At 39.3% G+C, this 144,179-nt stretch overlaps 3 protein-coding genes across 3 annotated transcripts in view; 1 reads left to right on the top strand and 2 right to left on the bottom strand.

Annotated features, from left to right (window-relative positions):
• LOC128709768 (muscarinic acetylcholine receptor DM1) overlaps positions 1–8,833 on the top strand; it is a 24,398-nt gene extending 15,565 nt beyond the window's left edge. The window contains exons 2-4 of the mRNA XM_053804787.1: positions 5,731–5,911; positions 6,052–6,188; positions 8,017–8,833. Of these exons, the coding sequence (XP_053660762.1) occupies positions 5,731–5,911; positions 6,052–6,188; positions 8,017–8,833 (1,135 nt within the window). The remainder of the gene's footprint in view (positions 1–5,730; positions 5,912–6,051; positions 6,189–8,016) is intronic.
• An 8,662-nt stretch (positions 8,834–17,495) lies between these two features.
• Positions 17,496–19,733, bottom strand: LOC128709008 (uncharacterized). Its single transcript, XM_053803992.1, has 3 exons — positions 19,658–19,733; positions 17,886–18,055; positions 17,496–17,825 (listed from the first exon to the last, which is right to left on the bottom strand). The coding sequence occupies exons 1-3, from the start codon at positions 19,731–19,733 to the stop codon at positions 17,496–17,498; spliced, it is 576 nt and encodes a 191-aa protein (XP_053659967.1).
• Positions 19,734–24,111: 4,378 nt separating this feature from the next.
• On the bottom strand, positions 24,112–139,075 carry LOC128719354 (serum response factor homolog). Its single transcript, XM_053812977.1, has 4 exons — positions 138,554–139,075; positions 116,610–116,858; positions 24,417–25,008; positions 24,112–24,341 (listed from the first exon to the last, which is right to left on the bottom strand). The coding sequence occupies exons 1-4, from the start codon at positions 139,064–139,066 to the stop codon at positions 24,112–24,114; spliced, it is 1,584 nt and encodes a 527-aa protein (XP_053668952.1). The 5' UTR covers positions 139,067–139,075.
• Positions 139,076–144,179: the final 5,104 nt, after the last annotated feature.

The raw sequence follows: 144,179 nt of genomic DNA, 5'->3' as shown, positions 1-144,179 counted from the left end.
AAAACATAGAAATACACAGACATTCAGGGGATGAGAAGAATATCATTTGGGTGAAAGTCTCGGGACGCATCCCTTCATCTGGCGGCCTTACGCGTTACGTACCTGACAGCAACGATCAACCAACCAGGTGTGGATGGGGTCAGGCTCCATTATAATGTCGCTCACGTTGTGCTAGAGGCTGTCGAACTTTTTTAACTTTTCCATCTGGTGTGGCAAAAGTGGTACGAGAATGCGTGCGTCTGTGCGTTTGCTCCGCGAATCTGATGGAGGACTTACCCGGAAAAGCGTGCGATGGAAAAGTATGGAAGCTTTATCTATATCAGCTGCCAGAGCGAGGCAAGCCAGGTGACAGATAAGCAATGACAATGAAGTAAAATCTTTATAAGTGTACAACGTTTGGTGGACGAATTTGTACATTATAGCACACGTTTTGGTGGAGATGCGGTATGGGACGTAAAATTTGTAAAATGACAACCGCGTCACGTAGCTGCCATGGTCACACTTATATTGGCATCAGATCGAACCAATTTCGCTGCAAAACTACGGCAAAAGGAAGACGCAAATTTGCGACGCAAACGTTTGCAAATCGGAAGGGACAATATCTGGTAGTCTGATACGCGGAAACGATTATTGACGTATATATCCAAGGTATACGAATCAGGTGTATGGTGAGGAAGAAGGATATGTCAGCTGTCGGGTGAGGTTAGTTTAGATTATCTGAAAATCGCATCTGCTGCGTTACTCGGGATATTTTTAAAAAGAGATTTATGAGATTTAAGAGTTTATATTGAAAAAGGCTAAGCAAATATGGGTTTTATATGTCCTTTTCTATTGTATTATTTAATAATAAGCTACTTGTTTTCTTTTTTTAAGACATTGCATGATTTTCTGTTGCTCTAGAAAACTTTTTTTTAATCTGATTTTTGAGTTCTTTCTTCTTTAAAATGTACCAGCACGTCAAATACAGCAAATCCCCGCAGACGCAATGAAAAAATAGAATAAATGGAAAGTTTACAAGTTATTTTTGAAAAAAAAACATAAACATTCAAATTCTTCTTAGTTCCACGCAATTTTATTGTCAAATTTTCTGTGACCCCTATTACATGTCTATATTTCATCTCTTCAACATGAAGTATATACGATTTTTCCAAGGAAATTCGATATACGCGAAAGTTTCATATTCGCTAAAGCGTTGGGTCTCAAACTTTGGCGTAAAGCGGGGAGCTGCTGTGAATTTTTGCTTTTTTTCTTGTCTACTTATTAATGAATCAATTTTAACGGCTTGTGCTTTATTTTCAATTACGCATTTGCTGATTTTTAAACAATTCCTAAAAGAGATTTCCACCTATAGTGTTGCCTTATAAAATGTCGACTTGCTATGGAGCGTATTTAGTTGTTTTTGGCAGATTTGATGTCGTACTATTTTTCTTGTAGGTTAAGTTATTAGGTTAGGCTATTGCTTTGTATGTTGGTCCTATTGCTTTGTATGTTGGTTTTTATTTTGTGTGTTGTTCTATTCCTTGTGTTGTGGATTATGTGTGACTACATCGACAAACATTCTTCCGCATTTGAAGTTGACCAAGCGTTGGAGGGTCTGTAATAAACCAGACAACAAATAGGTTCATACGGACTACAAAAATACACCTACATATTTGACCACCTTTTCGTCAGTTTTGGTGCTGTCCTCGAAGGTGACTGGTTCCTCATCAGCTTAATATGACACTAAGTGGAACAATAATTGGCATAGACTACAGAAAACAAAAGATGGACTGCAATAGATTTAGAGATAGGGAGATAGGGGAAACAAGGAAATAGGATAGTGCAAAGCGGTAAATGAGCCTCTTTAATACCTTTAATCTACAACCCAACCTGTACGAATTGGAGTACCCGCGTGCCTTCTGATCAATCCCATCGAATCCAATAAGAAGACCAAGTAGTTTCAAACTCCCCGCAGGATCACATAAGATGGTCCATATCGTTCCCATTCTGCAACCACACGCTTTTGACATTGACAGGTCGATACGCTGTAGATGCCATTCCAAATTGATTGGACACAAGTCGAGAAATCATTCTGGCAACGATCTACACACAGATCCATCAAATCAAGACCGTGAGAACTTTTGAGGACGGATCGAGAAAAAGAACCGTCATAATTCATTCACTTTTCCCATGCTCTGCTAACGAAAAAGGAAAAGTTGTTGTGGATAACGCAGGAACTCTTCGGATGAGATGGATCGGTTATAAAAAATGATTTCTCTGCCAGTGAATCTGCCTTCTAATTACCGGGAAATTCGCAATGAGAAGAATCCCATATTTGCGATATTCTAAATGCATTTTTGCTTTTTTTGCACTGAAACAATTCGTACAGCAAAATTTAAGAAAAATGTAACAAAATAATATAAATAGGAATATAATTGTAGAAAAATGTATATCATAGTAATAGCAATATAAATTAGACTTGGCTCTAAACAGACTTTAAATTTTCTCTCTATCTGTAAATATAAAATGCTGGTCAGGAAGGCTCGCTGCTATTATCTTGTTTTCTTGATTTTCTTTTAGTACGATAACTATTCGTCATATTGATAGCCCCATACAATACAATGAAAAACTCATTTCTCAAGGCATTTCTTCCTTATACTTTGCTTTATGTTAACCATACTCGACTCGTATAAAAATATAATCTTTATGTTAACTTTACACGAATGACCGAATCTTCGTCATACCATCAAATTTCATGACTACTATAGGTTAACAGTAAATTCTATGAATGTACCTAAGTAACTGGGTTTATGCAAAATAAAATTAAAAACGTCTTTATGTGATATGCACAAACTACTTTCACCAAGGACGGAGGCTATGAATAAGAAGAATCACTTAATTCCTTTCTCCGTTCCGTCTTTCTGTCATCCTTTCTCAACAACATCCCAAAGTATCGAAGGAGATGCACGATGAGAAACTATTGCGAAACCCGGATCCGAGCAGAAAACATCCGGTGCTACATGATGGTCATCGGAGTTAGATGCTAGCTCACGGCCGTGAAAGATACTAGAGAGCCATCCCTTCACAGTCTCGTAATTTAATCAACTTTATCCAAAAGAAGAAAAAATAATTCTTGATTGAATCAACCATTTCCAGTGACCTCCGGGCATTTTCCGCGCTCCAATTGATGTGAAGTGGCATCATCACCGGTTTTATACAACGGATAGCCTTTTACGTTTGTGACTGATAGCGGCATCCGTGTGTAGTTCATCAAGACTCGGAGGCGAACTTGGAAGACTGGCCTTTCAAACAGTACAATTGTAAACTACCCTTTTGAACAACCTCTGCTGTTAGCGCTGGACATTCTACCGGGTAGAGCTGAGCTTGAATTATATGAATCAGTCAAGTGGTTCCATATTTCAGCTCGCATCACGATGGATTGGGTGTGGTACTAGTTTATGTCCTGCAGGATGAAGGTAGTTGGACCCATCTTGGATGCCCATCAGTACACACACAAACATCCTTACAACAAATAAATCGTTTTACGTCAAAAGTAAGTCGTACGTAAGTGTGAGCTTGAACTACCTTTTTGTAAAGTATCTTGGCAGACAGCATTCGACAAAGACGAGGGTGCTGAGTGTTTTCTGAGTGCGAGTGTTTTATGTTGTTTTTTTAACCATCGCCAATGTTTTCAGCTAACCCACTTCAAGACGCTTGAAAATGTGGTAGGTGTGGGTTGAAAAATTGAAAATAAAACATGTTACCCACCCGCTCAAGCTGTGTGGGATGTTATTGGGACAAAACCATCCAACAGGAGTTCCCAATCTCTCCACCACCCAATACCATACACATTCAGCTGAACAATTTGATGAGGAGTAACAACCAAGGATGGGAAAATGCTGGAATTTAGAATCCCGTGTCGACAAGGCCGAGTAAAGGTTTAACCACGGCATAAGGCTGCTTTGTTTTGGGGGGAACTCCTACAACAGAAACCAATGGGCAGCTGAAGCAGTTGATGATGGTGTGCCGGTTTCCAATGGCATTTGAAAATGGAATCCTATCCCAACCAAAGATCAAGCGACGGGCAAGGTCATGGGAATAGCGCTCCAAGATATGATACCGGTTCGGTTTAGTAAGCCGGGACCGTGGGTAATGAATGAGCCAAGTAAGGTTAGCACGTTACTTCTCTCGAGCCCGAATTCCGAAAAGCCCAATGGGGTCCACTTTGTGCGAAGAGGATTGCTTTTGCCGTACGTTTTCGGGAAACCTCGAAGACCCAGTTTTGCGGTCGAGTGATTTAAACTCTCCGAACCGAATCGGGCAGCCCTCAGATATGTATGATGTACCCCTATCAAACTGAGGGCAGATTTCGGGGCTGTCTTTTTCTTCTTTATTGCAGGTTATGGATGAAAAAGGATTCAACGTTCCATCATTCCGTTGAATTGGCTGCAAAGAGGTTGTTACGTTGTGTATTTTTTAGTTGAGCTTCCTTGTTTTGTTATTAGTTTTTATTAAATCCTTTCGACTTCGGATCAGCGATGATGAACATGTTTAAGTGAATCACATACAATCTCTCTCTCTGCTTCTCTGTGTTGAATAAACCCCTGGGACAAACCGAACAAGTTTACGAGCTCGACTCGAATGGTGAAAAGCAGGTGAAAATGGATAAAAGAATGAATAAGATACCTTGGTTCTGGTTAATGTTGTGTTTATTTGGCAACAATTGCGGTTAATGTAAGAGTTATCCACGATGGTGCGTTATGTTATTCCGCAGGGGGTATTCACCAGCAGCAAAGGTTAAATAAGGGATCCGTTTGATGAAAATAAAGTAAACGAATCCCATACAAAGTGTTTTAAGGGGTTTGTTGAACATGCTATTAACGATCTGAAAATTAATTTTATTGGGATTAATAGAATAAAAATTGATACAAACAAAAATCAACACAATCCACCAACCATGTTTGAATACCAGTTTACCATACCAGTAATACCTTGCCGATTGCATTAGAGTAGATTGGAGTAATTTCGGAGATATTCTCTTTTGATGACGAAATCTTATTACCACGTTACAACAAATCTATCTTTAAAACTGAATGTAATCTATTGCAATTACAAAGTACGGATTTTTTATTAATATTTAGTACAATACGACTACTTTAAGCATTTTAGAAATGATTTTATTTTGATTTAACTATGTTTTAGATTAATCATGAAGTTTTCATAATATTGATGCAAGCAATACGACCTGGTCGTTCTTGTTGAATAAAAAAACAATATTGATGCGTTTTAAGCTTGATGAAGTTTAATGTGATATAAAACACATGTAATGTTTTAATAATCGGAATAATAGATTTTTTAATAATGAATTTATTGTGCGTTTTTGCTTGAGATCTTTTTAACTCACTTTAAATTAAATAATTTAAGTGGCTCACAAAAGTATAGTTGAACATTTTCCTACATCGCTGTGCTTTTAACCAAAAATATCACTACAGTGGTCAATTTTTCTCTAGCTAGCATGAACAGAAACTAGGTCAACCAGGAGACAGAAATTAAATTCTTGTTTCATTTTCTCAATTGAATATGGAATTTCGCGTTCTCCAAATAGATTACTATTTCTCTGTAATACAGAAATGTTAAAGCAACACTCGCAAGAAGTGTTAAAGGTGTGTTTTAGAACAACGCACACTGATTTTTGTGTTTGCCATTTGAATGGAGAATTAACTGAATTGTATATTCTTTTTCTCGTTACAGCGATGAGAACACAGCGGTCAACCATTCTGGGGGCCATGTACTGCCTGCCAGTGTTGCCGATCCGGACGGGTGGCGAAGACCGCGCAGTGAATCTTCGGCGGACGCGGAAAGTGTTTACATGACCAATGCCGTGCTTCCGGATGGTACTTACGGGCATGGCATGTTGTCCCGACGCTCAAGCGTAAGTAGCTTTGTTTGTTGCTGACAGTGCATCGAACGAATAGTAATCGACGAATCAACAATACCTTTTCGTCTCCGCGCCTTTACGGTGGCTTCCGTATTTTTTGTGCGAAACCCTGTTTATTTTCTGATTTTTTGCAGATCACTATGAACGGAGTCCCGAAAAAGCCGACCACCTTCTTCGGCGGCATCAAGGATTGGTGCATCGCGTGGTGGCATTCCGGGCGTGAGGACTCCGAAGACTACGGGTATGACGTCGAAGAACCTTCGGACTTAGGGTATGCAACACCTGTATCCATAGAAACTCCCCTACCAAGCTCAGTCACCAGGTAGAGGAAGCTCGGTCTCCGAACCTTTCTTTTTTCTATTATACAATCAAATTGATAAGCAAAAAAAAATGAACGAATGTTTTATGTTTCAATGTTCCATATAGAGCTGTGCTGTGCCAAGCTGATAAGCTTATTCCGTTTCTTACCGTCCACTAAACTATCGCAATCACACCTCACCTCTTGCCTGTCGCAAACAGCGATCAGTCTAATGCTTCCTATGTTTTAGCTTTTAGCGTTCACATATAAAGAAAATGTATATCTGTTTCTTTCGTTTGTTCCTGCTTAATTTAGATTTTCATCTCCCCCCATCGTTCTGCAATCTGTAGCGCTCGAAAGTTTTCTTAAGCATTTTTCAGCTGCGTTGAGCTATGGACCATGGAAGGCTGAAATCCCTGGCTCGACCCGGCCATTTCGCATGGCAACGCTTTGTTGCTTCGGTTCGATGTGTTTGGTTTAATCCAGTGTGTTTGTGTTGTCGTACAACGAATGAAGGATTCGGGGAAAGTATAGTTTGTTTAAGGTAGCCAGGTTAGCTTTCCACCTATTAATGAGAAAATGGCTGATGTTTGCTAGACCGGGATAAACGTCTCGATGCGCTAAGGTTTTGGAAAGCACTTTAATTTAATTCCACATTAGGCACATATTAGGAGGAGTTCAAACATTTCCTCCAGTTTGGCTGTTGGTTTTAGACCTTCGAGAATAGTATTTTTCTGAATAATAAATCATACTAAACAATTACTTTGAATTTCTTAACATGAAGCCTTTTAAACTCATACTATGTATCTATTTGTTTTCATTCGTTTAATGTAAATTAAACCCGCAATCAAACTATTTTTAATAGTCACTTATGTAATTATAATAGTATGTGAATGTTACTTAATGAAACTCAAAAAAATATTGCATGACTTTCACCATGTAATTTCTTGAAATTTTCGCCAAAAAACTTAATGTTGCGCTGTTTGCAATACCAAACATAAATAATTCATCCCACTTTGATTGAACCAAACCGCCATTCACGAAACAAATCCTTCCCGTTCGACAAGCTGACCGACATATCATGGCTTTTGTGCACTGTGCTCTACAGCATAACAGCACAGCAACAATCATCCCATGCGCCATTTCCATCATAACGAGCGACGTGTGTCGTCAATCAAACGTCATGAAGTGCTATTCCGTCGAACCATCGTGGAAGTGACCATTTCTCTTTAGTGCTGGTATATGATTTAGTACATGTACCACGTTATCCTGTTTTTTTTTAGTGTGCGTGCCATTTATGTGTTTTTAGTGTCCTGTTCCGTCTTGCATTCCATTATACGCGTATAGGGAGTGGCATAGAGAATGATAGAGAGAAAGAGTCTTTTAGCTATGTTGTTTGTCCCATGTGTGGTATCAGTTAGGGTTTTATCGTGCACTTTTCACACACAAACGTAGAGACCATGAGCACTAACAAACATCAAGAATCCTAAAATAGTGAAACACTCTCCGGACTCATAGTGAAATAATATGATTCATGAGCCTTTATTCATTCATGGCATTACGTTCGTTTGTTCGTATTTGCGTTAGTATTGGAATTTTTCAACTTTCACCTATGTTTGTATGGGGATGGGTAAGGTGTCCTGGGACAGGCGAGTAAGCTAAGGAACAAACAAACTCATCTGTCCCGGTGCAGCTTCGCCCACCGTATTTGTGTATTTTTGTGCGTTAAAACACAGCCTGCTATATGCGCTCTTTGCGAAATTTCCACACATTAATGCAGTTTGTTGTTCTGTCGTTGCAGATGCACCTCATTGAATGTGATTCGCGATCCATACGTGGCCGGAAGCGGAGGTCGTAGTAACGTTGTCAGCATGATCCCGGACATTTCGCCCACACCGATACGGCCCGCTTTGCCACCATTAGCCCATCTGCAAGATATGCATGGTGCGCGAGACTCACGCTCGTTACCGAACAGCAACCGTTTGGGATCGCGTTCCGTCAGTCAGGATTCGGTGTACACCATCCTTATCCGGCTGCCACCTGAGGGTGGTTCGGGAGACGAACGTGCACCGTCGATCAAGATGATACAGGACGACGTACCGATGTCGATGACGGTACCACCGAGACGTCCGTTACCTTCGCGCGATTCCGACTACATCATACCGGTTGCAAATCGTCGCCAATCAACCGCCACCACCGATTTCCGGTTACCGCTGTCGGCGAAAATCATCTCGAAGCCACTGTCCAAGCAGCAGCAGCAACTGCACCAAGCAAACCTCGCCCAAACGGCGCGCCAGGTGAAGAAGAAGAAAAAATCCCAAGAAAAGCGCCAAGAAACGAAGGCAGCCAAAACGCTGTCCGCCATCTTGCTCAGCTTCATCATCACCTGGACGCCGTACAACATACTGGTGCTGTTAAAGCCGCTTACCGCGTGTGCGAAGTGCATCCCTCAGGAACTGTGGGACTTTTTCTATGCTCTTTGCTACATCAACTCCACCATTAACCCGGTCTGCTATGCACTGTGCAATGCCTCGTTTCGACGGACGTATGTACGCATCCTGACCTGCAAATGGCACACACGCAACCGGGAAGCGATGACACGCGGTGTGTATAACTAAACCAGGGTGCGGCTAGTACTTGACCAAAACCTTCGCCACATGTCATGCAACAACAGCAGTAGGCTGGAGATTGTAGGTATATTTACTTATCGGAGAGTCTGATTTGTTGATCACAAGTGTCCTGGGATAGCTGGATTTGCTAATTGCATGTGTCGCAGCAAAACAGCAGGATGATCTTATATTTGAACAGTTTTTCTTGATAATACTCTGGTACTTATACTAATTTGGACATTACAAACATTGGATGATTTTTACTTGCATTTCTGATGTTTGTGTACAAAGCAACAAAGATGAGTTCTGAGAGTAGTTCGAAGACCTCACAACCGAATAAACTCGCAAGGCACCGGCCAACTGTCATGTCCTTTTTGGGACCCATCCTGTAATGTTCTTTTATTCTATCCACGTGTACAGTCCTGACATGTAGTCATGAGATCGAACTTTCGATGGAGCATTGATTCATTAGTCAATAAGTCCAGGTTACTGGTAAATACTGGATACTGATAAACGGTGATGTTCGATCGTGACCTATTTGAAGAACTCCTGCATCAGATTTCGTATTTCGTATTCGTATTTCGTATTTCGTAGATTTCGTAGGAGTTGATAAATATGCAAAAAAGTTGGGAAATCAGTTCTACGTATGGAGAACCGATTCGATGAAGAAAAGCGCCCTGGTCTTGTATTGTAAAGCGTGGAGCCGTGATGATTGTATTACTGAAAGATCTTTTTTTTTTTTTTTATTCAATAAGAACGGCCAGGCCGTATTGCTTACTGAAAGATCTTAAGATTCATGAATTTATCTTGTATTATTATACAATTACTGTATAGGTATTATTCTTGTTTTATGTTCATTCCCCAACAAAAATTCTGACCAAGACATTTGCGTTCAAATACAACTTTTAACATATTGATGATTTTTAGTTTAGAGCACTTTCTAGAATATTGTCTCCTGTTCATATAATTATTTATGTGTGTTTCACGTGCTCAGGAAAATATTTTATATTTTTTATTTCAAGGATCGTTCCACTATGTCTTGCCTTCCAATGACTTTAAATTCTAATCACTACCTTCACAGGCCTTCACTGCTAAGTAATTAAACTTTTGGCTTTAACACTGTTTTTGTTTCCACGTCAGAAAGGAAATGAGTAAATAATACGCCTTATCTAGCTTTCATCCATTTGAAATATGTCATGAAACCAACGTGATACGAAGAAGAAATGATTCGTTCTAGATTCTCTTCATTCCAACCCAAAACCCCCCGAACCCGGATATCAATCGACTTCCGATGCATCCGTTTTCGTGACGGGACAGCCTGCTTTGTCTCTTTGGTCTTTTTTCGTAGCTGTTAATCCCCGGACCAGTGCTTTGCGTAGGACACACGGGTCGGATGAAGATTTTCTCTCAAGCATGACTAGTACGCGTAACGGAAGCCGTTTGCTGCTGCATGTCCCCAAGGATCGTCACCGAATTAGGAATGCGAAATACTGCTCCATGTTTTGTTTTGGCTGGTACCCAATTTAATTCTCACTTGCACCGGATTCTAGACATTGCCCTTATGCCGTACACGTGTCACTGCTTTCTGCACGAATTCTGACTGGGAAAGGATTCTTTGCGTTCTTTTTACACTTTGCGTACCGTGTTCCGGTTGCTGGCTTTGAGTTTGTGTGGCTGTTGCGTGTTTAATTAAGATTAATGAATGTATTTGCTTTGCTGCTCGGTGTGCAAGTTGACTGTTTCTCCTAATTTAACATTGGCAATAGGAGGGATTGCTCATCATGGGTGAGGGTATAAACAGAACTCTAACACCGTATGGTGAAGCTTCTCTTTGCATGCCTTTTGCAAGCATTGTATACGGAAGCATCCTTGTGGGAATAGGAAAAGTTCTGCACGACCGAGAAGTTTTCGTTGGTACGAGACGTTTGCCCGCTATGTCTCACTTAAGATCCGACAGGAAGGTGAAAACTTAACCTACCGTCCATGACATTTGTCCGTGTGTTTACCGACACACACATACACATAGAAGCGCACAAAAACATGCGGCGCTGTACCGCACGCACAGTGCGAGATTTGGCCAGCTTTCAGCAATGTTAATTACATTAAATCCCAACGTATATCTCCATGGTCACGAGCAAACAAACCAAGCGAAAGTTTCTTGCGGTGACACGGTGTTAGAAGATCAATTTCCGTTTTTATTATAATTTTGGGTATATGCTGTTGGATTATGATCAAACATAAGGCCACATCAGACATTATGTGTTCACCGTTTGCGTGAAAGCGTAAGGCCAGCTAATAGCAATATCCCAGGACACCTTGGTCATTTGCGGTACGAGATGTACTGCGAAATAACCTGTAGGATCTACTAGCATTATGGTTACCAAAAAAAAGGCATTATATCAATCATTCCGCATCATGGCGATTGTATGTTTTACGGCCTAAATAAAATTAGTACACAACGTAACACAGTAACTTACACTTTCGTGATCATGGAATGCAAAATCCTGTCGCATCAATCAAACAAAACACAAACAGTCATACACTTTTCGCTACCCAATCGGTGCACAATCGCCATCGCATTGATTTTGTTAGCTAATTATTCCTACGTTTGTTGGTAGATAGGTGTATATTGAACTGAGTGTATGTATTGAATTCTGCACATCGGAAGCGTTTTGAGTTGGATTCTTAAACTAAATAACCATACGGTGAGTTAAGTTTTGGAATGAATCTATAAAAGCGCAAGAAGCTACGATAGGCAAGGTAGAAAAACAGGTATTAAATATTATGTAAACTCACTAGCATTAGCACAACGTGTAGAATGAATCGTAATAGTATATATAAGGGCAATAAAGCTAAACATACCATACAAACATTAGCCAGTAGGAAGAAGAAAAATGCAACAGACAAATTTAATTAGCCAAACCCGTAGTGATAGCAGTAGTGTGCAAATAGAACCATGTCATCGTAAACTAGTACCAATCTCATAACATTCATTAGCGTATTGAGGTGCGATTACGATTTGGAACATTTAGTCGAACGCTAGTACGTAGGGCAAACTACTATTGATGGTCGTCCGGTACCAGAGAGGGAGGTTGAGGAGCTCTGATACCGGACTGTCGGGACGCTGCAAATATAACCACTAAAAAGGGTGAAACCCACACACACACAATTGAAATTTTGCTCATGGGTTAGGGAAAACAGAAGGATGCGACTCTCCCGTCGTCATCGTCGTCGTTGTCGAACGCGCTTGGATGGTGGATGGCTAACGGGGTTTGTAACGGGTTGGGAAAAGCCTAAGCCGAAGGACATGCACTATTTGGCTTCGTCACAACCTTACGATGCAGGCCAGGTAACCGGATCGAGCGCGTTCAAAGTTTAGGAAAAAAGTAGTAAATACGATAACAAGATACAAAAAATCGAACCAAATGTTGCATATAAGCATAAACGAAGGAACGGAAATTTAAAACTAGACTTATATATGTAGGCATTTCCTGTAGGAATTAACGTGTTGTTTTGTAAATGATTTGTTTAGTTTCAATTTACTTGAGATAGATTTTGTTTTGTTTTCTGCAATCCATATTTCCTTCCGAAGCATATCTCTTGCGTGCTATCTTTCATGCAGTATCGTACGTGCTGCACACAAGAATGCGTGTTGTACGAGGGTAACGCTTCGTAACGCTTCGGTTTCTTAGCGTCATTTCGTGCCACCTACTAACGCGCAAACCGCACACAATCATTAGCGCATGAAAAAAAAAACAACAATGCAAATACATTGAACGAATTCCTGCTGGGATTAGCTATTATTAATTGCAAACAAAATAAAAAAAAACAACAGCAAACACAGGCGATAACAACGTGGGAAGAACCGTTCCCGCAAAGTACGAAAAAGAAAACGTTATATATTATTCAGCAGACAATAAATAAATTTAATGTAAGTCAACTAACTTTGTATATGAAGTGGAGGAAACGGAGTACGCGAGCGATGGTGTGAACATAAACCAATTCGGAATGTAACATTTAGCTGAACAAGGGTTGAATTGGTTGCCGCGTACAGTGAGGAAGATTACAAGACAGAACAAAACCACGGAATGATACGGCTAGGCGAGTTTGCAAGTAGAGACGCCAAGCTTCAAAATGTTTCAGCAGGTAGCACCGATCACAACAGTTCATACAATCATAATCAGTGTACTACGGCGGGAAACAGGTGAAAGGCCGAGGCGTGTAAACACAAAAACCCCGAATTATAAGCACACTAGCGATACAACATGGCAATGACACATAGGGACAAAAGCGAACGGATCGCAATACAAAACCGCGCAGAAATCAACACGCCGCTAATGTATGCGCTGTAACAAAACACCCTAGATAAACTAAACAGTGAGATCAAACAAATATCGTTTATAAATACTATACCACTTGTAATAACACCGTTTGGGATTGTTCTTTTTACAGGGCACATATATATACACGTGAAGCTAACATTGGACGAAAATGACGGTCAAATGAGGGAGAGGGTTTAAAAACAGAAATCAACACTAAGTACTGTAAAAGTAGGCTAGAGACTGTGGTGCATTTCAGGAGCGGAGCTTACACTAGCACGTAGTCCGTAAGTGTGTATGTATGCGTATTTATATATATATATACATATATCTCTGTGTGTGTGCATGTATTTTGTCGGTGTATTAGCATAAAACGTATGCCCTTCGTCTTGCTCCATAACAAACAGGAGGTTAATCGCGCAAAGAAAAAATAGATCACAATTTAGGGCGTTTTAAGTAAAACAAAAGTGGTATTCTATGAGCGAAAAGTTAGGAGAGTAAGGAAGGAGCGGACAAATGGTGGAACAGAATAGATTTTAGTATATTTAAAGGAATAGCTAAACGAATGTCGTCACGCAAAGCGACTTTGGAACACGTTTGATGGTTCAACTACTACTGCTGCTACTAATATAACTACCGCAACAAAATTTGCTGTTGGACCAAGCAAAAACTAGACGAACTTATTGTTTTCGTTTGCTCCTTGCTTTAAATGTTTCTCTTAAACTTCCTGAAGGTGAAATTTGATTTTAAGCAAAAGCGCGTAACAAACAAGGTACCATTTGCGCGGAAGACAGTTGAAGAAAGAAGATATATACACACACAATTGAAAACAATGCATGAAAAGTTAGCACATTTCTATGAAAAGGAGACAATTATTATTCACACTACTGTTTTGGAGCATTTTGGAGACAGGCTAGCTACATCGATGTGTTATATTTAATATAAAAAAAAATGTTTTTAAATTCTGACTACGCCTTTTTTTATCTTTTTTCATATTAACTTCTTTGATGGCTCTTAATTTTTACTCCTTAGGGGCGGCCCGGTGGCATGATGGTAGCGGCACCGGTCTTCACACGAACGGACCGGACCAAAATCCCATCCGGACCAATCCCCCGTAGCAAGGACTGAGCATCCGGCTACGTGGAAAAATAAGTCGAAACGGCAAGGCCGTATGAACAAAACATAAATTTTTACTCCTTCCATTCTTGCGATGATCGTAAGTAAGTTTCATGCGTTTTTCAATGCGTTTTTTTGTGTATTGCTGGTATCAGTACGAGGTTTTGATTTTTATCAACATGTGTACGGTAAACAAGGAATTCATTAAAGCGGAAATAGAAACAGGAGGAATTTGAAACCGAACATGGCAAACAAATCAAACTTAGACTGTAAGTAAACAGGATTAAACAGGTGACAGATGACACGAATATAACATAAGAGAATGCCGGAAAAATAAACCACGAAAATTAAGCAGTAAGGGGATGTGTTGTTGTTTTGATTCGTTAAACCAAATCGTACGAACAAAAAACAAAACACTCTTTGCATAAGCGTTTCTGAAACGATTCAATTTATTAAGCACATTAACGAAAGAACGAAAAATGGAATGTATTTAAGTTTTATTGTAGTATGAGCACGTAAATTTCCATTTTTACCGCGACGAGCAGCGCAGAGATTTTTTTTCCGCATCATGTTTATGATGGTTAGTGTTGGGCCTAAAAGTAGTGTTGTTGAGCCTTTACCGGCGCAGAGAGAAGCCAAGGGGGAAACGTGTTTAGATTTTCCAAGTTAGTTAGCATTTGTTTGAAAAACATTTATGTACAGTATGTATTTTTAAATGAAATAAAAGAAAAAAATAAAAGATTGAGGGACGCATGCCGTAAAACCTTAGTGAACAAATGCTAGGTAAAACGAATAATTTGGAAACCATAGGAAGAAAAGAGTTTGTTATCAATAAGTTAATGCAATGTACTCTGAAAGTTTACCATGTACAGGTACAGATAATGATTAATAAGCTGTTCGTTTTCTCACAAAAAAGCAATTAATGGACATTACAGCAACAAAAACAAACACAAAACATACGAAGAAAGTTAAAAAAATTAGTTATACGGCGTTATAATAGATTTTTAAAGTCTCGAAGTTATGGATCCTAAAGGCACTATTTTTCGTATCACCTTATTCGAATGTCTTTATTAAGCCAAAACTGTTTGGTAATTATACCGTAGCCGATAAAGAATTGATAGTAGCTATTGTATTTGATTCTCCTTCCGCGGGGAGAATATTATAGCAGGGATATATTCTTATTATTATCAATAGAAGGCTAACATATACATACCAAAAAATAACATGAAAACAAATTGCAAATCCAATAGGTTTCAGAAGACGTCGATTTTCCGTGTCAATATTTTACTGTTGCTTCTCCCGCTTTACTACTCTTTCCATTGAAAAATACTTCTTTCTTATTCAGTTTACATTTTACATCGTAGTAACTACTACAACGTGTACTACATTTTATATCAAACACTTTTATCTAACTTTTATACTTTTCCTTTCGTTGTAACACTTTGTCCTAGAAAAAAAAGGAATAAAAAATGGACAGCCAGTTGAAAGATTTGTTGATAGTACAAAAAAAAAATCGCAGCACATTTCCCACACCGAATGGGTAGTAAAATGGAAAAAGTTTCACACGATAAAAGATGAAAATCAAAGGCCAACTTAAGCTGAACGAGGTGGAATCTGAATACCATCGCAGGTAAAAGAAGTAAAATGTTTTGGCGAAGACACAAATATGCAGATAGTTACTAATCGTATAATCTAAGTCGATGTAACAATAGAATCAAATGATAAACAACCAGTATCACGCTCATGCATCAACGCACACGTTCCAATTTTTGTTTTCATCCTGCAGCTTCGGGTTTTTTGTCCATTGAGCGAAACAATAGTTTAGCAGAACAGGAAAACATTCTGCTGTTGATGACAAAATGACTTTACGAAACAAAAAAAACCAAAAAAACAACGTCAAACAACGTCACAAGCAAACACCTTCAATTCACATTCATGAAAGAACAAGCGAGGAAAATAAAACCGCCGAACTTACTGTATCACATACTTACTTATCCACCATTTTCCTACGTAGAATTCGCACTAGTGGCAACATAACAACCGTGCAGATGCAATAGAGAACGTGTACTTTTTGTAATAAAATGATAAGTGTAATATAATAAACTGAATGATAGCACGGAATGGAATGAATGTTAAAAAGCAAGACAAAGGTGTAAGAGTTTTTAAATAAAACATTGAAACAGAGCGAAAGAACGCATTGAAAACAGCTGAGTGAGAAAAAAAACTAGTAAAACATGGCGCACGAAAACATGCAAAATGTGAAGCATATGTAAACATCGAGAAGAAACTAAACTTAATACATTGTTTCAAGAAACAGTGTGTTAGCATGCACCGAGGTTTATAAAATCAATTGAACAAAATGTTCCGCAATCAGTGAGACATCAATGCACACATGAACACGATACATTCCAGATTTAAGAACAAAACAAACATGAAAGGAAAAGTCGAACTGGTGTATGAACCGGTGGCCACATAAACCATCCTGGAAATGATGAAAAACGAAGAAATATTCATACTCATCCACACTCACACAAATGGAATTATTTGATAATGCTAGAGGATTCGAAGAGAAACTCACAAAAATCTAGATTGACAAGGTGTTTATTTTATAAAAGTATTATACGGGTATGCCAAAAAGTATATTTAATATGAAGCAAATAAATATATAAATTATTAAGTAAAAGTAACACAAGAACCGATAAAACCGGATGGCTGAGAGCAGGGAAATGGAATTGAACATTTCTCTCGGCTATGGTAATGAAACAAAGAGTTACGAACGATTGAAGGAATAGAGCGAAAAGAAGCACATGGAATAAAGCTAAAACACAGATAAATGCATCAGAGGCATAACTAAAGGGTGCGAACTTGATGTTAGACTATGACAAATGGAACGCGTAAGGAAGTAAATAAACAAAACAAACCCACACAACAACCAGTTTTTTGTCAACCAAGAATGTCAACACCGCAAAGAAAATCACTGGATAAATGAAAAAGGGCCGTACAATATGCTGTAAAAGATGGAGAAAGAAACCGAACACAGACAACAGCACTCTATATACTTAAATATATATATACATGCAAACACAAACATTTAACGACCGCAACAAGGATGGGCACAGAATGAAGTGAACGTTAGATTGAAAATAAGAGAACACAACAAAAACGGAAACTATATTAAAGAAAACAAAAAATGAAAAACTTAATAAATGTATGTTTAATAAAAAACCAACTGCCTACTAGTGGTGAGACTTTTTCCTGTACTGATTCATCTTCATCCGCATGTTGGTCAGATGCCCGATACTAAGATCCGATCCGCGCCTTCGCCGATCGTGATGCTCTTGCTGCTCATGATCCTCGTCATCCGTTTCCGAAGCCGAACGTCGGCCATTTCCACCCGGGGGAGCGGACCGTTCCACACCCGAATCGTCTCCATCGTGTTCTATCGTACGTGTTCCGTCCGCTGAACGGTCATCTTCGCCTTCTTCCGGGATCGTACTGGCATCGTTTTCGGTCGCATCTAGGCTGGTCTTGTCAAAGGTGGTTTTCTGGGAGCGATTTGCTAGAAACTGATAAATAATATTTTTGTTTTGTTTCAAGAGAACTAAAGTTCTAAAGTAGAGTGTTACCTGTTGCCTACGCGATTCGGCTGTGGCCAGTTTTTCCTCTAAATCTTCTATGCTCGGCGTGGAGCCGGACTGTTCCTCGAGACGCTTTAAACGACGCGGGGGATGTTTCTTGATTAAGCTTTCCGGGTTTTCTGTATCACTGAGAGGAATTTCAAATGCTTCTGGGCGAGCTGGAAAAGTGTGTAACGTTCATAATTGAATTATGCTAAATTTAAATTCGGCATAAATTTGAAAAAATATTAAAATTATATAGAAGATAAGGAATATAGCAGGGAAGATAGCAGTTTAAGAATAACAGTCCAATTAATCCTTTGTGTGGGTAACAATGATGAATATGTTTTTGATGCTAGTACTATGGGACAGTCATAGTATATTTATAGAACTGATTTAATCCTCTCAGATATGAACTACGTTTGCAGGATAATGCTATAATTATCCTATAAATACTGTATCATTGGTGACTGTCTTAACCCAAGGCTTCAACAGGTAGCAAGATGAACGGGAAATTGCTGTGACACGGTTTAAAACATAAACATCCCTAAATGAGCCTAGCAGCTATACTATATGATCAAACAAAACGAGCATCGAATACACGAATATGACACGAATTAGCGAGGACAAATGTATCGCCTTTCCGAATAACGAATGTTAATCCTGTGCATGTTTTATAAGCACTAATTCATCAATAAATGTGATTTACTAAAATATTTTACTTACTTTCGTCGGACCACTTTCGTCTCTTAGCTATGTCTTTTTTTTCTAAAGTTTGTCTCTGTTACTATTCATTTAGATTTTTTTCCTTCTTTTCATATAGGAGATTTTGTGTGTTAGAAACTTGGAATAGCATTGAATAAAGAACAAGGGTAGGGGATACTAGGGATAAGAAGAATTTAAGTTAAGCGAGTTGTTGATGGTAGCTCAAACCTTTAAACCGCGGGTGTCAGACCAAAAGAGAGAGGAAAATAAAATCTCTTTCCTGGTCCACACTATGAAATGATATTTTATCATTATTACAGGTAGCAGCAGCCCTACCTAGCCTACCGCCGAAACCGCCTTAGTTCCTTGGGTAACCTTGGTGCTGAGGCCCGTTACTATAAAGGGGCCCCGAGCATCTGCTTGGTTTGATTATTATTTCCTTGATTCTTCTGCCACTTAAAATTTATTGCATTCTATACACACTTTTGTGTTTCAGTAAAGTTAACACAGCCCAATAAATGTTACCTGTATCATGTCCAATAAAGTAGATTCCGTTAAATTAAAAGAAACTAAAGCTCCATGTGCATTCCCTGGACACGAACAAGGAACTCACCTTCCGTGTTAATTAATATTCTTGTAACGCAAAGCTGGATCATGCAAATCGTTATAAATGTTTAGCAATTATAAAAAGTAGTAGTGATAAATGAGAAACAAATGATAGAAAATGATAGGAATTCTAAATTGTTATTTGAACACTTCGGACCCAGAATATCCACTACCGTATGCATACGCGATGTAAACAATTAATTGAGGCATATTGTGCATTCATCAAACTTCTGTCACTCCAGCATTATCGTTCGTTTAATCGGAAGAAATGTTTGGATACAAGTTAGTATCAAATATTATAATTTGAAGTACACTTGCACTGCATGAACCAATCTCCAAATTGATAGCAAAACCATTAAATAATTCTGACACTACACAGTTCAAATATAAATCGTTTCACAAAACTGCACGAGGAAACTGTTAGAAGAAGCTATATGTTCAACCAGCACTTGAGGTCACATAGCACTTACGGTAGACAAGTTTGGAGATGGTTGAGACACCTTCACCGGTTACCGGCACAGCTGCATTCGATGGTCCACATCCCATTATGATATCCTTCCGATGTACATAACACTACATCCGCTCATTCTCTAGCATGTCCTGCGTATATTCTACCAACCACGGCTGTTACTGCTGGGCCATCATGTAAACCATTCGTTTATTAGGAACGAATAAACGCGAGTCCTTTCCATGTGCTAGCCACCGTCCAACTGGACGCGGGCCGGACTCGATGCTTAGTTAGGAATCTAGAAAAAAACCGAACTATAACTCGTGAAATGGTTTGGGGTTGTGGTTGTGAACATTAATTCCCATAGAAAAAAAAACGGAGACCCATGGTTCCCTGTGTGCGTGTGTGTATGGTACGATCCACGAGCGAAAGCGGTGTAACCATGTAATTATCGGGCAATCGAAATCTACACCTTTTGCCTAGCTTTCCCGTCTATAGAAGGGCTGTTAGAGCCAACTTTTCACGTCGATGTGATGGTAAGGGTCGGAATGTACTTGGAACTGTGCGGATTGTATTGTTAGATTTGATTTGTGACCGTTGGTTTCTTCACCCTTGTGATTTTGGAAATTTGGGTGATTCCTGATGGAGGCAAAAATTGTACTTCTTTATGCTTTTGTACTTGAAACTACAAAAAAAGCCAAATTTCCGTAGGAATGTATTTTGCTTTTACGAACTGTTACAGAAAGGTACTAGTAAACGAAACAGCTTATTGTTGTGCAGATATTCTGTAATTGGTAGAGGTGAAGGCTATACGGTGTTTCATTACTTGTAGACGGAAAGGTTAATCTTTGTTCGATTGTGTTACTACATACCTGCTTGTTCTTAAGGTTTCTACGTATTGTTCACGATTCACTTCGTTTCAGAGAATATACACGTTAGGTTTTGTAATAATATATTTAATAATGATTTACAGCCAATTGCATGTTTTGCTCCATGTGTCCCTTTTCCATTTTAGTTTTTATCCCGTCACATTAAAGGTCACAAGTTTATTAAAATTCTATCCCGAAGGTCAAATGTTACACAGTTCAGGGCTGGGTGGTTGCTTTGGAATGGGTAGAATTTATATTTGATGTTTTCTTTGAGGAACCTGTTGAGCACCTAGGGGAGCGAAACGAAGGTGAACGAACGAAAGCACTGCATGAAAACCGTCTGTTTATTGATTTGAACCACTTAACCTTCGTTTTTGGAAGGGTATATGGTGAAAGATTTAATTTTATTGATAAGTTAAGCTTTTCTAATCGCGTTTCAACCAACGTAAGGCTTGAAAATTTTTCGTTGTTGGTACAGTCATTTCAAATAGAAAAGTTAATGGGATAATTTCAACAACCTCGTGGCAAACGAGTGAAATAATAACATTCATATTTTGTTTTATAATAACAACATATTTCTTTCGATTGCCTCACCTATTATCCGCAAAGAAAAATTTACAAATTTCTGTAAGTTTAAATTATTACGTAAATGTGTCACGTTAAGTTCAGTTTAATTTATATTATTTAATTAGGTTTGATGATAAGGCAATACGTTGTTAGAAAAATTACTAAATAAGTATTATTATGGCTGTTCTGTGTGAATCTTTGTATTTCAATACAATGCATGTTTAACGAATAGATATAGTTTTTATTTTTTCGGTATTTAAAAAAGTGTATGGATATTCAATACGAAACTAAATGTCTAGAGGCGACAACTCATTCGCCTTCAATCTTTTTGTCACACCGGTACAACCCTCAGATCCGTATGTTGAGAATGGCACCAAACAAAAAATCGATAAGCCAGCGATTACCACCAAAGTGACACATACGCTATCCACCATCCCTTTTCGAGCAATATGTGATAGTACTCGGTGTACTCTTTTGAAATACTATTGCATGAAACATGCATTCAAGTTATCACCACTAAAAAGTGTTTAGGTGTGCTATGTAGAAAAATATAGGGAAAAGTGTGAGTCCATTGACATGAGTTTACATGGTTTCTTTCTTGTTTGCATGTAACATGTTGTACGAGTTGCATCATTATTGATGTACATGGACAAGGGATCGATTAAATGGGCACTACGTAGCACCGCTGACACGATGTTGTCCCTTCCAGATTAATTCATATGTACGGATATGAATCCGCTTGTACTGGTGTGAACCATCATTTCCTGCCTGCAAGCGTGTGCTAAAGTACGTAGCAGTAAAACCCCGAACAGTAGTCGGAGTACCTATGAAAAGAAAAGTTTTCGTGCTGTTAAAAGTAAACAATTTCATCGGCCTACATTTGACAGGTTTGTGACAATAAAATGGACAAATATTTGAATTTTTAATTTCGCTGCTCTCATCAAGGAGCAAATAGGTAAATAATGCAGAATTATTTTCCTTATATGAAGATTAAGTACTTTCATTTTAGTACATATTAAAGAACTTTGGGTACTTTGTACTAATTATGATGTGCTATAGCCGGCAAGGACCGAAACAAATCGCTTACACCGCACGGTCGCATAGTATACCGCCACAAAGCAATTAAACGAAGCGGTAATAAACGCGGAATTAATCAATTCCAATCACGATAATTACCCGCCAGCTCACGAAACTGCCACCCCTGATTTACCAACGGAAGCACACAAATCTACACGGTCAAGATGGCGATTTGAATTTCGATTAGAAGCGTTATCGTTTGGGAAGGTGAACAGGGCGAAGCGAAAATTGTCGCCATCACCGTAAAAGGACCCCGTAACCAAGTACGGGCTAGCGCACAATAGTTATTCTGTGCTCGCCGCCGTGAAAATATTCCGCCACATTGACGACGAAATTGCATTTTTATGCTTTTAATTCTTTGATCGATCCTACAAAACAGTCCAGACAACTAAGTGGACAGAATTAGTATGAGTGGGTGGGTCATTTGTATGCTGCCCGAGTTGTTGTGAATAGCTTCAATACGAATCGATTCTTTTATTACCGTTGCTGTTTGTTGTGTTTTCGGAATCACATCCTGCCCATGATGCAAACAATTGCACAAAACTAACAATGCATATTATACTTTAAGTATTTAACTGTTTTTTGTTTTATTAAACATTTCTCATATCAAAAGAAAATGAAGGGTACAAACGTAAGAATTAAAACGGAACAAACATAGTTGAGTGGCGAGCTACTCGAACCTCGAAAGCTCACAAAATAATGGTTAACTAACCTGTACTATTAAAGCTAACAATAAGTTAAACATTCAAGCTCGTTTTAGCGTCGATTGGTTTTTGTTCGTTAAGCAAGCAGTTAGAAAAAAATCCTTTCATCATTCACAAAGTGCAACAGTTCACAAACACAAACGCGTCGATGGAGGGTTCTGTATTGGTTGAATGTGTTTTTAAAATTTGCTCTGGTGAAATGTTAAAAATATGCAAAATTATTCAAATATTCAAAATAATAATAGTAGTTAACTGAAAAAAGTATAACAAACCATCAACACTACAGACGCAACCAGGCGTATGTGACTTGTTGGTTTCCTGCCTAAAAATGCGATACGGTTTTTAACGTCCTCCACAATCCTGTCCCTTCTGCCACAAATCCACCACAATCCGTCCTGTTACTGTTTCGTTATTTAAGAACCATTAGAAATTCATATGTTCCTTTCCATTTTACTAACATACACATTTATTCGTTTTAAGAAAACGAACGTTCTCTAATAAAAAAATAAAACATAAGGCCGTTTTGATTTAATTTTTTTGTTTGTGGTATACTTTAAAAAATTTAGTTTGTTTTGTTGATGTTGAAAAATTACACTAGTAGGGAGATAGTGTTCTTCAGCTTTCACCAAATCAATGTTATTTCCAAATCTTATGATTGTATATTCAGAAAATGCATCATGAATATAAAATCAAAACGAGATGTTAATGTATAGAAAAAAATGCTATACTTAAATAATTTCATTTTTGAAATTTCAAGACAATCGAACATCATTAGTTTGAAAGAAGTAATATAATTATATTTAAAAAAAAACACACTTTTTGTATCAACAAAACTTGAGCATTTGCAAGAAGTGCCTTTTACACTGCATATTCCATTTATATCAACTTCGAAAATACGTAATCAAAAAACATTGCGATTCTTCATAATATATTTTACTGTAGGCAGTAAAAATACAGAAGAGAGTTTTTTATAAACCACATAAACTTACAAATGCCAGGGCTGACCGAAGTCTAGTAACTCAGACACGGCAGGTATGACCTAGTAGGTCGTTACGTCAAGAAGGTGAAGAAGAAGTAACCAATAGATTAACGTTATCGATTCCAAAATAATTATCAAAAATACAAAAAAATGATAATTGAAATAATTCAAAAGAAAATAATTTGCACACGTTAATGTTTCCTGTACGAAAATCGGCTTTGTTCTTTTTCCAGACAGTCATATGTGGTGGAGCGATTGGTTTTTGTTCCGTTGAGGTGGGCTAATCGAGCACTTCAGTCTTGATGGTAGAAACGGTGGATTGGTTCCGCCGCGATGAAGACGAACTTCCGGTACGCACTGAAGTCACAGGAACAGATGAGTTAGATGATGTGGAGGACGTCGAGTTGGCACTCGAAGATTTTTGCTGTCCGTTAGACGAATTTGATATTTTTGATGTCGTTTTACCAGGCAAAAGTGGCAGTGGTATGGTGACGTATTGTTGTGTTCCACCTAGAATAAGAAAGATAACGTCGGTTATTATTGGTGTGAGATTCGATGTACATGTACGGGATTGGAATAGTGTACCTTCGCTGTGCAGTTGTATTTGACCCGATTGCAGCAGATTGATTAGCATATCTTGTGGTAAATTGCTCAGTGCCGAAGCTGGATAGATAATGCTGCTCGTTATCTGAGACGCACTACCGGTAGTTACCGGTGCGATGTGTGTTGATGATGTTGGGACGGCGGCGCCTGATGTTGAAGGCGATATTACTGATGCAGTTTCCTGTTTTATCTTCACCGTAGTGGATTTAGCTTTGCCGGACTTTGATTGCGGTTTTTGCTGCTGTAACTGCTGGTGGCGATTTTGAATTTGCTGTTGGAGTGCCTCCTGTTGTTGCTGGATTTGCTGCTGGATTGCATTTATCGTTGCTGCATTAGCAGACAGCACATTGGTAGCTGTCGTTCCGGCACTGGTGGATGTTACCGTGCCTCCCAGATTATGCAATGCTGCACTTCTGGTTGAGGGTTTGTCACTCAAACTGCCTGCCTGGTGATGACTATTGCTATTACTGGCATTGCCCTTATTGCTAATATTAACGCTAGGACCTGCAGGGGGCGACTCCGGCGGCGAATAATCGTCCGATTCACTGCCGGACGACATCGGTGACCGATCATCCTGCAAAGAGGTAAAGAAAAGTAAAGGAAAAGTGTCAGTAACGTCAAGTTGACTTATTGGCAATTTGTTTTGACACGGCTCGTCTGGTGTGACATACGACAAATGGCGTAACAAAGTTGGTAATGAATGGCATGCGCAACATGATCCAAAAGCAGACAAATGCATACACACACGCACACATTTATATATATACGTGTATAACAAACATATTTAAAACTACCATCCTTCTATGTACCATAAAAGTGCAATAGCAACGGATATTACACAATCTGTAACAAAAACGGATTATCAGGTAGGGAATGGAGATAAATCGTTTCAGACCAAAAGTAAAGAACGGGTAAAGCGGTAAAGGTAAAGGTAAGTCAGTGCAGTGAAATGCATTCCATCCTATGATTCAGTGGAAGGAGTGGCGCAGAGGAGTTGATAGTACCACGAGTTAGATGAAACGATCGATGGACGGATGTACAATACTTGTAGGTTCGACTATGCGACGGCCCCTACGCGCTGAAGGATTCGAACCTATTTAGTGCTGAAATGTAATAACTTAGGGAGGATGCGTTAAGATATTTCTTAACAATAAGAAAACTTTTGCAATGTTGTACGATGAACGATTATCTTTCAAACCTGAACGATGGACGATGATCTTTTTTATCTTTGTTATAAAAAACAATAAAAATGAAATAAATAACTTTAGTGTTTATAGCAGACATGAGACGTTACATAAGTATGGTGTCTGTGTAAATGTTAACGTATATCCAACGTACAAAGAACTGTTACAGTGGCATAATTAACAAGTAAATCATACTAAAACACTAAATGCTTGGCAAGTGACGAACCATGGGATATGTGCTTACATAGACGAACTTCAAAGTTCCACGTTTGTTACTTTTGTACATCTTCCACTGCTTTCCTCTCTTATCCGCACTGCCCACAAACCGGGTATGGTAAGGTATTTCATTAATAAAATATTCCACCCGAATTTGGCAAACCATCCCTGCCCGATTGGGAAAGTTCGATAGCTTCTGCTGGTTGCCTTTTTAAGCCTGCCCTCGATGCGGCAACCCCTACCGATATTCTGTATCTTTCCACAGGGGTCCGATCACCTGTCGGAATGAAACCACCATGCACACTTGTTGTCATTTTTCGAAGACGGAGCCGACCAGTCTCCTGGTGCGATCAGGCTTTCCCTCCCGACTGAGTCCGCACATATCACAAGCCAAGCTGTGGTGTATTTTATTAATGAAGCGCAAAATTATGACGTGCCGTCGACAGGATGGCAGTGGCCACGAGCAAAAGATCTTCGTTCGTAGCTGCCTCATTTTGCTGCGAGGAAAGCATTTCTCATGCGGAACTTTCCGTTCCGTCGTGCATTGTGCCGTTTGTGTGATGTGGATCCATCGCAGACCAACTGACGCACGCTGACAAGTTAGGTGAGCACCGGTAAACCGATCTGACAAACGAGATATTTTCTATTTTTATGCATGACAACGGCACACCTTTTTGGGTCAAACGCGAATACCGCAAATCTGAAGAAAAGCGTTGAAAGACGATGGGGAAAAGCACAATCAATGCAACGCGAAGTGCAATTGTACATTGGTCTTGTAACATTTTTTTTTACACCGCGTTCGGTGCGATCGTAACCCGGGATACGATTGTCGACAAACATCAGCAGAAGCGATGGGACGGTGTAATGTAGAGGAAAAACTTGACGATACCATAATATTTAGTGGTAAAGACAAATTACAAATTCAGACATTTTTCTCGATTGCGATGGTCGCAGAGGAGTGGAAGATTGCCCCTAAGCGCCCTGCTGACTGGAACAAACGATACCTTAGTTTAAAAAATAATGATATTTTGTAGGTAGGGATGGGAACCTTGAGATATCGTTGAGATGTAGTGTTTTTAAATCTAAGTTATAAAATCTTCTCCTCTTCTCTTCTATTCTTCTCCTTTAAACCCCATCAGAATAGTCTGTTGTATAAAATTCTTCTCCATCATTTGCTATGTTCCATTAAATGTTTCGTGTCACCAGGCACTGATTTAAATCGATGAGCTAACATTCGGTTTTAAAGAATAGTACCAAAACATCAAATAGTCAGGTAGACGTGGGAGAAGTTTTTGTTGTATCTGTTCCAGTGGCGGATCTAACGGTGGGCGGAGTAGACGGCCGCCTTGGGCCTCGCCGTGAAGGGAGCCCCGGGAAAAGCTATTAGGAGCTATATATTAGGAGCTAACTATTATTAGCTAGTAGGAAAATTGTATAAAGTGTAGAAGTACAAAAGGGGTCCCAAAATGTAACACAAAGAGCCTCTGGAGAAATTGGAATACAACCTCCGCGGTTAACAGAATTCTAAGAGAGACAGTTGGTCCATCTGAAAGCCCCCCGGTCAGTAATATTTTAAATTTGATCATGACCACCCCCACGGGCCCCAACTATCATTCCGCCCAAGAGGACTGATCCGCCACTGATCTGTTCAATCCTGTTTGTTACTTGTTTAATTATAGCCTCGTTCAGGCGAAATAATAATATAATTCAATTCAATATAATATAATTCATTCAATTCAATAAGAAGTGATAAAAAAAACGGAAATCAAAATTAACACAGTAAAAAACAAACCAAAAAATAAAATAACAATCAAAAACAAACACCTACAACAAACAATTGTACCACGGACATCACCTCTCATCAATACAGCAACCGCTCCGGATCGAGCAACACAGCACACAGCAATCGAACTTTCTTGCAACCAAAGATAGCTTTAACAAACCCAACAATGACAACTTAAAATTCCGGGCATTTTCCACATCTTAACTGAATATTTTCATTATTTTCATTCATTTCATTCATACATGTTAAACTATTACCACACCTCTAATTATTTTTACACGATAGTCATGTGTGCTCAAATGTTACATTACTTTTACGCAGATTACATCGCATTTTCATCATCATCAGCAAAACACCCAAATACGGTGATAAAAACAATTAATAAATATTATAAATTTGGCAGAACATGGAAACTAAAACTAAATGGCTCAAAATCCGAAGTCATATTTCTTGCCAGATACACTAGCTCCCGCAAAACACCAGCAAAAAAGTGAAACTAACGGAAACAAAACTGTTTGAAAAAGCTTCATTAAATACCCATGTACCTTTCTCGATAGAAGCTTTTTAAGTATTGCACATTGTGCTGCAGTATTGCAGCACATTGCGTAACAAAATACTACTGTACAAAGCATAAATCATTCGCCAAATCATTACTTATGCATCACCAGTATGGTCATATTGCGGATTCTCACACAAAGTAAAATTGCAAAGATCACAAAAAAAATCTTTAAGCCTTCGTTAAAGTCTCCCCTTGATATAAAACGTACACACCTCACTTATAATGTAACACACCAACTATATACGACATATTAAACAAGCAAAAACTGGTACACAAAGCTAAATGCCTTTCCAGTGCGTAGGAAATTCTAAGAGAATTGCACTCTTAAACTGTTAGTTTATAAGTGTTAAGTTCAAAATAATTTAAGGAATTTGTTTAGGTAAGGTGCTAGTAACAAGGATAGGTTAGAAACAGTAGCTTTAGATTTTGTTGTCATAATTTTCGTAATGTCATAATGTTGTCAAGGGTTTTAGAATTCCACTACTTTTTCCCTCAATCAAAATACAAATCAGTCGAACACAGGAGGTTGTTCCCGTGAAGACCGACGCAATAGCACATGAGCCACACCACAAGCAATAGCTCCACAACCACAACAATAACTACAATAACATCACCGGACCTAGACCATCACACAAACCAATAGGACAAACAAAACGAACAACAACAATAGTACAAAACCCAAAACGACACAGAACCAACATCCACCATACACCAACAACCAATCCAACCGAGTATGCCCGGGATAAGGCAATTCGCAAGAAGGAAATGCCTTGTAAAATTTGAAATATTTGTGATAACTCAACGCTTTGTTGATAATACGGCAAACGCCGTCATCATGGAAGAAATAAATAAAATAAATAAATAAAATTCAAATCACGCACAGTCGCCTAAATTTATAACAGTCAAGTCGCTTACTTGAGCACCATTAACGAATAGAGAAAATATATTCGTGCCTATTGATAATTAGGTCATAACCACTTTTGTATGCTTAAAAACTGTTAAAAATGAAATAAATAACAATCAATCAAAACATGAGTATCATGATATACTAACATCAATTTATAAAGTTACTAGCATCTGTTAAGCCCTAGTTTTGCTTCAAACTGACTCCTATATAACTCCATTATTAATTCCATTTATTCTGGTGTAATATCTTTCACGGACACCATTTAACTATGTATGTGCTATATCTGTTCACGTACCGAGTACCCACGCAAACAAAACGTCTATGTTGCGTCGATTATCCAGGTGATTCTTAGAAACCTGGAAGAGGTTTCCCTTACTGGATCCAATGGATTCATTGAATAATTACCTCATTGGACTCATTATACGGGGGACACTCAATGGTCTTGAAATGAGAAGACGTTATAATTGAGTTGGATAAGATCCAGCCCGACGGTTCAAACTATTCTATTACGCGTGACTGGTCTATCCATATTGACTGGTGATTTATATTCAAAATTATCGGCCGTATTGCTTATAAATAAAGGTAAGTTAATCTACGAACAAATCTCATTCGCTTGAAAACATTTCCTTGCCCAAACGAAGAAAGGTCACCTTATCCCCGGTGTACTCGGCCCAATTAATAAAAATATTATGATAATAAAAAGTAGTTTTGAGTTTTCTTTTATTAAAAATTGATAATTAAACTTCTAGTCGACGTGAAAGATTCTTACGTCATGCACCATACGAGTGAACGATTTATCATCCTTGTACAGTATAACTTGACTTTTTTTCCAAGGGTTCACTATGTGAGTAGCGAGGAAACTATTTCAACGACATTGTCCCACTTAGATTTTGATCTATCAAGCCGACAAAGATTAAACGATTGAAAAAATACACATACATTTTCAAATAGAAAAACTAGAAGGTGTTGTTCTAGAAAAAGGACACAAAGTCACATTCATCCATAACAACGCTTTAGCAGGCAATCACACACGCGGTCGAATGAGAACGTTTGTCAACTTCAAGGGTAGGTTCGATGTCTTATGACTGTTCTAGCTCACAGGCACCAACCACTACTGATGGCCGTGAGCTGGCCCCGGACACTAATTCCCAGCGGAATCATCTCTCGCAGCTGGCGGGGTGCATTTGTCGCAAACGGGAAGAACGTAGTACGTGCACACCTGTTGCATCCGATAGGCAACACATTGCATCGCGTACTGGACCACGATTTCCCGGCGGTCCCAAAAGTGACACCGGTGGATTGAAAGCATAAATTAATGACACCGCTGAGACAAACAGTGATGCTTCCCTCGCCACATTCGGACCAGATAGAGTAGACCTGGTGCAATGCATTTGGGAGAGCCATCGTGTCTGTGGTGGTGGATCGAATCATAGATTGCGCACAGGGTTGCGCTCGAACACCCGGACAGGGGTGGAATGCTTCGACAAACTTGACGAGTTGTGCCCATCTACGGCATCTGCGACAACTGGTGCAGGTCGTGCAGGAGTTTTGCCATAAGTAAAAGATGGAATATGTTGGGGGAACGAAAAAAAACACGATGCAATCGAGTGAGGGGTGGAAATATTTAATTCTAGTTAAATGCTGTTTGTCATAGGGCACACCATTTAGGAAAAAGCATACCAGTGCAGGGCCTTCGGACGACCTCCTCTTTTACCACCTTCATCCTCTTTCTGAACAACAAACCATACCAGTAGAAATATCGTTTTCAACATGTCTACGTGATCTCGAGAGCTTATCAAGCAACATCGGATGGTATACTGCTACTCGATGGAAAAATCAATCGATCTTTCACTCTTGTACATAGATCTAGTATTTCCTTGTCAAATCATGGAATCGTGGAAAAATATGTCTCATTTCTATGGAAATGTGGAAAAAGTGTTTAATTTAAATTTTCTGTATCCTACACATAGTTGTAACGTTTCTTTAAAACATGTTCACTGAAATAAAAGTTTCTCCTCTCCACCGAATAACTGCCACATTTCTGACAAAGATTGTTGAATGTACTTTACAATTTTCGTAGAAGGTGGTCCAGTGGTTTAATTCGGTACCCGTTGAAAACGCATTCCATCGGATGTCTCAATTACACCCTGGTCTGCTGATTTTCTCTAGAGGAAATACTTTTTTTTTTGTTTCGAAGTAAGCCATGATACAAAACCAACCCTTTCCAAATAAGGTAACAAATGGATGCTTTTGTCAAAAAATCTCCCATGATGACTGTTTGGGTGGTCCATACATTTTGCACGAAAAACACAACGGTGGCGCATTGTAATTCTGCTCAGCGTGTGATATGCGAGTGCGAAGATGGTACTGTTTCGTTGTGTTTTTGTGGTTTTCAACGCGGGTTTAACTGTTGTGGCAAAACATTTGACAATTGTCAACGATTTCTTGTCCTGCCAATCTTCCCGAGGGACTTATGTTTTTGTGACTGTTCAATGATCAAACAATACAAACAAATAATTAGCAAGTGCTTTCCCTAGTGGCGCATTTCGTCTGGAACGAGTATGCGTTCGGGAATGTCTCATTTGGCACTCGATAAAAGTGACGAGTAAAGTCTTTTACCACCTGCCGGGTATGGAACATATATTAAATACAAAAAGTTACAGTTTTTTGATTAATGTAATGACACTGCACTGCAGGATTCCAAACGGGTTACAGAGAACTTAAGTTTCAAATTATCTTGAACTCATACAAATGCAGCTTTTTTTTGTTATGCTTCTTGAAGTGACGATACATTAAATGGACTAAATCAGTTAACCAAATGGTAGCATGAAATACATTTGTTTATTTGCTCTATAATGTTTAAGATTTTTATCCAACAATTTATAAGAAAGTTTTTATAAAAATCACTATAACTTAACTATAATAACTATAACTATAACTTAACGAAAATAACTTTATCATTTTATTCTCGTACAAACGACCTAGCCGTGCATCTAATTTATATGTTTTTATATATTTCACTTTTGCATCCAGCTTTTCATGTACATTCCAATTGATGTTTCTAATTTTATCAGTGCCTGAACCGAAAAAGGAAACCGAAATCCATACTTCTGTTTAGTGAACAATAATGTATCTGTTCATTTAACTTAAATAAAGTTGGTTTTGTCTGATAGTAATAAAGATTACGATTCAATTAATGAATAAATTAATAAAATGTTACAAAATTAATCAGTGCACTGGAAATCTTGTAGAAATTGTAAATCCATAATCAATTATAAAAAAAGCAGGCAGTAAGTTTTCCATATACATTTCAAAGCATAATCTTCTGGAGGTATTAAACATCATCCATTGACCGATTGAACCAACCAATTAGAAAACGCCTTTTTTTTCGACTGTTGACTTGCTATTATCACGTAGTCAGTTCTAGTTTGTGTACCAGTGCTGTGGTGAAGCTTTGGTGCCACTATCAAATACACTGAAATATCAAATGCACTATCTCGAAGCAACGCCAATAAAAAGGGGTAACAGTTCGTTAGTTTTAGTCTTAATATTGATTTATCTGAATCAACTGACATTAAATGCGATGATGGATTCATTCAGATTTTTTTTGACGCTTAAACTACAACTAATGGAAAAGAAAGTTGTTTTAGAATATAAAAAAAAACTAGTAAAATGAGTACACTTTGTACTTAAAGCATAGTTAATTGTCATCAGAAACCATTTGAAAGAGTTGTCCATATGTCCACAACATAAAGCACAATAAAAATGGCAGCTATTTAGGACACATCTTGACTGACAAGAAAACCTGTACCGTCGAGTTGCGTGTCAAATGAAAATGGAAAAAAATCAGAATTTAAACCACCAGATTGACACGTGTCCTTTCGTATTACTTTTGTGCTCGACAGGGCAATTGTAAAAGTAACATAAAATTAAATCGAAGGTCAAAACATTCCCTACGACCTTAGGACTTAGAGACGCAGCTTATTTGCCAACGCAAGCTTGGACGATACGCTTTTGTTAGTTAACCCATTTTTGTTTGATGAATAATTCGTAGTACGGAACAATAAATTCATTTTACTATACGTTTAAAGAAACATATAATTTTCATTTAAACTAGTCGCGCTCCTTAAGGATGAACATTAAGAATTAAATATTAATGTCATTATTTTCGAAATCAGCTTGAAAATATCAATATATTGTTTTTGTATAACTCAAAACCAAAAAAATGTTACTTATGCACTGCAGCTGAGTTGCGAATTGTAAGAATTATTTACACGACTACTAAGCGACAATCTTGCTACACATCAGTTTGAACCACGGATTGGAGTTTTCGGTTTTATGGACAAACAAATAATTACGCGACGTGCCTCCTTTTTTCTTCCTTTCCTTGCCTGATTCTGTAAGATTGGTTTTATATAGTGAAAAGCTCACGCAAGGCTAGCACTCAGCTTCGCCTGACGATTGGACATGATGGAAAATTTATTCAAAATGGCCGATACACTACGTGATTGTCCGCCCCTTTCGAAGCAGTATGCTTCCAAAAGGGGCGGTCGACACCAGCACAAAAAACAAAGTGAACAGCATGAAACCAACGTTGTTGCTGGAAGTTGATTTTTTTGCAACTGCGTTCGAACATTCCATGTGCGTACTGAAGATGATAATTACACCCCGTCCATGGTTGCTGGGGAGAAAATGATAAACAAGCGAACGCACAGAAGCTTCTACTTGTCGTACGCATTTTATGCAAAATGATGTAATTATCAAAACCGTAGCCGGTGTGTTGCCATTTTGAGCCGCGTCGATTGAAGGTGGACGCTTGGCAACAATTTGCACCAATCTCAAATACCTTACGTTGCGAAAGAAAAAATCTTAGAAAATACAACCGTCCTTTCTACGAGGTACGTGTCGCACAGGAAAGCAAAAACTGAAAACGACCAAGATCGTCACAAAATGTCCATCACACAAATCACTCAAGAGGACGGATCAGTTTCATGATCGTGGTTTGCTGTTTCGGTTGACACCGGGTACGTGTTTGCGCTGCTCTGTACTTTAATTTTTAGACTGCATTTCTGCATTTTAAATCAATTTCAATTCATCGAGGGTTTTGCCGTACCAGATAGCCGTACCGTATCAGACTATTATTACCTGCAACTGACCATACGCCCTGTACAAGAATTGACAGTAGTCGTTTGATGTCAAAGTTAAGAGTAACATTTTCACCTGGTTGAAGTCTGTTTTTTAGTTTATAGGATTTATTTCAGTTCGAATGTATCACACAGTAATTCAAATTTTAAAGTACTTCTAATACAAAATTGAACACATCTAAAATTGGGTATTTCTACATGAACGAAAACGACAAACAAAATAATCTTAACCGCATTGTTCCTTAATCGAATATCTTTTTTCAACCACTTTAAAGTTTGTTTAACAGTCTCTAACTATCACCATACAAAGCATAATGGTTTTTGTCATTCTAAATCATCTTCTGATCTTAGTTTCCGCTTCCCAGTTATTCCCAATTTGAGTCCCATTGCTGAGTTGTTACATTACGCAACATAACACCAATCTATTAACCAAATATCCAATAACTCCAAATTGGCGTATTGCCAGGACTAGGGTAAGGCCTGCCATTTCATGCTTTCTTTGAGTTTATTTACACGTAGCTAGATAATCAGTCTTCATATCCAGATTCGGATCTGATCTCGTAGCTGGACGGATAATTGATCCTGATGGGATTTTGAACCAGTCCTATTGTGGTGCGCCGCTACCAAATACATCAAAAGATCCCGCCTCATAACTATCTAAAATGTAATTATTTATTATTTTTATTCATGAAGAACGGCCAGCCCGTTTTACTTAACTTTATTGGAATCTTACACAAAAGTACAATTTAAATTAGTTTGGCTATATTCCCTTCGTCGAACATAGAACGGGTGTACACGGTCTTCAAACTTTATCACCGGTACATAGGGCCGATTGAAAAATCAAAAATAATTTTAAAAAATAAAAAATTTCTACATACAAAAATCAGGTCATGTTAAGGGATCATTAAAGTAATTTTAGATAAAATCAAACAAACTATTTTAACGTTACGCTGAAACGAGGACTGAAGAATTTTTGAAATAAATATAAATTTAATTTTTATTTTTTAATTGATCTGAAATTAGTATTTCTTCTCCGCCGGAATGTTTCTCTTTCTGTCCAAAAAGAATTTTTCAACCCCTCGTCGAGGTGTATATTACAATAATCTTGGCCAAAGTGCATGCTGGTGGTGTTGATGCCAAAACAGCGCCGTTTCACAAGAGAACGAGCCTTCAAATTTTCACCTTCACACAACGAAAGGTATCGACTGCCAGTTGCCCACAATTGCAGCCATACAGTCTCCGACGGTGTTTGGAAATGAAGCACGGAAGAATATTTCAAGAACGCGTTTTTGTTCTGGATCTTGGCTTGCCCTGGCTATTGATGGTTTATTTCATTTTTTATTCTTCTCATTCCTTACGCGGTCGCTATAAATTACGATCCATCGTCGAAGTTTGTGATCGAGGATTCTTCACCTCTGCGCAACTTGTGCTAACGCTCGTGGTGAGCCACAAAAACAAGCAATACAAATAAACATATAAATAAGTGAAATATTTTCAGTTGTCCTTTTTTATTTTCCCTCGTTCAGCAATGGCAGTTAGCGCGCGTAAATGCTGAAAAGCCATTTACGCAGAAGATTTTGTTGTTTTTTATTCCATTTTCTTTGCTGTGTAGTTTTGTTTGAAAAATCCAAGCAAAAAATGAGAACGCCTCATAACATAAAAAGAAAACCATTTACTCTTTTCTTGGTTTTGATCAAAGCTTTCAACTGCGGACGCACTGGATACTTCCCTTGTTATAGGTGGTGCAATTTTTCCGTGTTAAAAAGTTCCCGCTGACTGCTATCAGCGCTGCCCAAACATGCTCTCGTTCTTTATGACCATATTGGCCAGGGAAGTGACAGCGAACATGCTCTAAATTATTGATGATGCATCGAAATACTTTTGTCAACCAAACGCATTTCTTGCAGATACTGAGGTTGAAAATCGTATTTGTATTAGCTCTTTGTGCAACATGGAATGCAGTATGTACGATAGTGTAGATGATCATTATTTGATTGAATGGTGTACTATTATATTTAAGCTGGCTTTAGAATACAACCTTATTTTATGGTATATACACAGTTGAGCTTAACTAACAAATGTATATTAATCAATTGACTTCAATCCACGCACATAAAAAACATAACATTTTTCAAACTTTTCCGCATTGCACGCGATCGATCCGTTAGTGCCAAATACTATTCCCCTGAGAATCCAGCTCTTGAGTACTTGAACGATTACAACATTCTTTAGCGCAATTAAAAGCCTCCGTCCAAACCACTAAATGACACGATGCAAACAACGAAACCAGTAGCACACAAAACATACTTTGAAGCATAACTCAAACTGACGGAAGCCTCCCGGAACCTTGATTTCCACTTTGGGTTGTACGTATGCGAAGTATTTAACAACCTCGATCGCAACAATACCCGTAGACCTGCCAGACATATTTCGTCCTTGTATGGAACTCGGCAAGGTTCACTCAGCGATTCGTAAGGCTTGTAGGCAGCGCGCGCATAACAGCATAATTAATATCGGTTCGGTTACTCAAAGTCTTATGATAATGATCTTCCATCAGCACGACCCTCAGCAATCGTAGGCATAATCTTGCACACGCCGATTGGAAGCCATCAAACTGCTGGCACGTGTGTTGCGAGGAACTGGAACGAATCCACTGGACTGAACTCACCGATAAGCCTAATGAAGGAGGAGCGTTGACTGGAATACACAATTTTGTCCACATCCCTTTGTGGGTAACAAACAACAACAGGATGCCGTGTCCATCTTGCATAGACAGGACCACTTTTTATTGTTCATTCTTCTTATTCGGTTATTACAAAATACGAAGTATATAATGTGGGAGTAATAATGATATGGACAAGTGAATGTTACAAACTTATGGACTGCAATGCAAAATGAAGCGGCCGCATGAGTTTCGCCAGAGAAAAGAAAAATATACATTTTTATGAATTTGATTCCGCCATACCTTGACTGATGTTAGAGCACAAAATCATACAGACAACCAGAGAAAACGCTTTTCAGAACCAAAAGTGAACTGCAAGAATGTAATGAAAAAAGTACAACTGAATGATTGATTGCATTGGGCAGTATTTTGTATTCGCTTCTGTGTAACGATCTTTATGATGACGGAATAGTGAAAAGAAAATCACATTAATGGAAAATCGTGGTTTTGGTAAACTACAGCGTCAAGATATTTCACAAAACATAATTAGCAAAAACGCATATAGAATTAAGCAACGTCGATGAGATGGGATGAGATTAGAAGACATCTTCAATGAACTTTAGCAATGGGTGTAACAATAATTAAAATTATCAAGAACTAAGGCAAAAAAGCTTAAACCACAAAAACCATAAAGCAAATAAAAACAAATTTTTACCTTATTATAACACGCATGATGCGTAGAATTTAAACTTAACAAAGTATCATTTCATGCTGCTGTTATAACGCGAGCCACACTCCGCCTTGCATACACTCTACTAATCAAAACTCTCTTTCTAATTTACTTTGAACAGACTTGGCAATTTATCATGGGCTTTATTATTTTTGATGTTTTCAATTATTACACATCACACGCCTTTGATTATTTTGATTGATGACAACGTGCTTCTTTACTGAATTCGCCATGCAATAGCATCGTAGATCAGGTATCAAGTTCGTGTAGATGGTTAGATCATATGTATTTGCACCTGTGATTGTGTTTTTTAACATTTAGAACTTTGTTTTCAAATGAATTATTGAAATTGTGTGTATCAAAAACCAAAATTAAAAATATTTGATAAAACGATCCACTTTTTTTTAGTTAGCCTATGCAGTCTTAACCAAACTTTTGCCAAGCTCTAAATCAAAGGATTAAGAATTCTAGAGAGTTTTGCCAGAGTGTATACGTATGTACCCGTAGTAGGGTGTGGAGTGTGAGCCGATGCTGTAGTTTTTGCATTGTTGGGGAAGTGGTTATTTCATAGCCATTGGCATTGCATTCGACAATGGTAGATTGACAACGGGACCCGGCAATTGCGCACTGCTTTGCATACAATTCAGAGAAAATCTAGATCGAAGTCGAGATCGAGCAATTTGCATGTGCACTGCTGCAAATAGGAAAGAGAAAGAAAAGAAAACAATAACAATACCATGTAGAAAAGAGACCAAAGCAGAACAGTAAAGGAAAGATGCATACCAAACAATATTGTATCACAGAACACTGTACGCGATACACAGCGTACTACAGTGACAAAGTATCACATTTTTTTGTAACAAATAATGAAACAACACAAACATAAAGAAGTGTACAAAGTTAGAAGTGGAAATGAAGGTGAAAATCAGGCAGTTTCTAATGAAAAGGTTAGACAAAAATTGAATCTTTAGTTTTAATTCAAGTACAGTGCAATATAATTTGAATTGTATAAATAATACATCAATTTAAACGTTTTACAGATATATATGGAGGAGAAACCGAATATTAATTTGTAAAAAAAATATGGATTTAACCGTTAGTTAAACAAAGTCGAATTATACATTTTTATTCGAAACTAAATTCTATTGAAGTTCTGTTTCTACCACAACTTAGGTCTAACCGTGAGGCCTTTCTTCGAAGTCAGCGATTGCAAACCATGAACGACATGTCTTGACAAAATCTCATCATGACATCTTCTGCTGCATTGAAGCCCCCGAAAGTCCAATTATGTCATACAAGCACACACATAAATATATGCCGAAGATTGACAGGTTCAGCGAAGAATGGCGATGAAGATGGGAAGGCAAATGTCAATGATGTTTGAATTTCTTTCATATTTTTTATACTGTAGGCATGTAACTGTGTGATACTGTATGCTGTCTGTATTCAATGGCAACATTGGAACATGGTAAACGAACGAAAAGCACCTTCTAACGGCCGTAGGTATGTGCTATATCTGAGTGCGCTTTTGAAAGCCCAACAACTAGAACTCAACAAGAATGACAGGTTAGACGGGAGGTTCTTTTTGACGTAATGCAATCACGTCAGGTACAATCGAACGTCACATTAAAAGAAACGTGATCGATTAACGATCAGAAGGTTAGATTTAATCTATTAGGTCACCGTAAGGTTTTACCGCCTGCAAGGAGTGGCATACAGTCCAGTAGCAAAAGCTTTGCCGCGCTCCAACACTTTTCGGCACCGCTGCATAAACCCTTCCAGTGTGCAGTATCCACGTGTGGTACGTCGACCATACTCACGTTTCCAAGGGTAATAAATCACGCGTACATTTTCTCACACAGTGTTCCAAATTACTCATTGCGTTGATGGGCGCGATTATATCCGTCGAAAGATTTGTTCGATTCGCGCACATAAGTCGCTGCAAAGCTTGCAAAGTTATGAATAGGATTGGGGCAGGGCGAAGTTAGGACATAAGAAAATCCATAAATCTTATCTGCGCGTAAGTTTTCACGGGCATTCGTTCCTGGTGTTCGTTGGTGCAGTACAAATGTCAACTGCGTAAAGGCGAGCGACACTCGTGCACACATCGATGTCGCGCATGTTGCACAAAATGTTGCGAACTGGGCAACACTCCTGCCCGGCTCCAAAAGTGCGTCCGTACCATCGAAGTGATAGAATAAAGTTATAAATAATCAATTAATCACCATTCAACATCCCATTAATCGTTGATCTGCGCCGGCGTCACTATGGTGATGACCCCTGCCGTGTTTGTCCTAATGTCCTGTCCAACTTCTCTGTTCATTCCTGCGCTGACACATGCACACACATAGCCATACAAACTCAAAATATGTTTATCTTTCTACCTCGTATGAAATTCGCTTCCTTTGGTGGTATATCTACATGCGGAAGAAAGGGCTCTCGAGATGTAGGGTTACAAGAGATTGAGCGGACAAACATTTGTTTGTAAAAATTGCACAAATTTGCATGCCGCAAACCTTGATTAATGGTGGTGTTGATGTAGGCCGGAAACAAAGTCATTGAAATCGCCACAAAAAGGCAAAAATAAGCAACGTAATAAGCAGAATTGGATCAAGCAAGTTACAAAACTGATCAGATAACGGAAATGCAAAAAAAACCCCTGATATTTATTTATATCATATATTTTAATTTTACTCAGGGACAGCAATACCGAATGTATACGTACATAATAATAATATAATGTATTATTGAGGTTGATTTTTTTAAATATTTGACACGTGACTTAAATTTCCATTCTAAATTGGTGCATCTAAAAATATCTCAAAATATATCAAATATTCCAAGTTCTAACTTATTATCTTCGACATATAATAAGGTTTAATCAAACTAAATGAAACTCGTAACTGATATTTGATTCACTCAATGGGAAATTTAAATGCAATTATTCGACTTTGTACATCTTGAGCTATAATAAAAATTTTGTTCGTTTCGATATAACAGTTTGTCCCAAATGCGACCGGTAAAAGAGTAACAATCAGTGAAGCCGTATCGCCGCACTGCAATATTGTAGCCGATTATCCATAATTACATGGCGCTTGGTGCTAAAGCACATCCATTCGAAAAACGTTCCACTGCAGAATCTGTACACGGTATGAACCAAAGTACAGACCTGAAGCGTGTGGTTTCCATTCCACATGCAGTTACCCTATGTTCACGTGCACATAAGCGTAAGCGCTAAAACAATAACAATAAAAGCCATTTGAATATTGAATTTATCCCAACGTACCCCTTCTTTCACTGTACAGCAAAAGGAAAAGTCACCCAGAAAAGCCGCTACAAGTGACAAGGAAATGGCTTGCTAAGGCGACACACACACATACACATAACAACAACACAAACGCACGTGCATGCCGGTAAATTTTACCATTTTATTTGATTGCTATAACAATTGTTTTCGCAATTGAATTGCGACACGCACGACGCGTTCCGTTCCGCGCAAAAAGTAAAAGGCAATGGTAGAGGTCTATGCGGCGGTCCGTTTGTTCACCTCACTTAACGATCCATAGAGGGTTTTGTGGAGTTTCGAGCGCGGACGGGGGACAAATGCGTGAAAGCGCCAGTGCCTCTGACATTGCTAGTGGCGGGCCGGTGTAAGTTAAACTTAATTTCCCATTTATTAAATGCAAAGCAAATGAAACTTCGTTTCTTTTGTAGATCCCGAATGCAGGATTGTGCACCGGAAGGATTGCAGATAATAACAAAGCGGGATGTTATTGAATTGAGTTTCTACTAAAGACAAACGTGGCATTGCATCGCATTAATGTAATGCGATGCATTTCTTTTTTAATGTTCACAAAATTATTAGATCATGAATAATATACTCAATAAAATCTACACTATTTCGGAAAATGCAAATAAGTTATAAAAATTTGTTCAAACAAGTCAACTATTTGAATAGATATTCAAAGCACATGTTTTAACAAATCGATCAGTAATTAGAAGGTTTGTTGCCTATTATAGCCTCGGCCATTGAAGTCTTTTGACACGCGGACGAATAGCTTGATTTACAATTTAAATAAATAGTTGTTTTAGAATTAATTTTCAAAAAAAATAGCTTTTAAGCATTTATAATTGGTGAATAAAAACTCAAATTTCTAAATCGAGTTAAATCAAACGATACGTAACAATTCGTAATTGTTTATTATTATTAAGGTAACTTTAAGCGTTTATGTTTCATTTGGCGCCGTAATACCCTTGTAGAATCGAACTGCTATTCTCTGCTGCGTATGAACATTACAGAAAACACGGAATAAAACTCTAGCTAACCGGTCACACTATCACGCTGGACTCCAGCTTTAACGACGGCAAGCGCTAGACGCAAAGATAAACGCATCTCATTTACATGTACAGTGGCGAGGTTGCACGAGCCGAAGTTACCGAACCGGTCACACGTCGCCCAGTTCTACCGAACGTGCAGTAAGATCGGGCAGTACAAATTGCTGCTATCCGGATGGTGGACGGAACAATTGTATCGGATGAAAAAAATAATTTCAATAAAACTAAACCTAACGGGTGGAAAACGGTGAGCTAGAATGGGTTATCAGCAAAGTGTGTTCACGCGGCACCGGGTGCGTTGGCGCTAAAGGTATTGCAAACATTTTTGCATTTCGATACATTTCGAGCGGAAGAAGAGTGTGAAATGGAAGTACTTATGTTCCAGTACCAAGAAGGAGATAAATGCAAACCGGGTACGCCGCAAAGCCTTGGTCGGTGGTCGAGTGAACGATGTTTTGCCCACGACAAATGAGATTGGGCTGCTGGCGACTCGTGCTGGTCGAAAGGATGACGGAAGCAGTGTAAAGTAGTGACTGCTTAACAGCCGTAAATTAAGATAAACGATTAAAGCTTACCATAGCGGCACTGCTTTGCAGCTTCAAGACGAAAACAACACTTAGACTATAAGTAATTACTAGAGAAGATTAATTTTTAAATAATTTGAACTTCACGTTCATGCTTATATACAACATTTATTTTTATTGTACGGACCTAATACAATAAAAGCAATATTTTCAACAATATGAACTATATGTTTCACGGTTAGTTACAAATTACTTAGTTATCGCAATGAGTTCATCTTCACTATCTTTCAAAGACTTCATGTGCAAATATTAAAAAATTGTCACATGCAAGGCGTTGGCTAGTATTTTTATGTGAATTATTGAAATTGCAACAGGCGTTAAAGTCAACGACGTCGCCATTCCTGTCATTAGCACTCTATTTTTTCCCGTCTGACCGTCATTGCTGTACCTTTGACGGTTACTAAGAGAACGCTTGCTAACGTCACCGTTTAATGCGAGCTAATTGAAAATCAACAAATAAGCGTTAGCAATGAATGTGTTAAAACTCAGTCTAAGTGCAATCATAAATTTCAATGCTATCTCGATTCTCGTCAAGCTTTTGCGATGTTGCTTCTTCGTGGCAGTACCCACGAGAGGACATGTTAGTCACACTTGTTGGCACGTCGCGACACCATCCCATCAAATTCCTGTAGACTGTCGCAATTCCCAACCGCCTGCAACCAGTGTTATAATTAAACTAATTAATTAACTGCAAAAGTACGCAATAAAGAAATTTTCCTGGTTGCAGCGTGCATCACTTGCACACGCGGTTGAAAGGAGGATAATGAAGGGAATGATTGAACCGTTGGGAACACATGATGCAGTATAATCGATTGAAGTAGCTCAAGTAAAGAGAAAATTCATCTAACGACGGTACGACTGATCGGTACCTTGTGCTATCAAGCTCAAACAAGCTCACTAGATCGATTTATGCTCGACCCAAGGGGTTCGTGCTCAAGCTGTCCTGTTGTATCGAATACCCAAAGACAGTCTATGAGAGACTCTTCGAAACTTGTCCTACACACAAAAAGACGGATCGTTCCGTAACGAGCTCTTCCACTTCTTCCTCATTAATGGAAAAAACCTGACTCCAACCTACTCCCGAAGCTTAAAGCCAGTTTTATTGTCAATGTTAATTGAAAAGTTTAAATAGTTTTCATGCCAGCGCCGGGACCAGTAAAAATCAATGAAATGTAATAAAATTCGCTTTGATTAGTTGTTAACTTCACTCGGCAATGTCATTTATTGCATTCATGCTCCCGTTTGAACGGTTCGCAGCATGTTTATCTTTGGCTGCGCGTTTGCTTTTGCAATCCAACTGAACTGTCAACTGAAGTTCTGAACCCCGAATGGTTAGTGTAGGCATTTTTTGTTTCTTTTCGATTCTTCGAACAGCACGGGTTAGAATGAAGGTGGAGCAAACAAGAACGTTAAGCTTTTACACATTTTCACGAAATATTCGAATCCTTTGCATATCGTCGTCCCACTTAGTTGAACAAACAACCCTCGTCGACGGAATGGAATCATGATCATTAAAATTGTTGCTGTTTATTTTAGAGCACACATTTTACGTCTCAACATCACAAAGTTACTACGGTAAGGCGTGTGCAGTGCGGAATAAGGAAAAGTGTTGTAAAAGATTGCAAATATGCACCCTGATAGTGAGATAGGCAGGAGGAGTGTGGATGTGAAATAAAATCTTCTTCTCGTATGCATCATACGGAGATTCGCTTAGAGTAAAATATTACCAACCAAAGCACACAAGCTTCTGGAGGCTTATTCTGTGCTACTGTTGGGTGACGAGTTGTCGAAAGGGTACATTTAAATGTTTTTATTGTTTTGCCGTCACCGTTCGAGACGGAAGGACAGAAATTGGGTGAAATAGTGAGCAGAAAACAAATCGTGGGGATTGCTCAACAGATGTAATTTGTTTGTTGGTAACAAAATTAAACAAAAAGTATTAGTTAAACAAACATAAAAATAAAAAAATCAATTATTGCTTTTAGACTAATGAAATACAATTTTGAGAAAATATTTCTATAAAATTCTCAAGAAATCAAATTTTAATCAATTGATCCGGTTCATTCCAATTATAAAACACTTCCGACCGAAAAGCTTCTTGATCTTTTTTTATTTCGTCTTATAAAAAGATTCTTCCTGGAGGAGGCATCACCGCCATTATTTTATTTGCATTTGCCCTGCATGTTCAATTTTGGCCTGTGTGTTTACGACCTAGCTCGTCCGGTGTCATTTTAATGACGTGACCAGTCCACCGAAGCCTGGCCAATCTAACTCGCTGTACGACAGTGAGTTCATTGTACAGCTCATAGCGTTCGTCATTGTAATGACTTCTCCATTGTCCTTCCAACCATACGGGGCCAAAAATCCTTATAGAACTATATAACTTTTAAATAATACCAGCCTCGTCCAACACAACAGGTTTTTTAATAGAGAAGTGTTCCATCCAATCTTAAAGTATTTTCAGGGCACCCACTTATGTACAGACGATAGTTCATGGTAGGACTTAATTGTTACAGATTGATGGTGTTGTACCGTTACTAAAACCGGCAAAATGGATTGATAGACGACGGCGATGACATTCGACCGTCGTCCAAGTCCACGATCTCAAAGTAGAATAGTAGGCCTTTGTTATGGAAAATTCAAAAATTAAGTAGATTTAAAATAATCTTCGCTATATTACATCAAACGCTGTGCCGATACCATCACAAGACTAACGGTAATCATATAAGTGCAATGTAAACTTCATTTTTTTCTGGTTTCATTTATGCCATAAATAATAAATAATCAACAAGTCACGTTTAAGATGAAGATGTAGATTTCCATTATGTTTTTTTCTTAATTTAACAATTAGCCTAGTATATACAAAGTAAGTTATAGATGAAGTTTTATGATATGGTTGTATTTCATTCAGAGTCAACTTCTTACTCTGACTTTCGTCAACTGTCGTGTTAAAAAAAAGTCATGGCACATTCGTTATATGTACGATACACAGCCATCAATATCGCACCTTCACGTCAAATGTCAGTAGATAGCCATCGAAATCATCTATCACGAAACAAATCCATTTTTGAGCTCAATCATATGCGACCGAGCAATGGCACCGTTGGAATCGAAACAAAAGGAACATACAGTCAACGACGTGCTAGCCGATCAATGCAATTCAAATGCAGTGCTGGTGCGAAACGTTTCCCAGCCAATTACGCATAGTCAAAGGCCAAGGCTTAGTAGCTTAGCAGCGCGGGCTTGGCATCAAATACGCTCCTCTGATCAATCGGTTCACTGGTTCTTGGCGGTGACGATTGAATTTAATTGACAAATGGACGCATGAACGATGCAATTAAATTGTTAAAAAGTTGCTTTTCTAGATCTGTGTTGCAAGATTTACCTGAGAAGGTCACAAAGCTAATACGATATGTTTATCATTAATTAGTTTAGTTTGTGAATACAATCAAAACTATGTTTATTAATATTCTATTTGACATATACTTCTATTCCTAATATTGATTAAATGCAGCTTTCGATTACAGCCTTAAATTCGTACACATCAAACAATCTCTATATATATATATATATATATATATATATATATATATATATATATATATATATATATATATATATATATATATATATATATACTATATGCTCCTTTCTCACACAGTTTCTAAAAAAATTCAAATTATTCTGCTTGTGCAATATCCTATCAAAACGTCGTCTTTCATCCATATATCAATAAGATTCATGCAAACCAGCATGCACGAGCCATCGCTGTGCACGAGTGTACGATTAGAGTGCATGCAAATTATTAAATTTCTTCCCTTAAAAACGAGCCACGTGACACAACGAACCACTAAACAATGGTTATGTTCAGCATCCGCAGCTGGGTCAATTAAATTAAATTAACCACAGTTCTACTTTGCATTGCGCTGCATTATTCGCTCCAGGGCTACAATCGAAAACCAATTTCAGTCGCAATTACGGACAGAAGTAAGAATAAAAATAAGAAAGGACAGATTTAAAGACAAAATGCAGCAAAACTAAAACTGTTCTTCGGCACCTTACTTCCTTTTCTCAACCATACTACTGCGTGATCAGTCGTATAGGAAAAATCTTTTCCGTTTCGAAAATATCTTATACTCTTGCCACCTACTTATGCACTCTTGCCACCAATACAATTAAGTTCCAAGTTCGCGTTCCAGCTAGCAGACCTTGTGAATGTGACCAGCTTGTTGCTTGTTTTTATTATCATTATTATTAAATTCATTTAATAAATAAATTTAATTCAATTTAATTCTTATTATTCAGCCTGCCCTTCCTCGTTTATGTAGCTCATACTTTCCCGCACCTGAAGTGCACGATTTCTTGAGCTCAGAAAAAGCACCACACGAAGAGCTGTTGCTTACCGTACCGAAGCGGCAAAGCAGTACATGGCAAAAACATTCATTTGACTCCTACACGGCATGCCGTGCGTGGATGCATTTATTTTTGTTCATTTTTTCGAAGGGCATGAAAAGCGTAGCATGGAAGCGCTACATCGTATCGTCCCATTGCACATTCCACTGCTCCACATGCAATGTGTGCGCAACTGGTGAAACCGTGAATATGCTTTCAGCCGCGAACGAAGACACTTGTGTCTCGTTACCTTTCGGCAAGGATCGGCAGATTTTGTAGCAGATTTTTTTCTCGCTTTCTGTTCATTTGCCGACGCGGTCTGCGACGGCGAGGACGATCACTGCCATTAAACAGCTATCGTATCGAAAACGCCGGCCTGCGGAATCGGAAGCGATCGGAATGCTTTAGCAATTCAGCATCCGGCATGGTTTCAAGATTTCTTTTATCAACCCGCGCTAAGCTCAATTGAACGATTACACGTGCATACAGTTCCTGCATGGTGTGTATGGTTTATGATACAAAGTGAGAGAAAAGAGCGAATAAAATCTACGGCGCATCAATCCACCAAGAGTATTATTGAGAATTTAGATTAAACAGAAAATCAATTGTGTCGGATGAATGTAGAATTGTGAACTGCATCGTAATATCAGTAAACAATATAGATATATTTTTTTGCAAGAAATTTCTCCACTAAGACGTGCGTCCTTCTCAGTCTGGAAGGGCATTGAGATATTTAAAAATTAAATGTTTTAATACAGCAGCAGTGTACTTGGTGTAGATAACTTTTAATTAATATATTAAAAACAAAACATGTGGTAAATACTAAATTTATTTCCTTCTTCGCTAGTATTCTTATTCAAACAAGTCAAACATCGCTCGCGCATCCTCCTTATTCAGCAATAGGTTAAAAAAGACAAGAAGCACACATAAAAAGCATAATGGAAAATTGCGATGGAAACATATATCGCACAATCGAGGACTGCGGAGAAGCCGAACCCTCTACCAAACAGATAATACCATCTTCGCGCTTTGCATGCCTTCGATGTTTCCATTTCCTTCCCTGTATAGTGCATCAATTCACATAAAACAGCAAAAACCCGGAACAATAGCCACACAATCAACCAACGCTTGCACAACGCATCCTCTTCCAACTTACGTAAAGAAGCGAACTAAAGCCGAACGATATGTTGCACTACTGAAAGCATACAAAACAGATGCATCATCTCCATTGCATCAAAGGGCGCACGGTTTTTCCTTTGTGTTGTACCGCAATCATCCCATACAACTAGAGGGAGCCAATTTCAACTGCCGGGCGTGTGCATATTAAAAGTAGATTATTGTTGGCCTGCCTGGCCGATCCAATTTCAACGGGCAATTGTACCATTTCGCTCTGCTTGTTAGCACAGCGGTGGTAAAAAAAACGAGAAATCTAACAAAACCTTTGAAAGGGGTCTAAAATATCTCCTGAGGAGATACGCCACCTCACACAGCGCTCGGGGCGATAGTTTATTATCTACGACGCCGCGACCGGTAGTGCACATGTGAATTGCAATGCATTAATGCATATGCACACAGGCCAATTTATTTTCTCTGCATATTTTATCGGTTCGCATGTTGTATGCTAGCACTATGAAACGGAAACGCGCCAGGGAGTCTGTGAGATCGGTTGGTCCAGTTGGTTTTATCTTGTAAGCAAGAAAGGCTACCAGTATTGTGTCATTTTATTCGATAGGATCAACACGTACCTAAGTGCTACAGTGATATATCCTTGGGTGAATCAGAAGTCTGGCAAAACTGATGACTGATACAATAGTGTGGCGGAGAAAGTTGGCGTGACTGGTAGAATTAATTAATTTAAGTTGGAACAATAGGTAACTATAATTAAAACAATTTTAATTTGATGAATGATATCATGTGATTGACTTTTATGTGAAAATTTACGGTGTCATAGTGTATCGTGTCTTCATAAGGCTTGAATACTTGAATGTGAAGCAAATTTTCATCGATCGACTGAATGTTTCTTATTCATGATTCGCTCACTTGAACATCTTCACGATACAACTTGACAAGGGACTTCATTCATTTTAAATAAACCACTTGCTGTTGCAACACGATACGTTGGTCGCGAAGATCAAAAAGGTTGAATTATTATCCAGACTAAAACATTAGTTCTAATCAAGCGCTAGTTGCTAAAAAAGGTAAAAAGCTTTACCAAAATACACCCAAAACCATCCAACGCATCTCGGGTCAGTGTACTCTCTCGCATTAGTGTCCAATGTTCCCAACCAACGAATCAGCAGCTGAAACGTTCCCCAGACATATCACCAAGTCGGAGCGCCGTCAACCAGCAGTTCGGACCATAAAAGGTCAGGCACATCCAAAACCGATTCCGCCCAACTAGCAAACAGTCAACACCCACGGCTTGTTCCGAGATCTCTGCTCCGAACCCAACCGATAGGAAGACTGTATGTGATTCGTGGTGGCCACTGTCGGATGATTTGTGCTAATCGGTTAATTGAAAAGATGCTATGGATAGTAAATGCGTCCTTCGAACGTGGAGCAGCTCGATCAGCAATGCAAATTTGGCACTCTTTACGGATATTATCTCTCACATCGACATTAAACTTATTCCATTAATAAACATCAAAAAGATGGGTAATCCTGGGTGTATCTCAAACCCTACATAAGAGTTTTCCAGCTGGACGAGCGTAGAGACATACTTTACGCAATAGACACACCGACGACACACGAGGCGCACGAGTAACATTGTGATACTTTTGTTCAGTTCTTAAATGCCATGATGGAGAGTTCGTTCAACGAAACAGTTTCTATCAAACGGTAGCAACAACAGTGGCAAGTTCACCGATCGATTGTTTGGACAGCGCGCTGGGCATCAGGTCTGGTCGAGCGCAGGAGCACCATGTTTGGAGAGCGCACCAAATAAGGTAAGCACGTCGCGCGCGCGCGAGCTATCGTCCAAGCTCTCTTAGTCCGCGCAGTAGTTGCCCCAAACGAATTCTAGACATTGGGCGAGGTATCTAGTTAAAGGTGGAAGAATGGATGGTAGCGAACGCCTTGACCGATAGTGGACCTTTTTGTGATACCTTTGGGATTGTTTACCTGTGGTAATATAGAGCTGTGCTGGCAATATGTGATGTACTATTGAAAGAATTGCAGATACATCTTTTTGAGACGTCCACGTACCTAAACTCAAGCTGTTCCACTGTGGCTATTCTCTGTAACCAAGATATAATAATGATTACTTGATAGCTGCATTATCTTCACTACCCCTTAAAGCAAAGGGTGGAGATATGACTCCGCCCCATTCGAGATTGCTCCAATCCTACGTCTAGAAGCCGATCCACATGATCGTTAGAGCAAGACAACTGATGAGTTTCGTGGCTTGGAGCATTAACGCTTTTATCTCTACGAAAAGCTCACAAGCACATCCAAAAACACTTTTCCCCCACCAAAGCTTGCACGCAGTGCGTATACATGTATGGGTGAACGCGAAGATGCACGTGGGACCACACGATCAGCTCCGACATTCAGCAATTCAACCTAAACCATCGTACCGCAGTCGTGTGCTTCGTCACCGTGCCGGCGCGAGATTGAACGAAAGCAGCAAGTGTCAACATAGCATGAAGGGGCACGTAACTTTCACATGCCGGCTGTATGCAGGTTCTTCGTATCAAGACACGGCTCAAAATTTGCCACTGATAAGAGATGGCTAGAATAGTTGATGTGTGAGTAACTGTTTATGTGTGAGTACTATTGCTTTTTAGTGGTTCTTGACCAAAAAGATTCATATCATATAAGTATTAAATGTCTTTTTTTAATCCTCATTATTCTGTAAAATCAATCAGCAACAACAGCTGACGTCAAGTTTTGCGAGTATTCCTACGCAACACAAGCGATATAAGTGTTTGAGTGACTGGTAATAACAAACAGCTGATCTTACGTAAATTTAAAGATTGCCTTCTCATCATGCATCGTCCTCGGTGGTGTCCTTTTTACGTCTCGATCCCACATCAATCGATCATTTTTTTCGTCCTCTTCCTATCAGTAACAAAATCATTGTGAAAATGCGTTCTTTTATTGTGGAAAATCAGAGAAAAACACACCAGATGGGATCGTTCCGTGCCTCAGTGTTACGTGTTTTCGGTAACGGATCGCGCAAAACGTGTGTAAGCGTGTGTGAACGCGTGCTCGGAGACCCGAACATTGGTTCGACTCGAGTCGATGCGCTCATGCCGCGTAGACTTGCGGAGTCAGTCAGTCAGTCAAAGTTCTCTCATTCGTAAAACATGTGAAACGCACACACAAACGACCACGACCGATCACAAAACTTGAAAGAAACCAAAAACCATACACACAGAGGCTGCTTACCCATGGGTCCGAAAAGATCGCCCAAATCTGGTTCGCGGATCTCGAGGAGTTCGTTTTCTTTTTGGTATTTCTCGCGCTTTTTCTCCTTCGCGATCTCTCTCTTATGTGAGGTTGGTGTTGTTGTCAATTTCTACGAGGGTGGATGGTGATGGGTCTGACCATGGAATGGTACAAGAAGCATGAGTAGGGGATGCTGAGCAAGATTGAGGGAAAGAATTGGAAGTAATACGTCATGCGGTGAAACGCAAAGTTTTGCTTCAAACGTTGTTTATTCTTTTACCACACTGTTTTCATTACTATCGAAATTTTATACTTTTCGCTTTTGCTCTTTTCTTTTTTGGGCGATTTTCACTCCCTCTCGCTCAGTTTTATTGTCTTACGATAAACAGTCGTTGCGTGCACCTTTCGCGAAGCTATCTTTCATACCTCAATAAAGTAGCTCGTCTTCTGTGTATTATCACGCACTACACCGCTAATGTAGCTGTCGGTATAGTTTGCTTTCTCGGCATCTCCTATAGCCCTTAAGTTTCCAGTCACTTGTAAATCTCCAGAGAGTCCACTTTTTAGTTGATTTCATCCCTCAACTTATCGCGTCTTGTTGCATTTTACTGTTTGATTATGAATATTCCCTTCAAAAGATCATTGTTTGCTAAGCAAAGCAAATTCCATTGCTACAGATCATACTTAAATGAGATGCCGAAAACTAAACTAGAATATACTCGTGTCCTACAACATGATGTTATAATATCACCAGCGTGAGAAGAAAAGAATGAAATGAAAAAAAATTAGAAGAAAAAGTAAGATGAGAAGAAAGAATTTTGAATTGTTGATTCAATTAGCTCGATAAATTTTTTGAAAACTTTTTTTCTATTTTAAAAGAAATTTAATATAAACTGCTTATAAAAACGGGTACAAACAATCATCAACAATTCAAACAGTCTAACAATTCTATATCAGCAATATGTTTACTCCCTTCGCTCACCCGTAGCATATATATACATTAATATATTTATATACATATGTATATATAGTCAGGTAAACCCACCACGAACCACAGGACGCGTTAGCTATTAATTTTATTTTGATAATTTGATGAGTTGTAATGATGATATTTGAAATTTCTTTTGCTTTGGGTTGCGCGGTTCGTCGCTCGTTACCTAAGTGATCGTGAAGAGTCTTTCCAGGCGGGAGTAAGGTTGCAGGCGAAAGTCATCTACTTCATTACGGAAACTACCAGCATACAGCTACCGGAGCTGGTTTTCATTGCCTCTCATTTTCAACGTGGCTTTTAGCAATGAAAAGACCTCGCCATTTCTTCTACCATATCGACCCAAACCCAGCACCACTGCACAACCGACACAGTACCCAGCAAATCAAACTATGTTTATTTATTTCGGGGTTGATTGCTTATGACGGATAACCCGCGGAGCGATCGGCTGGTCGATGGTTGCGCGGTTATCTGATGTGTTGTTTTCTTTGATTATTTTTTCGTCGTTCTCCACCATTTGTTTCTTCTTGAAGCACACTCGACGTGGTGAAGCAGTTAAGTTATATTGAACAAGTTTGTCAATAGACATTTGCAGCTTCTACAGCTAAAACGTACGAGATATTCGAAATATTTCGAAGATTGGTATTATTGTCAAGGGCCGGTTTAGATGAATATAAAATATTTTGCGTTGTTACTAAAACGACATCGATATAGGTTATGTAATGCAAATAATGCTTCAATTTGTTCGCTAATATTTGTATGCGTATTTGGAAGCCTGATTTTTATAACTAATTTTGCTCCTTTTTTCGCCACATTTCATTTGCAACTATTTTATATTATTTTTTTTAGTCCCAGTGAAGAGGTACATTCTTAAGTAAAAAAATCTACTTATTCTACAAAAAGAAAGAACCTCAACAAAACTTCGATTTGCATGTACTTTAATTCTATAAAAACACTTCATGTCGGATGATTTTTATGCTCTTGCCGAAAAAAAGAAATGTGGTAAATGTTGCTTTTGAAAATGACAAAAAGTGGCATGTGAGATAAGCATTTTTATTGTACATATGTAATGCGGTTCGTCGCATACAGTTTTTCGATTTTAAATTGTATTGCGAAGCTAGAGAAAAGATGTGTAGATAGAATTTGAGAAATTTAGAAACAAAAATTTTAAAAAATTGACTGAAAAACAAACGATCAACCAAATATATACGATAGCATGGAAGAATCGGAATAACAAAGAAATATTTCAGGTTGCGACAACTAAACAACACATTCGATACAACTGCATGGAAGTAGATCAATGAAGATCAATGAAGAAATATTTTATGAAGTTTAATTTTTGGTTCAATAAAAAAAAAACATTGTTGGCGGTGCTATTGTACACCATTACCATGAAACCTATCGCTCTGCATCGAATAGCTCAATTTTGCTCACACTACCGTTTCAATAAGCATATTTTATTCTAATCACTCCTGGCCCGTAAATGGTACGGATGTAAACGGAAGCGCATTTTATTTGTGGCCATAAATTGCGGTTACATTTGCCGGTAGCATTGATGAGCGTTGCTTACGAATCGGGCAACTAAATAGTGCGACTGCCATATAAATCTTTCTTTCCCCTAGCGAGCAATTGACTGTTGGCGGTGGTAAACACTGTTCCAGCAAGAGTTAATAAAATGTGTTTTTCTTCCTTCACAACGATGAGAGTACACCAGTCGTGGATCTTCAGCAGCACTTGCGGTTGCGGGAATGAAAAAACGAAATGAATGCAGGGTGTGTTGGGAATATAAATAAATACATTCCAGAAGCGTGGGCGTTGATCGTGTGCGGTGTGAAGCTTAGAAGAGTAATTTAATCACCTTTATGCTACTGGTCATTGCGCAAACCTAGCATGCTATTAAGTTCCGCGGCCTGAAACCAGGATCACCACCATCGTGTATCGTGAACGCCTTGTGCCGTTGTATAATGTGTATGTTTTCGTTATAATCCTCCAGGGCTACCCTTTACCCAGAAGGTTTTCAGTTAGCTCCATGCCGTTCAAGATCTATTGCAAAACAAGAAACCCTACCGCGTTTCCGTGCGAATGTGCGAATCGGTAAAGGAAGGCTGTCGCAACGATTAATGTTAAATTTACACCTTTCCAATGGGCCAAAGGTACAATGGGTCTGAGGAACAGGGAATATACGTTTCGCTCGTCCGTGTCCTGGAAAGGAAGCTGTAAATGGACGACACGTAAATGCCGCTAAATCGCGAACACTTAATTTATCACCCGGCACTGTCTTATTTTGTCTTATACAGAATTACAGTCATAGACAAACTGAACGATTGATTGTGGGGCTAGACCGGACAAGCAATTCGTAAATTTATTAAATTGTGTAAATCAATTGTTTAATGATAATTAGTTTTATTACTATATTACTCAAATGGTAAGAGGAAGCGTTTTAGTATCGGTTCCTTTAAAAATATATAACAAAGATTTCCAACATTTTCAACCTAGCATGCCCGGAATAAGGCAATAGGCAAGAAGGAAATGTCTTGAGGAATTTGTACTCTCTGCAGTCATTATAGGACTGATAATACGGCTAATATCCGTTATAATTATATTGATTAAATAAATAAACAAATAAATTTTCAACATTTATGATTTATTATGGAATATACTTTCAATTTGTACTCATAGACTACAAAGTTCTTACGCAAAAATTTCTTTTCTTTCAATACAACCTGTGTGTTCAGGAGGCTGTAAATCATTTTACACAAACTAAAAAAAAAATACATATTGCGCTCATTATACGAATTTCGAACTTCTCCTTTCAAGCTTGATATGCTTAACAACAGTATTGGGTATTCAGGGAAAGTGTTTTAACGTGTTTTCATTGGATGAATTCCACTTACCCGTTTTACCTGCCACTTTTTGAAAGGGACCCAAGGTAAAGGGATATGCAGCGTATGGATTTTATCATTCCGCAGAGAAATAATTGCCTTACGTCACTCACCTCCGAGTTCGATTTGCAGAAACGTCGAAAATCAGAATAAGTTCCCGCTTTCCCCGTAACGGGATCGGGTGACGAAAACGAGCCACTTTGCGCCGCAACCGAATGGTATGATCTGTATTTATCATCCATTAGTAAAGTTGCACTTGCGCTAATGACAGGGGAGAAGCCACACCAAATCGCGCATGACGTACCGAAGCAGAAATCGGTGTGAATTGGACAGCAATTTAAGTGCGTGAGACTGATGTCTTATTACTTTTGTGCGGTTATTGATACCAGTCCTACAACGGATAGTTTTGCTGACGGGTATGAAGCAACGCAAGCGTTCTTTTTATTTGTTCAGCGCGGTTTGAAGTAATGAGAGCACCGCCAATTTTTATGATGCAGTGAGAGAACACCATCGAGTCGTTGAATCGTAAATATTATCTTGGAGAAACACTTTTGATTGTAGTAAAACAAAAAAACAATAACGATTGAATTTATCAAGAACTAGAATATTTTAAGGCAGTTTTTATGCTACAGTTACGATAAAACTGAGATATTAGCTATGAGGACTACATTCATTAGTAATATTGCATCATTGACACAAGGTATCTTAACAAGGAAATATATATCTAATTTAAGATTTCAAACGTAATCGTGTTGATTTCATGAACTGAAGATTGTTTAATTAATCTCTTTTTTTGGATGTTGTTGTTGCATTATCCTTGTGGAAATAAAAACTTAACTTGACTAGGAAAAGGTAAAAATTGACAGAATAGACACACTGCAAACATCATGGCTCTTCTAATCGGTCAGTAAAACAAACTCGCACCCCAATCATTCATCAAGGTTGTTCAACACCAACGATCATGTGGGTCCTTGCGACTACCTCTTTACTATGTTCTCAAAGTATTTAACATGAGTAAAAAATTACAAACACACACGTATATCTCGTGAGAGTATTGATGGTGAAGTGAATAATAAATTGAAATTCAATTTCAATCTCGATCTCGATTCTTGAGCTGAAACTGCGGCGCCGCATATGAAATCCAACGGATAACATTTGGTGGGCGCCGTCAAACTCTCGCACTGGATGCTTGCATGCACCTATGTCGGCGGAATGACCACCACGTTGAAACGGTTTTCTTCGCTAGCATTTGTACGGATACATATTTTTTGCTTCTGTTCACTATACGAAGGAAGGAACACGGTTAGGCGCTGAGATAGCAATCTAGTGGTGGCTGCCATCGTTCACGATGTGTCAAAATTTTACCATGAGACATTCTCGGCGTTACCGACTGAGAAGCTTACGAAAAGCCGTAGCGCGATCATAAATATACAACAAATCAATAAACGCGATCGCGGTGATTATGCCGCCACGATGCAGCAACAGTCAGGAGTGCATTCGTGCTCGTGCAGATTATCGTGCGCAGAACGGGACCTTTTTTGCTGAACATCGCCCCGGGAGTAGCACACCGCGTAACGGCTAAATGCATACCGATGCGGGACACTGCGCATGACTGATGACTTCTTCAGCAGCGGCGTTCGGTTTCTTTAAGCTTGCGGCGGATGAAGAATTCCTTTCATTATCACCAACAGCCGCCATCATCGAGGGATTACGCGCTAAGTTTTGCTTTTTTGAAGGGTTTTCAAAAGTGTTTGATGTGTTTGCTTGATGTGTGAAACATAAGATGTGGATATGAAAATATTGTATTTATAACGATTATAATTCATCTATCATGATAGTTTTTTGCTGCTACTAACAAACGAACAAGAGTTGTCTAATTGAAACGGAAGCACCGATACATGAAAATCCTTGAATTGTTACACAGTAAGTGGAGCAGACTTTACAGTTCACAAGTCACACAAGTAACTCCCAATCAAAGCTTAACTAGAGTCTGAGTAAAATTTGAGTAACGTTAGTACCTAAATTCAATAGCAAAACGTTTATTACATGATCTTTAGGTTAATATACAATCAAAGATACACGGTGTGGTCATCTTTCTGTTATGTATAATGTTCCCCATACAAATAAGTAGATTTTTTAAATATTAATGTTTTACCCCTCTTTTAATAAAATATGCATTATATGCATCTATTAAACTACATTACTGATCGACTAACTGATGATTTCAAACTTCTTCAAGGTAGGTGGCATGATGGTAGCGGCACCGGTCTACACACGAACGGACCAGACCAAAATTCCATCGGGGCCAATCCCCCGTAGCATGGACTGATTATCCGGCTGCGTGGTAAAATAAGTCGATACGGCCAGGTCGTTCTAACGAAAAAAAGAAAAGGTACGTTAAATGGACATTTATTTCATTTATTTTTCTTTTTTTATACGATTTGTGTAATCTTATCACACTTCTGATAATCACAAAAAATTGCCTTAAAATTGATCTCTCTAACAATCTCTTAAGCTACGCTAACGGAATGCAAATGACAACTGATACGATGAGATTTGACGAACATTAATTTCAACCATTACGTATATCGCAATAATAATTTATTATCCTCTGATTTACTTTTCACTTTGCACTTTAGTATGCAAAAAAATATTTGCACTAAATAGCACATAGCACATAGCATAGCACAAACTGAAAAAAAATATTCTGGATTCCGTGATGTTTTCCGAACTCAATGTCGAGAATGTTGTTATGATGGGTAACCCTAAATATCAGATCGTTCGGCATCGATGAACGGATGACAGTCGCTGATAAACAGGCGGTGTATACATACACAATGGTTCACCGAATACAAACACAACCTCAATACACCTTCCTGATCACCTGATGCCCAACCGACTGACGGTACGATTAATGAGATGCAATCGTCGGATCGGCTTCTTCGGGCGAAATTTCTTTCTCCTTCCTTAACACATCACTGCTGGATGCCCTTAAGGGTACCGTTTTTTCTTTGGCAAAAGCGTTACTGCTAACAGAGGCGCTGCTTTTTGCACCAGTCTGCGTTATTGGACCTGCCAAACCTTCCGACATTCGCGCTGACAGTTTGTTGTGAAAATTCCACTTTCAATGGCACGACTTGTCGGAAGCCTTTGACGAACGGACGCATGATTTTCAGTAATTAAATTTTATGATACACATTTGCAAATTAAACGTACACTAATTGTGACAAGCGGTTTGGCATCAGAGGTCAACCAAGTGCTTGAGATGATGATTTTGAATTGGTTCATTCTTTTGTATGCATTTTCGGCATGTTCATACGTGAGAGAATTGATGCATGCAAATAAAATAAGTCGATGAATGTGAAAAATGCTTCTTAGCGAATTTTAAGAAAAACTGAGAGAATTAATCGGATGTTTTAATGAAAAAGTGTGCTAAGCGCAAGTTCAATAATCAAAGATGTTTTTATGAACAATGAATAAAGAATTTTCCAAAATAATTTTATATTGACACATAATAAAAAAGGCTTTTTAAAAATTTCTTGACTTTATAAACCACAAACAAAGTAAAACTGGAATTTCTGTCATAATGAACGGTTTTATGATGCTTCTTCGACATTTTCAACTGTCTCCATTCGGTGACATACGGCTGAAGACTTGAATAGTCCAAGCGTGAACGATCGGATGACACCTTTGCGTCGCAACGTTGGCCTCGATACAGTTGAATTCGTATCCTGTACATCTTGCATCCAGAGCCACCGACGACATGTCGCCGAACTGATTAACGCCTTACGCGCTCTCACAAGCGAAATGCCAGCATGCAACTAGAAAGTGATACTAAAGAGCTTTTCCAACTTGGAGATAGCTTGATCCCACATTTTTGCTCCACCTGTGCAAGCTTAACGTTTCGTGCGCTTTTCAAAAAAAAAATGAAATGTCACTTTTGTAAAAATATACCAACGGAGGACTACCCGACGACCGATGAGTCGTTCACCAGCGTAGTGGCGATTGCGCCCGGTTTCTCTGTCATGATGAAATGTCTCGGTAATGAACGTGATCTTACGATCGCTTATGTCGCCATTTGTTATGCATACCAACCACCCTGACGATATAACTCATCGTTCGGACAAGGAAGGGGACTGGTAGGGCAAATAAATTTGGCGATTAAATTTGCCGCAGATGAAGCACCAAAATGGTACCGGGTAGTCGAGCGAATATCAGTTTTCGGAAAAAGCTTATGCGGTATACAAAATCATGACCAGCGGAGTAGAGTACACGATTTGGGAACATATTGATGAAAGATGTCCTATTTTTCCCTAGCATGTGCTGTTGCAGAACTTTCTTTCTTCTCGTCATGGTTGCATGAGACGGGATACGGGACAGTAACAACAATAAATATTTTGTATGCCCACTACCACTACCCGTGTTGGAGTACCGAAGCGATGGTTTAAACATAAGAAAACGTAAATTTAGCTTTTTTCTGCTGCTTCAACTTTCTTCGCGAGCATCGTTTGTTTGGTTACCGCCTTATGATGCGCGGGATGGCAGCTTCTTTCCTGCAAAACGTAACGATTCGATTCGTGTTTTAATGAGTTTATTGTACTTTTAGCAAGCACGGCGTAGCTGGATGGCTCTGAGATCGGGTTGCATTTATTTGGAAGTAAATTCACATAAGAACAGACAGCATCGCAAAACCCGTCGATTGAGCTACACATTTTGGAAGATATTTTTCATCGCTGAACCAAAAGAAGCCGAAATGGTGAAAGATCGGTTCCCTTTGTGCTATTAATTCCAGGAGTGTAATCAATGAGCATACCAAAGTCATGCTCGTTGTGTAATCATTTATAAAAATGGGTTCAAACAGAGGAACGCAAACGAAGCGCCATCGTTGACTTTGTAAGAAAATTATCTCTAACGTACAACCAGCACTAAGTACCCTGTTTTCAGATTTCATGAACGAGAGAAACCAAAGAAATCATCTCCCGCTACTAATGGATCTCGATAGGACAATGGCTTGTGCAGGAAAAACGAAGCATGCTTTAAACATTCCCAAACGGCCGTTGAACCGGTGTTCGCATCATTTTAAAAGGAGAAAAGCGTATATGCATTTCGGAACTCTTTAAACGCTAAAAACAATCGTCAGCAACGTTAACACAATGGCAATTTTTATACGCTACAAAATTAGCCAACTCTGGTGTACCGTAGGAGGACCACGTTTTAGCATGCGTAAACAGCAAGAAGGTCCCGAGGATCGATTCTTCCTCAACAACGAAGCGTTTGCAGAAGCTTCATGATTCAAGCCGCTTCCATTGAACAACTATACGGATGGAATGGCCGGGTAGAAGTTGTTTTTATGTAAGCTTATGAGCACAGAATCGTAACGAGACGAGCTGTGTACGTACTCGATTGTCCACTGTCTTCATTCGAAATCCCGCAAGACGACAGCAGAAAAGAGCCGACAGTAACGAAGAAGTGCTGGGTAGCGAACTTTGCGGCTATTGATGTGATCTAGCTAATAGAAGGAAATTTAACAGAACACATGAGAGTTCTACGCCTCGTGCGATTGCGTCCATTACTGCGCCATCATAACTTTTACTTCTTTACGAAATATCTTTGATAACTCATTGAATCGATTGCATAATGTGTAATTGAATTTGATTTAAATAATTCAATATCAAGATATTATTCATTTAACCATTCTTATTCCGCTACAATCGTATTCCATAAGAATTCACGAGACTTTTTCATTCGTCTAGATACAGACACGTTGGTTACTATTGATATCGGTCTGGATATTCTCGGATACTGCGCATACTGCAAGGAAGTAAAATCTCTAGTCAATCATTGAGGTTTCCTGATTTCACTTTTCTGTTTAGCTTCGACCTACGATATCCTGTAGAAACTATTTCTATATCATGTGCCACCACCTCCAACAACCACAAGGATTACAATCACAGCTTAAGAAATCTATTTAGGTGTCAAAATCATTTGTTCGATTTATCCAACGATTTGCGGATCTTGTCTTTCTCCTGGCGTAATTCTCTCGTTTCTGCTTCGTTCAGTACGCCCTGGACATGTGGACAACCGGACAACGGCATCGTTGACAGCTCTAAGAAGTAGAAGTCACCATCTGGTGATGTTCGGACGGTAACTCGCGTCAAGTGGTAGTTGACCACAGCACCATCTTTCACTTCCACTGTCCCATCGATCTTTGATTCGCACTCTTTCACGGATGCGCAGGTTTGATTGACATGAAAATTACGCCTGGCACCTTTCCGTCTCAAGCAGCGCACTTCTCGAACGGGAACGGCGAGCAGCAACGCGGAAGAGGCTACTGTTTGCAACAACGACCAGCTCTATCTCTTCTAATGATGGACGCAGAATGTATGCGGGAGGCCCTATTGGTGGACTCTGTATACCCATCGAATAGTACACAATTCCTAATCAGGATACCATGAGCTCTCGAACAGCAGGTTCATGTCTGGCGTGGCTCTTATAAACAGCAGGTGAATGTATCATGTTTCATTTAGTACCGCAACCGACCATGATTCGATAATCGGTCAAACTTGGATAATGTTGAAGCCGAATGAAAACCAGTTTTTCACGTTTGTTCCGGGTAATTCGCAAACCACACTCCCTTCCGATTTTTCCTGGAAGGATGCATTTACTTTTTATGCTAAAATAAAGAGTCACGAAAAGGTTTGCAATAGTTTGTAGAGGTTCAAAAAATTATTCAAAAATAATAAAAATTATGTTATCATCAAATACGTTAATATAATTTTTCGTGAAAACATGTTTTTAATATCAAAACAAACGATTGATTATAAAGTTGGTCTTGACTTGAAAAGCGGACTTTTTAGAATTTTTAATTATCAACCACAGTTGTAAGTCAAGATGGAATTTGATGTTCTGTAGTTTGAACACAGACACTAATCACATGATTTTTTGGAGTTTCATTTTAAACAAACTTAAACAACTAATGCCAGTAATGAAAAAAGATTCTCGTCCCATTCTTTTTTTTCTGTGCTACACTAATCAATTTTTAAACTTTTTGTTTATTGCACAAACCAAAACTACCGAAATCAATTTCAGCTACGTTCATGTGTCTTTTCATAAGAGCATTGACCGCCGATCATTTGATTTTGTGAAAAAGACAACTAATGGCTTCCCGTTCATGATTTCCGCAAAATAATGCCAGGAAGTAGATAAATTATTCACATCGCTATCCTAACAGACAAAACCGCAAGCAAAATTCATGACACTCTGAACGTTGTTCCTCTTTTGAACGATATGTTGTTTTCCCCTCATCGTATTTTACACTTTAAAAAATACCGTTGGATCCGAAAGTCGGAAGCCAATGCTGTTTCCGGTGGTTTCGTCAAAATGCTACACACGTTAGCATTGTTTGACAACCGCAAGACGTTTGTTTGTAAAAAGGTACGAGTACTTAGATAATATCCATGCTGAGAAACAACACTTCCGTCGCTGCAACACAGGTCAAGCATATGCGTCATTGATTCTTTGCTTGCGTTCGATGCTCAGTACCGAGAACATTCGCTAACACATAGAACGAATGATCGGAAGACAAATGAAACCGATTGGCTGAACTGCATAAAAAGTTCATGTAAACGCTCTCATGAATAATATAGCTTAACGGAAGCCTTTCAATTGCTTCTTCCATCGATCCGAACAGAGAAAACTTCACGCGGTAATTCGAAACCACTTGACTATGCACTACGCGGCGTCGTTTAATAAAACGTTAATCGCTCACGTTTCATTCTCACCGCAGCGCGTCGCTCACCCAGTCCTGATTTGTCACCGATCAATCTCTCAGTCAACAAACCGCACCTTTTCACACGTGTTTAGCGTTTGAATGATTTGCGGTACCACTAACGAGTTCTCTTCTAATTGTGATTCTGCGTTGAATGTTCAATATTGGCTCTAATCTCCCATGTTTGGCTAAAATTTTGCAATTTCAGTTTGATTAACAAACTGCTATATTTGTTTAAAACAATAAAACAATAAACATAATAATTGTATCTATTATGCATATCAGCAATATATTTTAATATCTTTCATCATATGATGAGGACTGAGCACACAACTACAGGACCAAATTGTTTTAATGTTTCACTACAATGAAAAGTCGTAACCGGCTGTTTCCCATCATAATGCACCTACTTGTTTCTATTGTCAATGCACGACGTAATTCTTCATAATCCTAAATACATTCCCGCTTCAATGTTAACCATGCACCCAGTGTAACTCACACGCTAGACGGCCAGACTTATTTATCATCGTTTTTTTATCTCGTCCAATTGATGTGATGATCTATCGAACGATCGCCAATTAATCGTTTGCAATCGGACTGGCTACCCACCACCAACCGATCTTGAGATCGTGTGTGACCATGGCAAAAACTGACATTTTCATTGACGGAATCCATCGCAAGGCACGCAATAATTGAATGACGGCTCGAGTGCCCCCAAAAACACTCCTTCTACACTTTTGCGCGCGTCTGAGGCCGTCCAACTCATCGACGATCAATCAAGGCCAGTAAAGACCTACCCTACCCTAAGAGAGTATTTACGGCAGAACTTCATCGACGCTCAAAGCCTCAACTTTCAAGGAAATGTTTCACACGCTCCAAACAAAAACTAGTAACGATTTATGCGAGCGATAGATATATACTTGGCTGTTGTGGTTATTTTGAAATTCATCATTTTCCTCACGTACGGAACTGGAATTCATTGCGAAGATGCACTCCTTCGAGCGACTCTGGCAGTCCATAAGGGTTTAGATAGCATGAGAAAGTGCATCGTTTTGCGGACGACGAAAACGGGGTTACAAATTAGGTTAGCTCAATTAGATATGAACCTCTTTCTCCTATTAACAACAACAAAAAACATGTTTTCAGACTCATTGATAAGTTTCCTCTATAACATACACCGTACGTAACCGACATAGAGCGTGTGAAAGCGATTTTAATCCAAATTTGGTGTTACGGATCTGGATTTGATCATGTGCGGGAATAGCAATGTAGAAGATATGCTATCAGATTTATGAATGAAACGAACAAGCTAAAAGCTATTAATAGCCTGTACTATCAAAGGATGCACAGTTATACAACTGTACTATCGCAGGATAAATTATCGTAAAAGAAATAAATTGAGAATAACTATAGAAATGCTACAAGATAACTGCACCTATTTTCAGCAACCGTGCAATTATAATTAAATTATGCAAACATGTGTTATAAATCGTGACCTAGCGCTAAAATGTGACATAGGTTTTTATTCAAACATAAAAAAGTACGTTTTATTCAAATATTTGGTTTAAAATGCCCAATTTTTTAAGGTTTGTGTTTTAACAACAAATTTCCCAAATACTTTGATAAATCAAATACGCCCACCCTCGCAAGGATCAATAGTACCATGATGATTTGTGAAGATTGTCATATTGATTGGTGCCCGCTGAATACCATGAAACCCCGTAAGAAAAAACTAAAAACTTGCCATGGTGACTAAGAATGTGTAAAAAGAAGATAACCTTTAAAAAAACACAAAAATGGTTGTCATAGAATTGTTATGTCTATACTTGTCCACATACTTCTCCTCCAAACTACCCGTACCTTAATCTGTTGAACTATTTTGTATGAGGCGCAGTTGAAAGAGAGATAGAATAGCTACAAGAAAGCCTAGTAAGTAGAAAATATTAAGTCAGTTTTGCGGTATTTCCCAGGGCATCTGTGGCATCTGCTTGTTTCAAGTTCCGACGAAGGATTCAAGTTGTTTTCGAAGTAAAGGGTGGCTATTTTGAATGATTAGTAATTATAATTAGTATTACACACGGTTCTTAGTACTGTAATTTACCCTTTATTATTATTTCGGCCAATTTATCAAGTATAATAACTACGAAGCAATTTAGCTTTTTCTTTGCGCAACTGTCAAATTAACCTCGTACACGGTGCATTAGAAATTGTGTTTTTTTTTCATTTAATTAATCGCAACAGATGTGTTGAATTCAATTAATCAGTTGGTTTTACAATTATACAATTATAATATAGAATATTTTAAATAAAATACTTGAAATTAATCGATCAATTTATAGTTATGAGCACGATTCGCCGTTCGATAACTTTCACTCAGGAAAGCTTTGGAGTTTAATGCCACAATCATGTGGAACCTCTTAACAACACATTACTTCCAATCCCATTTACGGTACCGCACGAAAAGAGGATGTGTAAATTTCTGACCATTCCCAAGGTTAATCGATTCGAACAACTTCTCTAGAGCAATCCGTTTGCTTACGATGGTTTGGTGCAAACAGTAGCCTGTGTCCGAGACCTGAGTCATAAACTAACAAAACCAAACCATATTCCACAAAATGAAAATGAAAAAGTTGTGGGTCGTGACGTAGCGCCACAAACATTCGTGCCATTGATAAAAATCTGGCGCATGCGCCTGGCACCGAACTAAACGTCAAGCCGCCAAATGGTCTGGGTTGGTTGTTACCTGCGAAGCCTGCTTATGGGCTGCGACCCGGTTCCAATTCTTATTAACATCCTCGATACGCGCGCTCTACAAAATGTATGATATTTATCACATCGCGTGAATGTTGGCTGCTTTAAAAAAACTCTCTGCTGTAGGGAAAAAACATCCGGTATAGATTTTACAAATTGGGCCGCTGTTTAGAAATTCTCTGGTGCTATAAAATATACTTCCAAGGCAGTGAAGAAATAAAAAAAAATAAACATAGAACATTGATTTTTTCCAAAAGAAACCTAGATATGGGTGGAGCTATCATTGTTCTCTTGGCTCGAGTCGAAAGTGAAAGGTACCAAACCTTACATCAGTTTAATAAAACCATATACACTAAAGCCCAGTAGGAGGAAGCAGTGGAAAAAGTTCCGTTTGATCCCAGTAGAGTAAAGTATCAGTCTGGTGTCCTGTGCCAGCAAGACCCATCTATATGAGTAGTTGCCACTCATACAACTCTACGCCATCATCCTTGTTTTGAAAATAAACATTGTGAATTTTCTTCACCCTTCAAAAGCTTCAGATCTCACTAACACTACAGTGCCAACGAATTCTGATTGCAGTTGTTTTGACATAGCCACATTTCTATGCACGAATTAACTATGGCGCATCCTAAAAACTCCAAGACGAAAGTTTCTCACGATAAAGAAAGAAAAAAGAATTTTTAAATATACGGGGAATTTTTTGAGGGGAAAATCACTCTACTGTATCTCGATTGAAACTTTCCGCGAGATAATAGTGAATAAGTCTTTGAAAAAAAAAAATAAAATAACAGAAAATTAATCGTTTAATACCTGTAAGCTTTATACGATCACTTTACGTGCAATGCTTAGTATGTCTATCGCATCAGATCGAGAATTTACTTTTAAAATAAAGTTTTTAAAAAGAAAATTCTTAACATGCTCAGAAATTCAGCGTTTTCATACGGCAAACAGCAGTCTTTATATGCTATAAATTTGGTAGGATGGTACGAAACACACGGAAATGGTTAATTGATGATTTTGAATTCATTTTTCTAGATCGACTCGAACCTTCTCAGTCTCTATGCGAGCCTGGTATGAACCTCATTAGGCTTGATGATAATGAGCTCCACAACTATAGAATTAAACTATAGACACTATAGAAACAATCTCACAGAAAATATCAAATACGATCATGTTATGTTTGATGAAGCTCACCTCTAACATAAGTTTTGTCGTTTTCTTGCGTGTTACCAACACTAGTATGTCCCATTTCTTACAAGAGCGTTACTGCCGAGCATGGCGATACCTCACAGAACAGAATGCTGGGTACAAAGAGAGTGAAATTGATGCACATTTTTCGTAAAGGGGAAATGATTCATATGTGAATCAAGGAGGAGAAAAATTATGATGGCAAAGGATGGCATGCACATTTACTTTAACATGCCATTCACAAACATACGGTAATGCATTCTCTTAGCAGTTACGTGAAGAAATATATACTAGATTGAAGTAATCATATGACACTTCTTCCATATGCATCCTTACGCGCTATGCATAAGCGTACTCGGGAATGCCAATTGATGCGGGTCGCATGCGGCACACGGTTCAATTTGGTCACTCAGACCGGAAAAAACCCAAACATAGCACCGTCTCATACAGCTTTTTTATCAATCCGTTGTCAAAAAAGAGAAATTTTCCTGTACCGGGAGAGCAGCCCTTAACGCAGGTCGTTTGTTTACGTGGTATACACGCTGGGAGTTACAAACGATAAAAGAAAATGTAACGTGCAAGAATGGGTGTAATCAGCTCGCATGCGCAGTAAAACAAAATATAGAAGCACTAGGACGTCACGGAAAAGAGCATCGGTCTTATCAAATTCTTCATAAATAGTAGTTTTGGATATTAATGGGATTTTGAAAGATCTGTTTTTTTTTTACTTTCACGATTTGTTGTAAATTTGTATACAATCCAATACATTTGATAAAGTGACACTTTTAATGTAATATAAAAACATTAATGTATAAGTGCAGCTTTGGTAACTGTTATACGGTGTGATCTTGTTTGTTTGTTCCAATGTTTAAAAAAAAAAATTAGCTTGTGTGAACGGATGTTCCTTCAAAAATCCTTTTTTGGAATAGCTGTTCAATCATTCATAATAAAAAAAGTGCCAATTTTGACGTGTTTTTTCCCAAATTGTTTTTTTATATTAAATGTGTTTTTTATATTAAGCTAAGAAATATTTGTTAACACAACTTCTTCCAGCATACTCTGAGTTTCCATCATAGGACCAACGAAACACTGTTACCAGGTTTGCATGAGTTGGCAACGCGATAGTTTCCCTACCCAATATCAAGTAATTTTTCAGAGACTATCCTTTGGAACCATACCAATACGCTACGGCGCCACGGTGTCTACAAAAATCAAACTAATCCCGAACACGCTAGAACACATTCCACTGATTTTAATAAGATCTCAGCAGGATCTCAGCATCGCCAGTGGGTTGTCCGCGGCCTCACTATAAATCCTATATGAATGTCACGGACAAGGAGCCACCGTTGATTGTAGTGTTGATTAGAAATTATTGCATATTGGGTTATACTTTATTCGGTTATACCTCGCCTGCCTTCGGTTATACGGAACGTACCTAAACCAAAAACATGTGACTATAACATTCTAACAAACAATCTAACAATTTGATAAGTTAATAATATCCTACCAGGATAGCATAATGTACGGAAGCTAAGAGTGGTTTACGTAAAACTTATTTCCCTCTCCAACGACCAATACTTTCTACCAGTTGACCTGGTTGAAGCACATAGTGTAAAAAGGAAAATTTTACCCCTTACAGTTCATTGAGAAAACAAAAAAAAGCCCCCTTTAAACACCAATGGCATTATTCTCAAAGGGTGCATTAAAATCCTTACCGTCGTTCGAGGGTATGTGCAAATGTTAGGATAACGCTTAAGCGTTCCATAGGGTGTAAGTGTTGAACAGAAAAAAAACTGGTTGTTACCATTTCTTGAGAGACAAGTTGTGTTGCTTTTCGAGCAAAAATTTAAAACAAGATACCGTTTATTTTTCTTTTAGATAACTTTCTACTATAGTACAAACCGTTGTAAACATAACGAGTTATGTTCAACATAGCTTGCAACATAGAATTATAACTAAAAGCTATGATTAGAGGTGCTTTAATTTCACAACTTTTATCTCCGATAAATATTGAAGTAGATCGAAACGTATCAATGTTACGTTAACGCAATTGACTTGACTGATTTTACGTGACTTGTACTTCTTGTCAAATATATTTTCTTTATCATAAGGTTATGAAGTGAAAAAGAAAGCACAGCACAATGTCTGAAGTCAATGCCAAAGTCACAAATTTGGTTCAACAACGATGCTTCTTCATTCGGGAACAAACCGTCACTTTATAAAAAGTTCGTGTTGGTCTATGCCGTTCGCATTCGTCGCTTGGTCTTGGTTTCAGCCAAGGCCGAAAATTAATTCCAAAGAAAGGTTGCTTCCGTGTACTGTTCAAGCGTTGGCATTTTCGAGGGAAAACTTCTTAGTCCTTGCCATTTCTTTTTACGTTCATCGATACGATGCATGCCAACGCAGCTGAGCCACATAAGGACGATGGACAAACCTTTGTTCGGTCCTTCCCTTTCGTTTATCAGCAGTCGTCATGCATGTATGCGTGGATACATGGCTGTGTCACAGGAACCTTTTCGACGGTTGGACGGAAATCAAGGAAACGAAAATTCGCACTTACCAAGGTTGCCCCATGCTTCTTATGTGTCGAGGGTAAAAAGGACTTCTATTTCTTGCTTATGGGTGGGGTGATATACCAAGGATACGTAGACTATCAGAGGTGGTCGAAAACTCGATTTCGGGTTTTCTCAAAATGTTCAGCAGAGCATACCAGGAGAATATCCTCCTTGCCAGTTATGCTTTCTTGTGAGTTTTGACTATATTAGAATAGCTAGAATAGTTTAGAAAATTATTTGAAAGATGTCATAAGGAATTATGGTATGCTTAATAAAAAGGTTAATATTGTCCAACATTTTCAAATTTAAACACAATCTTTTGTTCGTATATCTGATTTCCCGTCATTATTTAAATATTTTTCGACTAGTCAACTTACGGTAACTTGTTCAAAAACTATTTGAAATAACCAGTTGCGGTAGGATATAGTAAACGTGAAACACTATGTTACATATGCGTTTCCTTGTTATATTCATATGGCTTTTTTGTATGCCTTATATACGTCCGACTGGTTTCCATTATTATTCAGTTCTTTAAAAGTACAAACTATAATAAATTAAAACATAATAAATAAAGAATTTTTTACGATAATATCGACTATATAAAATTGCAGAAAATGTGTGTTGTATATTAAGCACGAAACATAAGGGCGTTTACTAAAAAATAAAGTTGTAATGTAAGCAAGATACTGGAACACATGACTCCAACCTTGGTAAGATAATTCACAGCCAATAGACTCACTTGCTGCATTCTCGAATGTATGTACTCGGATGAGTAAAGGAACCTGCTTGCTTGTGATAATGTGCAGCATCATTATCTTGTCATAATTTCCCATGATTTTGTCCCTGAAGGATTGACTACAGTATTCACTTTTGCTTCGATATGCCCACCAAAACTTCGAAGCTCATACATAATGCAACATCCATTCTGAGCATTAAATTTGTTAAAAATCGGTGTATGAATTAAAATTCCAAAGAATCCATAGGAGACGCGGTGAAATTTTTCGCATTTAAATGCCCATTGTTTACAGTTCGGCAAAGTAGACCGTACGATGCAATTTTATCGACGAGACTGATCGTCGAGAAGTTCCACTGACTGCACCGGGAACGAAATGGAGATCCATCAAATAGTATTCAATCATTTTCCATCGATCGAACTGCAACTGTCATAACAATGGTCGGGCTTGAAATCTTCCGTTTTGTTACGCGACCAAAGAAAAACTTCCATAGTCGATCACATTTCGGAAAGGAAAGAAATGCCTGTAGGTGAAGCACATTTCAACGAGCATTCGAAACTGACCTCACCGTATAGACCTCTTTATATATTTATGAATTCTTGATCGAAGTTCGAAATATCTCTTCAACTTACTCAACGCAGTGGACGACATCCCACAAAACCATCGAGTACCGGAGATGGAAACTGGATGAGTCGGAGCTGGTTGAAGAACATCTATCATACCGTAAGTAACATAAACATTTATGAAATTTATGTTATTTATGTTCCTACTCGATGACGATGATGAAGTTGCACGTCACCTCACCATACCCTGGAGAACGAACTTCTACTCTCCAGGTTCGCTTTCGAAGGAGATGAGTATAGTGCGCGCAATACTCGAACATGTTGCGACTAGGCACGTACAAATGTTCGAGAGGATGGTGCGACATCGTGGGGCTTCTCCGATGGGACTCTTTTGATAAGTGGAGTTTCGAGCAGGCAAGTTCGCAAGTTCGCGAGTAAGCTTCTTTCAGTAAACTTTATGCCCATCATCATACTCGCAGCTTGGCAGGCTGCCATTGTCGTGATTCGTTGTTCGAAATCATTCCAATGTGTCATGTCGCTCAAAACTGCGTGTGAGACAGGTAGTGGGAGAGAGTGAGCAAGAAAAAATTGAAAACAACATGACTTCTTCCTTACTTTGCCCCCTTTAAGCTACATACCTTTGCGTATCATACGTCGTACCCAAACGGTTCTAAAACACGACATCAGACGCAAACAAAAACTTTACGATCGTACGAATTTTGCGTTCGTACCGCCATAGCACGGTAAGTGCCGGACAACACTGTGTTAACACGAACTATTCTGCACTCCGATACCGTTGATTCAGGCCCCTCGCTAACATATTCCCTCGTCAAAAAGTACAAACCAAATCAATACCAATCATCATCCATACTTCATGCTAAGGAGACATCACCGAGATATGATTGGGTTTCTTGTTGGTTGTGACCAGCCGACCTCAGATCAATTCGAATCGAATGTCAATGTTGGGCGATTTGATTATGATTTATGTGGCACTTGCTTTCTCTCTTGTGTCGTTTGTGTGGCGTAAATATTTGTTTTTTTGTAAGATTTGTATTTCACTTGTTTTGCTTGTCTCTTTCCGACCTGCTCATGATAACTGTCGGAGAACATTTTTGCTGGATGTCAAAAGGTGACAAAGGTTAACGGACATCTCTAATCAAATGAGTCGGAAAATATCATCATGTTTTTGAGCGCATTTTACACGTGAAAAAATGTTTAAGATATCCAAAACTAAAAGAGATTAATGCTCCGGGTGAACGTGTATTCTTCCATTCTTTACGGTACTATTTGCATAACACGTTTTTATGGTAAATTATCAATACTGCTATAAATATATAGTCAAAATCAATAACTAATTTTTCCAATTTTTTAAATTTTCAATTAATAATTAATAAATTGGTAGTTGAAAACGAACATTATTCTGAGAATGATACAACAACGTAATAACTATATTGGAGACAGACAATAAATTTTGTTCGCTACAATTTTCACAAAACCAACAAATATACAAACAATACAAACACACAGAGAAGGGAATGTCAATAATTTACATCAACTGCTCATCGTTGTCGACACTGTCATCGGGTTGTCTTCAGACACTCGCAGTCCAAGTTAACCTCACCAGGTGAAGCTTCTGCTCTATTGCTTCTATCGCATAGTTATACAATAAAAAAGTTTATTCGAAAGCGATGTGCTCTTTATTTCCTTAGCTTGAATGTGTGTTTTCATTTCATTCTTCTCCCAATGCCTACGATTCTACTGCGCCATTGTAAAGATGAATGAGTCCCAATCTTTGGACTTTAGAAAATTTATTTCCCATTAGATGGATCATCGTAAGCGAATGTCTTGAAGCGGTCTCGTGTATTTGATCGTGGGTGCGCGTTCAAATTCTGCTCGGTTGTTGGTCTTTGCGTTGGCTAAAATGTCGCCGCCGATGGTGGCGTCGGCCATATGTGTAGGCTGTTGTGGTCTTGGCTCTCGACCGTTCGGTAACGCCACTAGAGCTATAAAATTCAATAATTCCTACCCAGCGAAATGTTCGGTTTTGTTGGCCGGAACTGACACCTACACGAGCAGTATTGGTGTGAGTAAGTATATACGACGTCGTCTTCTTCATGCAGAGACTACTTCTGGTAAGTAATACTATGCCAAAGTTTGTTATATGAGTATCATCCACACCAGTGTTTGGGTGATGATGGACATTGGTATAAATTTCGGTAATTTTTCTTCCAATTTTATTACATTACAAACACAAATTTTTACAATGTCGATCATACGGCCTTTGGCCGTCATAATGGAAATAAATGAAAAAATAAATATAAAACAAACACAAATTTGTTAATTAGCTATTGAATGGTAGCACAACACAATCTTACACGGAAATTTGTAAATAATTCCAAGTCCAAGAACAATGGTGCAAGAATTATTAAAAAATATCACAATATCTTCAACCGACAAAAATGTTTTACAATTTTGCCGCTGACCAACCGTCTTAATGTGTAATCTAACTGATTCCATTTTTATGTTGTACTTTTTAAATAGTTTGGTAAAGTGCAGCAAAAAAAAAGTTTTTCTCGGTTCAAGTCTTCCAAATCCGTCATATTTTGAAACGGTGCAAAAGCAACTCAAAAATGTTGTGGGTAGCGTCCAGACAAGCCTCCAGTCGTGGGTTCATGTCGAGTAGATGAGTCAGAGTTGATGACCAATACGTCGGGAAAGAATAACCGCATGGAGGATGTGGGAGCAGTATACTCGAAAAAACAGTTTCAGAGTGGGATGTTGTACAACTATGATGTTTCTTTCCATTGAATATCACCTTTTTGCAAACATTTTGACACAAACTGAATTAGATGTACCAGAGTTTTCGCAAGTAAATTAAGACATAGCAAAAAAGGGAAAATCATTAACGTTGAATAAATTTATTGAACATCTTACGATTTACAGACAACCACAAAAAAGAGGATGATTTTGAGCCGAACTCAAACAGACATAATAAAAAAAAACAAGAAATGGCTGACACTTGAAATGAAAAAAAAAATAACAGAACTCTCTCTCTTTCCATTTCGCAGTCTTCAGAAGATACTTTTTGCTTGTTGTATATAAAAGCGGACTTCGATTGACCAAGATAGTACATATCCACACGAGCATATGTACTGGACAACCCTTCTGGTCGATCAATATTTACACACACACGCAAATACATGCTAGGGTAAAACTAGGGTACCTCTAACTGGTAAAAGTTACAGTTTGGTGTAAAACTATCCATACCATAATACTCACCAAGAAAACAGCTGATTTGTTCTCGATACGTCCCTAAGCAATCTATATACTGTCTTGCCTGGATCACACCGCATGCAACATATCCTCAAATATCCCTACCAAAGCTTGTTTCTAAACTATTCTAGCTATTCTAATATAGTACAAGTTGCCAAGAACGCATGCACACTGAGGAGGACAATCGAACACAAGGACCTATGTGTATTGTACGGTCCACAGCTGGTACAGGAAAAACTTAGGAAACCCTCCACAAGCATTCACAAGAATATAGAACATCGACCAACCCAGTTATCTTTGACTTGGGGTAGAAAACACGAAGAACTAAAAAACATTCCACGAGATAGCTGACACGGATAAGGGTGTCGTGGTCATGTGTGAGAAACGTTTTCACCGGATTCGGTTTTCTTTTTACACAGCAGCAACACCGATCCAAGCTCATCAGGATGTTCACAACGAGAGAAAAGAAAGTATACAGCACCATATAAACACACACATGCAACCAGGATAACGAAAGGTGGGTGGCAACACAAGTGAAAAGTCAGCGCCAACGTCCGAAAACGTGAGGACATCGACCAACAGCCGAGAGTACCCCGTCATCCTACCAAGAACGGAAGATTGTGTTATCCGTGTGGAGGGACCATTGAAGACAGCACGTAGGGTACAAACGTTCGGTAGAGTAAACAAAAAAAAAATGTTGGTACGGTCGTCGTCCTTTGCCGGGCAGAAAAGTTTACCAAGGACGACGGCAAAACGAATACTTTCATTTTCAGTAGCATTCATTCCATCCGAGTGAGAAAATCCTAATGAAGCGAAACGTTAAAGAAAAACGAATGAAAGCATCCGATCCACGTCGGTTTGAAACATCTTTGAACTACAGTATGGGAACATAGTTTTCGTTATTTTGCAGCATTTTGCAGCCTCGTTCAAACATTTAGCTGTGCGGTACACGCGTTTGTATGTAGATTTTTCCGTGCTCCTACACCCAGATACAGAGCGGCTCCGAGCGAGCGCGAATGGGATGAAAATATATCTAAATTATCTCATTATCGTGAGGAGTTAATAAGGCCAGTACAAGGAGACCAGGAACGCTAGGATGTAGCCAACAGCCGAAACCGAAAAGTTCGCGTCTCAAACAGATAAACAGCTATCCTGCTTCCAGCCATCCTGCTACCACTCTCCACTCCAAAAGCCCAGAACATCTGGGAATCGAGTCACGCAAACGCCTTCAGTTTAGCTCAGCGAGAAAACCGTGCAACAACGTTGCGAAGTACATAAGACCCATCCACCGCTGGCATCGCCTCAGTGCCGTGTGTCGTGGGTACGATTGTCTACCCATCGAGAGGCAACACAATCCTTCGGTTCGGACAACGTCTGAATGTCCGTTTCCTTTCCGGGTTGTTCTATCTCATCACGCAGCAGGACACTGCCATTCGAGGAAAATAGAACTACCACGAGAAAAAGAATTCCACTCCATCGCTTTTCTTCATTGAAACGAAGCCAGGATATTTCAACATCCTCGACGGATACGTCCTTTCTAACGAACTAGCCGGGAAACAACACATCGGACGAACGATTGGTATCTTTTCGGACGTCCTACATAAACTCACACCATTCCGTTCGTCAATATCGCCCTTTTGATATTGCCACGGTCCGATCCATTTTTCCGTCCTACCTTATTTCGTTGCAGAGTGTGTCAGTTTAGTTTTGTTCCCTTTTAACCGCCTGACTGGAATGGTCATCCAAGGAAGCAAAAACTGCTCTACTCCGGTCGATGGACACCGACGGCATCGAATCATACATAGTCGTTTAGACACACACGCAGCAACGCTCTTGTCAGTGTTATTTTCTTACCAACTCGATGAGACTACCTTTTTATACATGGCAAATTAATAGTTTTTATCGAAAATATTTTTCCCACAATTTATCTATAACATCTATATTCCAAGCAATCTATCTTTACAGCTTATGTATGTACTGTGTAAAAAGAAAACCGAAAATGTATGGCTTTTTACAAAATAATAATTAACTGCTTAATATTATATTAGTCTTTTTTTAAATAGTTTTGGTTAATAAACAGCTCCACCAAAGTTTTCATATTTGAAGAGATTTCATACATTTCAATTTAATCTTCGTTTATCTATGGAGGCTTTAAGTTTCTGAAACTACATTCGCCTCTTAAAATTTACTAACAAACGAGTGCGAATAAACGGACAATAGTTGAGTTTTCAATAGTCATAAAACATTTGAACATACATTGCAGACAAAATAAAACGTAGACGGCCAATTCAACTAATGTTTTCAGATATCAAGAAAGGCTTTTTCAGATATTAAATGGCAGAAATGCATACGCTTTTAAAATATTGATATTATGAAAACTAGTAAAACTAGTTAAAGGTATTTTTTCTTTCAATTACTTTGTAACTTACAACAGATTTTTTGCAGATTTTCAAACGGACCGTTATGCTTACAACATGATCTGCAGATGTTTTGGCGGAAAAAGATGAATACATCTTCAAAAGCAAAAAAAAAACAAACATTGAACGTACATTTATTCTGCTAATACTTTTTTATCAATCCATTCCGTGGTTGTCGATATTCGTTGTAATAGGAGCGCAAACCACCAAAGAGTTACTTATACTCTTGTTCCTTGGAAAGCGTTCACAACTGCGCATGTTCTAGAATTTTTTTGCACCCACATTCATTCACACCAAGTTGGCCGTTTCTAACGTATTTTTTTTTGTTGTTTTTCCAAATTCAAACAACCTACACCTGGACAAGGAAAATTCACCTACAAACATTGGGCAGCAAGTTTGATGTTTTCCTACTGCAATCCTGCGCACTTGTTCGCATTTGTGGACATCAAAAGTGACGGACTTACGTTTGATGATGTTGTTTTTGACTTTCTGGCGTCGAAACCGGACGGCAAACGTTGATTAAGTTAAGTGTAACAATGTTTGGTTTATCAATGAATTGGCGAAATCTTTTTTTTACTGCCAATTTGTTTGTATAAGTAAGTAAAGAAGTTTGTAAAACCAAAAAAGGTTGAAACAAATGAATCAAAAAAACAATAATTTTATACCATAATGTGAATAAATAAATCTAAATTAAATTGAAAAAATTGTATACCATCAAATAATCGATCAGGTATGTTAAATAAACAAGCATGTAGAAAATGTATAAATAAAAATAACTATATTTGAAAACATTTTCGGTTCAAATGAATGATATTTTAGTTATTTTTATACCTATAATTCTTCTCTTGACTTTTTTAAGCTTTAGCTCTAACTTTCACATTTTAAAAAGTTTAAAACGTAGATGTTTGAATAATATTGGAAATATTATGTTAGCTCATAGAAACAGATTAATCAAGAAATAAACTTAGTACTTACTACTTCCTTATTAAAATCATCAATAAGATTCCATATATTTAGACAACATAGGAGAAGTATAAATATTTTTGATATTGCTTATAACTGCATTTACAACACAATAAACATAGTATTATTTTCAATACAATATGAAGCCTAAAAATTATCATTTATTTTGTGGATGTTAATAGGAATTTTACCAGGCCTCGAGAGATACGCAGAGGTGACTCGACTAAAGTAATATTTTCGAGAAACAAACTCTATCCCCAAAAAAGCAATACCCAAAAAATAGCCACAAAGGGCTTTGTTTAGGGCAGATCCACCTGTTGCTTCGACAGCAAACGGTTGGAGCTTTCCTTTGCTGGAATTTCGATACCAGAAGTACAGAAATCGCCTTCTACGTGGAGAATGCTCCCCAGACATCAACTTTTGGGGAGAAAATATCGTTTGCATTTTAGAGGTGAAGGACAAATTTGAAGGACGAATTGAAAGCCTCACTCGCTTATCACTCACCAACGTAGAACATGAAAGAAATATCGACCTTAGGAGACAGGGCAGCATACGAGCAGCTCGGTTGCTTGGCGCCTTCGAAAAATGTAACAGTGATAACAGTACAACGTTGCTACTGAGCAAGCCCAATACGAAGACCCACACACGAATAGCATTGTAGTACGAGAGGTTGGTGGAAGCAAAACAGGAAGCAATCGAAGCCCGAAACATTGAGTGAGCGTGACCGTGTTTATCGATTTTCCGCAGCTATCACACTTGTCCGAAAATTGAGCTTCAATAGAAATCGAATTTTGGTCTTCGGGTTTCGACCATTACGTATTGCGTTCCATTATAGAAAAGGGGAATTAAGAAAGTTTGGCGTGCTTGTGTGTGCAAAACATTTCATAGGATCGGCTTTGCTTATATTGCAAAATCATAAAGTTTTGCGCATTTGCGTACAGGCGGTTATATTTCCTAATCGAGATTCGGTTGAGCAGAAGCTAAAAAATAACCGGAAGTGTTTCCCTTGCGCATCTGTGCCGATTCAAAGTAGATTCTGGCGAATCCCGGCACCGATTCTTAAATGCAAACGGCTGCGAATCATTTACCCACAGATTTGACATTGCAAATCCGATCCCGAATCGTGTCCGAATCGTTCATTAGCAGGTCCGTAGTAATGAGTGAGTTATTGGGAGAGCAGACCATGTTGCAGGGTTCCGGTCAACGCTTCAGTGGACAGTGGGCAGTCTAACAAGAATGCTTCAGCACGCTGTGCTCGGACATTCGGACCAATCAATCGGGTCAATCAGAATGATCCTCTAAATATTTCTCCCTTCGAAACGAACAACCGAGTAGTAAAAGCCACCTAAGTCGAAGCTGTGAACCAATACACACGATTCAAAGTTTCTTGACTGACGTTTCCCCTCATGGTAAACGACTGGCATTGGAAGAAAACGAGCGGTTGTGCGCAGGACAGAAATTAAACAAACATTTTCCCCTTGCGGGGTGAAAGACTCGTTTCCACGCGACGTGTAATTCGACTCAGGACATTTGGCTTCATCCAATACCATTTGCGAACCCACCGAAACGAGGTATGGAAGTACAAATTGGCAAAAGTGTGTATCGCTGAAGCTACTAAACAGCCCAATCCAAGAGCAGCAAAACCAAAACCTGACCGTTAGAACACAATGTATTTTCCGCCGGAAGCCATATCCGGAAAATGGCAACAGGCACATTTCAAGCGACAAATAACTACCAGGGTACCATCCCTGGTTGGTCCAAACTAAAAGGTACCGTAAACGGTCCATAGACATAGGCACTCACCCCTAGGGGATTATACTCCTATGTTTAAAAAAAAGTCCCTCGTATCATACGACAGCAGCTGGCTACACTGCAACTGGCACGCAAACAGTACTTATTTGCTCCCATTGGACAGGAATCAACTCACGGTCGGTCCAGTCAGCGGACATTAGTGCACCGGAAGTACCACTGACTACCAAAGGTGATTACAGGTTTGCTAAAGGAATTGTTCGTTACCCGGCGAGCAGCACTTGCCGAAGGACTCCCACACCGTCTGATTCGGTGGTGGAAAACGAATCCGATAGCGGCCGTGTTGCGTTTGGTTGGCGTGAAATCGAAGGGGAAACGATGTGGGCGAATCGAAAACTCGATTTTCCTCGATGCTAGCGCACTGGCTACTGTTGGTACTGGTAGAAATTGGTGCCAGGAGATTGGTGGTTTTTCAGTTAGTTCGGATGGAAAAGTAAGATGAGTTCAAGCAATTGGAAAATACTGAATATTGATCGTGTTAAAGAATTGATATAACTCACTACATTTGTTTTAGAATCATCAAAGTCCATAATATGATAAATTATTTCTAGCGTTCCCATCTTCAAAACAGTTTTAAACGAAAAAGACTATTTCGAAGTATGTTTGTACGTAGTAAGTCAGTATTAAGATAAATAAGATTGTCGTAGATATGAGACGATTGAAAATAAAACGATTGGTTTCATTAAACGACTATGCTACGTTGTTCGTTGAGAAATTGGACAATTCTACATTCACAATTTGCCACTGTATTTAACCTTTTTTCTGGTATGATTTTTGACCATTTGAATAACATAACATTGAAACTAGAAAGAATGTTTCGTTAGTGAACTTTTCTCTTTTTCTACTGTGGCATTACAACCCCAAGAGGTCTTGGTTTGGCATTTCTTACATTTCGCATTTGATGTTAAAAACGCAAATCATATAATGCAATCCGAAAAACAAACATATTCATATTCATCCCTTAAAGTGTTCATAAAAATCATTTCCATTATGGCATTCACAAGAAATAATAGTTTCTGAAATAAAACACTTGCCCAAACCATCACTGTGAACAAACGGGTCCTTATATACGCTTGCCTTCTTCTAGCCTTTCAAAATCGGTTCGCTATGTGGCAAAGATGGAACCTTTCACCCGTTCCAGGGACAAACGTGGGGTATCCCAGCCTTCATACGATAAAGAAAGGGCACAAACAAACCCAAACCAACGCACAACAAACTGATAGCAGCACCAACAAAGCAAAAACGCAGAAAAGACTCCTCACCGCAAGGTTTCCGCATTTTCCGTGCGTTCTCAGCGCGTTCTGTCCTGTTCCGAAAGTGATCTAATTTAAAATTCAGAACGGTTCTGCCGTTTGTTATTTTCCATCGACTCTTTTGGAGCGTACCGCACCGCACTGCAGCCCATTCGCAAGGCGGTGTTGTGCGCATCTCCACGCGGGAAACTTTATGCCATCTCACAATCGCTCCCGAGCACACAACATTCTTTGCGCGAACCATTGCGCGACAACGCGTGCTTAACGACGCAGCATCATCGCGGGGCCAAGTTGCAGGTTGTGCCCGTGTTACTCCAATATACCGACCTGGAAGAGCTGCTCCACATTCGTAGAAAGGGAAGGAGCAGGGGTTCCGAAAGTACGGTACGGTTGTCGAGCTGGTTGACAAGCGCGAGGCAGGGCACGAGCGAACAGGCGGGACGGTATCCCTGTGCTCCAGAAGCCTTTTACAATGATACGCGAGTGAACCGCGAACCGGTTTTCGAGCGGTGTGTGTAAAACCGGCAGCTTCTACAACAGACAATTTCCACAATCTCAGTTTCGTGAGATCGTCGATCTTCGTACGATCCTGTGGTCCTTCCACCCGGGCAGACGCATTATACGCAGTTGCCGCTCCTTTCATCACCAACAACTCTAACCACCGTTCACTGCACATGCTATCGGTATCTATAGTTAAGGTCCCGAGTTTCCCACAGGCGGGAAAAATGCGTACGTGAAAACAGGACCAGTAGCGTACGCGTAGCACCACCAGTGGCATCAACCCGACTGACGAGGTACGGGTGTATTAAACATTGTTTCGGAAACTGGTCCTTCAGAGGTTGGGGTCCGGTTTGTTGGTGATGAACCCGCATAGTTCGATTCGCAAACAGCGCATCTACCTACCGAGAGAACGATCTAAGCATTATCATACGATTATTACAGACAAAAATTCTTTCAAACTTCATAACAATGGCTTAGCCTGAGACTATAAATATTCACCGAACGGTACAGCTTCTTGAGTGCGCAATACGTAATGTATAGTTCACGATGAGGAGATTGACAGACTAGCTATCAAAACTCGGCATTAACTCCGTCTCCTCCTGCACAATGCAGCAATATTCATAATAATCTGAACTCATACTCTTGGTACATTGAATTCAAATTTCTGTCCACCAGCAATTCAGGTTAAGTTGATCATAAAATTATATTTCCCTTCTTCCAGGACCCCTCCAAAGTCTCGTTGATTGCTGTAGTTTCGCTTTTGGGTGGACAATTTAAATCTCAGCTTGATTGCGAAATATTTATGAACTATACAATTTTGACATAATCGATGAATAATCAATATTCGTTATTCGTTAGTAAATTTGTTAGAGATTGATGAAGCAAACGAGCGGAACAATAATGATAAACTTTCAAATGTTATCTTTAACTGTTTGTTTGGTTTAGGCCAAAAGATGGTTGTCATCAATAGCGGAACAATTGAAAGCCTTGCATTTGTTAACGTCCGTTCAATCCTAGATAAACCATGCACCCAAAGTAAACATTTTCAAATTCAATTTGAAACACAATGACCTTAAACCGTAAATTGATCGGATAAAATTTCAATAATGTTCCATTTCTACGTACGCACTTTCTCCATTGTTTCCATTGCCTCTGATGTATACAACGCTTTCCAGAAAGTCATCGTCAAGAAGAAAACATGATCGTTATGAGACGATACGCGTGCGTAACATTATATGCCTGGAGTTCCACTGTTGAACGCAAGTACGGCTCCGCGATCTGGTGGGAAATTCTTCCTTTTCTGGTAAGTTTATTCATGACTCACTGGGTATTGCCAGCGGAACGTATCTAAACCTAGTCACTCTGCAGCACACACAAACCAGAATCAAACTTGAAATCGATGTACAAGTAGAGCTCACGATCGCGATCATCAGTCTCGCTTATGTTCCGAATCAAAGAGTTGTCAAAGTCAAACTCTTCCCGATCTTATCGAGGTCCAACGGGATCCAGGAGTCCGAGATTCAGTTTGCTCGAAAAACGTGTGACCACGACAACCGTCGGCAGTTGCTTCACAAAAGCCTTCGCCAGAAGCTTTACCTTCTACTTTTGTTGCTTGCAGATAAACGATGCAGTTGAGGGGGGAAACCATGAAGATGGTCACCGATTCGTAAAACGGTGGGAAAACAAATCGTTTATAGATCGCAAGCTTTGGATCGAACGCATTCTAGTATGCTGATGATGAGAGCACGATAGGCTGTACTTATTGCAATTTGCGCAACAGTTCCTATTATGCTTCTGTGTTCGTTTATATTTTGTTTAGTATAGTGTGACTATACTGAAACAAAATATGATTGTCAACACTATTTATATTTTCGCCATATGTTACCTAAGGTATAAATTATTACGCGAAACAATCTCAATAAAAGAACTAAATAATAAACTTGCACGTTGTTTAGTATAAGAAGCATAGAACATAGCATAGCACATCTACATATAAAGATTTAAACTAAATAAACAAAACTTCATTTTAAGGTTCCCTTTTTTGCCGTTAAGAATATCAGTTTCACTAGTTTTCATGTCAACTTAAGTATGTCCTCATCATCTCTCGGATGATCCGTATCAATTTGGTACAATTGCTGAACCAGCACCATAATCCAGGATCGATACTCTTCGGGATCGATACTCAAGTCCACTTTATCGCAATGCAGCCAATCAGATACTCCAGCTGTAGCTGATCTGACCTCAGGTTCAAGTATTAAAGGCGCGTGCGCTTGGTTTCGAGGTAACTAAACACAACTTCCTCGTGGAAGCAGCATAAAATAAAGACAGATCGTTTCGAAGGTCCACCGCACATGTGACGAAACATTCGAGTCACGGCGGTACCACACAGCGTAGCTTATTGGTGTTTTTGATTTTTTTTACCTTCGCGAAGTAAGGTTCATATTTTATCTATTAGTCACGATTCGTAATAAAAAATAATAAATACGTTAGGAAAATTATCTCCGTTTTCATCCCGTTTCCGCACCACAATCGTAGGGCGTTCGATTTTGGGACCACAAGTATCTCCAGATATCTTGCCAGATCTAGTCAACTCTATTAAAACGGAACACTTTGGGTGCGTGTTTTGCGAGCCCAGTCTGTGCCAAGTGGCCATGTCGGGGTGCTCTAGCTAGCTTGTCTACATCTCGTTTGTAACTATATGAGCTCGTTCGTCGGAGAACTTTTATAGGGCGGAAATAAAGGCTGGGTGGAATGTGAACAGCCAAGAGGACAATATTTATCTGTTTATGTTTTGATAGATTGTGCATGAACTCTGAAGTATTCTCGTTGCGAGTCTAACATGTGCAATGCGTTCAGCGGGATGGGAAAAAACCAACCGCAACTATTCGAAATCTCCAACGAAGGAGAATAAACTTATTTTGCCCTCCAAAAGAAAGCGCAGGCAAAACCAAGGTACCAGAGAGAAGTGACACCGAAGGACCGTAGACATAAAGCTCTAAAAATAAAAACGGCCCAAAGAAAAGAGTTCAAAGTAAGAAAAATCTGCTACGGACAACTCCGAGCTGTAGGCTACGGTTTAAACGAATGAATGGAAAGATATATCGATATCGAGTGCATGATTTATGTGTGAATTGATCGATTGATACGTTAAGCAAGATATTTAAATATTTATGTTGAACGATGAAGCCGACGCGTGCGATGCTGATATTTGGACTTGAAGGAAACTATGTGTGGCGTGTAGATCGAACGTCTTCAAATGCGTTTTTACCCCACTACATCAGAGAACATTCAAACCTTTACAAACGGTGGTTGATTCCGAATCCAAAGATCACACCATACAGCCCGTAACGTCTTCCAGATCTTGTGGTCACGCTTATCTAAGATGAAGCTCGCGCTCACTTCGCGCGTCTTTCAGATCCCGTTCAGCACACCACGTGAGAGAAGTGATGTATTAATTATAGGTCTTTGAACCGCGTCTGAAAAGGGCCTGACGGCTAAAGGGATGCCCCACAACGAGCAGTACCGGTACCGGTTAAGTTCCAAAATGATGCTCCTTCTCTAACTCTTCAGATGTGTCTGGGTTGCCGATTAAGTCAATGTCTCGCATATCTCGGTTCCCTAAGGATCACCTCAGATTATTCAGACAAAAAATCAGCGCTCACACATACACATGAAGAAAACTATCCTCGATGCGATGGACGCCTGGCTTCTGCACAAATAAATAAGAAACAGTAGCCATCCGATGCGGGTCTTCTCACTGAGCCTCCAAGTTCATGTAGCCTCTTCTGCCTTCACAAAAAAGGCCGCATATCGGAACAAGAGCAGAATAAATCTCCACCAACGAGCACATAAATCGCCAAGCCCATGCGGTAGATTGAACACATATTTCCCCTATATCGTTCGCTTTTAGGGCGTTTTTCCGCGAATCGCAGAAAGCGCAAGCACAAGGAGCGGTCACAGTGCGCGGTCATCTGAATTTCAAATCAAATCGCGATTCTAAATCGACCCCATAAATCTTTGCCACTCTCATTCGCATGGCCGCGAAACGTGCTACCGAACGGTTCGGCGATTGAAATGGTTCGAAGAAAATTCGGGCAAAATATTTGATGTTTCCCACCGATCCAACCAGCGTCGCCTTTGTCCGAGAGTTTTCATTGCCGTATTATTGTACTCTGCCGGAGGTTATGCATTGAGAATCACAGCACAACTTTAAGTTTAGCAGCAGTCGTTTCACGCGTCCCAGCTTAAGTGCTTTCCCGAAAAATGAGAATGCTGCGTAAAATTCGCCAACTCCGTTGTGACGATGTTGATTCGTTCTTTTTTTCTGGTTCATTCCCGTGCGTTACCTTTTCAAACTGGATCATTCCTTCCTCTGGCAAAAGGGTCCCTTCTACGGTTACGATCAGTCATGACGTTGATAAGTTACGCTACCCATCTCATACCATGCCTCAATTCAGCAAAAAGACGAATTCGCTCTCCCGTGGCGAAACACTTGATTTGCTTGGGGTTTCGAAATTCAGGAATGGCCAATACTGGAAAGGCAAAGATGCTGCGTGACAAAGCCGAGAAATCAATGAAGTCAAGATCTAAAAAATATATCGATATAACCATATTTTCTTGTGTATAAATGATGGATTATACAATAATATTATGGAAAAAAGTTATACTTTTCCAATTTTACTCAATGTAAAACATTTTAAATAACAATTCATAATTAACATTACAATTCACATTATTGTTCCATTTTGCCCTCACTGATGTTTTTTAGCTCATCTGCATAAGTTGCAACATCCTCAATGTCAGAATCGATAAATTTGCTACCCATGTATAACGACCTCCTTAATCTGACTTAGGTCATTCATTAACTAAATGGGAGTCGTTATACACGCTAAAATACGGTAATTGTTAATCTCATTCACGTAAAAAAGGGTCAACTCACATAAACCATATAAATGTAAAGTTGAATTTAATACAGGAATATTGAAAAAGTGGAAAAAACACAAAATACTAACAATTGTACTTCAAAAAAGTAATAAGAAACGCAACTCGTGGTGTCAGGGATTTCTATGAAAGAAAAAAATAAATTATTCTATTTTACTATAATTTCATCATAGTTAAGCACTTAGACCAAAAGTAAAAAGGCAATGTAGAATCATTATCCAAAGTGTATAATACAATAAAAGCAAAGTATGTTTCCACTAAAAAGAAAAAAAGTACATGTTGTGTTATATTTGTTGCAACAAAATGATAGCAGGGCAAAAGCAGAACAAAATAATATATGAAAAACTGGTAAGTGGTTAAAGAAATTCTTCCCTAAACGTAAAGCAATGCAGTCAGCGCAAACCTTCAAACGAGTAGTAAAGAGAAAAAAAAAAATAAGCCCTATCACGTATCTCACACCGAATTCGCCACGCTTGCAGCAAAAGCCTTTAAAAGAGATCCGAACGATCTCGATGGAACGGTACGATCTAAACGCGGTGGCGTATCGTTCCTGTCTGTTGTGGAATATAGAGTTCAGTGTGTAAAAGTAACGTCCATTTCTGGGCACGATAACTCGATCACCAGCGCAATCCTAAACTGTTGGGAACGTTTATGCGCGAAAAGGTTTATTTATATCGCTGAATGGTAATTCCGATGGGTAGAAGACGAAGGAAGATCCACAACTGTGAATTGTCGCAAGATCACGTACACACGTCCCATGGACGTTCAGGAACCTCGTCCTAGTGGAACACGCATCGATCGACAATTTGATCGGTGTGATCGACAGGTCCGAGCGCATCGAAGACTCGTTGTGATTGTCGTTGGAGACGGAGTTTAAGCGAGGTTTGCGGTGTTGCGAAAGTGCAAAACCGAGGGCCTTGCAGGTATGAGAGTATGTTGTCGCTCTAATGAGGAAGGGAATTTTAAATAGCATTTGAAAAATATTTCACTTGTCGTTCGTCAACGGCGACATCCTACATCCACGAACGCACACAATGGCCAGAGAGACACATACGCAGGATACGCAGGATACCACGTCGGATGTCAAGTTGTAAAGATTTAGGAGTCTAATTATCGTGTCTGAAGTTGGTTAGCTTGCGCGTTGGTAGCGCAAACGATCGGTTGGATCGGTGATTGGGCTGTCGTCAACATATCCACCGAGACGACACGTCATCTTCATCACGCGTAGCCGGATCGAAGTGCTCAGAACGTAAAGGTGTAACCAGCAGCAAACCTGTCGTATACTGTACAAATAACGCATTGCTTGTTGGTACATGCTTATGTTTACCGTGTCGATGAGATGTGGCTGCACAGGAAACGTTTCGCGAAACGTTACTTTGCTTGTGTTTCTTCACCTTAGTTAGTAGCAGTGCATTTTAGCGTACCTGAGTTTGCTCTATAATTCAACCATGGGTTGATTATTAGCGTAACCACTAATAGTACAAGATGTTTCGACGTGTTTCAAAGCATGATAGGAACAAGTTTTAATCGAACTAGATCGACCCGTGATCGAAATGCATTATATAAGTGTTCAAAATTAAAAAAAAAACTATGTATAACTTCGGTCCGCATTTTAATTATTCACTTACCACATTAATGTAGTTTTTTCAAAATGCTCTTGCGGTGTTTTATTCTTCAAGATATTATTGTAATGAAGGGAAAATCCCAAACCTATTTATAAATTTCAACTCCGTTTAGTTTTCACATGGGCCGCACATTTATGATTGAAATTCTTTTTCATATTTGGCACCAACAACAACTTTAGTGGTTTTCTCGTCAATCGTATACAAATTACGCACTCTGCAGGCTACAGCGCACATAGTTTGGAGAAGTCAATCAAGGGTATCCTGACCATCCCATGAAAACGCGACGCAAAGCTGCTGAAATAATCCCTCCCTTTGGTTAACGCATAGGCGATAACTATCAGCGGAACGGATCAAAACGCACTTCACCCAACTGGTAAAGGTGCCGGTGCTGCTGAGTGACTGACTAGCTGGCTGACTGACAGGATCAATAATCGATATGCCCATCATCGATATCCTTGCAGAGGCCGTCAGAGCACAATCCGACGAATGCCGCCTTGCTAGATGTCCAGACAAGGGAGTCAACCAGTTGATGCACTGAAATTCGATTATCGCTCTCGATCGGGTTTGGTTGAGTGAAATTTCAAAGAACCGTACAGCCGGCACACATGATATGATAAATACATTATGAGCTCAGCAGAGTACTGGTATCTGAAACCCTGTTTATAACGACTTGAAGAACACACAGGTTTCGATTTCGTGACGTTGGCAAATTTCAGCAGTCAACAGATATTGACTGATGATACAAGATTGCACCCTTGGACAGCATTTTGAGCAAGTGCTCAAAACTTGGATACAACAAAAATCAAAATGAAATACAAACAATTATATTAAGATTCACGGCCTGACCGTTCTACCTATAAATAAAAAATATAAATATATTTTGAAACGAGATAAAACGCTATGTATCATGATGGAAATTAAATTAGCTATTAAAACAAGAGCATGCATAAAAAACACAAGTCCGACCATAGTTCTAAATGCAATTAAAGGAAACATGACAGATATGCGAAATATCAATTATGATCTTAATATTGTTATCATATAAAATTCGAACAAAACGGTGCTGCATCTTTTTCATAAAAGAAAAGGTGTATGAACCGTAAAACGATGTATTATTGGATGATTTTTAATAATCACATAAAAAAAGAATATATTGTTCTCCTGTCTTTTTTAGGATGTAAGTTGAAAAATGGGTTCTTATTTAATTTGTTTCTGTTGTTAATATGCTTAATAGAGATTTTGGAATAAATTATTTTGTTGTATCATCCACGTTTATTTACTAACTGCGTAATTCGCGCTGTTAAAACCACAAAGTCTTGTTATTACAACAACAAAAAATATAAATTCCATTTATCGATCACAGTTGCTCAAATGAAATCCATAGCTTAAGAAACTCAATGCATTCAGACCGGTTAACAAAAGCATTCTCAGAACTCCAAGCGATTTTGTAATTTTCACGACAAATTCTTCATGGTCATTCCAGAAATAATTTATGTAAACCGTACAACTAGCGTAAGGATTCTTCAGAATAAAAAGTCCAATAGAAAGAATTTATCATTAACACTATAAGGATTTGTAGGTCATTAGCTGACCGATCGATAAAAAGAATGAGATCGCGATTTTCTATTCCTTTAGAACAAAACCTTTCTAGAAAATAAGGGAAATCGTATAAAAGTATCAAGAATAAAGCAGGACCCTCATATCCAACTCTAATCACAATCGTTAGTAAGACGTCAGAAAATTTCACACACCATTTTTTTGCGATCATAAATGTACTTGAAAAAAAACCGAAAGATTTGGGAGCTTTAACCATTTTACGCTAAAACGCTGGGGTGAGCTTATGAAAATTATAAGAATCCCAATATTGTTATACCGTCGACTCGAACCGTTTGATGATGTGAATGATACCCCAATATAACGGACGCCCGTTGGGATTTCCGGACAGCAACAGCTGATGCTACTGTTGTAACGAAATTTTGCCTTTTGGCCTGCGGCACCATTATGATAATGCCGCGAAAAGGACAACTAATATATATTTCCCACTCGCTCTAATCTTCTGCGTCGAAGTATGGCATCCCGAGTTCCTTAACGGTGGACAACAGTGACCCCATCAGACTCGCCTGCCAGCTCCCAAGTTCGCATGATTTCGTTTTCTTTTACCAGCACACTTACTTTCCCGCATTGATCATTGCTTTTTGCTCTTGCTCTTTACATTTTATTTCTTTCTGTCTTCTGCACTTCTCTTGCTCGCACTAGTTACCATCTCCTTCACTCCAACAGTAGCTGTACAGATCGCGTTGCTCTCCATGTGAGTCGCACTGCTTAATGTGGCGCTGCAAGATGCGGTGTGGCTAGGGCTTACGAATGAGAAAGGAAGAGAGAGCAAGATCAGCCGTCAAATCACACACTGGCAAGACCGAAACAGCACACACTGTTTGGAGTTAAGATACTCGGCGGCAGAAAAAAACGTCCCCAGAACCATCTGATATTTGAACATTAATTTAATCTAATTCCGAACCATTTCTGCACCGCACCAGCGGTGAAATCGTTCCGTTTTCGACGGAAATATACCGAGAATGGAGTGAAATGGACCGTACAGGATGCAGGTGACGTAATATCGCACTCGTATTCAAACATGTGGATCCTTATTTGGAAGGTTGTTAAATTAACCTAGCCAGCAAGTTTGCTGGGGCTCGACGATACCGGCGATCGTGGATTTCGCACACCGGATTGTGACGGATTGTTGCGACGTCAGCAAAGGTGTTTGAATCGCAGACCCCGGGTGGGTGATTGAGGAAAGTTTGAGTCAGGAGGTATCTTTTTGGCGACATGCCACGCCGATACCGTTGCGTCCAATGACCGAAGTAAGGGGTCTGTTGCGCACGCAAACGTCTGACTGACTTCTTCCATAGTGCTACAATGCATTCCCTTTTACTGGGGTACGAGTTCCGGGCGCAGTCTGAAATGTAAAAAAAAGCGAAAACATAAAGTTGACCCAGCCATATGGGAAACAGCTGAGGTATGTAGAGGAGGTATTCCAAAGATGAGCTATGATGAAACCACCAAGAAACGGTGCGAAGTTTCACTGCACGTTGACTTCGTTGATGGATCTATCTTTTTTATAGCAGAGTCGTTCCTTTGCATCTCGTCTTCGATTCATTTCGATTTCTCATGGTCATGTGGACGGCTCTTTTGAGAAGTGGAGCGTAGCATCAACCACAACCGACAATATCTCATCTCACCGGGAAAGATGCGCCGAGAGTCGAGCCTCCTTCTGATTAATGGTCTCGCGATCAGTATCGGTAACCTTGGGGTCCCCATCGTGGTGGCGCCTTTGAAAAAAGTACTTTTCACACCTGGAACGAGTTGGTGGCGTGGTTCATTTGCTTATACAAAACAATCATCGATGCCTTCGCCTTGTCAATTGCGGTATTAGAATTAAAGTCAGCAGAGTGAGAACGTGACTGAAGATGCACCATTTTTCAACTGTATGTCTGAATGTTAAAATTAATGAACAAGAGAAAGTTTCCAACGTATAATTTTGACCATTGCATCAGGGGAAGATTACGAATCGTATTCACCGGTGGTAAGACACGTTGTCGAAAACGCTGAGCAGTTCATCAAACTGACTATTTTATCCATAAGATGATGTTCTTTCCCGAGAATATTGATGTGTTCGATGTTTTTGAACTTTTGACAAGACGGTTACATTACTACAATTGCGGGGTACATTAAACTTGACGCTAACTAGATATTACGCACTCGATGTGTATGTTTATATGTAGGAGGGTAATTTCGAACCTTCCTATATTGCAGAATTCAACTACTAATTGAATTGTACTACGAAGTAAGTATTCGATTTTTTTACATTTTCATTAAACAGCTTCCTGATGCCCTTCAAACTATGGCACGCTTATGCTACTTATTATTCACCCTACATTTCGTTGCACAACATCGCGTCTTAGACATGTAACTATCCCAAGGCAAATGGCACAAACTACAATCTACGCCGAACGATCGCTAGCACGCGTTTTGGTCACGTTTCTTTCATGGTATAGTTCACTCTGGAGATTTAAAGCGTCAGCATCAATCGCGCAAGACGAACAAGATTTCATCAGTCCTGCGGTAGACCTTACCATCGCAACCGTCCCATCAATGTGTGTAATACGGATGAAAGGCACAGTCTATGAGTAACTAAACATAACAAAACGCAGTTTCATGCCAAACTTTTCAAGTAACTATTCAGCGATATACGCACTTCGCTGAGTTGTGAATGTGTAAGGAAAGCCCGGGGTGAAATAGTCTACTGCCTGTTAAAAGCTTTTTTTTCATTGTGCTACATATTCCATCACTTCTGTTTTCTACCACTCGTCACATAGAAAGAATCTTTTGGGGTACAAGGATTTCATTACAACTTTTTATATGTTGGTGATATAGGTTCCCTGATGGTCCATCAAACTATTGCACCAGCTTTCACTCATTAACTCTAGTTCTAACAAATGGACAATATAGTGATGACTACGGTATTACAACCAAATCACCTTTATACCTTATCAGTATCAAAGCGACACAACAAGCGACAACAACAACGACAAGAATTGTGTGATCAGTTGAACTAAAAACTCCAGAATAGCAAATCAATGTTGGAGCAAAAATCATCGGTAGTCGAATCGTTTAACAATCGAATTAGAACTACTTTCAGAAGCTCATTATTGTTGAACGTGTTTGGAAGTATGCCACTATCTATTGCCTCGACTTAACTAACTCTTCCAGTCAGTAGGAATTATTCACTACGTAAATTCTTTTCTCTCCCATGCAATTAAAAACGTTAACGTTTGCAGTACTGTACCTCGTGCCAGAATCGATGAACCTGCGTGCACTGTTTCGTTGCAATGCTAAGGAAAGCGGCAACAATAACACCTTCAACGGACAAGTGACAACTCGCACAGTTGGTTTAGTTATGAAAATAAGTGCGTGCCACAGCATGCAGTGTCCTACCTTCACAAGTGTTTTCCTAACGATACTTAAATGATCAATCAACCCAATTTCCAAACATGTATATGGTCAGTTCAATGCAAGAGGAAAACGATAGACTAGTACTGGTGTAGCAGGTAAAAGTGATTTCCAAAGATGTACATCTTAATAGAGCAAAAATATTAATCGAAAACGAATAAGCATGATTTCTCGTACAAAACCACCAAGCTGAAGAACGAACGCACCAGTAATAACTATAATTCTTATTCATAAGGCAGGGCAAGATTTCCACTTTGGATTCTAGCTTTCCCTCCTTTCATCGTTATTCGCCAACCGTAGCGTTAGTATTATGAGGCTCACATGTTAAACGATTATGCCCCACTTCATTACGTAAGAAATCTATCATCGATCTGGCATAATTTTGCAGCCACCATGTACCCTGCCGCCTTTGAGGGTTCGTCAATCAACAGCACGCGTTACCAATTTGCACCCTTTAGTGAACAGAACCTTCATGGATCTTCTGCTGCAGCACACTCTTGCTTCTCGTCTTAGCGTAGACCTTGAGCCAACGATGTTTGCTAATGATGGAATTGAAACGATGCTGATGTTAAGACTAGTGCTCTACTTTGTGTTCATTAAACACCTAATGTCCACCAATTTTCAGACTTTTCATCGATTGGGAGTGACCAAACAATTAAACAAAACTAATAGTACACTAGTTTGCAACCATTTGCAAACTAGTATTCAAAACACTTATATTTCTCTAAACCATTTGCAAACCTCACAGATATCTCTGGCAAAACTAGTGTGTCCTACAGATGTGTGAACCCTAAAGAATACAGCAATGTTGCAAAGCTGGCCTCTGCATTCGAACGTGCCAAAACGGCCCCCGCCGAGAGGTGTAGAAAAGCGGTTGATTTGTTTATAATTATGACAAAGTGTGGTTTTGACTCGACCCATCAGTTCCAAGCTTTTTTCGCCACCCGTACCCTTACCCGATCTGGCCATTAATCGCCCGTCTTTCCCAAAACGATGCTCATCAGCCGGAGTTAAAGGGAAACAGGAACCGGTAACGATGGTGGTTGGTAGTGCGATGGACGCAAAGCCCTCTCCTTCACCAGGCCACATCGGCAAGCTCGAGTGAATGTTTGTTATTTGATAATTACCAACGCTTGCAAGAGCGCGTCAATCGACAGCGCGCCACGGTCTTACGGTTCCACACTTCAATGGGTGGGACTTCAATTTCTGACTAATTATTGCCTCATTTGCCTACGCTGAACTCCGCAGATGATCTTCCACAAACTTCCACACCCTTTGCTTGGGGAACTCCCAGTACTGATTGGTCGGGACATTTCGTAGCGTAAATTGAAAAATTCCTCTACACCAGGTACTGATTAACGGGGACACGCGATCACCTGTTGTCCCGTAGTTCGATAAAAGGAGCCTGTCATATTTCATCACTTTCTTAATCTGTTTTTTTTTTTGCCTTTCCTGATACACCTCCTGTATCCCAGAGTGAACGCAATGTTGTCCATTCGAAGTCAGTAGGATTTGTAACCACCTTTTTCTGTCTTCCTTCTTTCCGTTTAACTATGGAACACGAGCAAAAAGTGCTTCATGCAAAGCTTCAACTTTTACCTCTGTAAAGGCTTGAGAAGGAACCCTGCCTTTCGTTTGCTTTAGTGTTCCAATACGCTTGGAAGGTGGTTGAGGTGTTTCACTCTCTCCCACTGCTGGTATTTTTTTTTTTTTCTTTCATTTTGTCCAGTTTTTGTTCAGGAACAGATTCCTCCTGAGCTACCAATCTCGACAGCAGATCCGCAAAAAATTTGCGTTCTGTTTTGGATGAGGTGCAAACCTGTTCTACTGTCGAAGGGTGTGATGCTGGAATTCGATGCAAAAAACATGCCATCTGCGACCTCGAAAGCAACATTATCAGATGCGGCTGCGAAGACTCCTGGGCTGAATTTCAGCATGGTGGTAGAGCAATTTTTTTTTATTGGAGAACATCAAGTAATTCTAATCATCACTAAGCTTCAACATGGAAGGCTTTTCTTAAGGAATCGCATTTTAACTAAAAACACAGAACCAATGGAATGAAGAATTGTCAAGCTAAAAGCTCAAACTAAAAGGATCCATTTAAGCGTACCGTTCTTCATCAGAGAACTATTTTCGTAAAGCAGTTATTGATCGTCTTGATGATCAACAACTGTCAAAGTTACTTACTTAAGCTTCGCATGTACGATGTACAACAAGTTTATCGTCGTTAGTCGGTCATTATACCACTAATCTAGGATCCTTATATTCTTCCCCGAAAACAACCTATTAATGTCAGTGAAACGTACCAGCTTTCACTACCTCAAGCCTACATGTACATTTAGCAAACGGTCGGTTTCCGCACATCTGGAAGATCTTGTTACGGACGCGACAATAAACGGTTTCCAACTACCAGATGTCATCATTAGCCAATTATAGATAGAGTTATAATATATTTTATTGCCTGCTCCACGCCCTCAGGCTATAAATGCGTGGACAACGCCAGGCGTTTGAATTGACACGGATGAAGGTTCGCGAACTACGATCATCCTTCCCGCTCAATGTTTAAATCTCCACATTTCTTCGTTGCATTCGTGCAAGGGTTTGACTTTGGTGTCCAATAGCAGAAAGCACCATCGTCCAACGCCCAACACCAACCTATGATGACCGGGAGACCCCTTAGGGTACAACCATCGCTCTACCGCCACAAGAAGTGCCTCACAAGAAGTCAAACATACTATTACGAGTGCGAACCTAACGAGCGTCGACATCAACTTTTATTTTCATTTTATTGCCACGGAGGATTATCACAGTACTGGACTGCTGAGTGGGGCAGTTTACAACCTAACCGATAAAGCAGATCGTATGTAGTTACTACACTCCAGACGGAGGCGCCACGCCACTTACCCACATCGGAAAACAGGAAGATCTTGGGTGATATTTCACACTGTGTACGGAACACGATGTTACCCACAGTGAGTGCTCAGCGCAATAAGAAGCCAATAATTATGACTGAATGCAAATCAGTGTACCTAATAGATTTGTTCATCGCGTCTCTGCGGGAAATCATGGCGTACGTGTGTCAACGGAGCACGTGCCACAAAGAGGAAACTTTGATCATTTTTCTTTCCCTTCCACAGAGATGCAAGTAAAAAAAATCATAATCATTGCACAGTATTTCTTGCATTTCTTTACTCCATATCAAGCTGCAACAGAAAGATGAGACTTCGCTTTGCAAACCAGAGCCCGGCAAAACTACGTCCAGTAACGCAAGGAAGAAAGAGAGAAAGAGACTGTCTTTCGATGTGTCAGGGTACTTGAAAAGCACGAGCTCCAACAACTTGATGCGACAGCAAGCAGCACACGCAAGACTGCCGATGACGAGTTTATGCTAGTACACTAGCGACCACAGTGGTCGAGCGGAAGGTGATTGAAAGATCGTTAAGTCGATTACATCTGATTTATGACACTTCGAGCAGGATGTTGCTATTTTACTGCCGCACTTTGCAGTTTACTACTAGGGGGCCAATATAGGTAGAGAGATGATTGCGTGCACCCCCATGGTCGATGTTGCCTGTCGATGTGATGCTCTGATGACCACAGTAAAGAAGTTTTCCTAATCGACTAATTTCCTACCGTACACAGCAACATGAGAGCTTTCTTAAGTTCCATCTTTTAACAAATGTCTCAATAGATGAATAATGTTTGCTTATTTATATATTTTATTAAACATTACCGAGTATCAAGTATGGATAATTAAATCTACTTCTGCAATTTTTTTAACCAATTTGCACTTGTTACAAACGGTTCAAGTATCTTAATAATGGTTTAAAGGCGTTAAATTCAAATCTCATTATAATGTAACCCGCCAGCCGTCAACTGTCTGTGGGTAGGTATACGTATTTAAATTACTTCGATGAGCGAATAAATCTACACGCACGCGTGCTACATAATCATCGCGTACCTGATAACCATTGATCGACTAATCGCAACTCCCTGCCCCACCCATTACGAAACAACTGCGGAACTCTTCCTCGCTGGGCTAATGCACAGCACCCGTCCTGAAAACAGTGTCCGGAACAGATCATCAGCACGTGCGCAATCCAATTAGTGTAGCTAAAGTGCAACGAAAGGTATCATTTAGAAAGACACCTGCATGTGCCGTGTATACGATTTTGCATGCTTGTTATCACCGCGATCTCAAAGGAAAAAAGAAGGAAATACTTATCATTTTCCCTCCAACAACTAGTCACATATCTAGAAGGTGTTCGTGCTTAAGTATCACATCGCCGTCTTGCTAGAAGTCCCAGACGGGTTTCTTACTTTGCTTCCCTGGTTTTGGTAGAAGATAAAAAAACAATGTGCCAAACGCTCATTGAAATTTTCCCATGACACTTTCATACAGAGAAAAGAAAAAAAGAGCAACGGAAGCAACCTCACCGCCACCAGAGCTCATCTTGTTTATGTTAATTAGGTGTTATTAATTAGGGTGATAATGATTATCGATCATTTTCACATTCTTTCTTCTGATCTTGCTCTACTGGCTTTTTTGCCGAGGGGAATAGATGATCAAGTAACTAAGACAGAACTGCTTTTCATTCGTTCAAAAGAAACTGTACACTCCTTGCGCTGGAGGAAACGAACAAAACGAGAACCGGCAACGGATACCGTTGACCCATGATAAATCGATTAGCGCTATAAAGGTAGCCAGGAATGTGTCTCACTCAAAACCTTGTAGGAATGAGCTTTTAATGCTCTTAATGCAAAGGGCGAAGAAAAGCATCACTCACGCTTCTACAGCACGCGTCTGAACAATCTCCCAATCATGCTGCCGTTGTTGTTTTGACGTTCGATTAGCTTTCGATTGACAATTTGAACGGGAGAATCTTTTTTCTGAGTTTTTTTGCCTGTCATGTACATCAGTAAGGCATCATTTATTCAACTAAACGGTCAGTAGCATAACAGTGACGCGAAAAACCGATGAAGGGTTGGGACTTTCTTGTGAAAGATTCCAGTGATCCATTAGAGGAGGGTATCTAGTAGAATCAGTCTGTCGGTGGCGCACTACCTTCAACATATTCTGGAAATGATGAGGTCCTCTTCAGTCTGCATCACACATCACTTCGACCGGTCTCGGTGATGACGATGTGATGTGTAATTATCATAAACGGCTTCCTAATTGATTTGAATACATAAATATCAATGCCGGTGGCCACAATGGTAGCTCGTAAGCTCGACAGAATTCTTTATATTTTTTTTGTACACATTCTTGCACCTTACTGGAATGGTTACTGTTGGAAGACCAAATACCGCATAATGTGAACATACATTTAGTAAACATATTATGCGTAATGAATGACAGAACTATAAAAGTACATGCTTCTGGCATAGCTGGGTAGAAGCCAATCTGAGAGATGTCTGTAATCTAACGCTACCGTTTTCTTAAAGTCCAATGATTTGCGTGACGGTATCGACCGAAAGGAAAAAAAAAGCAATTTGCTTGAGAAGGACATAGTCGTTTATCTTTTCCGGCAACAAAGTTTAACGTCCACTCACTAAAACAACCATCTGGCGGCAACGTTCAAAGCGCAACCGTAAAGTGCAGTAGTGATCCACCTGTCCGTCACTCATTATGAGACAAATCTCGACCCATATCCCGCAGCTTCCATCAAGAATTTCTTTTTGAACTCGTTTTGGGAAGAATAATGAGCAAGAAGCAAAAGTGAGTTCACATGATTGAGAGAAGCTCATCTTATCGCAAACCTTATTCAATGGGTCAGGTTTCGTGATAAGACATGCAATTTAATCGCAATATAGCTCCAAACACAAAACAGTTCAGATATAAATACACATACATGCATGGAACAAATGCGCTGTAATGCTGCAAGCTCAAATCGTCAACAATCTTTCACTTCTTATCAACAGCGTTCGATAAATTAACGCTAACAGAATGCCCAAACCTGTTTAAATCAGCTCCAGTAATCTGCTGATTAACATCCCAACGTCGACTGGTACGGGTGTGCGATCATGGGTAAACAGAGCACGAAGCAGGGTAAAAGATGTGTTGAGGCAACGAAAAATGTACACCTTCGAATGTTGAACACTGACGATCAAAAGGAAATAAAAAGAAGGCTACAATATCTTATCTTTATAACCATTGTCCCATTCCGTGAATAATTCCTCTTCGTTAATGACAACACATACACACATAGCAAGAGGATTGGAAGTTACGGAACGTTAGTGTTTCGGGAAGGAAGCGGAGGGTTCGTCCATCCTTCTCACATAGTACCGCGAAATCTTCTCCTAAACGACAGTGATACAAGACAAGCGACGAACCTGCGAACTATCAAAAAATCTGCAAAAAAAAACTCAATGCTTACAACCTTGTATAAAGAAAGGAACAGACAGAGAAGAAGTCAGTGGTGGAAAACGTGGTGCGGGGGTGGTTTTCTGTCAGGGGAAAGATCGAAGTTCGAATCCGTCGTACGTCATCTGGCGGGAACTTTCCCGTTGTCTTGCGAACCGGCAGAGTTAGCGGAATGATATGGACACGGTTCGGATGATGATGTTGCAAGCAGTTGTTGTTCCCAGATTGGGAATTGGGGAGAGCTCATGTGCGAAGAAATTGGCAAAGAAAATTTTTCAATAATCAACTGATCAACCAGGCAAGTGGAAGAAATTTATACACGGCAAAAAGGAACAAAACTCAAGATACAATACAACTTGGAAACAACAACAACAAAAAACATACACACACAAACTCTGGACCTACAAACACGCACAGTAAAAACCACCGAACCCGTATCGAAAGGCACGAAGGTGAAGCTTAAATTACCTAACAGTAAATTGACTAATTGGCGTCACTGCGAGAAATATTCGACAGGATGGGAAAGAATGACGAGGATCCATCTCCATTCCCCTAACGCGTACCTCTACTGCTGATGGTCCTCCAGAGCATTCGTCATCTCATCGCGACCATGTTGTGGAATGGTTGGGGAACCTCTTTAATAAATTTTGTGTCAGTTTATCTGCGGCAGCATACATGCTCCTTTAAAGTTTCGTGCATTTTCGACTTATTGAACTACCCCCACTGAGTGTCATGCGTAATGTAACAGTATTTTGCACACCAACAATCATGGCCAACAGGTTAAACCCCCGGGATACAACGTCCGAAATAGAGGACATCAGCACAAACCAAAATTACACCTCACACATCTGCTCAAAAATTTATAGACGGCAAGTCGTAAAGCTCACGATTTTAAATTTATAGCTCAGATGAAAACTTTATCCACGCATGCACCGTTCGCGACGTACCGAATGCAGTATGCGTGTGCTTGCACACTTATGTGTTTGTAATTCTGAAAGTTAGGCGTGACGATCTCTTATCGGCACAGGAACGAATGGTTAACGTTTCAGCAGTCTGTTTTTTTATTTTAATTCCTTTCCACCTTTGTCAGGACTTGCTAATAGATAGCACGTTGCATAGGAAGCTCGAAGAAATTATGAGGCATAATCGTAAATTTTTGGTCAGCAACGTCATACTTGATGTTCCAATTAGTTTCAACTAAAGAACCGTATACGATAATCGAAATCGAAAAAAAACAAAAACATCTTAATTACCATGAAGACTTTTTTTCGCAAGTTACTCACGGTCTAGCTTTTGAATCTGTGATCCATATAAGATGATCAAAATATTTAGTTTTACAAAATATACCATAATAAATTTTGTAATTGCAATTGCATTAGGAACAAATATAAGGCCCAGTTCGGTTTTTCAAGCAAACGAAGTGAAATAATATTGAATTTGCAATCTGTTGACTCAATATATCATTGATATCCAGAACTTCATCATATCACCATTCTAATAATTGCTGAGTGGTATCGGTAACCTATTTACCTACAACTATAAAACATTTTCCAATTTTCCAATTCCAATTTTCCAATAGGGGCGGCCCGGTGGCATGATGGTAGCGGCGCCGGTCTTCACACGAACGGACCGGACCAAAATCCCATCCGGACCAATCCCCCGTAGCAAGGACTGACTAATCGGCTACGTGGTAAAATAAGTCGATACGGCCAGGCCGTTCTAACGAAAAAAAAAAAAAAAAAAAAAAAAAAACATTTTCCAACATTTTGCTTTTTGCCGTAATCTCCGAGAAACTGGAATCGACCATCTCCATGTGCTTGGATATGATCTGAAACAAATATCAGCTGTATTTATCTTGTAGGCAGCATCGATGTCTTCACTCTTGCCCTACAAACTCACACTAGCACCACCCATTAATAAACTAACCCGAAGCTTAAAAGTAACGTTTGCGGAAGGTAGCAGTGATCTGAACCTAGCAACGCAAACGGAATATCATCTGTGTGCGGAGGCGAGGGCTTTTGATTTCCATTGCGTAGGGGGTCGTCCCCGTTGACCTTGACGGTGGAGACAAAGGCAAACGTCATACAGAACTCCCCCGTTGGTTCACTGTTGCCCATGCTTTCCATCTACTCAAACGAACCAAGCGGAGGTGGCCTACAGTGCTTGCCTGGTAGACTTACCGCGATTAACGGACCGCGCAAATCTTCCCAGCGGGGACTTTCAATAAAACAAGAGCGAGGAAGTATTGTTTTGCACGTGATGGAGTAAGGAGGAAAGGAGAAAAATTGTTATACTCAGATATTATAAATTACATTATCATGTAGAGCTACTTTCGGTTGTATGTTTGTGTTGGCCTACGCTGTGTACCAGCACCGTTCCAAGGTTTCGCTGGCCTACGAGCCGCATCAGTGAAGCTCCTTGGTGGTGTTTGTTAGTACGCGTGCCATTCATCTGATCGCGTAAGGATCACCCACGCGACACTGTCCGAACCTTTACTACCCTCCTTCGAACCAACTTCAGGCTCCATCGTGTAGAACCACTCAACGCTTCCGCAGCCTCCCACGGAGTCACCATCGGTTCGGGCGGTGGTGTGATAAATAAACACCGAAACACACGAGCACCTTCTAGTCAGCCGCAACCCGCAACCGATGGCGTAGCGGGTTGCTTGAAATTCATTACCAAGGTCTTGGGGCCTAACCGACATTCAACGATACTTTGTGCCGCTTTTGAGCGATTCCTTACATCGTCGTTTGCCAGCGAATGTACGGTGCGGTTGTGGTTTTCTTTGCATGATCGAGAGTGTCACACCTGCCTGCCTGGCAGGTATTAAGTGGATCCGTTGCACCGGTGGCCAGGGCAGAGAAGGCGCCTTTTGAAATCTGGCGGACCACCGCGTGCGCATCTGGATGGAAAGCATTTCAGCAATGCATGAATGAAACCATCCGTCTCTAGCAGAGTTCCTTTATTAGTTAGCCGGCTAATATTACGCATGTTTCACAGCTAACGAATTGGCAGTCAAGAATGGAACGAAAGGGAATTTATGTGTTTTGTTATGTCCTGCGACAATTTGACCAAGATTAATGAGGGCTTTGCGCGTGCGATAAAGGCGAGGTTTACTTTTCACTAAGCACATTTACAATAAATTATTTACGTACAATTATGATTTTGTGTTAGTTGATGTTGGCATGAGTTGTACTACATAGCAAAGGCAACTTTCAAATAAAAAGAGCATGCCAAAAGAAAATTTTAGAGGAATTTTTGAGATCCGGATGAGAAATTTTGATCGCAAAGAATAGTTTTATAACATGCATTTATTGATGCATTAACCAAGAATAACATCCGCACTACGTAACTGCAGCGGATGCGTTGCACATGTCCATGCCCTACATATGTTAATATTGCTTAGGTAGAGAAAGTAACCCCACATCTCCAGATGCGTAATGTTCATACATGACTTCATTCCCAAAAAAACTACCAAGAAACCGTACACGAACTCACAGGTATCGAAACGGGTGTAATAACACTTTATTTATCGCTTCCGCTTATGCACTGTGCAAAGGTAACGCACAACCTTTGGCCCTCGTGGCCACGTTGGCGCCAGGCACGCAAGTCTCAGTGCAATCCAAAACCAACCGGAGAAGGAAATTTCTCTCATCCGTCCTCATCCGGAAACATCAACACATTGTAAAGCATTTGTTTTTATCGGTGTGATTCGATCGCCGGATCGAGAGTTGCTGTTGCGTTGGTTTAAATGATTCGTTTCGCCGTAGAGAAAAGGAAAGAAAAAGGAGCGAAAGCGAAAAGAATAAAAAGACATTATGCAAGGTATTGGCATTACCGGTACTGCAAGAGATCCGGTAATTGATCCTTTTGGTATGCCTCTCCAACGTGAAACAAGGCGTCAGCGCAAAGCAAATGTTGCGTGTGCAGGAAGCTGCGATTCAGCGAAACCTCTACCTCTTTCCTCAACGTAACGTTCTCCACATTCAAATTCAAGCGCTTAAAACCGAAAATAAATAACTGCATGTACAAAAAAAACTGTATATTAAAATTAAGAGCCATCGCAAGATAAATAAGCCCCAGCTGGAAGTCACTCGCCTTCCTCGTTTGGCAGCCCACCTGCCATACCTGTGCCTTTACTTGGGCGAGGCTTGTCAAAATAACATTCACGAGAAAGTGCCCGGGGCGAACGCGTGCCGATTACATTTATTTGTGTCATTTGCAGATCCACGCAGACATGGAGAATTTTTTGTTGTTGTTCTGTGTTCGGATGAACTTACAACCAACAGAAAATGCAACTTATAGCAAAATGATTATTTGTTGTTAGTTTAAAATTGTTACACGTTGATTTCATTGTTTTGTTCATTTCATTGTTATCGAATTTACCTTGAATGTACCTTGATTTTACTTGAGGAACAAAAGTGTGTATAATTTGAAATCCACATCAGAGCAACATAAGATATTCTGAATTAAAATTTGGAAAATAAAATGGAAACAAAACACTGACCTCAACCTCAAAGGCAAAAAATACAGTTTGTAAAAATACAGTCAGTTGTAAAATTGTGTTGTAAAATTGTACTCAAAATTGTACCCCTGATAGTTTAGATTAAAGCAGACTAATATAAAAACGATACTAAAGAACTACCCATCTGTATTGTTAAAATATTGTTGTACGACTGGACCAATTTATCCGGCTTGACATGTATAAATTAGTAAAACTTTATTTAAACTTTAAAAATTTTAACAGAAATTTTTATTTCTGAACGTGATGAATTTTTGGTTATTTGAAGTTGTAGCAAATCCAGAAGACTGCCATCGAAAATCAGCACGGTGAACGAGAAAGACAAAGATTTAAATTCTAGCACAGAACAGAACCTTCAACCAAAAGTCCAACGACCGGTAATTCCAAATTCTACGTCCTTCCTTACCAAATAACCCATCTTTCTGCCGTTCGATACATGCATAAATCTTCCACATGGAGACGTCCATTCGCGAAAGCTCGCCCCGGATTGTCTCTATAAATCTTATCAGAGTACAAGAATCAGTGTTCCGGCCTCAATATCTCGATTTAACTTCTCGTGCAGTTCGGATGGGTGAATGTGTGTCGGCGTGTGCTCGGCGTTGTTTGTTTACATATGATAGAGGTGGTCAAAAGCGCGCACGCGTCGCAAGCGTACACCACCCAAAAGGACTTGAATACGAGTACGTCCCTGTCCAATGGGGATTCTCTTCCTTTCGGAGATGACGCTTGATTTAAATTAATGTAAAAAATAATATACAAACACGCGCACGTTCCGCAACGCAAGACAATTTCTATCTCGTTCAGTACAAAGCAGTCCAGGAGACAACAGCAGCTGAGCAGTCGGCAGCATCTACATCACATAACAGTAACATCAACATAATGGCCCGAATGCGAAGGTGGAAGGATAAGCATGTCGGCGAGAGCGAGAAAATGCATCTTCTTGTCACTTTTTGAAAACTTTTTTTCTTTTTGTTCAGTGTGCTTGAGACATAAAAAGTTAAACAAACCGAAAAACAACATCCTGCAACGGTGCACCACTGCTTGGAGAAAACCCCGGGCAACAATCTTTGGGGATGGCCAACACTCGCAACGCTGCTGGTAATAGGGCTAATAAATCTTCTTAAAAGTAAATTAATGTTGAGTTATATGCTCTTTACTTTATTTATTTCCGATTTTAATGCGATTTCTCACGAGCGAAAAGCTCTTTCGGGTTATATGTCTTGTCTCGCTGTTTTACTTCCCCCCTTAAACAAGCTTTGTGTATAATGATAGCATACGTTTTTAAAGTAAAGCATTTCAATCACGAACATATGAGGAATAAGTCACAAAAATACTTCCGGCTGAGGAAATTTGAAAATATCATGAAACTCGTTTGGGTTAGTTAAATGTACAAATTTTATCGAAGCTACATAAGAAAGTAACATTAATGTAACAATCCAATCTGTACGATCACCCAGCTCCCTGGCAAGCTCCTATTACTCGTTCTGCTACAGTTCTCTACGAATTGCTGCTCTATTTCACCTTCCATTTAATCCTCCTTCGATCGAAGGTGGTTTGTAATTTATCGATTCGGATCGGTGTAAATTATGTTATTAGCTGTCGAGCGGACAAAACTTTAATATGCCCCAATGTGTTCGTATCTACCTGGCTGCTACTTTTTAGCCTCAAGTTCCATTTTCAAGATCAATACCGCCAACTGCACGCCTCCGCTGGCAGCTTTAGTAATGGAAGTAGGGTGTTACTTCTTACGAAATGTAAATGTTCTGATTATTCAATTGTATAAGTGATGTAAACGATACTTGTACTGATTCAACCCGCTTGAACGTTGTGAAAAAAATATAACCATTTTATTGTGACACCCAATCTTCAAAACAACCACAAAATAAAAGATATGATTGAGTTGAATTTTATTCATAGTTATTTTGTTATTTATTGCTATAGATTTTGTTGTTTATTTTAAAGTCTAAACAAAAAATAAGACAAATAGATCATATCATATTTAATAATAAAGAAGACTTCAGACTTGAGAAGAAAAATTAACTAAAAATTTAAAATTAGGTACAGTCATTTTTTTAAATCAATTATCTAGATTATCTACTTATGGTACGATACGCTCGCAATATGATGTTTAGGTTGTCCAATATTAAATATCTATTGACACTTCTTCGAGAGTCAAAAGCTAAACATTGACACGCTCCATCACTCCGGTCTCGTATTTAATGTTTTCTGAAGCAACTTTGATGAAAGCTAGTAGAGAATATGAATGAATTGAACAGAAAAAAAATTTCTATCTTGCTGAGCCGTATGATGTATGAGCCGTATGAACGGTAACGCGAAACCGGTGCGCTGTGCAACGTAACCACGCGATCCACATGAATGAGGACTACAATTCTCAATGTCGGAGAGAAGGCACTTTAGGTCGCGTGGGTGTAGCAAAACATACTACGCTTCAGCGTTGAGGCACTCGACGGCGTCGTTCGTTCGCAAACAACACTGCTCCAAAAATAATACTACTGCCGACAGTGCAGACCAATCGTAGAGTAGATACATCAATACTGTAAATATTGTTATAACCACAGGTTTACGCACCTCGCTGGACTATCTCATCATCCTGCTTTTCATGGAGAGCGTCTGTGATGTGTTGATATTGGAATTAAGACGGATTTTTTTTGTAGCGTTGTAGCGTTGAGTTGGCAATGGCTCGTTCTCAAAAGAAGTTTGGAAAATGAAAAACACATCTATGCTTTATTTTTTATTCTTATTGAAACTTCCAGGATCCAAAAACATTAATTGATTTTTTAGTTCCGTCAGGATGAGTATGCAAATGAGACAATGAAATAAAATTAACACACACGAATTAAGTTTGCGAATATATGAAACCGAAACAGGTCGATGATTCATTGACACCAGTGAGCATTTGCCATTACTGTACGGTTATTTTCTCCGTACATGAGAAAGTGTTTGCCTTTGATAAATATCAATGTTAAGCTAAAATTTTACTAGATGCACATTAAAATACATCAAACTGTGTCACAGCTCCGTTCGAGGGAGAACATCACAGAAGATAGTACATTCCTCTGAAGATTACGACCGTATTATGATGAACAATTTGAAGCTTTTCCAACGACTTTATGATCCTACATTTTTCTCCAAAACTGAAATCATACCTCCAACAGGATAAAAAAGAAAGGCAACCCACGTAGTGCGAGAGAAGGACTGCGATTTCAGAAATGTATTGAAATGTTTAAAATCCTATAATTTAGAAAGCTTTACGACCGGCAACAACACGTTTTATTCCTTTCCGATACACCATGCCAGCAATGGATTGGCGTGTTGCGGCTACGGCGAGCACATTTCGCCAGCAAGCGCCTGTTTTTTGCTGCTTGTTCCCTTTACTGCCGTTAACGGCCGTTTGTTCAGTTGTCCGGCCTGATTCATCGTGACATTTATGGCATGCGTCTCGAACCGCGACGATATTCCACTTCACGGTATAATCGCGATTATCCTCCAGCAAGGATCATCCTATTGCTGGCTGGGGCGCGGTCATCTGCAGTATGATGAATATAGTATGCCATTTTATTGCACCTGACACACTGATGACCTACCACTAGAGCCGCACAGCCGGTAATGAGGATTGTAAATTTTTTATTCGTCCAGCGCATTTGGCGAGTTTAGGGTCTGGTTCCACGATTGCCGGCTTGGGTTTACCTGAATAATTGAAATAATTCATGACGTGGTTGTGTTTGTTACGCAAAATAATAGAATATATTCCCAGGAAGCAGGACATTTCAGGTTTATGCATCTGAAATTCGTCATTTCCCACAAAAGATTGCCGCTTTTGGTATGCTAATGGTGACGTGGGCTTTATAATTGTGTACCATTATGAAAATTATACTAACTGCGTTATTTGTTTGGTGGGTAGTTGATACTTAGTAAATTAAACGGTTATCTTGATCATTTGTTGATGACTCAGCCCTCGATAGTCGTATGATCAATTTGCTATATTTTTTGTGATTTTTTACTATAAATACTTAAAATTTATAAAAAGGTACCCAATAATTAAATGGATAGAAATTGATCAAAATTTTGTTAGAAAATGGAAATTTAAATTCATTTTGACATGTTATAGGGTAAATGGCCAATTACTGCTCACCAGCCAATTATTGTACACTGTGTTTAAAAAGCTTTATTTCCAAATATTAAGAAAACATTGATGTAAGACAACAATTTTTTCCGAAAATATTAGGGAGTTCAGCAAAAGGTACGTAAATTCATATCAATATCGAGGCACTTTTTCGAATTTTTCCATTCTATTCTAAATATTTACTACGGCACTGGTAAAAATGACTGGGTATCATAGGTCATCACGAAATAAGGATTATTTTCCCACCTGTACCATCTCAACAGTATATTTTGATTTAAATCCAACTAATAACGATGGTTTTCACGATCGTTACATAACATAGATCGTTCACATAAATAATCATCTTGTAAATAAAACCACTTAATTCAGTCCACTGTTTAACAATTGAATCAAATAGAGTTCACCGATCCTATTTTATTGCACACAAAAAAGTATTACGACGATAAGTGTTTTCAAATCGACGATAAAGTTAAACCTTATGGACAAAGAAGTTCGTTAGACGACGTAATACTACTCGCACACTGCAGGAGGCACTAAATGTGGTCAAAAACAAAAATTTTCAGAGTCACATTCCAGTTGATACAGCTGGTAATGAAAAAAAAGCAAAGCTGATCGCAAATTGATCATTGATCGCAACGAGTTTGGTATGTTTCACTGCGACGATTTTGACAATGTACATTAATTCGATATTAAGTGTGCATATGGTGTGCAAAATTGCATTTTTCTGTGGGTTTCAAAATATTTGTTTCTTGACTTTATACACCATTATTATGCCTAAATCAGATAGTCACAGTAATTTTTAAGTGAAAATGACGTATACTAGGTATACAAAAAGAAAATGAAAATAGTGGTACGATCTGTCCCGGATTTATGAAATATGTCCGTTGTTTAAGTGTGCAATTTTTTTCCTTAAGTGTGCAATTGGTAATTTACCCTACTTGCTATTTTACTATGTTGTAGAAACTGTACGAGTTAAGCAACTAAAGATATGTAACTCTTCTGTCAGCGTCGTTGACATTCTTCATATGATACATATGGTTGCACCTTTACAGCAGCATTTTATGTCCCAGCCGAAGTGCTGCGTCTGTAGTGACAGATTTTATAAGCATCATTTAGAAAGTGCCGCCATTATATTTCGAAAATGGCAGGACCAACACAAATGGTCTCCTGCATACTTCTATCAAGCATACAGTAATTAACATACATTCATGCCCACTGACCATTTTAAATAAAGGCCATTTCAACAGCACTGCCTAGAATTCCAAGCATTTTTACCTACAGCGAAAAAATCCCTCCCGCACACGTTCCGTAAATCATTAACGCCTCAAAACTCATAAAATTTAGTTTCTACATCACCCAACAGCCACCAAAGCAATGCGTGCCGTTTAGTATGATGATACGCATCCATGCTTGTGTACGCAAACGAAATGACTGCTACGTTCAGTAGTGTCGACGTGTCCGGGTTTACATCATCGCCCAGAATTCATCTCCCGTATTCTGGGAAACCATATCGAGCGTTATGTATTTGTTCCCTTTCTGTCATCTTGAAGCATTACAAATAGGAATCAAATTTGCATCTCCTTCCAACGCTCAACACAAAATTTCCCCATACTGATGAAAATGATGAAAATACATCTGATTGCCACAGTTACTCCCGAAGCGCGTTGAGTCATCCACGAGACGTTAGAGAGACATTATGGTTAATTAGAGCGAGCAGTGTACAGAAAAGTGAAATATTTACACATTCTCAAACGTGTTGTTGCATACTGGTACTGTGGGGATTTTACTAGAATGGTGCAGATATGCCATTAATGGAGAATATTTACATACGAATGGCATGTGCCACAGATAGAATGGACGTGCTTTAAGATACTATTTAACATGAAATAATTTTGCATAGCGTTGAAAAATGGAAAAAAGCTACAAACCCATGAATAATGCAACGATAGGTATATTTGGTAATTAGTTCAATCAGGTTCATTCCCAAACCGCTAGCTCCGAGATCTTTCACTTGAATCAAAAAGTTCAATTTGGAAACTACAGGTGCTCATTGAAAACCAACATAGTGTCTATATTTAGTCACATTCAACAGCTGTTTGTTACACCGTCAGAAACTGGCATAAGAAAGTGTTGGTACTGCACTGAACGAGCTACACGACACGGTGGTCTCCAAATAGGGTCAGTTGTTATATCGTGACGTTACTTCCCACTCTGTCTCTGTCGTTTAGCAAATGTATACGGGCAAATTGCAAATTTGGTAAGAATTCTTCCAATATCTAACAACTAGATAAAATCATTGAGGCACTGAGGAGGGTCATCACACATACACTTTTCATTCGGATCAGGCAATGTTCATAGTACTGGTGCGTCTGCTTTATGAATGAAGACGGGCACACCCATAGCAGGAAGAATTGAATTGACAAAAATAAACACTCAACTCTTCAACATCGTGTCTCTTTCCTGATCGTACGCTCTGTATAAATCTCTGTATTCAATGGCTTTTAAACCTGAGAAGCATTAGTTGAGCAGGCAGTCAGCCATTGCCTTTGCGTTTTTCTTGGCACTACGCACGGTGGTCTGTAACATATTTCTTGATCTCCCGTAGCTCAAACGGCCATAAATGTTCACTGCTCAGAGCAAAATTGAGATGAAGCAAGTTTAGCACAAGCCTAAACCACCACAGCCTATACGCTCACACGCAAGGCAATGTATGACCTACGTTAATGCTTTATTGATCACAGCTCTCAATATCATGTCGTTCCACCCATCAAAAATTTAAAGTTTTTAGTCGTTTAGAAAGTAGGTTTTCACTCCACTATGAGTACAATGGTCAAAATATTTAAAATAAATGACCGCCCAAAACGAACAAACCACACGTACAAAAGAATCTTCACCTAATGACCCACGCCTAAAGTAAACAAAAATTGCCGCATAATTTCTGCCACTACCGTACTTTGTCGATCATCCTCTATTAATGCTTTGCGCTTTGTGGCGGCGACGGAAATCTTCAACAGCGGATCCACAATGACTCTTACCACCTAGAAACGTCAATAATGCTGATGAAGCTCAAAACGGAAAATGAAACCACCCACGAGTTGAAGTGCTAGTTATTGTTAATTTTACGTGAGTGCGTATATGCGTCAACGAAGAAAAATGAAACCTATCAGTAAAGTTTGCGTTCAATAGATTGTTTCGTTTTATTTAAATTAATGAACTTTTTTTAAATAAATTAATTATTTAGTCGTTATTGTTATTGTTATATTTTGAATTGATTCCGAAGTTCAGAAAGACGCAATATTTAAAAGATATTTTATTGTTGGCCATTTAAATTTTAACCAACCTGTTATTCGTTACAATTTAAAAGTAGTTTTCACTTACCATAGAACAGGTAGAGCAGGTAGAAAACAATCAAGTCAATAAAAAACATAACAAGATAAAACATAACAAGTCAATAAAATTATTCATTTCGCGAGAAAGTAAACCAAACATTATTACACCCGCCAATGTTCGTTGCGTTAGGTTACATATCCTACTGCAAATCTGCAATAAATCTGCTCTGCATGTTCAATCGATTGTGCTTGAACTGTCATTGCGTGCTATCAGCCTGCCCGAGCGGACATCCAGCTTCCGTGCATAGGAGTGATTTATGCAAATGCATACTTGGCCAATGCGTTAATCGCTCGCTAACTATCACACTGTCTTGCACACGTATACATATGCAGATGTGCATGAACTGCATATCAAATTAATAAATCAATCAATCAATCAATCGAAGCACGCGCTCCAAACGGAGTGTCGCACCGGAATAAGTAATAAACTGCTCGTCGCTAACTTCCGCCCAAGAAACAACTCACAATCATTCGATCATTCTTTTAACCTGTATGTACGACACCCGTAGGGTCTGCGGTGTTTGGAAAAAACTAAGCTCCTCATGGTTTACGCTCACCAACAGACTAATTGTTTTCACGCACACTTAATTATACTAGAGCTGGAAGTACGTTCGCAGTTGAGGTGCGAATTCCGATGCGCATTTTTCATTTCCTAACACTCTAGAGGAAAGGAAGGAATTAAATACGGTGCATTCCTACGTCTATTGGTAATGCTGACACTTCCGGTGCATTACACTCTCTAATGTGCGGTCTCTTTCTTATTGAACGACCGACAGAAATGGAACAGAACGTATAATACCAAGTAGTAGAGTATAAATAATAATTATAATACTTATCAACTGTGATCAACACTGAATGGCCATCCCTAATGAAATAAATTTATATAATAAAGGAAGTATGCAATTACAAAAGTTTTTGGTTTTTGTTTGAACTGGTTTCCGGCTGAAAATAATTTACTTAACACTTCTGGAGCCGCTTCTTCTACTGCGTAACATGAAGGTTGAATTAATTTGTATCAGGTTAATTACCTATCATTTAAAGGTTTTAAAATTATCGAGTGCGATAAAAAGTGAATGATTTTATATATATATATATATATATATATATATATATATATATATATATATATATATATATATATATATATATATATATATAGACGTTATTTAACTCACCATTATTTCTATGTTGTGTGTAGGTATTAAACGTGCGTTTAATAATAGTCAATATAATTATTACAAGAATGACTTAGTAGTCATTCTGTACAGAAAGTTAATTAAGAATTTTTTACAATACTAATAATAAAATGAAATAATAATCTAATAAAATAAAACAATACTAATAATAAAATAAATTTTCAAAATGTCTTACGCGAATGGACCAAGAGGAAATCCCATCTGAACCGTTACTTTGCAGCAAGGACTGGCTATCCGGCAACGTGGTAAAATATGTCGATACGAGACCCTTCAATAGTCGATAGGAGTAATAGTCGGCAATCCAAATATATTTTGGTAACAATGAATTTCGTTGTTAAGTTATGCTTCAACCAATAGAATAACGTTTTATGTTTAACTCCGATATAGTTACTGTGTATTGTAAACGGCAGAATCATAGCACCATTTGTTCAGATAAAAAAAAAACTTTAGAAATAATAAACTGTAAATTAAGGAACAAATGTTTATAATACTGAAAAATGCTACCCGCTAAATTTCATGAATTAGATAATTATGTATAAGTAACAAATCTATTAATAACAATATTTTTCGAAAAGTTTGCAATACTTTTACAGATTTTAAATTAATACTTTCATAACTATTGGAACAATTTTACGGATTCCTAAAAAACCACACCTATTGCACTTGTGATACGGAAGAATCATATGAAAGTCAGGTTACATAAGATACCGATAAGTCAACGTCATACGGCTGTAAAAAAAACTTACGAATAAATATTTCCCACCTACCATGGTTGGATGGACTTTGCTGAAACACATAAGTTTGAGAATGGAAGGCAACAAATACATGCGAGCTGCATGCAACTAACTAGTCAGACTAGCAACGCACTAAAACTACAACAATTCACACATAACAGCTTGTTTAAATCAGACTCTTGAAATACATTTTATAAAACATGTGTTTGACATGACAAAGAGTATAAACTATAAATAAAGAAAAACAAGACACATTATGTAAAACGAACAATTTCGTATTTTCTGCAGCGATAGGAAATGGCACTAGCGATGATCGAGAATTCCACGGATTTGTTTTCTCATTACCCTTTTGCACTATTTTGGGTTTTACATTAAGCTGTGTTCATGCAACAGTATACTTCGAGTGGAGGATTTCATTGTATCTTTTACATTCTTTTATTTCCATGAGTTGTTCCTTTCGCTCATTTTATATCGTTTGCATAAGTTTACTTTCTGGGAATTTTCTTTTATCTACTGTGTACTTACTAAGCTAGTGTTAACGGATCAGAGTTTAGATTTTTTTTTTCAATATTTCTTTTTGTTTGTTACATTTCAATTTAGAAAAAATAACTAATTGAAATAAGTTAATACGCGTTGAGTGCGATCGATTTGTTTAACTTAAATTTTTCTAAAACCAACATCGGTTAGCATTGGTTTTGTTGTTATTATCATTTGAATTTTTGTACAGCAGTTGGGGGAAAATTCATTACTTCCTTCTATAGTTCGCTCATCAATACTAGTCTTTGAATGTTCGTATGTACAAGAAGCGCATAATGCTCAAAAACAAATAAATAGTTCATAAGCGTACTATCTGCTGCCCTTTACCGCTAGCATCTTCCTGTTCAAATTATAGAATTAATCGCAATAATAATACACATTTGTCACTATTCTTTGTGTTGACACTATCCGATGCGCTTATGCTTTCGCATAGTACCGTAACGTGTACAGTTTACTACCTATATTGCCTACGCTTGATTATTCTACTTACGTTGCTAGAGATGAATTACGAAATACTATGTTTAACAACAAATACCTAAGCTTATGTTCAATAATAACTTGGACTATCAATTACTCACGGTCCTGCACGATAAGTCACTTAGTTTTTCTTGCTGTTTTATTTGTGCCATGTTAAATTTTCAACCGTTTTTGTAATGCTTTATGACATCCATATAATAACAACTGCGCAGCAATTGGTAATGGAGTATTTGTTTCGTTTTCATTCGCAGATGATTCCTTTTAACGTAGAACGATGTCTATTTGTATGTTTAGATGATTTTTGTATTAGAACAGCATGGAGCAGTTTTTGTAACTTGCATAAAATTTAAACACCCGGAAAACAAAACAAGGAAACAATTAAAGCGTAGCGTATCGGCAAAGGGAATCAAACGGAAAGGAAAAATTTAAACACGACTAACGAAATACATATAAATAAAATCAAAATATCAACAAAAACACGCAAACGCTTACACAAGCACATGTACACACGCATACAAAAACATTACGGACGGGCATGCTCATTTGTGGGTCACGGGTAGATTTATTTTCATTTTAAGGATTTTTGTGGAATGTCGTGTAAGGATTTGCAGCTAAGGAAAGAAGTGTATGGTAGAGTTGTGGAAGAAAGTATAGTTGATAGCAAACACACACGAACACATGTATATCGACAGACAGTTTAATTTGACTGGTGTACAACGCACGTCCCACCTTCTACGATGCGAAAGTGCAACATCATCGCGCAGCTCGAACTTCCCTGATACGCTAGTGTCAACACTCACTCAGCATTGTCAGATTCACTGTTCAAACTCTTTGTGCGTGAGCTGAGTGCAAGAGATTGTTTTTGTTGACACAGCAACAGAAAATGAAAAATAAAACAAAAATAAAAGGATAAAAAACATTAACGAAAGCTTTGGAGGATTCGAGTGCAGCACACATTTCAGACTGTTTCCGATTCGGTCGGCAGGAGTAAATTACTGTCAATTAGCACAACGCATTTTAGCGCTAACCGTCTTTGAAGCCGTGATCAAAAGCAAAGATCGTACCGACAGTGTGCAGTATTGCGTGTAAACTTTTTCGCACATTCACGTAAAGTGAGCGCATGAGTGAACACCGGTAACTCACCAAAGCAGATATACAACAAGAACCGTGTTAAACCAGAGTGGCATTTTAGGCTTATCCACATAAGGGAAAATTGTTATTCACTGTCAACGTATAAAAATGAACTTCACTTTAAATTGAACTGAACGCTGTAAATTTGTACAACGCTCAAAAAGTCTCTAAACATATATAACCTACGAAAAATATAAGCAAGTTGGTTATTCATCAATGTAGATCGAAAACAAAAAAAAACACTTCAATTCATTCGTTGCACTATGTCTGTATACCTGCTGGCAATACTATGATGTTTTATTCAATCATTCATTTTATAAAAAGACGACGAGCACTTCTTCACCATGGTTCAAAAAGTTGTGTTCGACCCAACAAAACAAAAGATCGACATCTCAAAGCAGATGCAGATTCATTCGTGAAGTTGCAACAAACAAACAATCAATAAATTCGTCAAAAAATCGCATACTTTTGAGAACGCACATACGATATACATGGATATGCAACCCATACAATACATTTCGCTAAATCATTTTCTCTCGTCATTGTACAGTAGACCAGAAGCGAACGCTATTAGTGTTCACGATTTTTATTAATTTATTTATTTTTTAGCGATAACACTTCTGCACCAACCCATACGGTGTTGCAAAAGTTGATGTTGCTTCTGGAAAAAAGAAATACTCTCCCGCGACCCCGATAGGTGCTTGGATAGCAAGGAAAAGTCGCCCACTGTGAGCTGCGTGAGATTGGTGATTGGATGTGTCTGCTTTTTTGTCATACCCTCTTCCTATTTCTTCTCTTCCACAGCTTATTGTTTGTACATCTTCCTCGTGGTGTGAGATCGTTGTGGAAATTGTTTAAGATTATATATAAATTATTACACAGTATTTATTCATTGCAGTACTACACACGGTTGAAAGAGCCGTGGCTTCTTTATTTCGCATTCCAGACATTGGCAACGAATTTCGTATTTGTGTGTGTGTGTTTTTTGTGCTTTAATGCGCAACGACGAATCCTGACCAATGCTCATCATCCCGCAGCTTTTGCCATTTATGCAGGGTACATTGCCGTATGTTTATGCACACGAATCACCGGACAATAATTAACAGGCACTCTTTGAGGCCAGCAGCAACTGCATTAAAGAATCGAATCATTTTGGGTCATTTGACAACGTCTTGTGGATGTTGTCTTTCTTTCCATGTCCAAGCATCAGCATGGAAAATGAAGGACGACTCAAAAGGGTGCCGAATGTTGAGCACAGTAAGTTTTTGTTCATTGTGAGTATGCGTATATAATGCGGGATGGTAATAGTTGTAACCCCAAACACTACTGCAGAAGAAGACACTACCGTTGCGCGTGCGCATGAGTCATGTGCGTGTGGGAGTGATGCGGGATGTGGGAATGGTGTGTGTGGCCGGAATGTGGTGGGTAGGTTTGGGCGTGGGAGAGTGGGGATCCTTGACCGCCAGGGTAAGGCTGCTGCATCAAACCCTGGTCGAGCCCATAATGGCCGGTTTGTGGGTGACCTAAATGAGCATGCCCGTGGTGGCCGTGGCCGTACACTAATTGCCTTACTTTGGAGTCTTCGTCGCCGATGTTGTAGCTGAGCTCGGTCTCTTCGAACCCGGTCGCGGACATGCGCTGGTCACCGGATGAACCCGTCGGCGGATCGGGCGAATTCAGGCAGGTCTGGATGAGCGCCTTGCCCGCCTCCGACGTGATCATCGGTTGCAGTTTGCGAGTCGCAAATGTGTACACGTGACCGGTTTCGGAGGCCACCAGCAGCATCACCTGCGTGCCGGTCAGCGTTGACAGTTCATATGCCTGAAAATGAGAAATAAAAAAAAAATAAATTAAATATGAGGTACAAAATATATTACTTTGTAGGATAGCGTTTAACTAGCAACAGCTTTACCGGATACATTAATTACAAATTCTTGTTTCACCAAAAATATCGTAGACCGAGTGCATGGCAAATAATGTAGAAATTTTCTTTTTCATATTCTGTTCTCTTTTTCTTCTAATTTATCTCTATTATATTTTAAATACTTTTTTTTATATTCTAATTTATCTCCTGTTTGGAGGAAAATGTTTTCCTAAATATGGTAATTCTGAATAGATCAAAAGAAAATCATAAGTCGTATGCTTATCAAGTGAGATAATAACGCTAGCAAGTCCAAGCCTAAGAGAGATGAGAAACCCCATTAACTAGCCACCTACGAACGACCTTCCACCGTTGCAAAGGGCGCAAAAACAAAAACCCTAGAATCGATAGAATTTTAATCTCATTGTCAGATATTCATCTTTGCTGTGAGTTGCTACATCACCAATACCAAACGTAGAACTGCTCGCGGCCTGTTCCACACACCCACATGCATGTAAGATTAGAAAAAAGCTAGGTGACGATGCCAGGGAAATAAATTATTCAAACAACGACACATCAGATTATCCTACAAGAGAGAAAGAGCACTTAGATGCGGGTGTATTATAATTATATTTTCAATCCGATTCACCCTCCATTGTATAAAGCTGGGAAAATAATTGAGAATAAGAGTTCAGGCAGCGACAGTATACAACAGTCAACAGTATACAGGACAATCATCATCAGTTTTGAAATTTGCTAAACTGTTATGAAAACCACTTCGTAAGCACGCGTGCGTGTGGGCTGACGGTTTGTTAAAGGCAAGCAGTTCGTTTTGCTGTCCGAGGATTTGATTCAATTTAAAACAACATATTATAATGAGCTTTTAAGCTATTAATTAAGCCTCCAATACCCCCGTCGATGATCTACGAATTGGAATCAAATGTCCATGCTCGCGCACAACTCAATAAACCAGCGAACAGGTCTGGATACTGGCAATCGTTCGTACAGAAAATAAAAAAAAAACATCTCAAACAGCAACAATCACACCAACACGCACAGGTTCAACAACTTCAATCCGCACGCATAAAGATTGAGCGCCAACGTTTCAACGATAAACTACGTCCACGGTAAACAACTTTCCTGCGAAGCTGCGCCGCTCCGAAAAGTAAAACAATCGCTTGAAAAACGAATGACTTGAGCGGGCAACAGGCGGGGAACCTCTGAAACTTTTCGTTCTTTTTGCAACCGGTTATGATTCATCATAGCCAACGCATATGTAAACATGCTAATTTGGGTTTATGTCGTCACGCAACGAACTGATCCCGAGTAGGATCAAGCCTCGGTACGCGTGTCTATATATGTTTTAACGCTCGACTCTCAAACACTTGGAATCAAAGCCAACCCTTGGCAGATCTGATATTCTTTAGGGGTGAGACAGATCCTTGGTTATTTTCATTGCTCTCGAAAAAGCACCTTTTTTCTTCATTTGTTAGAAAGAAAAAAAAAGCGCACCTGTTGCTTTTCTACCTTCACTACACATTTTTTAGCTTCCTTGCCTCAATTCCGCTCAATCAACTTTATGACACCTACCCCCAAAGGGGGCGTACATTTGCTACACACGTTGATTAATTCATTTGCATATTACGCACAGATGACCATCACACGAAAACGAGAAACGTAACCCTTTACCTAGCCGCAGGGGACAGTTCTATTAATTTCTAAACGCTCACACATAAACACACACACAAACACGCGCTTTCAGATGTCATCGACATTCTCCGAGCGCTGATTGACCGATGGCGAATTTATAGGGGATTTTGTGCTTTCTAATCAATGTACGGGCACGTGCGCACCGCCAATGGTATGTGACGGCACGTTATTATTTCTCTTCAAATATTCGTTCATCCTACAAAATTAGACAGCAATTATACAGCAGATACGATCAACTGTAAATGAGTGCCCGCTCACGCAGATCATTACGATCGTGCCGAAATTCCTTAATGAACATTTTCGCCCTATAAAACGCACGTGCCCTTAGAACTTTTACTGAAGAATATTGTTCTGTCTCGATGCAATCATAAATCACTAAACCGACTCTATACTTAGCTGTAACCACGTAACACTTGCTTAAACATCTGTGATTTTGGCGATCCTTACGAAAGAGCTACGATTAATTATTGTAGCTTCTTTCATTCCTCCTTCGCTGCACTGCAAAGTCTTACTCAATCATTACTCCGTATTCACGGAACAGCGTTTAACTTGATTGCTCCTTTGATGTTTAGGTTTCAAGCGCACTTTCGTCACTCATCATGTAAATCTTGATTTAAACCAGATCTGGTAAAGGTGAATAGACATGCATAGACTGTAATGCTGTATATAAAGCTGTAATGCATACGTTTAAAATTATTCATATTATGTATGATGTGAACAATTTTAAAACGATTTTGAATTTCATAAAGAGGAAAATTAAATTATTACAGAGGCATTTTTAAAAATGTAACTAATAGGCAAGCTGCATCAGTAGAATGGAGGATTGTATGCTAATGAAAATATACAACAATAAAAATGAACTTCTAAAAGTGTTCAATAATACCAAATACCTGTATGCATGGAATAATTTAATTGCATATACATGTACTAACATTAAAAAACACGCATAATGATTTTTGTATACGAATCATTATGTGTGTTTTTTAATAAATAAATAAATAATTAAAGGAAGGGTTTAAATTGTCCAATTCAATCTATTTTAATAAAAAAAACCCGAGAAGTTAACGTTCTCCAGTCACAATCTCACATAAAGTAAGTAAAACAACTCTTAGGGCACCGTCACCTCAATTTATTCGAATTCCCGACGATTGTATTTCAACTCTTCATCCCCACGTGCCTCTTTCCAGTAACAAGTTTCACTGGTCGTACAGAAACGCAAGAAGACACTTAATCGAATATTCGGGTCGGATACAGATCCGTGTCGGTGCCATTCTTTTGGCATTGCATTTGTAGCCTCAAAGTGTGAATTTATGTTCGAACATATGTTTTTCAGCCTCCCCGTAAGTCATTCCTCAAAGAGAGCAGGAGAAAAACAGTAATGTTTCCATCTCTTTCGCATCTGCCAAGCCTCGTCCTTTCCCCCAAGGAAGAATTCGCGTTTGCTTCGGTCGTACCGAACGCCGTACGAATGCTTTGGGGGCCTTTGGTTTGCTTTGGTAGAAGATTTCGTTTTCAACTTTTTCGATCTCTTTGCATCATGCTTGAACGGACGGGTTGGTAACTTAGTCACAGGGCGGCATGGTACGCTTACCGAAGAGTAAGAGTATAAAAACGATCTACAAACCAAAAGACCGAAGCCGACCTCAAACCGGAAGGTGAAGGTGTTAACTTTACGCCCAGCCTTGTCAACCAGCGCCCAGGCCCAGCAGCGCAGGAGTGGACCGACAAAAAAACCGCATTCAGGCACAATCACACCAGGCCGCCAAAGACAATGCGTTTTCGAGAAGCTCGAAATCGTCGCCGGACAGTAGCATATCTTTAGCACAACCCCGCAACTTCATCGAGTCCAAAGGTCTTTTTTCGCTTCTTCACGAAACAATATTTTATGTGCCGATTTTCTTCACAAATGTCATCGAGCTGCTCTTTGCAGTAACGGGGAGCGGAGAGGAGGTGTATGCGAATTGTGCGCGAAATTAGCATAACCTCCCGCAATACCGTACTACATACCGACACCAAAGTGTGAACAAACGTGGCACGAGACTTTACGGCGCGCGCTCTCATGTTGCATGTTAGCAAAGTATCGTCGGTACAAATAAAAGCAATGAAGGGATGCTGCGACGGAAACAGAGATACGATCTTCCATCCTCCGTTCCTTGGCTGTCTACGGCGGCTCTCCAAAAGTAAAAACACACATACATATACGTAGACACAAGAAGGTGCAAAATAAATAAATAATAAAATCACCCAGCAGATTCCCGAAACGATTTTACAATTTACGCTGAATATGTGAGATTTGGTTGAAATGAGCGCTCGGTACGGAAGCAGGATACTTTCAGAATAATGAGCTCGCAGGAAGGTTACGAAGGTACTAAAGAAGCAGAAGCAAATGGAAACATTCCACCGCTAATCCCCAGTCACATGCGGATCTTACCCGTACTGAGGATCGCGAAGACCTCGATCTGGGAACATGTTTCGGTCACCATTTGGACCTACCTGACCACTGCTGCGCTTGCGTTACTTTTTACATTCATTCGATCCAACCTTCCTCAAAAGAGGGTAAGTGAATGAGTAAGGCGGAGGGACAAAAGTGGATGATGATTAAACATAAGCATCCATAAAGTGTTGAAAGAGACAAGGGTTTAGCGACGCGAAATCCCATCCCAAGTGAATGTAAACGGGAAGAAAGAAAGCTGCAATGATCTGGACAGGGGCAGAAAAAAACCTTTTCGTACTTCGAGCAGCATCAAAGAAAACAAATAGTTTTAAAATTCATGAGATAGTTCAAATTCGAACGTATAAGTGTCTGCATATTTGCTGTACGTGTGGCGGTCCATCGTAAAATAATCATTACCGAAAAGGACATCTTCACAGCGTTTGAAATATGTATCGTGATGTATCGTATGTATGAAATATGGCATCGTAATATGAATTTTGGGAGTTGCTCTTTTATGTTTTTTTTTTCTTTTCTAAATCAATTAATGCTTATTGCATACTGATACATTATTAATAGCTGAATTGTTGAACCATAAAAAAGAATGTCGTATTTGGAGTTTATAAATTTTAAACATCCAATATTTATTCAGTTTTGTATTTCTAAATGTTTGAATTTAAGCGTATCATGAAATCGTTAAATCTTATATTAAGTATAATTGAACCTACTTTAATCTAACTTGACATGCTAGATTATTTAGTTAAGCGATTGCGTTTTGACGATTCGAGGCTCATCCGCTGCTAGATTTTAGAAAGTGAATTTTAATTTTGGTTGTTTTCCCAATGCATACGTCTGATATGATAAGCTGTCCGACATTTCATAAAATGTCTAGTATATAAATCGATGCCATAATACATCGAAAATGCCATAATATATTTGATATTAGGCCTTCTAATTCAATTAAATACTGAAGTGTGATGCTAGAACAGGGTATGATTCACTAAAAATTTTAAGACCATATCTGTGTAGTTTTTTTAATTTTTTTATTCGTTTTTGTTCACTCACAGCACCCAGTTCTGAAAAAGTACAACGACACCGGAAGTGGCAATAAAAATGATTAATTCATCGCGATAATGTCACAACAGCAAGTTTCGAGCGGCTTTCATCACATGCGACTTGATCGGCCAGGTTTTAATGAAGCAAAACAAAAACCGAATCCTACTCTGGAAATGGCTGCAGTCCATAAAAAACAACCAAAACCACTTCATCATTTCGATGGGAGAAATTTGTAGTAGATATCACATCTGTCCCGAAACGAAGCGTTATCGGAAAGCAAGACTATAATGAAATTCCGTAAAACAGATTGTAGGTAACAGCATGAACACTGTGAAAGAAAAAGAATTTAAGATGAAAAAGTAAACCGAAATATTTGCTGATCGCATTCTTTCTTCTTATACGTGATAAGCATCTTGATACATATCAGAGTGGAACATTACGATTAACGAATGACTTAACTGTATTCAACAGAGAGCGGCAAAACGGGAAGCTAGCAACTTTTTATCTTGCATCTGGGAAAGAATTTTAACTCCACCGCCGTTCAAATCATTTGACGAAGGATTTCACATGATCGCGACAACATGCTCACCGGCGTAAAGATAAGTCGTTAATAGCTCATACATCTGCAAAGTAAAAATCGAAGGTGGTACGATCGTCCAAAACATACAAACACATCAAAAACAAAACGGGGCAAAACACGAGAAAATTTGTATGCAAGCCAATTGTTATTCGAAGGTTTGAACACTGCATAATAATCACAATCAGAGCAAAAACACAAAAGTGTCATTGTGGAAAATAATTCTGCCCTGAAAGGAATCAAAGAATAATACGTCTTGCTTTTGTTCGATTCGATGATACTGTGTGGATACGATCGGCGGCTGGTTCAAATAAAAAAATAAAGTATGAGTAAAAAATATCATGGAAGGTGCTTCAGAACTTTCATACACTAAATTGACCTACACCAAACCAGAAAGAATTATTTTCGAGGTGCAAAACACAATCAAACAGTGCCGTCTTTATCTGAGGGCACGTGTAGCATTATGTAGCTCGTTCGAGAATCCAACAGTAAAATATCACAAAATCGGAAACTGAATCTGAAACATCTATGCTTCTTTGCTCTTTGTCAACGGCGACGTGCTTTCCATGCCGGTTTAGTTCGTCGTATGTGCCGTTGTACAAGGGCAGAATTTCATATCAAAACAAAAGTGAAAAAACGGTAGCAGCAACAGAAGCAAACAAAATATCGCACTGTCCTCAGTAGACACTGCTATAATTCGTGTCCCAGGCTTGCTTCAGTTTTACGCGCAGCACAATATTAAACAAATCGGACAGAACCGCACGAATGTTCCGGTAAGCCCGTAATCTCAAACGATACACCAAGAAAAAGCTCTGACAGGCTCGGTGAATCTCTCAACATCGAAGCCCGCATCCATGAGGCGTACGGAACCAAACCGTTCCATTTTCCAGAAGCGAATAACGAAGGCATTCGTTATTTATGACGGTACCTCCGGAAGCTGCGGGCGAATTCGACGATTTGCACTCCTACCTCGCCAAACCACAGTTGTGTGCATTAGCAACTACAGCACAGTAGCGCAAACACATCGCCCCAAACGACGCAGCACCAACGAGATGCAAATGAACCAAATTCAATTCCCGACTCACACGCACAAACAAATAAAGAGCACCATCCCTTTCGCTCCGAACCAATGTAACAAACATCGCCCACGACCCTACACGCGTTGCACCGATGCGCAACCGATGGAGCTTAAACTTGTTTTTCTTACGCTTTTCTCCCACAGTTTACACCGCCTGCAGGCGCAAAAGGCATAAATTTATGAATATGAACCATAAAATCAACACCTTTGATATATTTATTCTACACTGCAAGTTTTGCCGACGCTTGCCTACGATCTACAGTGAAGAGGAAAGGAAAGAACAACAAATGAAAAACAAGAAAGCCAATATTTGGTGAAAAAAATCACAAATTTGAAATACACTGATGTATCTGAAACGCATTCACCTGATGGTGTGCAATATGTTTCTAATAATAATCACTTGCATTTTCAGGGATTTCAACATGCCTAATGCTTTTTGTACATGATGCTTTAAAGTAATCTTTACACGTGGCAGTTTATACAATATTTGATAAAGTCATTCATGTTCATGTTGTTATTTGATTAAATTAAATTTAAAATATTCAAAAAAATAGTCAAAACGACTGAAATCGCTTGCAAAAGATGCTTTAAAAATTCAATACTGTTTCTACGTTGTCTGAAACATTCATTTTTCGGATTCATGTCGAGGATTTTGCGCCGATGCGCTACCGAGCACATGAAAGCAAGACACACAATTGATCAATTATCACGGCACAAGGTGCGAATGAACCGCGCGGCGACCGTGTCTGCAGTCGTCTCGAAACATATTGTATTGTTTTATTTTCGACTTTTGTGTTACATGCAGCTTGAAACATTGCTATCGAAATAGTAGGAGAAGTGCAACAGTGACTGAGCAAGCAGTGCTGTCGCCGTCCATAACACAGAAGCTGGCATGTTGGTGAATCGAATCGTTTGTACCAGATTTGTGTTAAGATAGTGTTGGTGATAATTGTCGATTGATTTTGGCGGTCCGTATCGCGTCAATGTGAGAATTAAATCGCAGAACAGATGAATTACTCTGTCAAACTAGCGAATACTTTAGAAAATTCGGTAAACATGTTAAATGTTACATTCAACCGTAAGCATGTAGCTCGAAAAAGTAGAAAGACTAGAAAATATTGCAATTCCTACAGATTTCATATTTCCGTTTTCAAAATATAATGTTTTAAAGTAAAAAAACCAAAAACTTTCCTTCTTTATAATGGACATATACAAAGAATTGACCCGTTTCTTTTTTAACATTTCGAATCACCTGTCGTCGATCTCATCAATCGTGTGTATGCAAACGCATGCATACAGCCATTGTTGTTCGAATGGTACGGGTACGCGGAATCCGACAACATAACATAAAATGACAAATGACCTTACTGCGATCATAGCCGCTGCGTCGTACGACAACAATCAACACCGAAAATCAGGATGTTTTGTTGCGAGTCACTTCTCATTAAATCCCCTTATCGTTTACCATCGGCGGAGCATCAAATGCAAACCAATCACATCCGAAAACAATAGTCAAACCAATATCCATAATCATAATACAATCAATCGCCAACCAGTCTTCACATTCTCCCTCACCCGATTACACCCGTGTTTGTTTGCTTTAACGTAAAAAAAGACCAAACTACAGGAAAACAATAGCCTCCTACCAGGCATACCATTCCAACAGTCAAACATGCGGTACAAACAGCTGACGATAGTTTGAGAAATTTGACAGCCCATGGATAAGATCGCTTATGAATGGGTTTATAATTAAAAGATTAATGTTGCGCTCTGATCTCGCTATCATAGGTGTAATAGGGACCCTGAACGGGTTTGCCTGAAGTACGGGCCTTAGGTTGGTGAGATAATTTTACAAGTAAGAAACATCAATCTCGGAATAAGTCAAAAAGGATACTAATGTTAAAAACGCAGAGTAAAACAGTCCGTCCAGCATTACTGCCCTATCAGTATTCGATCGAACGGATTCCATCTGCAAGTTGCTCTTCGTTTCGACACTTCTTACTACTACACATCACATGGAGCGAACGTGTCAAACTAACGTCAACAAAAAACTCATTAAATCCTGTGCGCATGACGATCTCCTTAATACATTCCCCCTTTTGCTCAAACAATCTGTCAGAGGGAAGCAGAAGCAAACACTAATGCAACAGGTTGGTTTTTCAAACATTAAGAAAACGCGTCATCGTAGAAGTCGTACACCCCCGAAAGTATGTATGTAAATATGTTTGCTCTGCTTGGCACCTCACCATATCTCGTCCACCTCAGAAAAAAAACGTCAAATCATCATTTCTTTAGTCGGCAGGCAGGCAAACGTCGGCTAAGAAGCCGTTGCGACGATATGAAGGTGCCGATAGTGGGCACTGCTCAATCCTAAATGCGGGCGTTTCGGGCCAAGAAATAATAATAGGAAAAGCCTTCCCCTCATCATCCTCCAATCTCAGCTCTAAACGATCGTTTCGGTACGATGGCATGCGAAAGAATGTTTTCCTATGTGTTAAATGATTAATGGTGCGAACCACCTTAATGCAGTAGGATAACCATGGTCCAAACAACTGAGAAAAATATAGCACGCGCGATAGAGAAAAGAGAGAGATAGAGATAGAGAGAGAAAGAGAGAGAGAGAGAGAGAGAGAGAGAGAGAGAGAGAGAGAGAGAGTAATAAAAATCATATTTTCACCGTATTCCATTCACTCTAACGATGCCCAAGCATAAAAGCACACAAATCTCTCTCGAAGAGGCGGGTGTACAGCAAAAAAAACACGCTTTTCATCTCACTTTGCACCATCATTCCGAGCAAAATGCAGCATGTGATCTGCAGCGTTACGATCGTTTAGTTTAGCATAAGATAGTAGCGGATGATAAAAGGGAAGCATGAAACGGCAGCGATAGATCTTTTGTATGACACCTGTTCGCCTGAAGAGATCGCTAACGCGACCAAATTTGCAAGAGTCACCTTCCAGCATTGATACAACACATAAACACATACTTAACAACTTTGGTTCGTGCGGTTTAAAAACATTTCACACTAAAATTAATCACCCATATCAGACTATTGAGGCTAGACTATCGAAAATAGGATGCCTTGTCTTGAGCATTTGCTATGCACCGATGATAGTATTTCGAATTCAACAAAAGTGAACGATAAACATTATTATTTCTACTGTTACGATGACTATTACGATGTTATCTAACAAAATTGGAACTATTCCTGCATTCTATTCAAATATAACTAGAACGTGCCGATAGATTGTATTTGGACTATGCTTTGGAGCTTGTTAAAAAAGACTGATGTTGTGCGAACCTTTTGCGACAAACCGATAGGTTTGTAGTTTTGTGAGATGAGAAAGTTTAAAACAGAATATATTAAAGTTTGCAACCATTCCAAAAAGTGAGCTAGTTCAACTTGGCTCTAACTACCACTGTACTCGAAACCATTGAGGCATCTTCGGCATTTGATTTGAGAAGGAAAACTACCAATGCTGTAAATTTTTAAACTGTTTTTTTTTTATTTTTAAATTTACTGAAACTGATATCATTAAACTGAATAATTTTTTAATGACAAAAAAATAGTAAAAAATATTCAAAATCTGTTCTCTCTGTTTATTTTTCTTATTTCGAAATGTTTATAATTCTTCATGTGCAATTTTTAAAAGAATTTTATTTTTGAATTCCGATGGTTTGGACGAAATTTCACAACATCTATTTTCATGTTTTTTTCATGTTTCACACTTTATTGAAAAATAATGTTGAATCAAACGTTTAAGTAATTTACCTTAAAAAATTACACAAATCACCCCTCATAGAATTCCAGTCACTAACGCATAGATAAGCAACAATACATGAACATGAACACAGACAAGAGCTGTACCACAACGTTAGTATTATCTAATGTAACTAATGAATTAAATATATTTATACAGCTGTAGATTAACTGATACATGCAAAATCTAACTGAACAAGCAAATCCAAAATGTAAAAGAAAGATTTAGTTATGTAAAATTACCATACTAAAATATGCGAACATATTTATGAGTAAAAATGCTTAACGGTTAGGAATGACGATTCTTCCTTTTATCCCGTTTGATTCCGAAAAAATCCATTTTTAACTCATTATCATTGTTAAGGTAAAATACGAACCTTGCAAATGGTTTACTATAATAAATAAATAAATTATAAATCAGATAAACCATCCATTTCGACATCCTTTTGTAAATAAATCAAATTTAAACTATCTGGATGAGTCAAGTAGTCATAATATTAGTATTCATTTATTATGTGCACCATGAAGGAACAAATATATCGTTTCGCAACTGCGACAAATCCGCCACACATGAGCTGTGAATTAATGGTCATTCATTATTTCACCATCATCGACAAAAGCGACAATCTAATTTGTCGCTCACTCGCATCGTGGATCACATTACGTATTCGTTTTTCTCAATTACACTTTTCTGACCAAATTACAAAGATGAATCATACAAATCGACAAAGCAAGTAAGCTAGCAATTTTTTTTCTATAAAGCAAAAAAAGATCTTTATCGTTTTACTTGCAAGATCCCCATTTAGAAACTGGACTAGTTAAGATGCTCCCTACGAGCTGTAAACAACAAAAATTATTTATTTGTGATCCACTATATTTTTCCTTGCTGCTTATTATCCCGAAACAATTTTGGCCCACGTAATTTCATTCCTAGCCAAACAAAATAGCCTTTCGGGCGAAAAGCAAAACAAAAATTAAAGATCGATTGCAACCTGACGAAACAGTAATTGACCGACTGCTTCCCTGGTATACCCGTGCGAATCGTCAACTGCACGAAGGCGATGAGATACATTTTTGCTGTTGCTTTCTTTTTGCCAGGCCAAACGGACTGGCAACATTGTGGCCAAAAAACGATTTACAGTGAGTGTTTTTTCCCATTTACACTTGCTCACACACTCTTCTGTACACGCCGTTTGCACACATCATGGCATCAGGCCAAAGGCCTTTCGCCTTCCTCGTTCTGAGTGGAAAACATAGGCCCAGGTTTCAAACACGAGCTCACATAACAGCCAGCACCAATTGAAGAGCGAAGGTGGATGTCGTTTCGAAAAATGTCCCAATCTCCAATATCTCTTAAAGACGGTGACACGGAAGATAACACCCGGGCCTTGCGTTGACCGTCGACGACGCGTGGGTTGACTTAGCGCGTGTGTATAGAAGTTGAAATATGTTGCTCATGCAAATGTCGTGCTGCACAGCAAATGGGAACATCGGTAGATCTTGCGTAAAAAAAAAATTCTCCTCACAGAAATTGTATCTCATCCCGATTTGGCAGCAAAACGGCACCGAAAACGAAATGTTCCAAAAATCTTCACTAAATTGTTGAAATTCGACAAATTACACAACACTGGGATACAATATCGATAAGATTGGGAAAAAATATATACACAACTTATTTAATCCCTGTTTTTCGTATTCAATTCTAAATATCAAGCAATTTTTTTGTACATTATTACATAGAAAAAAGATTTCAATCATTTCATTCATCGAATAGTTGATAGTCTCAAACTGACAATAGTGATAATTGAATTCTCAGTTTTTATACGATGTCAGACTGGAATTTCCAGTAAAAAATTGAAGAAGTTCCTCGGATACGGTGAATTGTTCATCTTTTACCTAGTATACTTTTAAGTAAATAGCATGTACCTATTTCATTGTTTTAAAACAAAGTGAATATTCTCTAAATTAAATTCTGCCCATCGGTGAGCATAAACGGACAATGATCAAATTAGTCGGCACACCCGTGGTATGGATTCAATGACATCTTTTCATCACATAATCAAAATCTATATTTTCATTTGACATTGTCAAAATAAATCCTAAGTTATAAAAAATAACTTTTAAACATAGCGAAAGCTCTAAGCTTCCAAATTTAGCTAATAAATAAAAACAATATTGAGGAAAGTAAACACGGTACAATATTGAATCACTGACTTGCAGTCACCAGAGAACACTTCCGTCTAGCCAATACGTTGTGTGTATTGCTCTACGTAGGAAAGAAAACAGTTACACACACGCTCTTACCAAAACATTGTGATGCACAAAACCCAAAACCGGTGAAAACTCCCTAATGCGCGAAAAAAAAACCTTCCCCGGGGTCTACGAGACCTGTTTTCTGGCTGTGTGTCGCTTACCGATTCGGTATTTACTCTCTATATTTAGACCATTTTCGGATCGGATCAGATGCCGGGCCATACCGTCCGATTACGCGTCGAAACAGCCGAACCAATTCTTGCACACGCTCCCGTACAGCATACACCAACATGTATGCTTGACACCTCCCCAGGTCCTTAACCCCCTTGCGCTTTACCCAACCACTTTGCAAAGGAAGGGTAATAGACTGAACTCGGTGTGATATTTTAGCTGTCCGCTCAGTGTTTCACGAACGTATTCGGGGATGCGCTGGCGAACAGCAGCACACACTTGTTCGCATCGCGAGCGAATGCGGACCGCGTAACCTATTTTTCCTGTTGCGATCGTGTCACTAGAACCAAAAACAGATCCACCAACACCGACCAAGGCGAGGGTGCATCACAAGGGATCGGGAATGGAATGGGCCCGTTCATAATGAATTGTGGTGGGTTTCCCGTTTCTCCTACATTTCCCTTGTATTACCACCTATTAACCTGCCTTCTCGTTCAGAGTTAGGATAAGCAAATGATGAATTCTTGTGTTTATTTAGAAAATGGGGATGAGATTTGCTAGGTACTGCTCGAGGTGCTGTGCCCAGTGTTTCTTCATTTGATAGTAGCGTACGCGAAAACGTGCTGTGTAATAAAAACTTATTGTAAACTTTTTGTAAACTTGTTGTTTGATAAAATTTATTTGGTAATACTACTTACGAAATATTTAATTAACCGAATTAATTAATATTTAAAATATCGCACAAAATATAATTAATTATTTTTTATTTAATTTTCAATCTGACGGCCGTATTGTCAACAACGCTTGTGTTGAATGTATTGTACATGGTATAAGGAATTTCCTCCTTGCAATTTACTTTTCCCGAGAATGCTCAGTTGTGTTCGTGTATTTCAATGTTGTTGATTTTGATGTCGTACTATTGTTGAAATGTAAAAAATTTAAAGCTAATAAGCTATAACTTTCAAACAACGTTTTTAACATCTTTTTTATTTATCTCAATTGCACCAAGATTTGCAACAAAAAACCCGGAATTACATAACCCCCAAAATTCTTCAGCAGCAACAACTTTTGCATACAGCGTGCAAACGTAACAAAAACAAATTGTGTGATGGATATATAAAACAAACAATTATTTTAAAAACATTAAACATTCATTTAGTTTATATTATGTCATGGTTTCACAAAGCACGTTGATATCTTGTTCACGCAATTCATTCAACAATTAGCAAGACTGAATCCGTATATGCTTTGCCGTCATTTGGTATAATCATTAATATACCTCTATTTTTCCAACCTGCAACGGTTTGGAAGAAATAAAAGAGTAGAGTAGAGATATACCTCATAGAACCATGTCAAGTATACCTTACCAATGGTTGTTTGACCATCTTCTTTATCTCGCTAATCAATCTCACGCAATTAGTTTTCCTTTTTCCTGCATCGTTAGAAAATGAAAAATATGTTGGATAACGAAACAAAGGTTTCATGAAATGTTCATAAACTGACTGAAAAAAACACCGTAAACAGCGAACCATTCGCGTTATCTACGGCGTTATAGAACATCATCCATCCCCCAAAAGCACCCTAGTAATGCATAAAAAAAATAAAATCCTGCCAACCGTTTTTTTTGCTAGCCGCGAAACACACTTGTCATGAAAAAAACGTACATGAGATGAAAAATTAAGTCCCTTCAACTGCCGATAACCGTCGCTGAATGGCGTTGGAAACCCAATTCCTCCATTCTAAATGATTTATCTCAACGAGCGCCAGCGCCCAACACTGTTTCAAGTCGCATTCCAACAAGAACCTTCGAAAGGCTGTCGAAAGCTACCAAACGAACAGAGCTTGTATGGGCATGGACGCGCGTGCGCCAAATCGTGTATGCGCCCAAAGATTTCGATCGTCAGATAAAAAGAGCTCGTTGACTCCTCGTTAAGTTCATTTTCTACGCCTTTAATTATGAAGAAAAGGAGCTGATAAACCTACCGACCCGCTATCCGAGCGCAAGGTGCGAATGCCTACCCAGCCCAAGATCCAAGGAGGTCTTTCTTCCAGACTCTGGATCAACGCGAACGATACTCAACAGTTAATGACTTCTTCACAACAGTAAACGGATACCGGCTAACTGAAGAAGCGAAATCGATTGATCCGACGATCGATCTTTTTTTCTTTCCCTCTCTATTTCACTCGCTTCTGCCCCATAACACGATCGTCATCTGTTCATATGTTATATGCTCCTAGATCAACGATTGATGCGATATGATGATGATGGTGATGATTAAGTTCAGCGCCGCCGATGCTCAGCGATCAAAACATTTAACTTTACTCATTCATCAGACTTTATTGAAGCAGCGTGCGCAGAGGGTGGAGGAAATTTTGAACGATAAGAAATAGCCAATCTTTTCTCCAAGCCTCACGTACCGTCAAAAGCGCAAACGTCCCCAAACAGACGTCGTCCCCACGAAGGACGGCTCACACCAGAAGCAAACGCACAATGGGTTTACAATTTAAAAGTAATTTAAGAAACAAGACCGCATCGTCGCCGCCGCACTTTTCTTTACTGTCTTGCCAAGACAAAACGAAACGATGCGAAACGAATTGCTGGAACGACTACCGCTGCCACCACTTGCTGACGGAAAGGCTGCTGGCTTTCAGATTTATGAGCGCTCCGTTAGTTCCAACACCGGGGGTGGGGTACAAAGGCATACCAGATGGCGAGAAGCTTCATATACAACAAGATCCTCGGATGTTAATATCGCGAGAGCAGCAACCGTAAGGCAACTCCATGTGAGACCATCTAATTGAAAAAGTGTTAATTATGTGATAGGCGACCCTAGGTCGACACGCCGCGCTAGACTCCGCATTACGATGAGGTACCTGCGCTAAGGGCTTTTCCAGATTAAAGCCGACAGACCGGACACAAACACACGCATAGCAAAAGGTCGTGTTCCATCGAGCGGGTGAGCGATAACAGATAGTCGTCGCCTTAGGATATCAACATCATGCCTGAGAATACTAATGCTAATACCTTCAAGATGGTTTGTTCGCTGCCCGTGATTCAATATCGGTAAGCTTATCATACGACTCGTACTGGAAGGCGCTTGAAGTTGTGCACCTCAGTTGATTGCAGATAGCCACCGCCTCGTACCGTACGACCGGGTTGGTTCAAACGTTGGCTTTATCTAATCTTCGAGCAGCTCCACGCTTTCCGACTTTAACGGTTGCGCACGGCGATAGCTCTGTAGAAGATTGTGTGTCGCTGAAACGATAAATTCCACTACACCAGCAACCATCTGTCCTGTCTGCATTCGAATGATTCATTGAGTTTGCCCTGTTGTTCCTCTTTGGAGAAAATTTTAAAAGAATGTTCGAACTTCAATGCATGGAACGCTGGAATTGGAGGTTAAGTTTAGTTTGCTGGCAAAGCTTAAAAACGACATTCTAGAAAATTTCGTATTTGCAATCAGAGTTCTCCACCAAAAGACGTCGAAAAGCATTCCAACGACAGGCTTTTTACACTCAAACATCTCAACATGTCCCAGTGGGCAAATAACGCAGCAGTTCTTATTGCTCTTGTCCACCTTTAGCTTCTAAATGCTTGCCGATTTGTTCAGTTCACCATGCGGTACCAAACATCTGCGAGCCAACAAAGTCACTCTCAGCCAGTGGATGAGAAATGCCCCAGAGGAGCTCGAATCGACCCCAAAACGTTTTGTTGGGTCAACCAGCTGCTAGCTGCAACTGTTCCCGTTGGGTGGCCTTTTCCGTGCCTTTCGCGTAAGTTCCGTATAACCAACTTGGCGCAACTGAATGTTTCCAGCAAGTTCTAATGAATTTTCCGAATACTTTGTACCATTTTCCAACTGACAACATGCATAAAAGCCGAAGATGTAACATGTGTCGTGCAGATTTCCGCACACGGTTGCTTCGATTGCTACATTGGAACGTTAGTTCCCTTCCTACGTCTTTCTCATTATACTGCTGTCCCTATTTTCTCTCTGTCTCTCTTTCTGTCATAATACACTCTATGGCCCATTCAGCAGCTACACAAAAATACATCCCTCTCCAGTCGTGGATGCCCTTTCGCCGAATCACTCTTTCGCTCACCCTGTGTTCGCTTTCGCCTTGGTTTCGGTTGATCGGACGCTGCTTCGTCTCTCGTTGTCTTTACCGTCACCATAACATAAGTTAGAAACCGTTTGCACACCGCATCTTGTTTCGTCTAATACCCAGCGAAGTTCTACTACTCTGTTATGACCATCTGGAGCACCCATTCATTCATAACATAAACGACTCAGTGCGGATGATGAAATCATTTGGAAACTACTTCCCTTTATCGTTGACACCCTCTGAATTCCCCTCAAATGCCAGAGATCATGGCTTCCGAACGATGGAAAACATACAAGAAGTGTAGATTCCTTGTTTTTAATGAAACTTTATGCATTCAGCACAGAATTATATTTCACGGATACCTATTTCTTATCGACAGTCACTACACTATAATTCCAGACGAAAACGAAGAAAGCCATCTACCTCCTGCACAGATTATCAACTCTCCAATATTAAGCTATTCGTTTACAGCATGCAGTAAAGTTCGCCGATTAACTGACCGCGCCTAAGCGTTTAAGCAAAGGAACTCATTAAAAAGAAATTCCAAAAACCTTCCCTGATATCTTGACAGGAAATGTGCCGTAAAGTGAGATTGTTGATGCTCGGTGTATTACCTTTTGCAACATTACGAAAGAGAGCGCCCATTAATTGATAGTATCATAATCAGAATGCTTAACCAATGCGCCGAACTCTTCGTACGACTGCGTACCAGCTTTGGAGCTCAATGAAGCGGTATCTGATTGCTACCAACAGTTCATACATATTTTTTGCACCTGAAGTGTGACATTTGGGACGCTGGAGATCTAAAGCCAATGGTTCCCCCGGCTATCATGGTTTTGTAAAGCCGGGTCAACCGGTCACGACAACGCCCGTCGGCAACACTATGTGTTTACCGCAATGCTGGAAACCGTTTGCTAAAATTAAGCCATCCCACAGGACTTTAACACTTTTCGCATAAGTGCCACTGATCACGCAAACACGCACTATAGCGAGATCCGGTTTTCTCGCGGGAAGGATCATAAAAACGATACTTCTTTTCGAAGCGTAAAGTTGGCGCTTCATTTCACGCCAAAGCTTTGTGCATAACCAGCGAACGCGTAGCCATCAAATTACAATCATACAATTAGCTCACGCACACTGTCACGTCACACGGACTGATGCAGGCTATGCTTAAAATCTCATCAATGTAAAAAAGGTCCTTTCGTTAAATGGACCCTTTAACTTAAGCAGAAATGTGGGTTACGGTACACACACTATGTGGCTGGCAAATAGTGTGTTTCGAGAGATTTCTTAAGGATCAACGTATCATAGATGAAAACTAACCAACTCTATGTTGGTATATCCCGCCAGGATCTTTGCAAACATATGACTTTTGAGACAGAGTTTCAGCAATTTCTCGACCCTCGCTTTCTCGACTATGGTTTTTCAACACTGATTACGACTTCCTATCCTGAGGCGACTTCACAGTAACCTGAAACCAAACCCGAGCCCCTTGTGCTTGATAACACGTTTTTTACGAGCCCGATAATGATGGCGATGATAAAAGTTGATGGTTAAAGATTAATTAAATTATAGCATTGGAAGGATGGTTCGTAGCACAGAAATGCGATGCGATGGAAATCCTTCAGAAAAAATAAAAACTCCTCCAAACAGAGACTCACTCGCTTCAACAAACCTTCGCTACATCCCGCAACCCACTGTACCTTTTTATTAACCCAGAATCTGCGGCACAAGTAAACCGTCTCCAAAAATGCACCGTCAGCATGCAACGACCTCGGGCGTTCGGCAACACTTCAAAGTATCTGCGGTGTTCCGGAACTCCAAGTGTCCAAAAGTGCAGCTCCGACGGACCCGTGTTTGTGCAAGAGCCTGGAAGTGTGTCCGCCGTACGATGGACAGATCTGTTTTACTAGGTGTTGTTTACAAGAATTCGTTGGCTTGCGTTGGCCATCCTTGTGACAGGTCGACGACGTCCGTTCGATGACGGGAGGAGCCACATCAAAAAGTGCGAACAAATAATTGAATGTTACCATCCCCACCACAAAAAAGGTGCATTTCTCCCAAATCGGCTAACGATGCGCCTTCTTTCTACGATCGCTATAAACATACAAGCACGCGGTATAAAAAGCAACACTGCGTCGGGACCTCAGTTGCAATAAATTTTAAACATCTACGTCTGGTCTCCAAAAAAGGCCGTTATTTGTGTTACTTATTTTTTGCGTCCGTCATTCGGATATGATGGTAGTTATTTGCATTTTTTTACATGACGAAATCACTGCATTCAATAAATGAACCTGCGTCTCTAGACTCGGCATTGAAGTGAAATATTCAAACACTTCTCCCTCGAAATGATAGTAGCGCTCTTAAAGTCCTCGAAACAACGCATTGGTACGCACGGCATCTCAAAAATTAATGAACACATTTTATTGGGGTTTTATTTATTTATTAATCTTCTCCTCTTACCAAGGAATGAGGGAGATGTTCAAACCGTTGAACTCCTTTCTATACTCGTGCCAACGTATGCGCCACGCGAAAAAGGAACTTCCATAACAGGTATAGAGTCTCTTCGAAAAATATGCTGGCTTTCGTCAGAGAAAAAAGAGAAAGGGTGAATAATTGTCCATTCGACAATTACGAGCACACGTACGAGTGCTTCGCTTGTCTAATGTTTCTCGCCCATAGCCTCATGATCAACGTTTAATTTTCTGTTCTTTTTAACTTTTATTTCGAAAAAAGGGTTCTACCTCGACAGATAGTTTTGAGTAGTGAGCTTCCAAAAAAAAAGCCGCCACTGTTTCAGGTACAGCGTGCCGTTAATTATCGGGAACACTTCGGAACAAGGACTGGTATTTGAGGCAGGAGACAAGAGAGTAATTATTTTATTATTAACAAGATCGGCGCAATTTTGGACTTTTTACGACATTTTCGGCAATAAACCGCTCAGTAAAATCCGAATTTAGCACAACTGCAGAAATGGAATCAGTTGGGATTTCTGCTTCTTAGCATTTGTTTTTATTTCCACAACGAATAAAAAGAACACCAGTCAGCCTGTACTTTTTGCGAGTGTTTCTTCGCAAAAATTCAAAATCTCTCCCCAAAAACTATGCTAAAGGTGCGAAAAGATGTGTTTTGACAGATTTCGCATTTTCATCATTTAGGCACGCAATGCCATCATCACCATTATATCTTTTCTCTGTATGCCCTGAACACGGTGGAAACGAAAGAACTGTCGATGACGGTTTTATTACGTCGGTGTGGCTCATTCCTGGAGATACGGATTCAAACATAATTAGTACCTGATTTGTCTCGTTGGTGTGGATGGTATCACAGTGAAAGCATTTTGGACATCCTCATCACCTGACGACATTTTGCAATCCGATTCAACGGTCGCATACAAAAAGATACGACGTTTTGAATTTTGGTCGTCATTTCATTCTTATTGACAATAAATATAGCGGTCGTGTAATTTTTTACGAAATGTTAATTTATGCACATTAAAATAACCATCCCAGCGAAGATCGAGATTTTATTTCATGTGAAATATACACATTTCACCCACATTCCGCCGGACATCCGTTCAACAATGAGTGTTACAGCATGTCACGTTCCATGGATTTCTTAAATAATGAACCATTAAATGTCCATTTAATGCACCGAACTCAAAAATATTTTATATACACAAAATATTTTACACATATTTATTCGAAAAACTGTGCAGATTAATTTGCAAGCGAGCTCTCCGTTGCTTTTCTCAAACAAGGAAACTTCTTTTGTGCTTATATGGCCTTCGGCAGAGAGTGCGGTCATTAAGTATGATAAGTGATAAGAGAAATCGATAAGATAGAAGCAAAAACCATAAGCTACTCACAGCATAGCAACACATTTTTTTATGACAACAAACAAAATATTTATGAAGAAACTATGAAAACTAAGAAAACTACTAAGAAACTTAACGCGGTTTTTACAGAACTATTTAGCCTATGTAGCTCTATTGGCATTTTTTCTGATTAGAATTTACATTTACATAATTTTAAAGCATTTGAAATGTAACGGCAATCAATTGTGAATGTTTTCCTACCCAATTATGAACAATAGCTATTGTTAAGCAGTTTACCCAACATTTTAACTGAAATCAATGTTCGTTTAAACATGATAGAAATATTTTTTTTTTTATTATTTACATCAAACAGATTCAGATGTACAGACACAACGCAATAAACATAGTTTATGCAAAATAAAATCGTCGAAAGAAATTGCGCGCTATTCAAGAGCGTTTAAATATTGTTTTTTTTTTTTAATTTTTACACTGCTTTTTCCCGTGTGGTTTTGGAACTTACAGACAAGGAGTATCAATATTTTGTCGCGTAACAGTAGGCAACTTTCTGTGCATTGCTGTAAAATTTCAATATTATATGTTTCATGAACTGTCATTTCAATTTCTCCAGCGACGTGCTGAGGACCGACTACTGTGCGTTGGACGCGATTGTATGAAACAATAACACACTATCTTACCTTCTTCATGATGCCGGTTTTACGCTTAGAAAACGTCGTGTACCGTCGCAATTTGTTGTCGATATATTCCATCTTAATCTTAACACGACCCTTCGTCTTTTTGCCATTGCTAGGTGGTGACTTTTTCGGCTGAAGTGAGGTGTAGCTGTCGTCCACCACCTCGGACCCAACGGTGCATCCATCGAGACCGGTCATGTTCTGTGAACCGACCATCTGTTGCCGATCGTCGTAGCAATCCGAGTTGGTGCGCTTAATACCGCGGGACAAGCCACCACCGCCACCGCCTCCACCACCACCACCACCACCGCCACCACTACCGCACTGTGGACCGTTGGCATTCATCAAACCCGTCCCGCCGGACCCACCGCGGGACATCACTTGCCCGACCAAACCACCACTCGGTGGGCGCGCCAGAGACACGTTCGGGTTACCGTATATCTCTGGCGATTCGCTCATCATGCTCATACTGTAGTTCAGATTGTAGCGCGAATCGCGCCCACCGGTCGGATCCATTATTTCCCAAATTTTTGCGGCTTTTACGGTACCTGGTGTCACAAAAAAGGGTTGGCACGGGTGGCCGGGTTCGCGCGGTAGGCAAAATGTGCGAAGCGAACGTAAGGGATTTTTGAGTCGCGTGACCGATATTAACGACGAGACGATTCACCGCAATGCAACTGCGAATTGTGGTCACAGAGAGAGCACGTAAACACACAAACACACACGAATTGAAATGCGCTTTTCCGGCCGGAAGGAAATAAATCCTTGTGCGTATGCTTCCGGCGTGTTGAGAAGAGTGACACGTTTCCCTGCACAAGGGTACACACGAGGGGGACACCAATATCTTGCGCTATACACCACACACTAAAGCACACCACTTTGGGTTTCCAATAATCACACCGAAGGCAAAGAAAAGAACTGACTATCGAAACCGATTACGAGCGTTTTGATAGACGTGGTTTCTTTCTTTCTCGCTGTCTTTCACAGCGCTAAAAGGTTTTATCGCATGGCCTGCTCTTCCCACAACGGTTGTACTACGATACTACCCGTCCTGATAACGACGCGATACGGGGATTTCACACGAGGCCTGGCCGGAATCACGGATTGATCCGGTTTCGCGAACCGCAAAACAACACGGCGTTCCGTATCAAAACAATAAAACTTCAAAACAAACCCTTGTTCTGAAACGTCAACGCGTTTGACAGCTGTGTTGTGAGTGGCGTGTGGCACAGGGTGGTTCAGATGAGGTGGAAAATATTGGCGGAATTTAATGCGGTACGGGTGGGTTTTTTTTTGTTGAGGTGTACTGCTAAAGTTGACGACGTACACGAGGGTTTTTTTTAACGACGATGACGGTACACAGTGTTTTCTATCGGCGAAAGTGATGATGTACAGCAACACAGCTTGCTCAACAATTCGATAACAGCAAACAGCAACCGCTCCTACAGCGCAGCAAACCGGGAACAACGGCAACAGGTCAGGAACACTTCAGCAATTGCAGCAATCACAGCTTCGAAAGTAGTTCCAAGTCAGCTTCTTCCTTTAGGCGTCATCAGCGTCGCAGAAATTCCACAGTAAGTGTTAAATCAGCAAAACATCTTCAGCGTTGGTATCAGGGACAATTTCGTTTATAACAATAACTTTCTTTATATAATTATTCTTGCACTGAGCACTGCTTCAAATATTTATCGGTAAATTTTTACTCTCACTAGTGTTTAGTTAACATTTTCCAAAGTGATGCTTCAACAGTGATAACTTTAGCTTTTTGCAACAGCCCACTGCTTTGTTATTCCACTAAACGTTACACTCTACTACTTTGTTTATCGAGTAATAATTTACACTATCCAGCTTATATTTCATTAGAGGTTTACGATATCCTTGCACTACGCCTGTTTCGTGATGTTGTGGAATATTTTCTATGTTGAACCGAACGAATTACATTCTCTCGGGGGAACAAATTCTCCAGGAGGGTCACTTTTGACTTGATCCTCGCAGTCGTACGTTTGGTTCAATATTCCGCTCAATTTTTGCACTGTAACTAAACAAAACAAGCGACAGGTGGCCATACGATTTTGCACAGAAAACCATATGTTGTCACTGTCCGCAGCGTCACGCGAGTCACGAAACTGAAGTTACGCTGCAGATGCGATCTCATCAGTCACGGTAGTGCGTTTGCGGCCGGGAATCCTAGACGGCGGCAAATGGGTATCACTCGGGAACAACAAAAAAACACACGGCAACAAGTGCAAACACAAAGGCACGTTGTACTCGACGGGTAGGGAGGCAACAAAAAATAAATAACCAAACAGCCCCCGGGGAAGTTGTCACGGGCACCGAGTAGATCCAGAAACGACGAAACTAGTTTCGGGGGCGCCAAAACCAAAAACGATCACAAACAATCGCCCAAAACGATCAATCGACAAACGTACACTGGCGAGCGAAACCGGGAAGCGCACCACGTGGACCTGCCAACATTCGACATATGATTCGAGCTGACCGCTGTCGATATAATAAAATTACGAAAATAAAATAATATCAACCCGAAGGCGCGATCGTTGCTCGTGCTCGTGGCGGTGGCCGTTGTGTGCGTGTGGGGCCACACTTCGGTGCGTACGTGTTGTACGGGGAGCATTATCGCGGGGTGAAAAATACTTATATGCTCGGTTTGAGGCGATTCGACCCCACATCTGTGTTAGTGTGGCCGACGACAAATCGTGCACGATCTTCGGTTCGCGAGACGTGCTTGTGTTGTGTACGCACTACGTGATGATCTTCCTAACTCTTTTTCACTCGTTTGTTAGTTTACTAGCGATGCTGCTGCTCATACACCAATACATCTTGACTGCAGCTTTACGAAATCCCCTCTTCAGTGAACCGTGATCACCACGACGAGGGATGAAAGTTTTCCCCAGTTTATAAAAGCACACACCCCTCAACAGCATCCATGCATTACCACCCCTGCCGAAGTATGTTCCAGTGTGGACCGTGGTTAAGCCAGCTTTGGGTACGCCCCGAGCACTATAATCGTCTCTGTCGCTCGTGCAAGCTCTTTCCACTGATGTTAAATACTAAATGCATCCATACAAATTTAATTAAATACTTAAAGTACTGACAGCAATTCGAACTTACACAATACCTTTGAAAATATTCTATAAGTGTAATGTACATAAAGGTTAAAAATAAGTAAATTACACTTCCATTTCGTGCAAAAACGCAATCATATTGGATTCATTAGTCAACGTCATTAGATCGTTGGTGATTATTAATTTAATAGCCAACGGTTGATAATTTAAATCATAATTCGTCGCGAAAGATTTTTCTATTAAAAGAAAAATTTAGATAAATCGAGTGAAAAAAGAAAGAAAGAAGAAAAAATAATTAATCTTTTTTTACTAGAAATCTTTTTATTTAACTTCCGTAACATAAAATCATCCGTTCTTGGGTTTTAATGAAAGTTTAAGGTAAAGTAAGAAGGTTGCAGAAGTAATAAACATATATTACAAATATAAATATAAAAATATATCATTATTGAAGTAAATGGTTGTCGTAACTTCTATTGAACCATTTCGGTTTTGATAAAAACTGATACATAAAAATATTTTTCCCATGGTATCAGAATTAAATACGTATTGTTTTCCGTTAGAATTTCCATTGCGTTGTGCGCATAAATTGGCACCATGCAACCTATGTATCATTAACTTCCTTCTAGGATGTTAAATAACAGTTATTTTGTTACCGGAGTTGGTATGCATTTGTTGTTCCTCTTCAACCACGTTGACATTTGGCCTCGTTGGTAGTGAACAGTGTTGATAGGCTTTCCGGTAAACGGAACAGAAGAATACATGTCGCAGTGTGAATATCCGATTCCGCCAACGGAAATCTGTATCCAATACACTAGCCGATCACGCAAACCACATTTCCGTTCGCAGTTAGTCAACCTGACGGCCGGATCGACTTCAACTGTCCTCAAGAGACATCGTCTAACCGGGCTCAACCGGGGGGTGCAATTGGATTTGCATATAAAAAGCTGCAGTGTGGCCTATGCGTACATTCAAACGCTTCTCCACCATTCCAATTGAACGTTATGCGCGTAGCTATGGTTGATTGACAAGCCACTGACGAGCAGACTGTGAACAATTGGCGAAACAGCGGCGAAACAACTAACGACGATTATCATGTGATCGATTCCCGTTGGGTGATTAAACAATTTCATTGTTTTCTTGCTAGTCACGCGGTTCCGTTTATGTGGGTGGGAGAAGCTTCTTTCCTTCTTTTCTTTATGCGTTTTCCGTTTGAAATTTCCAACCCGGAAGCGACCAAAATTTGCTTTTACTATCTGTACGCTAGAGAAATTCATGTTCCCGTTCTATCCGACCGCAGCGCTTTCAGTACAGCACTGGGGTTCCAGTTGTCTTCGTTGTCATGCTCAGTATGATAAAAAAAAACGTAGTTGGAAGAACATTATGCAAAATCAAAACTGCCACTCCATACTTAGACCAAACAGGAAGTGGGTGGATTTGAATATACAAAACATAGAATCTGCTAAATACATTTCGATTCTCGTGGTCAAAAACGACAAAGCTTAACTTGAGTGAAAGGTAAGTAACGAATCAAAATTGCAGTTATAATTGCTTAAGATTAAGGTTTTTATTAACTGTCTTGGTTTAGGATCAAATGTTTTTCGGCACCCTTATGAACCGCACTTGATTAGTGTAGTTAAAAAAGACAAAAAAATGAACCAAAAAAATTCGCTTAAATTTGATAATTTAATTAATGTAAACGTTATACATATTCGAATTACGCGCTAGGGTGCTGGCTGCCAACCTGTCTTTCTACAGTACAGCTCCTTTCTATAAAGAATCTTCTTTACTGAAAAACACCTGTCGCGATGAACGATGCTGGGATTATATAGAACCTATATACTCACAGTTCTAGTACTCACATATGCCTCTGAGTGATGGACTTTATCCAACACGAACTGACAAAACCTTCTTGGTCGCGTTCGAGAGGATACGCGATGCTCAGAAGGATCTGAAAGTGTGGAAGAACAATGGTGGAGCAGCTACAATGACGAACTCTGTGAACTGTATGGCGAACTCACTGTCGTACAGCGGTTTAGACACGCCAGGCACCGGAGGGTTGGTGACGTCATGAGAATGTCTCAGCCCAGTAAAGTCCTTTTAGGTCATTCACAGGGACAGAGGAAGGCTGGTAGCTTTAAATCGAGATGGAGATGCGTCTGCCGGAAAGGTCGGGATCATGGTTGGCAGACGACGACGCTCGACCGTGAGGGGGTTAGAAGACTCCTGCAGCAGGCCAAGACTACGAAGCGGTTGTACCGCCTGATAAGTTAATATGTAAACGTTAAACATTGTTAACTTCTAGGATTTTCAAAGACTTCAAGTATGAGATTACTAAAAGATTTAATCATAAAAGTAGCGGGTTATGTATAGATGCAGGCGTTAAGGATAACCGTGTATCCTTAAAACACGATTTAGTCTAGTTTCCCTTCCTACTAGAAAATATTGGTAATCTGAATAAAATTCTTCTTCTTTTTTATTTTTATTTTTTCGTTAGAACGGCCTGGCCGTATCGACTTATTTTACCACGTAGCCGGAAAGTCAGTCCT

The sequence above is a fragment of the Anopheles marshallii genome, chromosome 2 (assembly GCF_943734725.1).
Source record: "Anopheles marshallii chromosome 2, idAnoMarsDA_429_01, whole genome shotgun sequence".
NCBI lineage: Eukaryota > Metazoa > Arthropoda > Insecta > Diptera > Culicidae > Anopheles > Anopheles marshallii.
This window is presented reverse-complemented; position numbering and strand designations above follow the sequence as displayed.

What these genes read in the sequence shown, in the direction of transcription:
- LOC128709008 (XM_053803992.1), bottom strand. Translation starts at nt 19,733, where the DNA reads ATGGGATGTGGACCATCGAATGCAGCTGTGCCGGTAACCGGTGAAGGT. An exon ending in CATCTCCAAACTTGTCTACC is followed by an intron (nt 18,056 to 19,657) that starts GTAAGTGCTATG and finishes ACACTTTTCCAG; the next exon opens with CTCGCCCAGAAGCATTTGAA. An exon ending in CCGAATCGCGTAGGCAACAG is followed by an intron (nt 17,826 to 17,885) that starts GTAACACTCTAC and finishes ATTATTTATCAG; the next exon opens with TTTCTAGCAAATCGCTCCCA.
- LOC128719354 (XM_053812977.1), bottom strand. Translation starts at nt 139,066, where the DNA reads ATGGATCCGACCGGTGGGCGCGATTCGCGCTACAATCTGAACTACAGT. An exon ending in AAACCGGCATCATGAAGAAG is followed by an intron (nt 116,859 to 138,553) that starts GTAAGATAGTGT and finishes TCTCATTTTCAG; the next exon opens with GCATATGAACTGTCAACGCT. An exon ending in TCGGCGACGAAGACTCCAAA is followed by an intron (nt 25,009 to 116,609) that starts GTAAGGCAATTA and finishes ACCTCTTTGCAG; the next exon opens with GATGATCGGTCACCGATGTC.